This window comes from Scyliorhinus torazame, chromosome 2 (assembly GCF_047496885.1).
Source record: "Scyliorhinus torazame isolate Kashiwa2021f chromosome 2, sScyTor2.1, whole genome shotgun sequence".
In the NCBI taxonomy this organism is placed as follows: Eukaryota; Metazoa; Chordata; class Chondrichthyes; order Carcharhiniformes; family Scyliorhinidae; genus Scyliorhinus; species Scyliorhinus torazame.
The window spans coordinates 378,370,365-378,492,662 of record NC_092708.1 but is presented as its reverse complement, the minus strand read 5'-3'; the positions used below and the strand labels follow the sequence as shown (position 1 = coordinate 378,492,662).

At 52.2% G+C, this 122,298-nt stretch overlaps 7 non-coding genes and 4 pseudogenes across 7 annotated transcripts; all 11 read right to left on the bottom strand.

Annotated features, from left to right (window-relative positions):
• Positions 1-25,601: 25,601 nt before the first annotated feature.
• LOC140408039 (U2 spliceosomal RNA) lies at positions 25,602-25,787 on the bottom strand. Its single transcript, XR_011939985.1, has one exon. It is a non-coding gene; the product is annotated as a U2 spliceosomal RNA (small nuclear RNA).
• A 21,447-nt stretch (positions 25,788-47,234) lies between these two features.
• On the bottom strand, positions 47,235-47,413 carry LOC140408166 (U2 spliceosomal RNA; annotated as a pseudogene).
• Positions 47,414-52,997: 5,584 nt separating this feature from the next.
• LOC140408156 (U2 spliceosomal RNA) lies at positions 52,998-53,178 on the bottom strand (annotated as a pseudogene).
• Positions 53,179-56,140: 2,962 nt separating this feature from the next.
• On the bottom strand, positions 56,141-56,327 carry LOC140408035 (U2 spliceosomal RNA). Its single transcript, XR_011939981.1, has one exon. It is a non-coding gene; the product is annotated as a U2 spliceosomal RNA (small nuclear RNA).
• A 2,763-nt stretch (positions 56,328-59,090) lies between these two features.
• Positions 59,091-59,279, bottom strand: LOC140407984 (U2 spliceosomal RNA). Its single transcript, XR_011939938.1, has one exon. It is a non-coding gene; the product is annotated as a U2 spliceosomal RNA (small nuclear RNA).
• A 5,587-nt stretch (positions 59,280-64,866) lies between these two features.
• LOC140407979 (U2 spliceosomal RNA) lies at positions 64,867-65,055 on the bottom strand. Its single transcript, XR_011939933.1, has one exon. It is a non-coding gene; the product is annotated as a U2 spliceosomal RNA (small nuclear RNA).
• Positions 65,056-70,641: 5,586 nt separating this feature from the next.
• On the bottom strand, positions 70,642-70,826 carry LOC140408038 (U2 spliceosomal RNA). The gene has a single exon (XR_011939984.1). It is a non-coding gene; the product is annotated as a U2 spliceosomal RNA (small nuclear RNA).
• Positions 70,827-76,418: 5,592 nt separating this feature from the next.
• On the bottom strand, positions 76,419-76,615 carry LOC140408006 (U2 spliceosomal RNA). The gene has a single exon (XR_011939960.1). It is a non-coding gene; the product is annotated as a U2 spliceosomal RNA (small nuclear RNA).
• A 5,590-nt stretch (positions 76,616-82,205) lies between these two features.
• On the bottom strand, positions 82,206-82,382 carry LOC140407941 (U2 spliceosomal RNA; annotated as a pseudogene).
• Positions 82,383-87,972: 5,590 nt separating this feature from the next.
• LOC140408013 (U2 spliceosomal RNA) lies at positions 87,973-88,175 on the bottom strand (annotated as a pseudogene).
• Positions 88,176-93,765: 5,590 nt separating this feature from the next.
• On the bottom strand, positions 93,766-93,956 carry LOC140408151 (U2 spliceosomal RNA). The gene has a single exon (XR_011940067.1). It is a non-coding gene; the product is annotated as a U2 spliceosomal RNA (small nuclear RNA).
• Between the last annotated feature and the right edge of the window lie 28,342 nt (positions 93,957-122,298).

The following is a 122,298-nucleotide window of genomic DNA, read 5'->3' as shown; positions in this document are numbered from 1 at the left end:
AGACAAACTGTCTGTTGGCTCAATTGTGTTAGTGTAGCTGGACTGCTTTTGTCATACAAGGTGACTTACACGCCAGGATCTTTGAGATGTTAGCCATTGTTCACTTTTTTTTTTTTAAATGTCATTCGGATTTTAACATAAATCGTGCAGATAGGTAAACGGGTACGATATAATTGGGATTACGGTGACCAAGGATGGGAACTGAATGTCCCTGGGTATTCAGTATTTCGGAAGGACAGGCATAGAAGAAAAGGTGGTGGCGTGGCCCTGCTGGTTAAAGCGGAAATGAACACAATGGTGAGAAAGGATATTAGCTTTGACAATGTGGAGTCTGTATGGGTGGAGTTGAGAAATACCAAGGGGCAAAAAACATTAGAAGAGAAAATGCTGGAAAATCTCAGCAGGTCTGGCAGGGAGAGAAAAGAGCTAACGTCCCGAGTCCAGGTGATCCCCCGCCAAAGCCCAAAGAGCTTTGACAAAGGGTCACCCAGACCCAAAACATCATCTCTCCCCGCACCCCCCCCCCCGCCCCACAGATGCCGCCAGTTCCTTGATTGTCAAGGTATCACGGTTCAAGAGTTCAGATTCTCACTGGGGCTTCACATTTGAAATGAAAATGAAAATCGCTTATTGTCACAAGTAGGCTTCAAATGAAGTTACTGTGAAAAGCTCCTAGTCGCCACATTCCAGCGCCTGTTCGGGGAGACTGGTACGGGAATTGAACCGTGATGCGGGGACCTGGAAACCTTAGAAAAAGTTGCATTCCTGGGATGGAGTGACCCCCCTCCCCCGCTAAAGGTTCATCCCAGAGAACATCGATCAAGCTGAAAGTGAAAACAAATGTGCAAAAGAAAAATCAGTTGGAGCAACTTTTGTTTTATTTACAGTAGAAATGGTTCTTACTTCACAGCTATTCAGGGAGAGGTTTGAAATCAATGTCCAGAAGAAAGTTTTGTAATGGATGAATAATTTTGGCCACTATTGAAGGAGATGTGTGCCAAAAATGAGACTGAAGGGTCAGTGTGACAATCATTGCCTCACCCTTCACATTCCCATTGGTGGGAATTGTTATTCAAACTCTTTATAAATGGGCAGTACAGTGGGTTAGCCCTGCTACCTCACGGCGCCGAGGTCCCAGGTTCAATCCCGGCTCTGGTCATTATCCGTGTGGAGTTTGCACATTCTCCCTGTGTTTGCGTGAGTTTCGCCCACACAACCCAAAAGATGTGCAGGTTCGGTGGATTGGCCATGCAAAATTGCCCATAGGTTAGATGGGGTTACTGGTTTATGGGAATAGGGTGGGGGTGTGGGCTTAAGAGGGGTGTGCTTTCCAAGAGCCGGTGCAGACTCGATGGGCCGAATGGCCACCTTTGGCACTGTAAATTCTATGATGTCAGTTTCCTCTTGCGTGCAGCTTTTTTGTCCGTGTTTGGATCGCGGCTGTAATTGGGTGAGGAGCTGAGTGACCTGGTGGAACCAAACTGAGTGTCAGCGAGCAGGTTATTGCTGAGCAAGTGCTGCTTGATAGAGCCGTCATCAACACCTTCAGAATAATTACTCATCATCAATATCAGAACAGCAAATATATTTGACAGGCCCAGATGCGGGTTAATTTTATAACCCACCTATACTATGTCCACTGACACTTTCAATCACTTCAGTTTAATCTGTTTCAGTATTTAACACACATTCAGGAGAAATCAAGCGACACCGTCAGAGGGTTCCTTACATTTTGGATCATCGTGTTGCTCTATGTGTGGGTCTATGTATTCATGCTGTGCTCAAGTGGCAGCGCCTCGGAGAACAACTGCCTCTGCTCAGAAGTCTGTGGTTTACCTTGTGTAGAGTAAAGGGTTAACTCAAACACCAGCGGAAGGAACTATGTCAATGTCACTCGTTGAGGGGAAGCTGAATGAGTGGTATCTTAGAGAGTAACTCCAGCGATGTCCTGCCCTGACTTTTTTTTTATTAAGGTATTTTTGGCATTGTAAACAGTTACAGTAATGTGCAAATATCAACCCAAAAGAGAAACATAGTGCAAAAGACCAAACCTCTCTCGTAAACAGTACCCGCCTATTTATCCCTTCCATTCTACTCTAATCTACCCCCTCCCGCCCCTGCTGACGTTTAATTCCCCGCGAAGAAGTCGATGAATGGTTGCCACCTTCGGGCGAACCCTAATACAGATCCTCTCATGGCGAACTTAATTTTTTCCAGCCCCAAAAAGCTCGCCGTGTCCGAGAGCCATGCTTCGGCCTTCGGGGGCTTTGAGTCCCTCCATGCCAGCAATATACGTCGCCGGGCTACCAGGGAAGCAAAGGCCAAGATGTCGGCCTCCCTCTCCTCCCGGACCCCCGGGTCTTCCAAGACCCCCAAAATTGCCACCACTGGACTCATCACCACCCTAGCTTTCAGTACCTGGGACATGACGCCCACAAACCCCTCCCAGTATCTACTAAGTTTTGGGCATGCCCAGAACATGTGGACGTGATTCGCTGACCCTCCCGCACTTGTCCTCCACCCCAGTAAATGTACTCACCCGGGCCACCGTCATGTGGGCCCGGTGGACGACCTTGAACTGGATCAGGCTGAGCCTAGCACATATTGCAGTTGAATTTACCCTACTCAGGGTTTCCGCCCATACCCCCTCCTCCATCTCCTCGCCGAGCTCCTCCTCCCACTTGAGCTTCAGTTCCTCTGTCTGGGACTCATCCCCTTTCATAAGTTCTCGGTAAATATCCGAGAGTTTCCCCTCTCCTACCTCTCCCCTAGAGCCTACTCTGTCCTGGATCCCATTTGGTGGGAGGCGCGGACAGGATGGGACCTGTCTGCGTATGAAGTCACGCACTTGCAAGTACCAAAAGTCATTCCCTCTTTCTAGTCCGAATTTCTCCTCCAAAGCCTTCATGCTCGAGAAGTTCCCCCCGCAAGAACATATCGCCCATCCTTCCCACCGCTGCCACGCTCGGAATCCACCGTCCATACTCCCAGGGGCGAATCGGTGGTTGTCGCATCGCATATTGGAGACCAGGCCGATGCTCCCACCTCCCCTACATGCCTCCTCCACTGGCCCCAAATCCGCAGGGCTGCCACCGCTACGACCAGGGCTGCCAAACTGGTACCCCTGCACGAAGCCGCGTCCACTCGCCCCCAAATAGACCCCGTACCCACCATCCAATTCCTTACCATGGCTATGTTGGCCGCCCATAGTAGTTGCTGAGGTTCGGCAGCGCCAGCCCCCCCCTCGCTACGGTTCCTCTCAAGCATCGCTTTCTTCACCCGCGGGGGTTTCCCGCCCAGACAAAGCCCATAATAATCTTGTTGACCCTTTTGAAGAAGGACCGCGGGATGAAAATCGGGAGGCACTGAAAAATAAACAGGAATCTTGGGAGGATTGTCATCTTTACCGTCTGCACTCTCCCCGCAAGTGATAGCGGGAGTGCGTCCCGTCTCCTAAACCCGCTCTTCATTTGCTCCACCACTCTAGTCAAATTTAGCTTATGCAGCCTGCCCCAGTCTCGCGCCACCTGTATCCCTAAGTCTGGGAAACTTTCTCCGACCATCCTAAATGGCAGCCCCTTCAACCTGTTCTCCTGGCCCCTCGCCTGCACTACAAACATCTCACCCGTAGTCATGTTCAGTTTGTACCCTGAAAACCTGCCAAATTCTCTCAATACTCCTAGTATACTGTCCATCCCAGCCAGCGGGTCCAATACGTACAGGAGCAGGTCGTCAGCGATACCCTGTGCTCCACCCCTCCCCTAATCATTACCTCTCTGCCCCCGGGGGCATGATGATCACATTGAGTCGTCTTCTCAAGTTGGCTACCAGCTGTCTGCCTTTAACAAACCCTGTTTGGTCGTCCCCGATCACCTCCGGGACACAGTCCTCAGTTTTAAGCGCCAAGACTTTAGCCAGGAGCTTGGTGTCGACGTTAATCAGGGAGATTGGTCTGTATGACCCACACGCTGTCCTGCCCTTACTTTACCATTGGAAATAGTTAGTTTGCTGCTGGGGGAGGGGCGATGGGGAGATATTGCTGAACTTGTGAGAGCAGCAGGGGGCCGGCTGACAAATACCTTTGTCGCTGGAGAATGGGGGTGGGGGAGGGGTGGGGAGGCTCATGGATGAAGGAAGCCTCCATACTTTCCTCTTCTCTGGAAAGCTTCAATGAAGATTCAGATTATTTGGAGGGAACAGGATTCAGAGCAGAACGAGGAAAAAATAAACCAAGTTTCAGATGCGAGTAAGGACATTTTTCAGTGACGATGGGGATTGGGGAAGAAAGTGGAGGGACATCATGCAACCTGTTAAGATGTTTAAATGTAGGAATTGATTCTGTGTCAAATTGGAGAGTGTGGTCAGAGAGTGAAGAGTTCTTCCTCTGAGGAAGGGGCGTAAGGGAGAATGCGTTTATGTTTCAAGCATTACCTCTTTTTCCAGAACAAAGAAACAAAGGCCTGAATTTTATTTAATTTTTAACCCCAGGGAGGGTTTTTAGGCGGGGCGGAACGAGGTGGGAAATTGAAGGGACAGGATTCCCGTCCTGCCCAGCCTGACCTCACAATGAGTTTACACTGGGGCAGGCAAGGCCTCAGATGGGGAGCTGCCACCCTTGTCCCAATTGAGGATCATAAGTGGCCAATTATTGGCCACTGCAGGGCTGTTTCCCAGCCTCAATCTTTAGGGTGGTGGGCCACCCAGATTCGGACACGCCTGCCCTCCTCTGACCCTACTACGCTCCAGAAACCCCCTCTTTACCCTCGAGGTCTTGTTTGCCCACACAAAGCCCATGATGCTCCTACCTACCCGCTTAAAACAGGCCTTGGTAATCATAATAGGAAGGCACTGGAACACAAAAAGAAACCTCGGGAGGATCATCATTTTAATCGACTGTACCCTGCCCGCTAGCGAGAGTGGCAACACATCCCATCGTTTGAAGTCCTCCTCCATCTGCTCCACCAGCCGCGTCAAATTAAGTTTGTGCAGGGCTCCCAACTCCTAGCTACCTGGATCCCCAAGTACCAAAAGCTCCTTTCCGCCCTCCTCAACGTCGTCTATCCCTCTTCCCTGGTCCCCTGGATGCACCACAAAGAGTTCACTTTTCCCTACATTGAGCTTATAGCCCGAGAAGTCCCCAAACTCCCTTAGGATCTGCATGACCTCCACCATCCCCTCCACTGGATCTGCCACATACAGCAACAGGTCGTCTGCACACAGCGACACCCGATGCTCCTCTCCCACTCGGACCACCCCCTTCCATTTCCTGGACTCCCTTAATGCCATGGCCAAAGGCTCAATTGCTAATGCAAACAACAGGGGAGACAGGGGGCACCCCTGCCTCGTCCCTCGATACAGCCGAAAATACTCCGACCTCCGCCGATTCGTAACCACACTCGCCACCGGGGCTCTATATAGGAGCTTAACCCAACTGATAAACCCCTCCCCAAACCCAAACCTCCGCAGCACTTCCCAGAGATACTCCCACTCCACTCGGTCACAGGCCTTCTCCGCGTCCCTAGCTGCCACTATCTCCGCCTCTCCCTCCACCGATGGCATCATAATCACGTTTAGGAGCCTCCACACATTGGTGTTTAGCTGCCTGCCCTTTACAAATCCCGTCTGGTCCTTGTGAATCACCCCCGGGACACAGTCCTCAATCCTCGTAGCCAGCACTTTTGCCAGCAACTTAGCGTCCACATTAAGAAGCGAAATCAGCCTATACGACCCGCATTGCAGTGGGTCCTTGTCCCGCTTCAGGATCAGAGACATTGTCGCGGGCAGGGTCCCCCCCTCCCTTGCCTCATTGAAAGTCGTCACCAGCAACGGGGCTAGCAGGTCCGCATACTTCCTGTAAAACTCGACCGGGAACCCATCTGGTCCCGGGGCCTTCCCCGCCTGCATGCTCCCAAGTCCTGCAATCAGCTCCTCCAACCCAATTGGCGCCCCCAAACCAGCCACCTCCTGCTCCTCCACCCTCGGGAACCTCAGCTGATCCAGAAATCGTCGCATCCCCTCTTCCCCCGCTGGGGGCTGAGATCTGTACAGCTCCTCATAAAAGGCCTTAAATGCCTCATTTACTTTCACCGCAATCCGCACCGTAGTTCCCCTGCCATCCTTGACTCCACCTATCTCCCTCGCTGCCATCCTCTTACGGAGCTGATGTGCCAGCATCCGGCTCGCCTTCTCCCCATACTCGTACGTCGCCCCCTGTGCTTTCCTCCACTGTGCCTCTGCCTTCCCTGTGGTCAACAGGTCGAATTCCGTCTGGAGACTTCGCCGCTCCCTAAGTAGTCCCTCTTCAGGGGCCTCTGCATATCTCCTGTCCACCCTCAGGATCTCCCCCACTGACCTCTCCCTTTCCCTGCCCTCTCTCTTCTCTCTGTGAGCCTTGATGGAGATGAACTCTCCCCTGACCACGGCCTTCAGCGCCTCCCATACTACCCCCACCTGCACCTCCCCGTTGTCGTTGGTCTCCAAATACCTTTCAATGCACCCCCGTACCATCCTGCACACCTCCTCATCTGCCAGCAAACCCACATCTAGACGCCACAGCGGGCGTTGGTCCCTCCCCTCTCCCAACTCCAGCTCCACCCGGTGCGGGGCGTGGTCTGAGATGGCTATGACCGAGTACTCCGTTCCCTCCACTTTCGGGATCAGAGCCCTGCTCAAAACAAACAAATCTATCCGGGAGTAGGCTTTGTGTACGTGGGAAAATAAAGAAAATTCCCTGGCCAGGGGCCTAGCAAATCTCCACGGATCTACTCCCCCCATCTGGTCCATAAACCCCCGAAGCACCTTGGCCGCAGCCGGCCTCTTTCCCGTCCTAGATCTGGAACGATCTAATGCTGGGTGATAAACAATTTTAATGAGGTATTTTTTGGCATTGTAAACAGTAGAATTACAGAACGAGAAAACAAAAGGACTGTACAGTAAACAAAATACAGTAACCCTCCCTCTCTCTCTCTTCCCCCCCGCCCCCCCCCCCCCCCCCCCCCCCCCCCCCCCGCCCTGCTGACGATCATTGTCCACAAAGAAGTCAATGAATGGTTGCCACCTCCGGGCGAACCCTAACAACGACCCTCTCAAGGTGAACTTGATTTTCTCCAAGCCCAGGAAACTCGCCATGTCTGACAGCCAGGCTTCTGACTTCGGGGGGTTTGAGTCCCTCCAAGCTAGAAGTATCCGTCTCCGGGCAACAGGGAAGCAAAGGCCAAAACGTCGGCCTCTTTCTCTCCCTGGACTTCCGGGGCCTCTGAAACACCAAAAATCGCCATCTCCGGGCCCATTGCCACCCTTATGTTCAATACTCTGGACATGACGTCCTCAAACCCCTGCCAGAATTCCTAAATTTTGGACACGCCCAAAACATGTGGACATGGTCTGCCGGTCCTCTCAGACACTTTACACACCTGTCCTCTACGCCGAAGAATCTGTTAATCCGGGACACTGTCATGTGGGCCCGGTGGACGACTTTGAGCCTGGCACATGTTGCAGTCCCATTAACCCTGCACAGCGCGTCCAACCACAGGCCTTCCCCAATCTCCCCTCCGAACTCCTCCTCCCATTTATGCCTCAGCTCCTCGGTCTGCGTCTCCTCCGCCCCCATGAGCTCCTTGTAAATTTCCGAGACACTTCCCTCCCCCACCAATCCTCTAGACACTACCCTATCTTGGATCCCCCTTAGTGGCAAGAGTGGAAAAGGTGGCACCTGCCTGCGCAAAAAGTCCCGCACCTGAATATACCGGAATTCATTCCCCCTTCGTCAACCCAAACTTGGCCTCCAGCGCCCTCAAGCTAGGGAAGCTCCCTTCCAAGAACAAATCTCCCATCCGCTCAATCCACGCCCTCCACCATACCCGAAACCCCCCGTCCAACCTCCCCGGGGCAAATCAATGGTTGTCACATATCGGGGACCAGACCGATGCTCCCTTTGCTCCCACGTGCCTCCTCCACTGTCCCCAGATCCGAAGGGCCGCGACCACTACAGGACTGGTGGAGAAGCACGCCGGCGGGAACGGCAGAGGCGCCGTCACCAACACCACCAGACTGGTACCCTTACATGAGGCTGCCTCCACCCACTCCCAAGTCAACCCAGGTCGGAGAATCGGTGGGGGGGGGCGTGAATCCCGCCCCCGCCGGCTGCCGAATATTCCGGCGCCGGAGATCTGGCGGGGGCGGGAATTGCGCTGCGCCGGTCGGCGGCCTCCCTCCGCCGATTCTCCGGACCGCGATGGGCCAAGTTACGGCCTGTTTTTGCCGGGCCCCGCCGGCGTAAATCAAGGTAGGTCCCTACCGGTGGGACCCAGCTCCTTTGCCGGCCTCCGGGGTCCTCTGGGCGATCTGGCCCCCGGGGTGCCCCACGGTCGCCTGGCCCGCGGTCAGGGCGCACCGTTCCGCATGTGGGCCTGTGCCATGGGGGCACTCTATTCCTACGTGCCGGCCGTCTAAGCCTCCGCAATGGCCGGCGCGAAGGTGAACCCCGCTGCGGTGCCAGAGGCCTTCCACACCGGCCGGCCGGGCGCAAACCACTCCGCACCTTTGGGGCGGTCCGACTCCAGAGTGGTTCCCGCCACTCCACTGCGCCGTTTCTGCCCGTCCCGCCAATTCCCGGAGAATCCCGCCCCAGGTGCTTGTGAGGAGAGTGCAAGCAACCAAAACACATCCGTTTTTCAAAACCAGAACGTTTTGGGGAAAGTTCATAGATTGTCATAGAATCATAGAATTTACAGTGCAAAAGGAGGCCATTCCGCCCATCGAGTCTGCACCGGCCCTTGGAAAGAGCACCCCACTTAAATCCACGCTTCCACCCTCTCTCCATAACCTTTTGGACACTAAGGGACAATTTAGCCTGGCCAGCCCACCTAACCTGCACATCTTTGGACTGTGGGAGGAAACCAGAGCACCCGGAGGAAACCCACGCACACACGGGGAGAAAGTGCAAATTCCACACAGTCACCCGAGACCGGAATTGAACCTGGGTCCCGAGGACTGTGAGGCAGCAGTGGTAACCACTAAAGAACTGTTCTCATTGCGGGGAGGGAGGATCAATCCAAACCAAAAAAACTGATTGGGATAGTTTTAACATCCGGTCAACCGTCAACAGAACCTGTGATGATCCATAATGATCTGTAATTGCAATGTGGCCTCATTTTGTCTTTCTCTCTCTCCAGTATGTGTTCGATTACCATGATGGCGATGTGTTTGGCTGTGTTGCGGACATTGGTTGGATCACTGGTCACAGCTATGTTGTGTATGGGCCTCTGTGCCATGGAGGAACCACAGTGCTGTTTGAGAGTACACCTGTCTACCCGAACCCAGGTAATGATTCTAGAGCTCAGTCATGTCTAAACATCTCAAAGTGCTCAGCTCCTTCCATCTCTTCTTTCAAGGATATGTTATTGGACTATTTAGCCAAATATTTGTGGATTAGGTGGATTGGCCATGCTAAATTGCCCTTTAGGGTCCAACAATGTGTAGGTTAGGTGGGGTTACGGGGATAGGGAGGGTGAGTGGGGCGAGATAGGGTGCTCTTTCAGAGGGTAGTGCAGACTCAATGGGCCGAATAGCCTAACTGGTTCCGTAATGTCCTTTGAGGAAAGGAAATCTGCTGTTTCTTACCCAGTTTAGCCTGTACGTATCTCCCGTCCTGCGACAGCGTGGTTTACGCTTAATGACTTGCTGTAGTGGCTAATGTCCCTCAGCTAAATCAAAATGCAGCAGTTGTTGCCGAGGATGATATCCCACCATCACCTTCTCTGGGGCATGAGGGGTGGGCAACAAGTGTCAGCCTTACTGGCGATGCCCGCACAACGCCCAAGAATGATTTTTCATATAAAGCATCTGTGTGAAAGGTGACTGGACAACTTGTGAGCCAAACATGTGCACATGCCCTCCCTCAGCTTGCTGCACTGCTCCAGCTGGTTTAGCTCAGTGGGCTAGAACAAAGAACAAAGAAAAGTACTGCACAGGAACAGGCCCTTCGGCCCTCCAAGCCCGTGCCGAACATGCTGCCCAATTAAATATTCTACACTTCCTGGGTCCATATCCCTCTATTCCCATCCTATTCATGTATTTGTCAAATGTCACTATCGTCCCTGCTTCCACCACCACCTCTGGCAGAGGGTTACAGGCACCCACTACCCTCTGTGTAAAAAACGGGCCTCGTACATCGACTCTAGACCTTGCCCCTCGCACCTTAAACCTATGCCCCCTAGTAATTGACCCCTCTACCCCGGGGAAAAGCCTCTGACTATCCACTCTGTCTATGCCCCTCATAATTTTGTAGACCTCTATCAAGTCGCCCCTCAACCTCCGTCGTTCCAGTGAGAACAAACCAAGTTTATTCAACCGCTCCTCATAGCTAATGCCCTCCATACCAGGCAACATCCTGGTAAATCTCTTCTGCACCCTCTCTAAAGTTTCCACATCCTCCTGGTAGTGTGGTGACCAGAATTGAACATTATACTCCAAGAGTGGCCTAACTAACGTTTGATACAGCTGCAACACGACTTGCCAATTCTTATACTCAATGCCCCGGCCAATGAAGGCAAGCATGCCGTATGCCTTCTTGACTACCTTCTCCACCTGTGTTGCCCCTTTCAGTGACCTGTGGACCTGTACACCTAGATCTCTCTGACTTTCAATACTCTTGAGGGTTCTACCAATCACTGTATATTCCCTACCTGCATTCGACCTTCCAAAATGCATTAGCTCACATTTGTCCGGATTAACCTCCATCTGCCATCTCTCTGCCCAAGTCTCCAAACGATCTAAATCCTGCTGTATCCTCTGACAGTCCTCATCGCTATCCGCAATTCCGCCAACCTTTGTGTGATCTGCAAACTTACTAATCAGACAGCTGGTTTGTGAGGCAGAACAAGGCCCGGGTTCAATTCCCGAACCAGCTGAGAATTCTGAATTCTCCCTCTGTGTACCCGAACAGGAGCTGGAGTGTGGCGACTAGGGGCTTTTCACAGTAACTTCATTGCAGTGTTGATGTAAGCCTACTTGTGACAAAAAAGATTATTTATTATTATTATGATCATGCACACGCAAGCTCTCTCCCAGCTCCCGAGTCAGTCTGAGGTCACCTGACGGACTGGTTTCACACAGTGGGCTAAATAGCTGACTTGTAAAGCAGACCAAGGCCAGCAGCGCGGGTTCAATTCCCGTACCAGCCTCCCCGAACAGGCGCCGGAATGTGGCGACTCGGGGCTTTTCACGGTAACTTCATTTGAAGCCTACCTGTGACAATAAGCGATTTTCATTTCTTACATTCACTTATATACTCAAGAGACTCCTCGTGGTCAGTCATGACATCACTACACCCCTGCACATCCCATCAGTACAGAGACCATTCGGCCCATCAAGTCTGCACCAATTTTTTGAATGAGCACTCTACCCCTGCCCACTCCCCCTCTATCCCTGTAACCCCATAACCGAACCTGCACATCCCGGACACTAAGGACAATTTAGCATAGCTGATCCACCTAACCTGCACATCTTTGGACTGTGGGAGGAAACAGGAGCACCTGGAGGAAACCCACGCTGACACGGGGAGAACGTACAAACTCCACACAGTCACCAAAGGCCGGAATTGAACGCGGGTTTCTGGTGCTCTGAGGCAGCAATGCTAATTATTGTGCCAACATGACGCCTGTGCTGTCTTCGTCCGGAACCTTCTGTGGTTGGGACCAAGACGGTTGCTCCTTTGCACCACTCTCCCAATGCTATGCTGATTTATAGCGTTACGAGGAGCAAGCTGACAATGTTGCAAACATAGGTCTCTTTAAGAGTAGACCTGGGCTTCGGAGTGAGCACTGCAGTCAATAGATAGCTGCCTCAGATCGATGGCCGCTCTCTCACATCAGCCTGGGTGCTGTGTGTGCCCTCAGCAACTGATAAAGGCGGGCATCAGGTGGCAGTCCTGGCTATAAGTATTTTATGGTTTGGGTTTGATAAGGTCATGAATTATCTTTTGAAAAAGGAGCTTGTGTAAAACTGAGGGAGGTGCAGCTGCTACTGAAAGGAGAGAGGAATGTTCATGAAGTATTGTGAATGTGTCAGCTGTGGGACAATCAGAATCTTGCTTCACAGTTGGCTAGAAGAGAAGAGCGAGAGACTATAGATCGGAAGGGAGGGAAATGAAAATGAAAATGGATGGAGTGGAATCTGCAGTTACAGGATAAATAGTTTGTGCTCAGAAAGTGCGAGGTTTTCGTAATAATATGCCAGCAGCCAAGTGAGGAAATGGAGGCCGCAAGGGGAGATTTGATGGGCCGAATGGCCTTTCTCACCCAATGGGCGGGATTCTCCGACCCCCCGCCGGGTCGGAGAATCGGCAGGGGCTGGCGTGAATCCTGCCCCTGCCGGTTGCCGAATTCTCCGGCTCCGGATATTCAGCGGGGGTGGGAATCGCGCCGCGCCGCTTGGTGGGCCCCCCCCCCCACCCACCGGCGATTCTCCCGCCCGCGATGGGCCGAAGTCCCGCTGCTGGAATGCCTGTCCCGCCGGCGAGAATCAAACCACCTCTCTTACCGGCGGGACAAGCGGCGCGGGTGGGCTCCGGTGTCCTGGGGGGGGCGCGGGGCGATCTGGCCCCGGGGGTGCCCCCACGCCAGCCTGGTCCGCGATCGGGGCGCACCGATCGGCGGGCGGGCCTGTGCCGTGGGGGCACTCTTTTCCTTCCGCCTTCGCCATGGTCTCCACTATGGCGGAGGCGGAAGAGACCCCCTCCACTGCGCATGCGCGGGGATGCCGTGAGCGACCGCTGACGCTCCCACGCATGTGCCGCACGGCAAAGTCATTTCCGCGCCATCTGGCAGGGCATCAAAGGCCTTTCCCGCCAGCTGGCGGGGCGGAAATCAGTCCGGCGCGGGCCGTGCCCTTCAAGGTGAGGGCTCGGCCTCTCAAGATGTGGAGAATTCCGCACCTTTGGGGCGGCGCGATGCCGGACTGATTCGTGCCGTTTTTGGCGCTGGTCGGCGGACATCGCGCCGATTGCAGAGAATCCCGCCCCTATCTTTTCTCACCGACTGATATCAATATTCACACCAGCCGATGTTTCGGGGCGAGCCCAGTCTGGGCCTTGGCGTATATCTTCGGGGATTGAGAAATTGGTTAAGAATAGAACTGGTAGGGCAGCACGGTGGCTCAGTGGTTAGCACTGGGACTGCGGTGCTGAGGATCTGGGTTCGAATCCCGGCCCTGGATCACTGTCCGTGTGAAGTTTGCACATTCTCCCCGTGTCTGCGTGGGTTTCACCTCCACAACCCAAAGGTGTGCAGGTTAAATGGATTGGCTATGCTAAATTGCCCCTTAATTTATTTTTAAAAAAGAATATAACTGGTGGCTTCAGGCAACTGATTACAGCTGTAGAGATGATACGTGACTGTGTGAGGTCTCCATTGAAATACTTCCATAGCGAAAGATCAAAAAGGATTTGCTTTTGCCTTAAAGGAATACTGGAGTGCTGCTGGGGGAGGGGCGATGGGGAGATATTGCTGAACTTGTGAGGGCAGCAGGGGGCCGGCTGACAAATTCCTTTGTCGCTGGAGAATGGGGGTGGGGGAGGGGTGGGCAGGCCCATGGATGAAGGAAGCCTCCATACTTTCCTCTTCTCTGGAAAGCTTCAATGAAGATTCAGATTATTTGGAGGGAACAGGATTCAGAGCAGAACGAGGAAAAATAACCCAAGTTTCAGATGCGAGTAAGGACGGTGCATCTATTTTTCAGTGACGATGGGGAGTGGGGAAGAAAGTGGAGGGACATCATGCAACCTGTTAAGATGTTTAAATGTAGGAATTGATTCTGTGTCAAATTGGAGAGTGTGGTCAGAGAGTGAAGAGTCCTTCCTCTGAGGAAGGGGCGTAAGGAAGAATACGTTTATGTTTCAAGCATTACCTCTTTTTACAGAACAAAGAAACAAAGGCCTGAATTTTATTTAATTTTTAACCCCAGGGAGGGTTTTTAGGCGGGGCGGAACGAGGTGGGAAATTGAAGGGACAGGATTCCCGTCCTGCCCAGCCTGACCTCACAATGAGTTTACACTGGGGCAGGCAAGGCCTCAGATGGGGAGCTGCCACCCTTGTCCCAATTGAGGATCATAAGTGGCCAATTATTGGCCACTGCAGGGCTGTTTCCCAGCCTCAATCTTTAGGGTGGTGGGCAGATTGAAGCCCTGTGGGGAAGGCTGGAAATAATTCAGATTATTTTCCTGCTATGCCAGGATGTGGTGGGGGGTGAGCATGGGGATACCTCCATCAGAAGCCCTCTTATAACCAGGAATTCCCTCCTCCCCCACACACCATATAATACCCAGTGGCCTCTGGACCTCCCTCCCATCCCGCTCCCTCCTCTGGGATTCCGATCGCTCCCACCTCATCCAATCAGATTGATTGGCATCTCCCTGAGGCAGGACTTCCTCACAAATTGAAAAGTAGTCTCAGCAATGGTGGAAATACAGATCGCTGGTTGTAAAAGCCTGTCTAGTTCACTAATGTCCTTTAGGAAAGGAAATCTGCCGTCCTTACCCGGTCTGGCCTACATGTGACTCCAGACCCACAGCAATGTGGTTGACAGGGCATCATGGTGGCGCAGTGGTAGCACTGCAGTCTCACGGCGCCGAGGTCCCAGGTTCGATCCCAGCTCTGGGTCACTGTCCGTGTGGAGTTTGCACATTCTCCCCGTGTTTGCGTGGGTTTCGACCCCACAACCCAAAGATGTACAAAGTAGATGGATTGAACAGGCTGAATTGCCCCTTAATTGGAAAAAATGAATCGGGTACTCTAAAATTTTTTTTAAAGCAATGTGGTTGACTCTTTTTTTTTGATAAACAATTTTAATGAGGTATTTTTTGGCTTTGTAAACAGCAGAATTACAGAACGAGAAAACAAAAGGACTGTACAGTAAACAAAATACAAGAGCAATTGCCGTAACCCGCCCCACCCAGATCTGCCTAATTGACCCCCGATACTACATTCCCCTAACCACCACCCCCGCCTGCTGACGATCATTGTCCACAAAGAAGTCAATGAATGGTTGCCACCTCCGGGCGAACCCTAACAACGACCCTCTCAAGGCGAACTTGATTTTCTCCAAGCCCAGGAAACTCGCCATGTCTGACAGCCAGGCTTCCGACTTCGGGGGGTTTGAGTCCCTCCAAGCTAGAAGTATCCGTCTCCGGGCTACCAGGAAACCAAAGGCCAAACCTTCGGCCTTTTTATCCCCTGGACTTCCGTGGCCTCTGAAACACCAAAAATCGCCACCTCTGGACCCATTGCCACCCTTATGTTCAATACCCTAGACATGACGTCCTCAAACCCCTGCCAGTATCTCCTAAGTTTTGGACACGCCCAAAACATGTGGAAATGGTCTGCCGGTCCTCTCAGACACTTTACACACCTGTCCTCTACGCCAAAGAATCTGCTCAGCCAGGACACTGTCATGTGGGCCCGGTGAGCGACCTTAAATTGAATCAGGCTGAGCCTGGCACATGTTGCAGTCCCATTAACCCTGCACAGCGCGTCCACCCACAGGCCTTGCCCAATCTCCCCTCCCAACTCCTCCTCCCATTTATGCCTAAGCTCCTCGGTCTGCGTCTCCTCTGCCCCCATGAGCTCCTTGTAAATATCCGAGACACTTCCCTCCCCCACCCATCCTCTAGACACTACCCTAGCTTGGATCCCCCTTCATGGCAAGAATGGAAAAGATGGCACCTGCCTACGCAAAAGGTCCCGCACCTGAATATACCGGAATTCATTCCCCCTCGTCAACCCAAACTTGGCCTCCAGCGCCCTCAAGCTAGGGAAGCTCCCTTCCAAAAACAAATCTCCCATCCGCTCAATCCCCGCCATCCACCATATCCGAAACCCCCCGTCCAACTACCCATGGGCAAACCAATGGTTGTCACATATCGGGGGACCAGACCGATGCTCCTGTTGCTCCCACGTGCCTCCTCCACTGTCCCCAGATCCGAAGGGCCGCCACCACTACAGGACTGGTGGAGAAGCGCGCCGGCGGGAATGGCAGAGGCGCCGTCACCAACACCACCAGACTGGTACCCTTACATGAGGTTGCCTCCACCCACTCCCATGTCGACCACCCCCTACCCCGCACCACCCACTTCCTTGTCATGGCTATGTTAGCTGCCCAATAATAGTTGCTGAAATTCGGCAGTACAAGCACCCCTTCCCCCTGGTCCCGCTCGAGCATCACCCTCTTCACTCGCGGGGACTTGCCCGCCCATACAAAGCCCAAAATGATCTTGCTTACCCTCTTAAAAAAGGAACGTGGAATGAAAATGGGGAGACACTGGAACACGAATAAGTACCTCAGGAGGACCATCATTTTAACTGTCTGTAATTTCCCAGCTAACGACAGCAGGAGCGCATCCCACCTCCGAAACTCCCCTCGCATTTGATCAACCGGCCGGGAGAGGTTCAGCTTGTGCAGTCGACCCCAATCCCGCGCCACTTGTATTCCCAGGTACCTGAACTGTCCCCACTAACCGGAACAGCAGCTCCCTCAGCCGGTCCCCGTGGCCCCTCTCCTGAACTACAAACATTTCACTTTTTGTCATATTCAATTTGTACCCCGAAAACCGGCCGAATTCCCCCAGGGTCGCCATGATTCCATCCATCCCCGCCATCGGGTCCGAAACGTACAAAAGCAGGTCATCTGCATACAATGAAACCCTATGCTCCACCCAGCACCCCCCCCCCCCCCCCCCCGAACCAGCCCCTTCCAACCCTCTGAAGCCCTCAGAGCAATTGCCAACGGCTCTATAGCTAACGCAAACAGCAGTGGGGAGAGGGGGCACCCCTGTCTCGTCCCGCGGTGCAGTCTAAAATAGTCGGAAGTCGTCCTGTTTGTCCTCACACTCGTCTCCAGGACCTGATATAGCAGCCTGACCCAGTCGGTGAAACCACCCCAAATCCAAACCGTCCCAGCACCTCCCATAAGGATTCCCACTCAACCTGGTCAAATGCCTTCTCAGTGTCCATTGCCACCACTACCTCCACCTCCTTTCCCTCTGGGGCATCACGATCACATTGAGCAATCTTCTTGTATTCGCCACCAGTTGCCTACCTTTAACGAACCCTGTTTGATCCTCCCTAATAACACTCGGCACACAATCCTCAATCCTAGTAGCCAAAAGGTTTGCCAGCAGTTTGGCATCCACGTTAAGAAGGGAGATCGGCCTATAAGACCCTCACGACTCCGGGTTCTTGTCCCGTTTTAAAATCAAGGAGATGGTAGCCTGCAGCATCATATGGGGCAACACCCCTCAGTCCCTTGCCTCATTAAAAACCTTGACCAGCAGCGGCCCCAACATCCCGGAGAAGTTTTTATAAAATTCTACCGGGTACCCATCCGGCCCCGGGGCTTTAGCTGACTGCATGGCCTTTAAGCCCTCTAATATCTCCTCCGCTCTGATCGGGGCGCCCAGCCCTTCTACAAGCTCCCTGCCCACTTTTGGGAATGCCAGGCCGTCTAAGAAGCATCTCATCCCCTCCAGCCCCTCGGGGGGCTTCGAGCTATCGAGTTTGCTATAAAAGTCCTTGAAAGCTCTGTTCACACCTGCCGCATCCCCAACCAAGTTACCACCTCCATCCATCACTTTACCTATTGCCCTAGCCGCCTCCCTCTTTCTGAGCTGCTGAGCCAGCATCCTGCTGGCTTTCTCTCCATGTTCATATACCGCACCCCTCGCCTTTCTGAGCTGCTCCACTGCCTTACCCGTGGACACCACCCCAAACCCCACCTGCAGCCTCCTCCGTCCCCTCAAGAGCTCCGCACTCGGGGTCCCAGCATAGCTCCTGTCAATCTGCAGGATCTCTGCTAACAGTCGGTCCGTCTCTGCCCTGCCCGTCTTGTCCCTATGAGCCCGGATTGAAATCAGCTCCCCTCTCAGCACTGCCTTGAGCGCCTCCCACACCACCGCTGCTGAGACTTCCCCCGTACCTGCAGGTAGTTTTGTATACACTTCCTCACCTTCTTGCACACCCCCTCATCCGCCAGCAGCCCCACATCCAGCCTCCACTGCGGGCGCTGGAAGCTCTCTTCACTCACCTGTAGCTCGACCCAGTGCGGGGCATGGTCGCAAATGGTGATTGCACATCCACCACCCCTGTCAGTAGATCCCTCAGCTCTTTTCCCATTGCTGACACTCTGCCCGTTTTTGAGCACGACCGGTCCAGGCCTGGATCCATAACTGTATTGAAATCCCCTCCCATAACCAGCTTGTGGGAATCCAGGTCGGGTATCTTCCCCAGCACCCTCTTTATGAAATCCGCATCATCCCAGTTTGGCGCATATATGTTGACCAGGACCACCTTCCTCCTTTCCAGCTTACCACTAACCATAACGTAGCGACCTCCCCCATCCGAAACAATACTCCCCACCTCAAACTGCACCGCTTATTCACCAGAATCGCGACCCCCCTGGTCTTAGTATCTAGTCCAGAGCGGAATACCTGACTAACCCAGCTCTTCCTCAACCTAATCTGGTCCGCTACCTTCAGGTGACTCTTTACTGCCCTCTGCAATGGTCCAGCAAACCCCTCAGTTCAAGGGCACTTAGGGATGGGTAACAAATGCTGGCTCAGCCCAGCGATGCCCACATCTCATGAAAGAATTTTTATAAAGGTCTCCGGTTTCTTTTGAAGATAGGGAGACAGCATGTGAAGAAAAAGAGCTATTAACAATATCAGTTAGTGGGGAGGGGGACTGGGGGGCTGTGTATGTTAGCTATGTTGGCTGGGTGTGGTTGTTGGTTGGGTTACTTTGTTGTTTTTCCTCTTGAAATTGTTGTTAAAAATTTATAAATGCTTTAATTGAATGTTTTTTTTAATATCAGCTAACATGGGAGCCGGAAAGGGCAATTTGTTGGCCAGCAGGTTAATGGGGGTAGGATAGAGGAAGCATTAGGTGGGTTTCATGGACAATGTGAGAGTCATGAGATAGGAGAGAAAGTCGAGAGTGATATGGATTCAAAATGCAAAACTGGAAGTTGGGGGGCGCTGCTTTGCTGGAGTTGGTCTTCAGAGGAAGCTTGGACCTGTGGGCTAGGAGCGATGTGACAGAGGCAACTGATCGGATGGCCTTGATCTTAGTGATAGAGCGTTGCCACCGAGTGAGGGGCGATCCATGAGCTCCTTGCACTTTTTGGTGACAGGGGAGGAGTCAGGAGTGAAAAGAACTGGGGGATTATCTTTGTGCCTCAGCATGATCCTGGATTCGTGATCTGTTGTAGCAGACAGGAGTCGGACCTTGATAGCGATGTGATCCAGCCAATTCTGGACATAAATGGCTAAACCAGTCGTCCGCCAGTTCAAGCCTGCTTCTCTTGGACTTATGGGAGTGGAGATAATGGGGGTGGGGGGGGCGGATTGGTCCGTGTGAGAGAGAGCAATGCTTTAGTGGGGACAAAGAGAATGAGGGTAAGGATACGTCTAACAAATCAGTAGCTGCAGATGTAATGTGGATCGGAGGGCCAGAGGTGGATCAATTCACTTAATTTCCCAAAAAACAAATTGATACCAGGTGCACAAGAGCTGTGTCCCAGTATTCATGGGGGCTGACTGTTAGATGGGCTTTGCTCCCCCACGGACCATGGTGACAATATTCTTGGCTCACTGTCCTCCTGTTGGAGCAGACCTTTTCTGTTTCGGCGGACGATTCCCACTGTAGCTTCTACTTTGACTGAAGAAACATCCCAGCTCCGCAAGTTTCAGGAAGTTAAATCCATTTTTTGCTGGGTGTGGGGATGTGGAAAGAAGTTGGAAGAACATCATCCAATCGGGTGAAACAGTACAAATGAAGAGAGTGATTCTGAAATTCGAGAGCGTTATCGCAAAGTGAGTAATCAGACCTTAAAAAGGGGACAGAACTGGTGGCAGAGTAGTTTGTGTTTCAATCAATATCTGTTTTTAACGGGACAAAATACAGCTGCTCTGAGCCCGGCCGAGAACCATAAGATTGTGTACATTGTGGTAATCGATTAACCAAATGATAAACTTGTTTGTTGACTTTTATCTCTGTACCTTTCTGGTGTTGAGGAATGATCGCCGTGATATTAGTCTGGTATCATTCTGACCACTGATTTCAGCACAAATTAATACCTCAGTTAAAATAACACAGGAATGTCAGGTGTAGCATTGCTGCCTCACTTCGCCGAGGTCCCAGGTTCAATCCCAGCTTTAGGTCACTGTCCGTGTGGAGTTTGCACATTCTCCCCGTGTCTGCGTGGGTTTCGCCCCCACAACCCAAAGATGTGCAGGGTAGGTGGATTGGCCACGCTAAATTGCCCTTTAATGGGGAAAAATGAATTGGCTACAACAAATTTATTTAAAAAAAGGAATGTCAGGTGAATGTGCTCGGGGGGGGGGGGGGGGGGGGTGGGGGGCATTTGTCAGCTGACAGCTAAGCATTGGTCACGAGATTGATAACATAATAGTGTAGATTGTCCAAAAACAGCTCTTTATTAGAAACTGTGGTAGAAGTTTATAATCTGCATCACATTGTGACTGCTCACATCACGGAGTCATAGAGAGAGAGAGTCGTAGAATTTACAGTGCAAAAGGAGGTCATTCGGCCCATCCAGTCTGTACCGGCCTTTGGAAAGAGCACCCCACTTAAGCCCACACCTCCACCCAGTAACCCCATCACCCCAGCTAACCCTTTTGGACACTAAGGGGCAATTTATCATGGCCAATCCACCTAACCTGCGCATCTTTGGACTGTGGGAGAAAACCGGAGCACCCGGAGGAAACCCACGCAGACACGGGGACAGACAGTGAACCAAGCTGGGAATCGAACCTGGGACCCTGGAGCTGTGAAGCAATTGTGGTAACCACTGTGCTGCCATGCTGCCTTACTCCACTAGGTTCTCTATCTCCCTCCTGAATTCTGACTCGTCGTTGTTCAAGAACCGACCCACTACAGTCGTGTCGTCAGCAAACTTGCAGATGTAGTTGGAGGCACATTTTGCCACACTGTCGTGTGTGTATAGAGAGTATAGGTGGAAGGGCTCAGTATGCAGCTTTGGGAAGCCCCGATATTGAGGACATTCATGGAGGAGATGTTGTTGTTTATTCTTACTGATTGTGGTCTGTGGGTCAGAAAGTCAAGGATCCAGTTGCAGAGTGAGGAGCCAAGTACTAGGTTTTGAAGCTTTGATATGAGTTTGGCTGGGATTATGGTGTTGAAGGCGGAGTTGTAGTCAATAAACCGGAGTCTGATGTAGGAGTCCTTGTTGTCGAGATGCTCCAGGGATGAGAGCAGGGCCAGGGAGATGGCATCTGCTGCGGACCGGTTGCGGTGGTTTGCGAATTGCAGTGGATCTAGGCATCCTGGGAGTATGGAGTTGATATGCCTCATGACGCACTTCATTCCGATCGATGTCAGAGCCACCGGAGGGTAATCACTGAGGCGCGTTGCCTGGTTCTTCTTTGGCACCGCGGTGTATGATGGTGGTCTTCTTGAAGTAGGTGGGGACCTCGGAACGGAGTAGGGAAAGGTTGAAGATATCCGCGAACACATCTGCCAGCTGGTCCGCGCAGGCTCTGAGCGCACGACCAGGGACCCCGTCTGGGCTCGTTGCCTTCCGAGGGTTCACGTTCTGGAAGGCCAATCTGACTTTGCAAGTTGTGACGGTGGGTATGGGTGTGTCCGGGGCTGCTGGGGCAGTCGACAGCGGATTGATGGTTTCATCGAACATAAAACATACAGTGCAGAAGGAGGCCATTCAGCCCATCGCGTCTGCGCCGACCCACTTCAACCCTCACTTCCACCCAACCCTGTAACCCAGTAACCCCTCCTAATCTTTTTGGTCACTAAGGGTAATTTATCACGGACAATCCACCTAACCTGCACGTCTTTGGACTGTGGGAGGAAACCGGAGCACCCGGAGGAAACCGGGGAGAATGTGCAGACTCCGCACAGACAGTGACCCAGCGGGGAATCGAACCTGGGATCCTGGAGCTGTGAAGCCACAGTGCTATCCACTTGTGCTACCGTGCTACCTGCTCGAACCGGGATAGAATGGATGACAGGTGGAATTGTGAGACTTGCTAAGATGAAAAAGGAAGCATCGGCAACTTAAAACTGAGGAGGCTTTGGAGGAATATCGGCAAAGTAGGACAAATCTCAAACGCGCAATAAAGAGGGCTAAAAGGGGTCATGAAATATCTTTGGCTAACCGGGTTCAGGAAAATCCCAAAGCCTTTTATTCGTATATACGGAGCAAGAGGGTAACTAGAGAAAGGGTTGGCCCACTCAAAGACAAAAGAGGGATTTTATGCGTGGGGTCAGAAGAAATGGGTGAGATTCTTAATGAGTACTTTGCATCGGTATTCACCAAGGAGAGGGACATGACGGATGTTGAGGCTAGGGATGGATGTTTAAATACTCTCGGTCAAGTTGGCATAAGGAAGGGGGAGGTTTTGGGTATTCTAAAAGGCATTAAGGTGGACAAGTCCCCAGGTCCGGATGGGATCTATCCCAGGTTACTGAGGGAAGTGAGGGACAAAATAGCTGGGGCCTTAACAGACATCTTTGCAGCATCCTTGAGCACGGGTGAGTTCCCGGAGGACTGGAGAATTGCTAATGTTGTCCCTTTGTTTAAGAAGTGTAGCAGGGATAATCGAGGGAATTATAGACCTGTGAGCTTGATGTCAGTGGTAGGCAAACTGTTGGAGAAGATACTGAGGGCTAGGATCTATTCACATTTGGAAGAAAATCTATTCACATTTGGAAGAAAATAGACTTATCAGTGACGGGCAGCATGGTTTTGTGCAGGGAAGGTCATGTCTTACAAACCTAATAGAACTCTTTGAGAAAGTGACAGAGTTAATTGATGAGGGCAGGGCTGTAGATGTCATATACATGGATGTCAGTAGGGCGTTTGATTAAGTTTCCCATGGCAGGTTGATGGAAAAAGTGAAGTCGTATGGGGTTCAGGGTGTACTAGCTAAATAGATAAAGAACTGGCTGGGCAACAGGAGACAGAGAGTAGTAGTGGAAGGGGGTGTCTCAAAATGGAGAAAGGTGACTAGTGGTGTTCCACAGGGATCCGTGCTCGGACCACTGTTGTTTGTGATATACATAAATGATCTGGACGAAGGTATAGGTGGTCTGATTAGCAAGTTTGCAGATGATACTAAGATTGGTGGAGTTGCAGATAGTGAGGAGGACTGTCAGAGAATACAGCAAAATATAGATAGATTGGAGAGTTGGGCAGAGAAATCGCAGATGGAGTACAATCCAGGCAAATGTGAGGTGATGCATTTTGGAAGATCTAATTCAAGAGCAACGCAGGTCGATAGAGTGGTCAAGAAGGCATACAGCACGCTTGCCTTCATCGGACGGGGTATTGAGTACAAGAGTCGGCAGGTCATGTTACAGTTGTATAGGACTTTGGTTAGGCCACATTTGGAATAGTGCGTGCAGTTCTGGTCGCCACATTACCAGAAGGATGTGGGTGCTTTAGAGAGGGTGCAGAGGAGGTTCACTAGGATGTTGCCTGGTATGGAGGGTGCTAGCTCTGAAGAAAGGTTGAGTAGATTAGGATTGTTTTCGTTGGAAAGACGGAGGTTGAGGGGGAACCTGATTGAGGTCTACAAAATTATGAGAGGTATGGACAGGGTGGATAGCAACAAGCTTTTTCCAAGAGTGGGGATATCAATTACAAGGGGTCACGATTTCAAGGGGAGAGGGGGAAAGTTTAAGGGAGATGTGCGTGGAAAGTTTTCTATGCAGAGGGTGGTGGGTGCCTGGAACGCTTTGCCAGCGGAGGTGGTAGAGGCGGGCACGATAGCATCATTTAAGATGCATCTAGACAGATATATGAACGGGCGGGGAACAGAGGGAAGTAGATCCTTGGAAAATAGAAGACAGGTTTAGATAAAGGATCTGGATTGGCGCAGGCTGGGAGGGCCGAAGGGCCTGTTCCTGTGCTGTAATTTTCTTTGTTGTTTGTTCGTTCTTTGAGTTCATCGGGGAGGGATGTGCTGCTGCTGCTGCTGGAGATACTGCGCGGCTTCACTTTGTTTTGTTGTTTAGGCCTAGCTACAACCGCTGAGAGTCTGTAACGCTAGTCTGAGACTGTCGTTATGTGTGATATTGTGAATATGTTGATTAAGCAATGGTGAAGCAATGATTTCCGGTTAGGGACATTTGAGGGTGGTTTAGGAGTGTGATAAGAGTGGGGGGAGGGGGAAGAAGGTGTTTTTTAACGTGTTAGTGGGTGTTGTCAGACTTTTGTATGTGGTGGGCGATGGAAGAATTTGTAAGAGTGAATAGGTGGGCCAGGTGGGAGGGAGGTGTGTTTGGTTATGCTGCGCACTGTAATAATATAATCAGGGCTTAGTTTTAAGGTTGATTAAATTGGATATCTTAAATTAAAGAATTGGCCACTTTAAAAACCACGTCTGCAGAAGCCTGCAGAATCCGAATATACGAAACTCAGACTGGCTGCGGGGGGAGGGGGGCATGTCTGGAGCAGCAGCTGAAAACCCTTCAGGTGATCCATCGCACCTACTTGAGATGCATTGTCCTATTGTCCACAGTTGCTGATAATCCATCGCTCCTCCCAGGGCGGCCTCAGGTGCCCTGTCAACAGGTCATCAACCAGACCATTGGGCAATGGGGTCCTGCCTTCTGAGACTCCATTGGCCGAAGGCCAGGGGCAGGTGGAGAAAGGATAAAAATAGGCATTTCCAGCCAGACATCGCACGAGGAAAGACTCGAAGCAAAAGGCTGGAAGCTGGGTGTGTGAGGTGACCTTGACCAGACCAACATTCAGCGAGAATCACCTTTGCAAAGAGGAAGCAGAGGGACTCAGGGAGCAGATCTACAGGTTATCAAACCACCTTTGCGGGTAGGATAGACGATTCCTGGGTGTTTCTTGTATATAGAGTGGGTAATTTATGGATTAACTACATTTAATAAAGTGTGTTTCATTATATCTGTCTCTGTACTTTGTAATACTCATACTGGGTAAAGTTTAATGAAGGAGCTGGTCGAAGTATCTGAATTGATTTAGATACAAGAGCGCTTTGGCAAGGCAGCGTGAGGGGTAGTTAAGGTGTTGTGCAAAGCAAAGCGGTGAGGGAGTGTGGTGCGTTTAGTGTGTGGGATGTGGAAAATGAGCATTAATTTTGTTGTGATTGACTGGAGGATGATCAGAAAAGAGTATAAAGTGGAGAAGTGTAACTGTGCTCAAGCTATTTTTAGACTTTGAAATTCCCCATGTGGGGGGGGTGCAAGGTTCGCGGAGATACTGGAATAGTGTGTGGCATATGGAGAATGGGCATGAATTTTAGTGTGATTGAGTAGAGAATTGTAAGAAAAGGCATAAAGTAGAGAATTGCATGTGCATGCTTGAAGTGTTTTTGTACTTTGAAATTCCCCATAGAGGAGGGTTTTTTGGAGCAGGGAGATGGAATAGGGTTGGTGGAGATACTGGAATCGTGTGTGGGATGTGTATAATGGGCATGAATTTTTGTGTGTAGTCGGTAATTGTAAGAAAGGGGATAAAGTGTAGCTGTGCCTGTGCATGCTTGAAGTGTTTTTGTACTTTGAAATTCCCCATAACGGGGTTTGTGCACCGTTCTCGGAGATACTGCAATACGGAGTCGATGCGTGGAGTGGACGGAGCAAGCCCCTATTCCATCTCCCTGCTCCAAAAATCAATTTAATATATGCTCCCCAGATAAGGGACGTATCAGATATTAAACTGATAAGAACAGATTTAAAAAAACATTTTTTAATTAAAAAAAATATACTTTATTCATAAAATTTATCATAAGCATTACAGAACATTTCGAATTGTCTTGACTGTACATTTCCGTCAGAGTTACACATTGCTTTGACTTCCATTCAATTTTGATATTATCATACACATATCACTCTTTACATTACAATTCCTCTTAAATATTTACATTGTCATGTTTGTTTTATACATTGGAGTGTTGGTGGCCCAGACCGAGGGGCTTTACACTGTTACCCGCCCCTCGGTGTACATTTGCTGGAAAGACCTTACACAGTGGTCTTTCCCCATTGCGCCTTGGCGGCTGCTGCCCCAAGCTTGAGTGCGTCCCTCAGCACGTAGTCCTGGACCTTGGAATGTGCCAGTCTGCAACACTCGGTCGAGGACAATTCTTTGCACTGGAAGATCAGCAGGTTTCGGGCAGACCAAAGAGCGTCTTTCACCGAGTTGATGACCTTCCAGCAGCAGTTGATATTTGTCTCGGTGTGTGTCCCTGGAAACAGTCCGTAGAGCACAGAGTCCTGTGTCACAGAGCTGTTCGGGATAAACCTTGACAAATACCACTGCACCTCTCTCCAGACCTTCTTTGCAAAGGCACATTACATTCCACAAGGTGTGTGACCGTCTCATTTCCCCCACAGCCACTCCGAGAGCAGGGTGCATTGGCGCAGAGCCTTCGGGTGTGCATGAAGAATCTGACAGGGAGGGCCCTTCTCACCACCAGCCAAGCTAGGTCTTGGTGCTTGTTTGAAAGTTCTGGTGATGAGGCGTTCTGCCAGATGACTCTGGCAGTCTGCTCAGGGAACCATCCAACGTCCTCCACGGTCTCCTTTTCCCTGAGGGCCTCGAGGACATTACGTGCTGACCACTGCTTCATTGCCTTGTGGTCAAAGGTGTTTTACTTTGACTTCCGGTTGCGGCGATGACCAGCTAAGCCGCACGTTTCGGCGGCTCCAGCTCGAACGGACCTTTGGGCTCTTTTAAGAGCCCCAACGAGGAATTTTTTCGGGACAAAACCCGGTGTGGGGTGAGACAACAGGGAGTCCCCCCCCCCCCCCCAGCGAAAAAGAAAAATATCGGCGGTGGTGGCCAGATCTCGAAGAATCCTCGAGGGCAGTGGCAGAAGGAAGAAAGGAGCAAGATGGCGGCGGAGGTGACCTGGGGACCGGACCAGGATGAATTTTTAAGACGGTGTGTGGAGCTGCTAAAAAAGGAGGTGCTGGCCTCGATGCTACAAGCAATTGAGGGGCTTAAGGAGACACAAAAGACCCAGGAGATAGAGCTCCGTGTGGTGGAGCAGAAGGTGACTGACAACGAGGACGAGATCCTGGGCCGGGCAGTCAAAATGCAGACGCACGAGGCGCTCCATAAGAAGTGCATCGAAAGGATTGAAGTCCTAGAAAACAGATCACGGAGAAAGAACCTCCGGATCCTGGGTCTCCCCGAGGGAGTGGAAGGAGCTGACGGCGGGGCTTACGTGAGTACGATGCTACGCTCGCTAATGGGAGCTGAGGCCCCCTCGGGCCCCTTGGAAGTGGAAGGGGCCCATCGGGTCCCTGCGAGGAGACCAAAGGCAGCAGAACCATCTGGGGCGATGATCATGCGATTTCACTGCTTCAATGATAGAGAGGCGGTTCTGAGATGGGCCATGAAGGTACGGAGTAGTAGATGGGAGAATGCGGTGCTACGAGTGTATCAGGATTGGAGTGAGGAGGTGGCGAGAAGGAGGGCGAGCTTCAATCGAGCCAAGGAGGTGCTGCACAAGAAGAAAGTGAAGTTTGGGATGTTGCAGCTGGCGCGACTGTGGGTCATGCACCAGGAGAGGCATTACTACTTCGAACCGGCGGAAGAAGCATGGACCTTCATTAAAAACGAGAAACTGGATCAGAACTGAGGGACTGATCTTGGAGGGGAATCGTCAGTGCTGATGTATATAGAAATGTAAATTGGGGAGGGGGGGACATTGAGAAATGTGGGCGCCGGTGCGGGTAAAGAAGAGACTCAGGCGGGGGATGGGGAATGGGAGTGGGGCGGCAGAGGGAGCTGCGCCACGAGGGGCGGGACGGCTCTAGAGAACACAAGGTTTCTTTTCCTTGTTCCCGCGTCAGAAAGATGATGGTGGGAAGATAGGCGCAATTGGATGGGAGTTCCTCACACGGGGGGGGGTCAAGGAGAGAGCGGGAGAAGCCGGGGTCAGTTGAAGTCAGCTGACTTTCGGAAGCAATATGGGGGGAGTAACCTTGCTAGATGGGGGTCTAGCGGGGGGGGGAATAACTGGGTTGCTGCTGCGGAGATCGAGAAGGAACTGGTAAAAGAGAAGGTGGTCGGGGCAGGTATGCGCCGCCTGGGGGACGGGTGGGTGCGCGGAACCGGGACGTGGGACTGGCCCAGAGAGGGTGATGGCTAGTCGACAGGGGAGGGGGGCGGGCACGGGTCCGGCTGATCACGTGGAATGTGAGAGGCCTAAATGGGCCGATTAAGAGGGCCCGAGTGTTCGCGCACTTAAAAGAACTGAAGGCAGACGTGGCCATGCTTCAGGAGACGCACCTGAAGGTGGCGGACCAGGTTAGGTTAAGGAAAGGATGGGTGGGACAGGCGTTCCACTCGGGGCTGGACGCAAAGAACAAGGGGGGTGGCCATATTGGTGGGGAAACGGGTGTCATTCGAGGCTAGGAACATTGTAGCGGACAGCGGTAGCAGATATGTGATGGTGAGCGGCAGACTGCAGGCAATGGAGGTCGTGTTGGTTAATGTCTCTGTCCCGAATTGGGATGATGTGGGATTTATGAAGCGGATGCTGGGATGTATCCCGGACCTGGAGGTAGGAAACCTGATAATGGGGGGGGGACTTCAACACCGTGCTGGACCCAGGGTTAGATCAATCTAGATCCACGACCGGAAGAAGGCCGGCAGTGGCCAAGGTGCTTAAGGGGTTTATGGACCAAATGGGGGGAGTGGATCCGTGGAGATTTGCTAGGCCACTGGCCAAAGAGTTCTCCTTTTACTCCCATGTCCATAATGTATACTCCCGGATAGATTTCTTTGTTTTGGGTAGGTCACTGATATCGAGGGTGGAAGGAACTGAGTACTCAGCCATAGCTGTTTCAGATCATTCCCCACACTGGGTGGACCTGGAACTAGGAGAGGAGAGGGAGCAGCGTCCACTCTGGCGACTGGATATGGGATTATTGGCGGATGAGGGAGTCTGCGGAAGGGTGCGGGGATGTATCGAAAGATACCTGGAGGCCAATGACGACGGGGAGGTCCAAGTAGGAGTAGTATGGGAAGCACTAAAAGCGGTGGTCAGGGGAGAGTTGATCTCCATCAGGGCTCACAAGGGGAAAACGGAGGCCAAAGAAAGGGAAAGACTACTGGGAGAGATTTTGAGGGTAGATAAAAAATATGCGGAGGCCCCGGATGAATGACTATACAGGGAGAGGCGACGACTCCAGACGGAGTTCGATCTGCTCACCACAGGGAGGGCAGAGGCACAGTGGAGGAAGGCACAGGGGATGAGATATGAATATGGGGAAAAGGTGAGTCGCCTGTTGGCCCACCAGCTGCGAAAGAGGACAGCAGCGAAGGAGATAGGGGGAGTTAGGGATGAAACGGGAGCCACTGTGCGGAGAGCAGGGAAGATAAACGAGGTGTTTAAGACCTTTTACGAGAGGCTATATAGGTCCCAACCCTGGAGGGAAAAGAAGGGATGCAGCAGTTTCTGGACCAACTAAGGTTCCCGAAGGTGGAGGAGCAGGAGGTGGCAGGCCTGGGGGCGCCAATTGGGGTGGACGAGGTGATCAAAGGGCTGGGGAACATGCAGGCAGGGAAGGCCCCGGGACCAGATGTGTTCCCGGTGGAATTCTATAGAAAATATGCGGACCTGTTGGCCCCGCTGCTGGTAAGAACCTTTAACGAGGCCAGAGAAGGGGGGACCCTACCCCCAACAATGTCGGAGGCGACGATATCTCGAATCTTGAAGCGAGATAAAGATCCGCTGCAGTGCGGGTCCGATAGGCCTATCTCATTTCTAAATGTGGACGCCAAGTTGCTGGCAAATGTGCTGGCGACGAGGATGAAGGATTGTGTCCCGGGGGTGGTACACGAAGACCAGACAGGGTTCGTAAAGGGGAGACAATTGAATGTCAACGTGCGACGGCTAATAGGGGTGATAATGATGCCCCCAGCAGAGGGGGAGGCAGAGATAGTGGCGGCAATGGATGCAGAGAAGGCATTTGATAGGGTGGCGTGGGAGTATCTATGGGAGGTGCTGAGGAGGTTCGGGTTCGGGGAGGGGTTTGTCAGCTGGGTTAAACTCCTCTAAGGGGCCCCAACGGCAAGTGTGGTCACAAATCGGCAAAGGTCGGAGTATTTTCGACTGCACAGGGGAACAAGACAGGGATGCCCGCTGTCCCCATTACTGTTCGCGCTGGCAATTGAACCACTGGCCATAGCGCTGAGAGACTCCAGAAAATGGAGAGGGGTGGTTAGAGGGGGAGAGGAACACCGAGTGTCACTCTATGCGGATGACCTACTGCAGTATGTGACGGATCCAGTGGGGGGGATGACAGAGGCCATGCAGATATTGAGGGAGTTTGGAGATTTCTCGGGATATAGGCTTAACATAGGAAAGAGTGAGTTTTTTGTGATACACCCTGGGGATCAGAGTAGAGGGATAGATGGCCTACCACTAAGGAGAGTGGAAAGAAACTTCCGATACCTGGGGATTCAGATAGCCAGGAGCTGGGGAACCTTACACAGACTCAATCTGACACGGCTGGTGGAACAAATGGAAGAGGATTTCAAAAGGTGGGACATGCAGCCGCTGTCACTGGCGGGCAGAGTGCAGGCAATTAAGATGATGGTCCTCCCGAGGTTCCTATTTGTGTTCCAATGTCTCCCTATACTGATCACTAAGGCCTTCTTTAGAAAAATAGATAGGAGCATCACGAACTTCGTGTGGGCAGGGAAGGCCCCGAGGGTAAGGAGGGGGTTCCTACAACGTAGTAGAGACAGAGGGGGACTGGCGTTGCCGAATTTGGGCGACTACTATTGGGCCGCCAACGTGGCGATGATTTGTAAGTGGATGATAGAGGGAGAGGGAGCGGTGTGGAAAAGGTTGGAGATGAAGTCCTACAAAGGGACGAGCTTGAAGGCACTGGTGACGGCGCCATTATCGCTCTCCCCAAAAAAGTTTACCATGAACCCAGTGGTGGCGGCAACATTAAGTATCTGGGGGCAATGGAGGCGACAGAGGGGTGTGCTGGGAGCCTCGGTGTAGTCCCCGATCAGGAACAACCATAGGTTTGCCCCAGGGAGGCTGGACGGAGGATTCCAGAGCTGGTACCGGGCAGGAATCAGGAGAGTGGGAGACTTATTTATAGATGGGACGTTTGCGAGTTTGGGAATACTTGAGGAAAAGTATGAGCTGCCCCTTGGAAATACCTTTAGGTATATGCAGGTGAGAGCGTTCACGAGACAACTGGTGAGGGAATTTCCGCTGCTCCCGACACAGGGGATCCAGGACAGGGTGCTTTCGGGGGTGTGGGTCGGGGAGGGCAAAGTGTCCGAGATGTACCGGGAGATGAGAGAAGAGGGGGAGGAGCTGATGGACGAACTGAAGGGAAAATGGGAAGAAGAGCTCGGGGAGGAGATTGAGGAGGGTTTGTGGGCTGATGCCCTAAGCAGGGTAAATTCCTCTTCCTCGTGTGCCAGGCTTAGCCTGATCCAATTTAAGGTGCTGCATAGAGCACACATAACGGGAGCAAGGTTGAGCAGGTTCTTCGGAGTGGAGGACAGGTGCGGGAGGTGCGGCGGAAGCCCGGCAAACCACACACATATGTTTTGGTCGTGTCCGGCACTGGAGGGGTATTGGAGGGGAGTGACGGGAGTGATCTCGAAGGTGCTGAAGGTAGCCAGGCTGGGGGTTAGCTCTATTTGGAGTAGCGGATGAGCCGGGAGTGCAGGAGGCGAAAGAGGCCGATGTTGTGGCCTTTGCGTCCCTAGTAGCCCGGCGTAGGATTTTACTCATGTGGAAGGAAGTGAAACCCCCCGGCCTGGAGACCTGGATAAACGATATGGCGGGGTTTATAAAACTGGAGCAGATTAAGTTTGCGCTGAGAGGATCGGCTCAAGGGTTCACCAGACGGTGGCAACCGTTCCTCGACTACCAAGCAGAACGTTAGAGGGAAGATAGATGACCAGCAGCAGCAACCCGGGGGGGGGGGGGGCGGGGAAGGGAGGGAGGGAGGGAGGGGGGGGTAAGATGTTTGGGTTCTGGGAGGGGGGGGGGGGGAGTTTCATTTTATGTTATTTGGTTAGTTTACCATGTTAGTTAGTTACTCATTGTTAGATTGTAGTTATCATGTTACTTGTACTTTTTATTTTTATTTTGATTGATGTGTAAGGGGAAAAAATTGTGATTGAAAAACTTTAATAAAATATATTTTTTTTTAATTAAAAAATTAAAAAATCCACTCCGAAGAACCTGCTCAACCTTGCTCCCGTTATGTGTGCTCTATGCAGCACCTTAAATTGGATCAGGCTAAGCCTGGCACACGAGGAATAGGAATTTACCCTGCTTAGGGCATCAGCCCACAAACCCTCCTCAATCTCCTCCCCGAGCTCTTCTTCCCATCTTCCTTTCAGTTCGCCCACCAGCTCCTCCCCCTCTTCTCTCATCTCCCGGTATATCTCTGACACCTTGCCCTCCCCGACCCCTCCCCCCCCCCCCCCCCCGAATGCACTCTATCCTGGATCCCCTGTGTCGGGAGCAACGGAAATTCCCTCACCTGTTGTCTTGTGAACGCCCTCACCTGCCCTCATATACCTAAAGAAATTTCCCCGGGGCAGCTTATACTTTTCCTCCAGCGCTCCCAAGCTCGCAAACATCCCGTCTATAAATAAATCTCCCACTCTCCTAATTCCCAACTGGTGCCAGCTCTGGAATCCTCCATCCAGCCTCCCTGGGGCAAACCTATGGTTGTTCCTAATTGGGGACCCCATCAAGGCTCCCAGCACACCTCTCTGTCGCCTCTATTGCCCCCAGATACTTAATGTTGCCGCCACCACTGGGTTCGTGGTAAATATTTTTGGTGAGAGCGGTAGTGGCGCCGTCACCAGCGCTTCTAGACTCGTCCCTTTACAGGACTTCATCTCTAGTCTTTTCCACGCCGCTCCCTCTCCCTCTATCATCTACTTACGAATCATCGCCACATTGGCGGCCCAGTAGTAGTCGCCTAAATTCGGCAGCGCCAGTCCCCCTCTGTCTCTCCTACGTTGTAAGAACCCCCTCCTTACCCTCGGAACCTTCCCTGCCCACACGAAGCTCGTGATGCTCCTGTCTATTTTTTTAAAAAAGGCCTTAGTGATCAGTATAGGGAGACATTGGAACACAAATAGGAACCTCGGGAGGACCATCATCTTAATTGCCTGCACTCTGCCCGCCAGTGACAGCGGCTGCATGTCCCACCTCTTGAAATCCTCTTCCATTTGTTCCACCAGTCGTGTCAGATTAAGTCTGTGTAAGGTTCCCCAGCTCCTGGCTATCTGAATCCCCAGGTATCGAAAGTTTCTTTCCACTCTCCTTAGCGGTAGGCCATCTATCCCTCTACTCTGGTCCCCAGGGTGTATCACAAAAAGTTCACTCTTTCCCATGTTAAGCCTATATCCCGAGAAATCTCCGAACTCCCTCAATATCTGCATGACCTGTCATCCCCCCCACCGGGTCCGCTACATATAGCAGTAGGTCATCCGCATAGAGTGATACTCGGTGTTCCTCTCCCCCTCTCATCACCCCTCTCCATTTTCTGGAGTCTCTCAGCGCCATGGCCAGTGGTTCAATTGCCAACGCGAACAGTAATGGAGATAGCGGGCATCCCTGTCTTGTTCCCCTGAATAGTCGAAAATACTGCGATCTTTGCCGACCCGTGACCACACTTGCCGTTGGGGCCCCATAGAGGAGTTTGACCCAGCTAACAAACCCGTCCCCGAACCCGAACCTCCTCAGCACCTCCCATAGATACTCCCACTCCACCCTATCAAATGCACTTTTCGTCCTGCTCCACGGAGCGGACTCTGGAACGGAAGATAACCTTGGAGGCCTCCGAGGTGTAGAGCGAGGTTTGCTGGCCTTAAACTACACCTTAAACTGATAAGAACAGATTTTTTTTTTTTAATTCAAAAAAATATGATTTATTCATAAAATTTATCATAAGCATTACAGAACATTTCGAATTGTCTTGACTGTACATTTCCGTCAGTTACACATTGCCTTGACTTTCTTCCATTCAATTTTGATAATATTATACACATATCACTCTTTACATTACAATTCCTTCTTAAATATTTACATTGTCATGTTTATTTGATACACCTCCCCACCTCTGCCTCCCCGCCCCCTCCACTCCCGAACTTCGCCCCATCGATCCCTGCCCCTCCCCCTCACTAACCCCACCCCATTGATCCCTGCCCCTCCCCGCACCAAAACCCCATCGATCTGCCCCTCCCCCTCCGCTGCCTGACCCCGCCCCCTGTCCCGTAACTCCGCCCCTCCTGGAGCCGCGCCCCCTCCTGTAACCCCGCCCCACCCCTAACCCCGCCCCTTCTCTTCAAACCCCGCCCCTTCTCTTCAAACCCCGCCCTTCCATTCCAAGACCCTCCCTCTATCCCAACCCCCACGCCCTCTTTTCTCCCTCCCCTCCTCACCCCCATTGCTTGGTGAACCAGGCTTTGCGATCAGGACTGCGCCTGCGCTCGCCCCGATCCGGCGGTTGCCGGAGGGGGCGGGGCGATCAGTTTGAAAGCCGCGCTCGAGCCTCCGAGACTGGCTGCGCGCGCGGAGGGGGAGGCTCGAGCTGGGTCTCGGGCTGTCTGAGGCGCGCGTTGTCTGAGGCGCGGGGCCGGGGACCGGGCCAGGGCGCCGTGGCAGGGGACCGGGCCCGGGGCAGGGGACCGGGCCCGGGCGCCGGGGCAGGGGACCGGGCCCGGGGGCAGGGGACCGGGCCCGGGCGCCGGGGCAGGGGACCGGGCCCGGGGGCAGGGGACCGGGCCCGGGCGCCGGGGCAGGGGACCGGGCCCGTGGCAGGGGACCGGGCCCGTGGCAGGGGACCGGGCGCCGGGGACTGGGCCCGAGGCAGGGGACCGGTGCCAAGCGGAGGAGCTATTGCGCTGAGTCACTTTGCTGCTGAGGTGAAGAAACCCTGGAGTTATTGGCGTTGACTTCTATTTTGTGTATTGAATGTCAATATCGCCAAAAATACGCTGCAGGGTTAAAATCAGGTTGCAATATGTGGTTTGGGATTTGAACCCCTAATCCAGGGGAATGCAAAAACATTTTGGTGATCTCCCAGTGCCTTGGCCAACATTCACCCCCACCATCAGGATCTCTGAAACAGATCGGGGCGGCATGTTGGTGCAGTGGTTAGCACTGCTGCCCCAGCGCACCGAGGACCCGGGGTCGATCCTGGCCCTGGGTCACTGTCCGTGTGGAGTTTGCACAATCCCCCCCGTGTCTGCGTGGGTTTCACCCCCACAACCCAAAAAGATGTGCAGGCTAGGTGGATTGGCCACACTAAATTGCCCCTTAATTGGGGAACAAAGAATTGGCTACACTAAACGTACATATAAAAAAGAAACCGATCACCTGATTGTTGTCACATTGTGGAGCCTTGCTGTGCGCATGTTGGCTGCCCCCCTTCTCGCTTTACAGCAGATCTTTCTCCCAGTTGGTGTAAAGTGCCTTTGGATGTCCTGTGGTTCGTGATCGATGCTCTACAAATGCAAGTGACTCCTTTTGTGCAGTACTGGAGGGAGGGACAACACGATGGTTAGCATCTGTGCCTCACCGGGCCTGGGACCCGGGCTTTTCTTTAGGTGTTTAATGCTTTTTCCTTCGTGTAGATTGGCAACTCTGAGTCCTTGGCTTGAATAAAAACATTGCAATGTTAACAGTACCAGACCAGACCCGCAATGTTAACAGTACCAGACCAGACCCCCCCCCAATTTATATTAGGAAACCGGAGAAGAAACCCCAACAATTTTCCAATTTGTACACTATGAGGAAAGGATGCTGTATGCCTGGGAGTGATTCCACTAACAAAAACAAAAACGTATTAAAACAAACATTATTAACACAGGATTAACCCCATTGACATCCAAGGAGAAAACAGCTTTTCAATGAACAGTTCTTTTTTAAAAAGTCTTTGCGCTGACTTTCTCGTCTACTTCTAAAATTTCAATGGGGCAAGATCCACATTCGGGTCAAATGGCACTTATTAATAAAGTGTGGGGGAATCAGTTAGCTGGATGGCTGGTTTGTGACGCAGAGCAATGCCAACAGGGGGGAGTTCAATTCCCGTATTGGCTGAGGTTACCAGGAAGGCCTCGCCTTCTCAACCTTGACCCTTGCTTGAGGTGAGGTGGCCCACAGGTCAAATCACCACAAGTCTGCACTCTCCCTCTCTCAAAGGGAAGAGTAGCCTATGGCCCTCTGGGACGAGGGTGGCTTTCATTAATAAAGTTAACACTCAGGATTTGTTCACAAAGTCCTTGGAGAGAAACTTTCAGAAGGCAGTCTGAGAGACACAACTCTTTTCCTCAGAATCCAGAGCAGGGCTGGAAACGAAACTAAAAAGAGACGCAGCTCCTGCCAAGAGTGACATCACAGCCTGCCTAGCTGTTAACCCTTAATCACAGACATATAATCTGGATACCTTAACCTAAGTCCTTGTTAAAAAATATATATTTTATTGAAATTTTTCAAACAAAAATTTTTCCCGTTTTTACAACTCAACAAGGGATTATACATTAAACATTATTTAAATAATATAGTGAGCTTACAACAAAACTAGAAAAGAAAAAACAAATAGCAAAAACACAAAATAGTGCTCCCCCCTCCCCCCTGGGTTGCTGCTGCTGTCCTTTCTGTCTGGTGCTTGTTTGAAAGTTCTGGTGATGAGGCGTTCTGCCAGATGACTCTGGCAGTCTGCTCAGGGAACCATCCAACGTCCTCCACGGTCTCCTTTTCCCTGAGGGCCTCGAGGACATTACGTGCTGACCACTGCTTCATTGCCTTGTGGTCAAAGGTGTTTTCCTTCAAAACCCTTTCCACGAAGGACAGGTGGTACGGTACGGTCCAACTACTTGGAGCATTCCGCGGCAATGAGGCCAGGCCCATCCTTCGTAACACCGGGGACAGGTAGAACCTCAGTATGCAGTGACACTTGGTGTTTGCATACTGGGGGTCCACGCACAGCTTGATGCAGCTGGACACAAAGGTGGCCAACAGGATGAGGGAGGCGTTGGGTACCTTCCGCCCTCCCTTCTCCAGAGGTTTGTACATGGTGTCCCTTCGGACACGGTCCATCTTGGATCTCCAGATGAAATTGAAGATGGCCCGGGTGACTGCTGTGGCGTAGGGTCGGGTTATGGGCCAGACGTGCGCCACGTACAGTAGCACCGAGAGTACCTCACACCTGATGACCAGGGTTTTGCCCGCAATGGAGAGGGAGCGTTGCTCCCACCAGCCCAGTTTCTGCCTTACCTTTGCTATGCGCTCCTCCCAGTTTTTAGTGCACACCCGAGCAGCTCCGAACCATATCCCCAGCACCTTCAGGTAATCTGACCTGACAGTGAAGGGGACAAAGGACCGGTCGGCCCAGTTCCCAAAGATCATGGCCTCGCTCTTGCCACGGTTTACCTTGGCTCCCGAGGCCAGTTCAAACTGGTCGCAGGCGGTCAAGAGCCTGCGTACAGATGCAGGATCCGAGCAGAAGACGGCAACGTCCTCCATTTACAGGGAGGCCTTGACTTGCATGCCTCCACTGACTGGGATCGTCACTCCACTTATACCCAGATCCTTCCTGATGGACTCAGCAAAAGGTTCTATGCAGCACACAAAAAGGGCAGAGGAGAGAGGGCAGCCCTGCCTGACTCCGGATTTGATCTGGAACTTTTCTGATTCCCACCCATTGATTGAGACTGCGCTATAGATGTTGGTGTAGAGGAGTTTGATCCAATTGCGGATTCCCTCCCCAAACCCCATTTTGGAGAGCACAGCTATCATGTAGGTGTGCGATATTCTGTCAAAAGCCTTCTCCTGGTCAAGGCTGATGAGGCAGGTGTCCACCCTCCTGTCCTGCACGTAGGCGATCGTATCCCTGAGTAGCGCGAGGCTATCAGAGATCTTCCTGCCTTGTACAGCACAGGTCTGGTCAGGGTGGATCACCGACTCCAGAGCAGACTTGACCCGATTGGGGATGACATTGGCTAGAATTTTGTAATCCACATTCAACAGTGAAATGGGTCGCCAATTTCGAATTTCTTCCCTTTCCCCCTTCTGCTTGTAGATGAGGGTGATGATGCCTTTCCTCATGGACTCTGACATGCTGCCTTCCAGAAGCATACTCTCGTACACTTCCAGCAGGTCTGGGCCCATCCAGTCCCACAGAGCCAAATACAACTCAACCGGTAAGCCGTCGCTTCCGGGGGTTTTACTCGTCTCGAAGGACTTGACGGCCTTTGTCAGCTCATCCAGAGTTAGTGGTTTGTCCAGGTTTTCCAGCTCGCTGCCGCCTATGACCTCCGTGATAGTCGACAGGAAGGTCTGGGAAACAGTGCTATCTGTTGGCTTCAGGTCATACAGTCCGGCATAAAAGGATTGGCTGATCCTCAGGATGTCAGACTGCGATGACTTTTCAGAGCCATCTTCTTCCTTCAGGCTGCTGATCACAGAGGTCTCTCTGTGCACCTTTTGGAAGAAGAAGCGTGAGCACTTTTCATCCTGCTCCACGGAGCGGACTCTGGAACGGAAGATAACCTTGGAGGCCTCCGAGGTGTAGAGCGAGGCTTGCTGGCTCTTCACCTCTTGGAGATCCCCTTTGACATCCACCCCCATCGACTGCAGCTGGAGCAAATTCTGCATACTTTTCTGGAGCCTGGACATGACCCCTCGTCTTTCTCTCACCTTCTGAACGCCCTTGAGGATGAAAAACCTCTTGAAATTCCCCTTGATTGCTTCCCACCAGAGATGTGGGGCCTCAAAGAGGGGTTTCACGGTTCTCCAACCTTTGTAATCCCTCCTGAGTTCCTCGAGGTTCTCAGGGGTCAGCAGTTTTACATTTAGCCTCCATGTCCCCCTGCCTACCCCCTGGTTTTCCTTGCAGGTGGCAGTCGGCCAGTAGGAGGCAGTGGTCAGAGAAGAAACACCGGCCTTACGTCGGTGGACCTGACCGTGAAAGCTCGGGACACAAAAAGAAGTCTATCCTGGAGCGGATGGGACCCGTCTGGACGTGACCATGTGAATCTACGCTGCGCTCCGTCTGCAGGGTTGCTGCAGACGTCGAGCAGCTTGGCGTCTTTTACCGTTTCCATCAGGAGTCTGGACGTAGCGTCTAGTTTGCTGTCGGCTCTGCCAGATCGTCCAGCCGCATCGATGATGCAGTTGAAGTCACCGCCCAGGATGACCGGCTTGGAGGTGGCCAACAACAGTGGGAGTTGCTGAAGGACTGCCAGCCGCTCACCTTTTTACGGCCGGCGCGTACACATTAATAAGTCTGAGAGGGGTGTTTTTGTATTTCACGTCTGCTACGAGGAGGCGCCCTCCCACCACCTCCTTAACGTCGGAGATGGTGAAGTTGCCTCCCCGCAGCAGAATACCCAGGCCGGAGGAGCAGCAGTCGTTTCCTCCTGACCAGATGGATGGCCCGTGGGACCACCAGCTCGACCAGCGCCTGTAGTAGCTGAGGTGCGGAATTCCGCACTCCTGCAGGAACAGTAGGTCAGCTTTCACATTTGCTAAATAGTTGAGTGTGGCTACACACCGCGAAGTATCTTTGATGCTTCGCACATTTCTGGATGCAATTTTAAAACCCATTATAAAAACGTAGATTTACCAGTCTCAAGAGTCCAGAGTCTATACAGTTGGCTGTTCCAGCTGTTGGATGTTCCCCAGCATGCCGGTGGTGCTCGCAAACTTTAGCACAGTTGCAGGGTTGAGAAAACTGTTCTGGTCCGCACTGGCCACGTGAACTTGATGCAGATGCATTGGGGGGGGGGGTGGTGTAGCTCTGGCGTTCGTTGTGGCAGTCAGTAGGTGTTGGGGTTGCAGGCCGGTCTTGGCCTGGGGTTGTTGCTGCTCGTTACTTTCGGGGGTAGGTCTGTGACCTTGTTTTCTTCCCGGTCGGTGGTCTGGGGGGGTCTGTGCCTCCCGTTCCACGTTGGTGCTTTGCCTCTTTATTTATTTATTTTTTAAAATATATTTTATTCAAGATTTTTGGCCAAACATAACAGTACATAGTTTTTAATTTAAACAACAATAAAACAATATAAATAACAGTGGCCAGTTTTTAAACAAATAAATAAATAATGTATAAACAGAAACAAAAACAAAACTAAATGGCAACTGCCTTGTCAAAAAATAGTTACTCTCCAAAGATACAATCCAACAGTCCAATATACATTTCCTATAACAAATGTCTATACATATACAATGACATCCCTGAGAGCCCCCCCCCCCCCCCCCCCCCCCCCCCCCCCCCCCCCCCCCCCTCCCTCCCCCCTGGCTTGGTGCTGTTGTCTTTCTTTCTTTTTCATTCCTTCTATCGTTCTGTGAGGTAGTTGACGAATGGTTGCCACCGCCTGGTGAACCCTTGAGCCGAACCCCTTAATACGAACTTGATCCGTTCTAACTTTATAAACCCTGTCATGTCGTTTATCCAAGTCTCCACGCCCAGAGGTTTGGCTTCCTTCCACATAAGCAATATCCTTCGCCGGGCTACTAGGACGCAAAGGCCAAAACATAAGCCTCTTTCGCCTCCTGCACTCACGGCTCTTCTGCAACCCGAATATAGCTAACCCCCAGCTTGGCTCGACCCGGACCCCCACCACCTTCGAACGCACCTTCGCCACCCCCACCCAGAACCCCTGTAATGCCGGACATGACCAGAACATGTGGGTGTGATTCGCTGGGCTTCGCGAGCATCTCCCACACCTATCCTCTACCCCGAAAAATTTACTGAGCCGTGCTCCAGTCATATGCGCCCTGTGTAGAACCTTGAATTGTATCAGGCTTAGCCTGGCACACGAGGACGACGGGTTTACCCTACGTAGGGCCTCAGCCCACAGCCCCTCCTCAATCTCTTCCCCAGCTCTTCCCATTTCCCTTTCAGCTCATCTACCATGATCTACCCCTCGTCCTCATTTCCCTGTATATATCCGACACCCTACCATCCCCCACCCATGTCTCTGAGATCACTCTATCCTGCACCTCCTGCGTCGGGAAGCTGCGGGAATTCCCTCACCTGTTGCCTCACAAAAGCCCTCAGTTGCATATACCGAAATGCATTCCCTTGGGGCAACCCATATTTTTCCGTCAGCGCTCCCAGACTCGCAAACGTCCCATCTACGAACAGATCTCTCAATTGTACTACCCCAGCTCTTTGCCATGCTCCAAATCCCCCATCCATTCTCCCCGGAACAAACCTATGGTTATTTCTTATCGGGGACCGCACCGAGGCTCCCGTCCTTCCCCTATGCCGTCTCCACTGCCCCCAAATTTTTAATGTTGCCACCACCACCGGGCTTGTAGTGTATTTCTTCGGTGAGAACGGCAACGGTGCCGTCACCATTGCTTGTAAGCTGGTCCCCTTGCAGGACGCCCTTTCCAATCTCTTGCACACCGCTCCCTCCCCTTCTCCCATCCACTTACACACCATTGAAATATTGGCGGTCCAGTAATAATCATTTAGGCTCGGTAGTGCCAGCCCCCCCTATCCCTACTACACTGCAAGAACCCCCTCCTCACTCTCGGGGTCTTCCCGGCCCCCACACAACTCATAATGCTTTTCTCGATTCTCTTAAAAAAAGCCTTCGTGACCATCACCGGGAGGCACTGAAACACAAAGAGGAATCTCGTGAGAACCACCATTTTAACCGCCTGCACCCTACCTGCCAGTGACAGGGACACCATGTCCCATCTCTTGAAGTCTCTCCTCCATTTGTTCCACCAATCGTGTTAAATTAAGCCGGTGTAAGGGTTCCCCAATTCTTGGCTATCTGAATCCCCAAGTACCGGAAGTCTCTTGTTACCTTCCTCAGCGGTAAATCCTCTATTTCCCTGCTCTGCTCCCCGGATACACCACAAACAACTCACTTTTCCCATGTTCAATTTATACCCCGAAAAATCCCCAAACTCCCCAAGTATCCGCATTATCTCTGGCATCCCCTCCACCGGGTCCACCACATACAACAACAAATCATCCGCATACAAAGATACCCGGTGTTCTTCTCCTCCCCTAAACACTCCCCTCCACTTCCTGGAACCCCTCAGTGCTATGGCCAGGGGCTCAATCGGCAGTGCAAACAATAACGGAGACAGGGGACACCCCTGCCTCGTCCCTCTGTAAAGCCGGAAATAATCAGACCCCCGTCCATTCGTAACCACACTCGCCATCGGTGCCCTATACAGCAACTGTACCCATCCGATATACCCATCTCCAAAGCCAAATCTCCTCAGCACCTCCCACAGATAATCCCACTCCACTCTATCAAATGCTTTCTCGGCATCCATCGCCACCACTATCTCCGCTTCCCCCTCTGGCAGGGGCATCATCATTATCCCTAGCAACCTCCGTATGTTCGTGTTCAGCTGTCTCCCCTTCACAAACCCAGTTTGGTCCTCATGAACCACCCCCGGGACACAGTCCTCTATCCTCGTCGCCGTTACCTTGGCCAGAATCTTAGCATCCACATTTAAAAGAGAAATGGGCCTATAGGACCCGCATTGCAGCGGGTCTTTTTCCTTCTTTAGGAGGAGCGATATCGTTGCCTTTGACATAGTCGGGGGCAACTGCCCCCTTTCCCTAGCCTCATTAAAGGTTCTTGTCAGAAGCGGGGCCAGCAAGTCCATATACTTCCTATAAAATTCCACCGGGAATCCGTCTGGTCCCGGAGCCTTCCCCGCCTGCATGCTCCCAATCCCTTTCACTACCTCCTCCATCTCAATCTGTGCTCCCAGTCCCGCCCTCTCCTGCTCCTCCACCTTAGGGAATTCCAGCTGATCCAGAAAGCTCATCATTCTCTCCTTCCCTTCCGGGGGCTGAGCTTTGTATAATGTTTCGTAGAATGCCTTGAACACACCATTCACTCTCTCCGCTCCCCGCTCCATCTCTCCCTCCTCATATCTCACCCCCCCTATCACCCTCGCTGCTCCCCTCTTCCTCAGTTGGTGGGCCAGCAACCGGCTCGCCTTCTCCCCATATTCGTACTGTACACCCTGTGCCTTCCTCCATTGTGCCTCTGCATTACCCGTAGTCAACAAGTCAAATTCTACATGTAGCCTTTGCCTTTCCCTGTACAGTCCCTCCTCCGGTGCCTCCGCACATTGTCTGTCCACCCTCAAAAGTTCTTTCAGCAACCGCTCCCTTTCCCTACCCTCCTGCTTTCCTTTATGTGCCCTAATAGATATCAGCTCCCCTCTAACCACTGCCTTCAGTGCCTCCCAGACCACTCCCACCTGAACCTCCCCATTGTCATTAAGCTCCAAGTACCTTTCAATACACCCCCTCACCCTTAAACATACCCCCTCATCTGCCAGTAATCCCATGTCCATTCTCCAGGGCGGGTGCTGTTCTTTTTCCTCCCCTATCTCCAGGTCCACCCAATGTGGAGCGTGGTCCGAGATAGCTATAGCCGTGTACTCCGTCCCTGTCACCTTCGGGATCAGCGCCCTTCCCAAAACACAAAAGTCTATCCGTGAATATACTTTATGGACATAGGAGAAAAACGAGAACTCCTTACTCCTAGGCCTGCTAAATCTCCAGGGGTCTACTCCTCCCATCTGCTCCATAAAGTCCTTGAGCACCCTAGCTGCAGCCGGCCTCCTCCCGGTCCTGGACCTCGATCTGTCCAGCCCTGGGTCCAGCACCGTATTGAAGTCTCCCCCCATTACCAACTTTCCCGCCTCTATGTCCGGGATACGTCCCAACATACGCCTCATAAAATTGGCATCATCCCAGTTCGGGGCATATACGTTCACTAGAACCACCACCTCCCCTTGCAATCTGCCACTCACCATCACGTATCTACCCCCACTATCCGCCACTATGGTCTTTGCCTCAAACCGTACCCGTTTCCCCACTAATATAGCCACGCCCCTGTTCTTTGCGTCTAACCCCGAATGAAACACCTGCCCCACCCATCCTTTGCGTAGTCTGACCTGGTCTATCAGTTTCAAATGCGTCTCCTGCAACATAACCACATCTGCCTTTAATTTCATTAGGTGTGCGAGTATCCGTGCCCTTTTAATCGGCCCGTTCAGCCCTGTCACATTCCACGTGATCAGCCGGGTTGGGGGGCTCTTTACCCCCCCCCCTTGTCGACTAGCCATCCCCTTTTTTAATCCAGCTCCTCACCCAGTTCCCACGTAGCCGTATCTCCCCCTGACGGCGCCCTCCCGCTTCGACCACCCAAGCCCATACCAGCTCCCCCTTCTCCCCAGCAGCAGCAACCCAGTTAGGCCCCCCCCCCCGCTAGATCCTTTTCTAGCGTAATTGCACCCCCCATGTTGCTCCCAGAAGTCAGCAAACTCTGGCTGACCTCTGCTTCCCCCCGTGACCTCGGCCCCCACTGAGCGAGGCCCCCTTCTTCCTGCTTCCCTGTTCCCGCCATGATTACCATAGCGCGGGAACAAAGCCCGCCTTTCCCACTTGGCCCCACCCCTAATGGCCGGCGCCCACAATTCCTCATCCTCCCTCCCCCCTCTCCCCCACGACATGGGGAAGAGCGAAAAGTTACAGGGTCGCAAGATTAACAACTTGAGAGATCATCCCTTCCCCCTTTTTCCCCCCCTTCACCCCACGTAATCACCCCACCACTTTGTCCCAAACGTTCTTTTTCTGGCCCGCCTATTGCAGCTTCTCCTCCACAATAAATGTCCACGCCTCTTCTGCCGTCTCAAAGTAGTGGTGCTTCCCTTGGTGTGTGACCCACAGTCTTGCCGGCTGCAACATTCCAAATTTGACCTTCCTTTTGTGAAGCACCGCCTTGGCCCGATTAAAACTTGCCCTCCTTCTCGCCACCTCCGCACTCCAATCTTGATATACGCGGATCACCGCATTCTCCCACCTACTGCTCCGAGTTTTCTTCGCCCATCTGAGGACCATGTCTCTGTCATTATATCGGAGAAATCTCACCACTATGGCTCAAGGTATTTCTCCAGCCCTCGGTCTTCACGTCATAACTCGATAAGCTCCCTCCACCTCCAACGGGCCCGTCGGGGCCTCCGATCCCATTAACGAGTGAAGCATCGTGCTCACATATGTCCCGACGTCTGCACCTTCGGGAAGACCAAGAATCCTTAAATTCTTCCTCCTCGCATTATTCTCCAGCACCTCCAGCCTTTCCACACTCCTTTTGTGCTGTTCCTCGTGCGTCTCTGTCTTCACCACCAGGCCCTGTATTTCGTCTTCATTTTCAGCGACCTTTGCCTTCACGACCCGAAGCTCCTGCTCCTGGGTCTTTTGCTCCTCCTTTAGCCCTTCAATCGCCTGTAATATCGGGGCCAGCAGCTCCTTCTTCATCTCCTTTTTAAGTTCTTCCACACAGCGCCGCAGGAACTCTTGTTGGTCAGGGCCCCATACTAGACGGCCACCTTCTGACGCCATCTTGCTTTGTGCTTGCCTTCCTTGCCGCTGCTCTAGAGGATCCTCCGCAATCCGGCCACTTTCCTCTCCTTTTTCCATCCGTGTCCAGGGGGAATTCCCTTCTGGTTACCGCACAGTGTTTTTAGCCGTTAAACTTGCGGTTGGGGCTCCTATCAAGAGCCCAAAAGTCCGTTCCACCGGGAGCTGCCGAAACGTGCGACTTAGCTGGTCATCGCCGCACCCGGAAGTCTTTGCCTCTTTATTTGAGGCCGATTCTTGTCTTGTTTTCCCTCATCGGAGGAGGTGTCGGCATTAAGTCCGCTGGCTGAAAGGTGTCGCTTTTTGCCACTACCCCTCGGGGGGTTCTTCAGTTTGTTTTTTTGTTTCCTCTTTCGTTTGTCCCTGTTCACTGTTTGCCAGGGCTCTCTATTCTTTGTCCCATCCTCTTCCTCTTCCATTGAGTGTTCCTCATCAGATGAGGCTGGGGTTGGGTTGTCAGGGCGTGCTGGGGCCTCCTCTTTTTGTTGGGGGCCCTTCTGTTGCTTTTCCGCATTCTGTGCCGTGGTGTCTTTTTCGGTGGGGGGTGCATGAACCTCCTCTCTGGTCGCCTTTTTAACTCCGCTGCTGATGATCTGTGCATATGTCGCCCCCCGTTTCGGGCAGGCCCTGTAAAGATGGCCGGCCTCCCCACACAGGTTGCAGCACTTGTCTTCTTTGCAGTCCTTAGTCATGTGTCCCTCCTGCCTGCAGTTTTTGCAGAAGGTCACACTGCAGTTTGCGGCAACATGCCCCGTTTTGCCACAGGTGTGGCATACTCGTGGCTGTCCCACGTAGTAGAGGTAGCCACGATTTCCTCCAATAATGAAACTGGAGGGGGGATGCAGGATGGTTCCGCTGCCGTCTGTTCTTAGAGTCACCTTGATGTGGTGCTCACTTGTCCAGATGCCGAAGGTGTCTTTCACTTGCACGCTGTCACTTTTCAGCTCAGCGTACCTGGCGAGGAACGTGAGCACATCAGACACGGGGACGTGGGGGTTGTACGTGTGCAGTGTTACAACCCGGTTTTGCTGCGACGGTAGCGTAAACAGAGGCTCCGCAGTCAGGATCGACAGGGGACTCTGATTACCTTTTTCCTTGAAGACGTTCAAGAATCTGATGCACGCTGCGACGCTCTTGAAGGTGACATCAAAATATCCATTGTTGGGGAAGTTTTGCAAGCAGAAGATCTCTGTTGCTTTAAACCCACAACACTCGAGCAGCACCCGTTTCACGAAGAGTTTCCGGTCCACAGGTGACTCTCCTTCCGTTTTCTTCACTGTGACTCGGACAGTGTTTCGCACTCCCCAGCCTGGTGGTCGGGATGCAGCTGCATCCATAGCTCGTTCGTTGGGTGTGAAACTGTATCGGTGTTAGGCCTAAACCCGAGGTTTAGGCCAGCATGTAGATCCACCAATAGCAGCCAAGCTCCAAACGTTTCCTCTTTGACGACCTCAATCCCTCCGAGTTCTCCAATCCACGATCGACATGGAAATCCTCAGCTTCTCTCGATCAAATGAGACTACACTTGATCTTAGGCAAAAGGCCGAGAAGCCGAGTAATGCACATTCAAGAGTGAAATGGGTGGTCAATTTAGAATTAGTTCCCTTTCGCCGTTGTGCTTGTAAGATGCGTTTGGTCATTCTTCATGACACCGGGGCCAGGTAGAAGCTGAGTAGCAGCAGCCACTTGCCGAAGCATTTTGTTGTGTGCTGAAAGAACTGTGAATAAAGTGTATATTTGTATGTGTTTGATCTGTTTTTTAAGTTTGAAATTCCCCATGAAGGGGTGGTGTGCACCGTTCCTGGAGATACTGCAATACCAGGTCGATGCGTGGAGTGGACGGAGCAAGCCCCTATTCCATCTCCCTGCTCCAAAAATCAATTTAATATATGGTCCCCAGATAAGGGACGTATCAGATATTAAACTGATAAGAACAGATTTTTTTTTTTTTCCCAAAAAAATTTACTTTATTCATAAAAATTTATCATAAGCATTACAGAAACATTTCAAATTGTCTTGACTGTACATTTCCGGCAGGGTTACATGTTGCCTTGACTTTCTTTCATTCAATTTTGATATTATTATTCACATATCACTCTTTACGTTACAATTCCTTCTTAAATATTTACATTGTCATGTTTGTTTTATACATTGGAGTGTTGGTTGCCCAGACCGAGGGGCTTTACACTGTTACCCGCCCCTCGGTGTACATTTGCTGGAAAGACTTTACACAGTGGTCTTTCCCCATTGCGCCTTGGCGGCAGCTGCCCCAAGCTTGAGTGCGTCCCTCAGCACGTAGTCCTGGACCTTGGAATGTGCCAGTCTGCAACACTCGGTCGAGGACAATTCTTTGCACTGGAAGATCAGCAAGTTTCGGGCAGACCAAAGAGCGTCTTTCACCGAGTTGATGACCTTCCAGCAGCAGTTGATATTTGTCTCGGTGTGTGTCCCTGGAAACAGTCCGTAGAGCACAGAGTCCTGTGTCACAGATCTGTTTGGGATAAACCTTGACAAATACCACTGCATCTCTCTCCAGACCTTCTTTGCAAAGGCACATTCCACAAGGAGGTGTGTGACCGTCTCATTTCCCCCACAGCCACTCCGAGGGCAGCGTGCATTGGTGCAGAGCCTTCGGGTGTGCATGAAGAATCTGACAGGGAGGGCCCTTCTCACCACCAGCCAAGCTAGGTCTTGGTGCTTGTTTGAAAGTTCTGGTGATGAGGCGTTCTGCCAGATGACTCTGGCAGTCTGCTCAGGGAACCATCCAACGTCCTCCACAGTCTCCTTTTCCCTGAGGGCCTCGAGGACATTACGTGCTGACCACTGCTTCATTGCCTTGTGGTCAATGGTGTTTTTCTTCAAAAACTTTTCCACGAAGGACAGGTGGTACGGTACGGTCCAACTACTTGGAGCGTTCCGCGGCAATGAGGCCAGGCCCATCCTTCGTAACACCGGGGACAGGTAGAACCTCAGTATGTAGTGACACTTGGTGTTTGCATACTGGGGGTCCACGCACAGCTTGATGCAGCTGGACACAAAGGTGGCCAACAGGATGAGGGAGGCGTTGGGTACGTTCCGCCCTCCTTTCTCCAGAGGTTTGTACATGGTGTCCCTTCGGACACGGTCCATCTTGGATCGCCAGATAAATTTGAAGATGGCCCGGGTGACTGCTGTGGCGCAGGGTCGGGTTATGGGCCAGACCTGCGCCACGTACAGTAGCACCGAGAGTACCTCACACCTGATGACCAGGGTTTTGCCCGCAATGGAGAGGGAGCGTTGCTCCCACCAGCCCAGTTTCTGTCTTACCTTTCCTATGCGCTCCTCCCAGTTTTTGGTGCACGCCCCAGCAGCTCCGAACCATATCCCCAGCACCTTCAGGTAATCTGACCTGACAGTGAAGGGGACAAAGGACCGGTCGGCCCAGTTCCCAAAGAACATGGCCTCGCTCTTGCCCCGGTTTACCTTGGCTCCAGAGGCCAGTTCAAACTGGTCGCAGGTGGTTAAGAGCCTGCGTACAGACGCAGGATCCGAGCAGAAGACGGCAACGTCGTCCATGTACAGGGAGGCCTTGATTTGCATGCCTCCACTGCCTGGGATCGTCACTCCTCTTATACCCGGATCCCTCCTGATGGACTCGGCAAAAGGTTCTATGCAGCACACAAAAAGGGCAGAGGAGAGAGGGCAGCCCTGCCTGACTCCAGATCTGATCTGGAACTTTTCTGATTCCCACCCATTGATTGAGACTGCGCTATAGATGTTTGTGTAGAGCAGTTTGATCCAATTGCGAATTCCCTCCCCAAACCCCATTTTGGAGAGCACATCCATCATGTAGGTGTGCGATATTCTGTCAAAAGCCTTCTCCTGGTCAAGGCTGATGAGGCAAGTGTCCACCCCCCTGTCCTGCACGTAGGCGATCGTATCCCTGAGTAGCGCGAGGCTATCAGAGATCTTCCTGCCGGGTACAGCACAGGTCTGGTCAGGGTGGATCACCGACTCCAGAGCAGACCTGACCCGATTGGCGATGACCTTTGCTAGAATTTTGTAGTCCACATTCAACAGTGAAATGGGTCGCCAATTTCGAATTTCTTCCCTTTCCCCCTTCTGCTTGTAGATGAGGGTGATGATGCCTTTCCTCATGGACTCTGACATGCTGCCTTCCAGAAGCATGCTCTCGTACACTTCCAGCAGGTCTGGGCCCATCCAGTCCCACAGAGCCGAATACAACTCAACCGGTAAGCCGTCGCTTCCGGGAGTTTTACTCGTCTCGAAGGACTTGGCGGCCTTTGTCAGCTCGTCCAGAGTTAGTGGTTTGTCCAGGTTTTCCAGCTCGCTGTCGCCTATGACCTCCGTGATAGTCGACAGGAAGGTCTGGGAAACAGTGCTATCTGTTGGCTTCAGGTCATACAGTCCGGCATAAAAGGATTGGCTGATCCTCAGGATGTCAGACCGCGATGACTTTTCAGAGCCATCTTCTTCCTTCAGGCTGCTGATCACAGAGGTCTCTCTGTGCACCTTTTGGAAGAAGAAGCGTGAGCACTTTTCGTCCTGCTCCACGGAGCGGACTCTGGAACGGAAGATAACCTTGGAGGCCTCCGAGGTGTAGAGCGAGGCTTGCTGGCTCTTCACCTCTTGGAGATCCTCCTTGACATCCACCCCCATCGACTGCAGCTGGAGCAAATTTTGCATACTTTTCTGGAGCCTGGACATGACCCCTCGTCTCTCTCTCACCTTCTGAACGCCCTTGAGGATGAAAAACCTCTTGATATTCCCCTTGATTGCTTCCCACCAGAGATGTGGGGCCTCAAAGAGGGGTTTCACAGTTCTCCAACCTTTGTAATCCCTCCTGAGTTCCTCGATGTTCTCAGGGGTCAGCAGTTTTACATTTAGCTTCCACGTCCCCCTGCCTACCCCCTGGTCTTCCTGCAGGTGGCAGTCGGCCAGTAGGAGGCAGTGGTCAGAGAAGAACACCGGCGTTACGTCGGTGGACCTGACCGTGAAAGCTCGGGACACAAAAAAGAAGTCTATCCTGGAGCGGACGGACCCGTCTGGCCGTGACCATGTGTATCTACGCTGCGCGCCGTCTGCAGGGTTGCTGCAGACGTCGAGCAGCTTGGCGTCTTTTACCGTTTCCATCAGGAGTCTGGACGTAGCGTCTAGTTTGCTGTCGGCTTTGCTGGATCGTCCAGCCGCATCGATGATGCAGTTGAAGTCACCACCCAGGATGACCGGCTTGGAGGTGGCCAACAGCAGTGGGAGTTGCTGAAGAACTGCCAGCCGCTCACTTTTTACGGCCGGGGCGTACACATTAATAAGTCTGAGAGGGGTGTTTTTGTATTTCACGTCTGCTACGAGGAGGCGCCCGCCCACCACCTCCTTAACGTCGGAGATGGTGAAGTTGCCTCCCCGCAGCAGAATACCCAGGCCGGAGGAGCGGCAGTCGTTTCCTCCTGACCAGATGGATGGCCCGTGGGACCACCAACTCGACCAGCGCCTGTAGTTGCTGAGGTGCGGAATTCCGCACTCCTGCAGGAACAGTAGGTCAGCTTTTACATTTGCCAAATAGTTGAGTGTGGCTACACACCGCGAAGTATCTTTGATGCTTCGCACATTTATGGATGCAATTTTTAAACCCATTAAGAAAAGATAGATTTACCAATCTCAAGAGTCCAGAGTCTATACAGTTGGCTGTTCCAGCTGTTGAATGTTCCCCAGCATGCCGGTGGTGCTCGCAAACTTTAGCACAGTTGCAGGGCTGAGAAAACTGTTCTGGTCCGTACTGGCCCCGTGATTTTGATGCAGATGCATTGGGGGGGTGGTGTAGCCCTGGGGTTCGTCGTGGCAGTCAGTAGGTGTTGGGGTTGCAGGCCGGTCTTCACCTGGGTTATTGCTGCTCGTTGCTATCGGGGGTTGGTCTGTGACCTTGTTTTCTTCCCGGTCGGTGGTCTGGGGGGTCTGTGCCTTCCGTTCCACGTCGGTGCTTTGCCTCTTTATTTGAGGCCGATTCTTGTCCTGTTTTCCCTCATCGGATGAGGTGTCGGCGCTAAGTGCGCCGGCTGAGAGGTGTCGCTTTTTGCCACTACCCCTCGGGGTTCTTCAGTTTGTTTTTTTGTTTCCTCTTACGTTTGTCCCTGTTCACGGTTTCCCAGGGCTCTTTATTCTTTGTCCCATCCTCTTCCTCTTCCATTGAGTGTTCCTCATCAGATGGGGCTGGGGTTGGGTTGTCAGGAGGTGCTGGGGCCTCCTCTTTTTGTTGGGGGCCCTTCTGTTGCTTTTCCTCATTCTGAACCATGGTGTCTTTTTCGGTGGAGGGTGTATGCACCTCCTCTCTGGTCGCCTTTTTGACTCCGCTGCTGATGATCTGTGCGTATGTCGCCCCGCGTTTCGGGCAGGCCCTGTAAAGATGGCCGGCCTCCCCACACAGGTTGCAGCACTTGTCTTCCTTGCAGTCCTTAGTCATGTGTCCCTCCTGCCTGCAGTTCTTGCAGAAGGTCACACTGCAGTTTGCGGCAACATGCCCCGTTTTGCCACATGCGTGGCATACTCGTGGCTGTCCCACGTAGTAGAGGTAGCCACGATTTACTCCAATAGCGAAATTGGAGGGGGGATGCAGGATGGCTCCGTTGCTGTCCGTTCTTAGGGTCACCTTGACCTGGTGCTCACTTGTCCAGATGCCGAAGGTGTCTTTCACTTGCACGCTGTCACTTTTCAGCTCAGCGTACCTGGCGAGGAACGTGAGCACATCAGGCACAGGGACGTGGGGGTTGTACGTGTGCAGTGTAACAACCCGATTTCGCTGTGCCGGTAGCGTAAACAGAGGTTCCGCAGTCAGGATCGACAAGGGACTCTGGTTACCTTTTTCCTTGAAGACGTTCAAGAATTTGATGCACGCTGCGACGCTCTTGAAGGTGACATCAAAGAAACCATTCTTGGGGAAGTTTTGCAAGCAGAAGATCTCTGTTGCTTTAAACCCACAGCACTCGAGCAGCACCTTCTTCACGAAGTGTTTCCGGTCCAAAGGTGACTCTCCATCCGTTTTCTTCACTGTGACTCGGACAGTGTTTCGCACGCCCCAGCCTGGTGGTCGGGATGCAGCTGCATCCATAGCTCGTACGTTGGGTGTGAAACTGTATCGGCGTTAGGCCTAAACCCGAGGTTTAGGCCAGCATGTAGATCCACCAATAGCAGCCAAGCTCCAAACGTTTCCTCTTTGACGACTTCAATCCCTCCGAGTTGTCCAATCCACGATCGACATCGAAATCCTCAGCTTCACTCGATCAAATGAGACGACACTTGATCTTAGGAAAAAGGCCGAGAAGCCGAGTAATGCACATTCAAGAGTGAAATGGGTGGTCAATTTCGAATGAGTTCCCTTTCGCCGTTGTGCTTGTAAGATGCGTTTGGTCATTCTTCATGACACCGGGGCCAGGTAGAAGGTAAGTAGCAGCAGCCACTTGCTGAAGCATTTTGTTGTGTGCTGGAAGAAGTGATTAAAGTGTATATTTGTATGTGTTTGAGCTGTTTTTTGAGTTTGAAATTCCCCATGAAGGGGTGGTGTGCACCGTTGCTGGAGATACTGCAATACCAGGTCGATGCGTGGAGTGGACGGAGCAAGCCCCTATTCCATCTCCCTGCTCCAAAAATCAATTTAATATATGGTCCCCAGATAAGGGACATATCAGATATTAAACTGATAAGAACAGATTTTTTATTTTTTTTTTCAAAAAAATATACTTTATTCATAAAAATTTATCATGAGCATTACAGAAACATTTCAAATTGTCTTGACTGTACATTTCCGGCAGGGTTACATGTTGCCTTGACTTTCTTTCATTCAATCTTGATATTGTCATACACATATCACTCTTTACATTACAATTCCTTCTTTAAGTTCTTTAAACTGATAAGAACAGATTTTTTTTTTTTTTCAAAAAAATATACTTTATTCATAAAAATTTATCATGAGCGTTACAGAAACATTTCAAATTGTCTTGACTGTACATTTCCGGCAGGGTTACATGTTGCCTTGACTTTCTTCCATTCAATTTTGATATTGTCGTACACATATCACTCTTTACATTACCATTCCTTCTTAAATATTTACAGTGGCATGTTTGTTTTATACATTGGAGTGTTGGTTGCCCAGACCGAGGAGCTTTACACTGTTACGCGCCCCTCGGTGTACATTTGCTGGAAAGACTTTACACAGTAGTCTTTCCCCATTGCGCCTTGGCGGCAGCTGCCCCAAGCTTGAGTGCGTCCCTCAGCACGTAGTCCTGGACCTTGGAATGTGCCAGTCTGCAACACTCGGTCGAGGACAATTCTTTGCACTGGAAGATCAGCAAGTTTCGGGCAGACCAAAGAGCGTCTTTTACCGAGTTGATGACCTTCCAGCTGCAGTTGATATTTGTCTCGGTGTGTGTCCCTGGCAACAGTCCGTAGAGCACAGAGTCCTGTGTCACAGATCTGTTTGGGATAAACCTTGACAAATACCACTGCATCTCTCTCCAGACCTTCTTTGCAAAGGCACATTCCACAAGGAGGTGTGTGACCGTCTCATTTCCCCCACAGCCACTCCGAGGGCAGCGTGCAGAGCCTTCGGGTGTGCATGAAGAATCTGACAGGGAGGGCCCTTCTCACCACCAGCCAAGCTAGGTCTTGGTGCTTGTTTGAAAGTTCTGGTGATGAGGCGTTCTGCCAGATGACTCTGGCAGTCTGCTCAGGGAACCATCCAACGTCCTCCACGGTCTCTTTTTCCCTGAGGGCCTCGAGGACATTACGTGCTGACCACTGCTTCATTGCCTTGTGGTCAAAGGTGTTTTCCTTCAAAAACTTTTCCACAAAGGACAGGTGGTACGGTACGGTCCAACTACTTGGAGCGTTCCGCGGCAATGAGGCCAGGCCCATCCTTCGCAACACCGGGGACAGGTAGAACCTCAGTATGTAGTGACACTTGGTGTTTGCATACTGGGGGTCCACGCACAGCTTGATGCAGCTGGACACAAAGGTGGCCAACAGGATGAGGGAGGCGTTGGGTACGTTCCGCCCTCCCTTCTCCAGAGGTTTGTACATGGTGTCCCTTCGGACACGGTCCATCTTGGATCGCCAGATAAATTTGAAGATGGCCCGGGTGACTGCTGTGGCGTAGGGTCGGGTTATGGGCCAGACCTGCGCCACGTACAGTAGCACCGAGAGTACCTCACACCTGATGACCAGGGTTTTGCCCGCAATGGAGAGGGAGCGTTGCTCCCACCAGCCCAGTTTCTGTCTTACCTTTCCTATGCGCTCCTCCCAGTTTTTGGTGCACGCCCCAGCAGCTCCGAACCATATCCCCAGCACCTTCAGGTAATCTGACCTGACAGTGAAGGGGACAAAGGACCGGTCGGCCCAGTTCCCAAAGAACATGGCCTCGCTCTTGCCACGGTTTACCTTGGCTCCCGAGGCCAGTTCAAACTGGTCGCAGGTGGTCAAGAGCCTGCGCACAGACGCAGGATCCGAGCAGAAGACGGCAACGTCGTCCATGTACAGGGAGGCCTTGACTTGCATGCCTCCACTGCCTGGGATCGTCACTCCTCTTATGCCCGGATCCCTCCTGATGGACTCGGCAAAAGGTTCTATGCAGCACACAAAAAGGGCAGAGGAGAGAGGGCAGCCCTGCCTGACTCCAGATTTGATTTGGAACTTTTCTGATTCCCACCCATTGATTGAGACTGCGCTATAGATGTTTGTGTAGAGCAGTTTGACCCAATTGCGAATTCCCTCCCCAAACCCCATTTTGGAGAGCACATCCATCATGTAGGTGTGTGATATTACAGTTATAATGGAGGCTGCTCTGAAACCCGACAAGCTCTCGCTCGACCCCCACGCTCCACGCGCAGATCACCTTTTCAACTGCTGGCTCCGGTGTTTCGAGGCCTACCTGGAAGCATCCTCCGCCTTCGCCAAAACGGACGCCGACCGACTCAATCTCCTGTGCTCACGGCTCGACTACGGGCTTTTCGACCTCATCACGGGAACAACGACCTATGCCGATGCCATCGTGAAGCTCAAAAGCCGGTATGCACGAACTGTTAATTCTATTTACGCCCGCCACCGCCTCGCCTCCCGGCACCAGCAGCCGGGTGAACCCCTATCCGTGTTTGTTCGGGACCTCCGTGCCCTCGCGCTCACCTGCAACGCGCCAGCAGTCTCCGCTGAGCAGAACACTGAGGCCCTGGCGCTTGATGCCTTTGTAGCTGGCATTGCTTCCGTCCCGATTCGCCAACTCCTTCTGACACAAACTACCCTGACTCTGGACACGGCAGTCACTATGGCAGAGGCCCAACAGGCAGCCTACGACAATAATGCGTCCTACACGCCTGCACAAACTTCCTTTGCTCCTGTCCACGCTCCCTACGTGGCCGCTACCTCCCAGCAACAACCCCTGCAAGTCACGGCCCACCCAGCCACTCCAGCAGTAAAAATGCCTGGGCCCCAGTGTTATTTTTGTGGCCAGGCAAAACACCCCAGGAAACGCTGCCCTGCTAGAGATGCTACCTGTTCAGCCTGAGTTAAAGTCTCACATGTCTTTGTGGTTCTTGACGCTTAGCGCATCAATTTAATATACTTTTTGTATGTGTGCTGGAAGAAGTGAATAAAGTGTATATTTGTATGTGTTTGATCTGTATTTTGAGTTTGAAATTCCCCATCAAGGGGTGGTGTGCACCGTTGCTGGAGATACTGCAATACCAGGTCGATGCGTGGAGTGGACGGAGCAAGCCCCTATTCCATCTCCCTGCTCCAAAAATCAATTTAATATATGGTCCCCAGATAAGGGACGTATCAGATATTAAACTGATAGGAACAGATTTTTTTTTTTTTTTTTTTTATTCAAAAAAATATACTTTATTCATAAAAATTTATCATGAGCGTTACAGAAACATTTCAAATTGTCTTGACTGTACATTTCCGGCAGGGTTACATGTTGCCTTGACTTTCTTCCATTCAATTTTGATATTGTCGTACACATATCACTCTTTACATTACCATTCCTTCTGAAATATTTACAGTGGCATGTTTGTTTTCTACATTGGAGTGTTGATTGCCCAGACCGAGGGGCTTTACACTGTTACGCTCCCCTCGGTGTACATTTGCTGGAAAGACTTTACACAGTGGTCTTTCCCCATTGCGCCTTGGCGGCAGCTGCCCCAAGCTTGAGTGCGTCCCTCAGCACGTAGTCCTGGACCTTGGAATGTGCCAGTCTGCAACACTCGGTCGAGGACAATTCTTTGCACTGGAAGATCAGCAAGTTTCGGGCAGACCAAAGAGCGTCTTTTACCGAGTTGATGACCTTCCAGCAGCAGTTGATATTTGTCTCGGTGTGTGTCCCTGGAAACAGTCCGTAGAGCACAGAGTCCTGTGTCACAGATCTGTTTGGGATAAACCTTGACAAATACCATTGCATCTCTCTCCAGACCTTCTTTGCAAAGGCACATTCCACAAGGAGGTGTGTGACCGTCTCATTTCCCCCACAGCCACTCCGAGGGCAGCGTGCATTGGTGCAGAGCCTTCGGGTGTGCATGAAGAATCTGACAGGGAGGGCCTTTCTCACCACCAGCCAAGCTAGGTCTTGGTGCTTGTTTGAAAGTTCTGGTGATGAGGCGTTCTGCCAGATGACTCTGGCAGTCTGCTCAGGGAACCATCCAACGTCCTCCACGGTCTCTTTTTCCCTGAGGGCCTCGAGGACATTACGTGCTGACCACTGCTTCATTGCCTTGTGGTCAAAGGTGTTTTCCTTCAAAAACTTTTCCACAAAGGACAGGTGGTACGGTACGGTCCAACTACTTGGAGCGTTCCGCGGCAATGAGGCCAGGCCCATCCTTCGCAACACCGGGGACAGGTAGAACCTCAGTATGTAGTGACACTTGGTGTTTGCATACTGGGGGTCCACGCACAGCTTGATGCAGCTGGACACAAAGGTGGCCAACAGGATGAGGGAGGCGTTGGGTACGTTCCGCCCTCCCTTCTCCAGAGGTTTGTACATGGTGTCCCTTCGGACACGGTCCATCTTGGATCGCCAGATAAATTTGAAGATGGCCCGGGTGACTGCTGTGGCGTAGGGTCGGGTTATGGGCCAGACCTGCGCCACGTACAGTAGCACCGAGAGTACCTCACACCTGATGACCAGGGTTTTGCCCGCAATGGAGAGGGAGCGTTGCTCCCACCAGCCCAGTTTCTGTCTTACCTTTCCTATGCGCTCCTCCCAGTTTTTGGTGCACGCCCCAGCAGCTCCGAACCATATCCCCAGCACCTTCAGGTAATCGGACCTGACAGTGAAGGGGACAAAGGACCGGTCGGCCCAGTTCCCAAAGAACATGGCCTCGCTCTTGCCCCGGTTTACCTTGGCTCCAGAGGCCAGTTCAAACTGGTCGCAGGTGGTCAAGAGCCTGCGTACAGACGCAGGATCCGAGCAGAAGACGGCAACGTCGTCCATGTACAGGGAGGCCTTGACTTGCATGCCTCCACTGCCTGGGATCGTCACTCCTCTTATGCCCGGATCCCTCCTGATGGACTCGGCAAAAGGTTCTATGCAGCACACAAAAAGGGCAGAGGAGAGAGGGCAGCCCTGCCTGACTCCAGATTTGATTTGGAACTTTTCTGATTCCCACCCATTGATTGAGACTGCGCTATAGATGTTTGTGTAGAGCAGTTTGACCCAATTGCGAATTCCCTCCCCAAACCCCATTTTGGAGAGCACATCCATCATGTAGGTGTGTGATATTACAGTTATAATGGAGGCTGCTCTGAAACCCGACAAGCTCTCGCTCGACCCCCACGCTCCACGCGCAGATCACCTTTTCAACTGCTGGCTCCGGTGTTTCGAGGCCTACCTGGAAGCATCCTCCGCCTTCGCCAAAACGGACGCCGACCGACTCAATCTCCTGTGCTCACGGCTCGACTACGGGCTTTTCGACCTCATCACGGGAACAACGACCTATGCCGATGCCATCGTGAAGCTCAAAAGCCGGTATGCACGAACTGTTAATTCTATTTACGCCCGCCACCGCCTCGCCTCCCGGCACCAGCAGCCGGGTGAACCCCTATCCGTGTTTGTTCGGGACCTCCGTGCCCTCGCGCTCACCTGCAACGCGCCAGCAGTCTCCGCTGAGCAGAACACTGAGGCCCTGGCGCTTGATGCCTTTGTAGCTGGCATTGCTTCCGTCCCGATTCGCCAACTCCTTCTGACACAAACTACCCTGACTCTGGACACGGCAGTCACTATGGCAGAGGCCCAACAGGCAGCCTACGACAATAATGCGTCCTACACGCCTGCACAAACTTCCTTTGCTCCTGTCCACGCTCCCTACGTGGCCGCTACCTCCCAGCAACAACCCCTGCAAGTCACGGCCCACCCAGCCACTCCAGCAGTAAAAATGCCTGGGCCCCAGTGTTATTTTTGTGGCCAGGCAAAACACCCCAGGAAACGCTGCCCTGCTAGAGATGCTACCTGTTCAGCCTGAGTTAAAGTCTCACATGTCTTTGTGGTTCTTGACGCTTAGCGCATCAATTTAATATACTTTTTGTATGTGTGCTGGAAGAAGTGAATAAAGTGTATATTTGTATGTGTTTGATCTGTTTTTTGAGTTTGAAATTCCCCATCAAGGGGTGGTGTGCACCGTTGCTGGAGATACTGCAATACCAGGTCGATGCGTGGAGTGGACGGAGCAAGCCCCTATTCCATCTCCCTGCTCCAAAAATCAATTTAATATATGGTCCCCAGATAAGGGACGTATCAGATATTAAACTGATAAGAACAGATTTTTTTTTTTTTTTTTTTTTTTCTCAAAAAAATATACTTTATTCATAAAAATTTATCATGAGCATTACAGAAACATTTCAAATTGTCTTGACTGTACATTTCCGGCAGGGTTACATGTTGCCTTGACTTTCTTCCATTCAATTTTGTTATTGTCATACACATATCACTCTTTACATTACAATTCCTTCTGAAATATTTACAGTGGCATGTTTGTTTTATACATTGGAGTGTTGGTTGCCCCGACCGAGGGGCTTTACACTGTTACCGGCCCCTCGGTGTACATTTGCTGGAAAGACTTTACACTGTGGTCTTTCCCCATTGCGCCTTGGCGGCAGCTGCCCCAAGCTTGAGTGCGTCCCTCAGCACGTAGTCCTGGACCTTGGAATGTGCCAGTCTGCAACACTCGGTCGAGGACAATTCTTTGCACTGGAAGATCAGCAAGTTTCGGGCAGACCAAAGAGCGTCTTTTACCGAGTTGATGACCTTCCAGCAGCAGTTGATATTTGTCTCGGTGTGTGTCCCTGGAAACAGTCCGTAGAGCACAGAGTCCTGTGTCACAGATCTGTTTGGGATAAACCTTGACAAATACCACTGCATCTCTCTCCAGACCTTCTTTGCAAAGGCACATTCCACAAGGAGGTGTGTGACCGTCTCATTTCCCCCACAGCCACTCCGAGGGCAGCGTGCATTGGTGCAGAGCCTTCGGGTGTGCATGAAGAATCTGACAGGGAGGGCCCTTCTCACCACCAGCCAAGCTAGGTCTTGGTGCTTGTTTGAAAGTTCTGATGATGAGGCGTTCTGCCAGATGACTCTGGCAGTCTGCTCAGGGAACCATCCAACGTCCTCCACGGTCTCCTTTTCCCTGAGGGCCTCGAGGACATTACGTGCTGACCACTGCTTCATTGCCTTGTGGTCAAAGGTGTTTTTCTTCAAAAACTTTTCCACGAAGGACAGGTGGTACGGTACGGTCCAACTACTTGGAGCGTTCCGCGGCAATGAGGCCAGGCCCATCCTTCGTAACACCGGGGACAGGTAGAACCTCAGTATGTAGTGACACTTGGTGTTTGCATACTGGGGGTCCACGCACAGCTTGATGCAGCTGGACACAAAGGTGGCCAACAGGATGAGGGAGGCGTTGGGTACGTTCCGCCCTCCTTTCTCCAGAGGTTTGTACATGGTGTCCCTTCGGACACGGTCCATCTTGGATCGCCAGATGAATTTGAAGATGGCCCGGGTGACTGCTGTGGCGTAGGGTCGGGTTATGGGCCAGACCTGCGCCACGTACAGCAACACCGAGAGTACCTCACACCTGATGACCAGGGTTTTGCCCGCAATGGAGAGGGAGCGTTGCTCCCACCAGCCCAGTTTCTGTCTTACCTTTGCGATGCGCTCCTCCCAGTTTTTGGTGCATGCCCCAGCAGCTCCGAACCATATCCCCAGCACCTTCAGGTAATCTGACCTGACAGTGAAGGGGACAAAGGACCGGTCGGCCCAGTTCCCAAAGAACATGGCCTCGCTCTTGCCCCGGTTTACCTTGGCTCCCGAGGCCAGTTCAAACTGGTCGCAGGTGGTCAAGAGCCTGCGCACAGACGCAGGATCCGAGCAGAAGACGGCAACGTCGTCCATGTACAGGGAGGCCTTGACTTGCATGCCTCCACTGCCTGGGATCGTCACTCCTCTTATACCCGGATCCCTCCTGATGGACTCGGCAAAAGGTTCTATGCAGCACACAAAAAGGGCAGAGGAGAGAGGGCAGCCCTGCCTGACTCCAGATTTGATCTGGAACTTTTCTGATTCCCACCCATTGATTGAGACTGCGCTATAGATGTTTGTGTAGAGCAGTTTGATCCAATTGCGAATTCCCTCCCCAAACCCCATTTTGGAGAGCACATCCATCATGTAGGTGTGCGATATTCTGTCAAAAGCCTTCTCCTGGTCAAGGCTGATGAGGCAGGTGTCCACCCTCCTGTCCTGCACGTAGGCGATCGTATCCCTGAGTAGCGCAAGGCTATCAGAGATCTTCCTGCCGGGTACAGCACAGGTCTGGTCAGGGTGGATCACCGACTCCAGAGCAGACCTGACCCGATTGGCGATGACCTTTGCTAGAATTTTGTAGTCCACATTCAACAGTGAAATGGGTCGCCAATTTCGAATTTCTTCCCTTTCCCCCTTCTGCTTGTAGATGAGGGTGATGATGCCTTTCCTCATGGACTCTGACATGCTGCCTTCCAGAAGCATACTCTCGTACACTTCCAGCAGGTCTGGGCCCATCCAGTCCCACAGAGCCGAATACAACTCAACCGGTAAGCCGTCGCTTCCGGGAGTTTTACTCGTCTCGAAGGACTTGGCGGCCTTTGTCAGCTCGTCCAGAGTTAGTGGTTTGTCCAGGTTTTCCAGCTCGCTGTCGCCTATGACCTCCGTGATAGTCGACAGGAAGGTCTGGGAAACAGTGCTATCTGTTGGCTTCAGGTCATACAGTCCGGCATAAAAGGATTGGCTGATCCTCAGGATGTCAGACTGCGATGACTTTTCAGAGCCATCTTCTTCCTTCAGGCTGCTGATCACAGAGGTCTCTCTGTGCACCTTTTGGAAGAAGAAGCGTGAGCACTTTTCGTCCTGCTCCACGGAGCGGACTCTGGAACGGAAGATAACCTTGGAGGCCTCCGAGGTGTAGAGCGAGGCTTGCTGGCTCTTCACCTCTTGGAGATCCTCCTTGACATCCACCCCCATCGACTGCAGCTGGAGCAAATTTTGCATACTTTTCTGGAGCCTGGACATGACCCCTCGTCTCTCTCTCACCTTTTGAACGCCCTTGAGGATGAAAAACCTCTTGATATTCCCCTTGATTGCTTCCCACCAGAGATGTGGGGCCTCAAAGAGGGGTTTCACGGTTCTCCAACCTTTGTAATCCCTCCTGAGTTCCTCGATGTTCTCAGGGGTCAGCAGTTTTACATTTAGCTTCCACGTCCCCCTGCCTACCCCCTGGTCTTCCTGCAGGTGGCAGTCGGCCAGTAGGAGGCAGTGGTCAGAGAAGAACACCGGCGTTACGTCGGTGGACCTGACCGTGAAAGCTCGGGACACAAAAAAGAAGTCTATCCTGGAGCGGACGGACCCGTCTGGCCGTGACCATGTGTATCTACGCTGCGCGCCGTCTGCAGGGTTGCTGCAGACGTCGAGCAGCTTGGCGTCTTTTACCGTTTCCATCAGGAGTCTGGACGTAGCGTCTAGTTTGCTGTCGGCTTTGCTGGATCGTCCAGCCGCATCGATGATGCAGTTGAAGTCACCACCCAGGATGACCGGCTTGGAGGTGGCCAACAGCAGTGGGAGTTGCTGAAGAACTGCCAGCCGCTCACTTTTTACGGCCGGGGCGTACACATTAATAAGTCTGAGAGGGGTGTTTTTGTATTTCACGTCTGCTACGAGGAGGCGCCCGCCCACCACCTCCTTAACGTCGGAGATGGTGAAGTTGCCTCCCCGCAGCAGAATACCCAGGCCGGAGGAGCGGCAGTCGTTTCCTCCTGACCAGATGGATGGCCCGTGGGACCACCAGCTCGACCAGCGCCTGTAGTTGCTGAGGTGCGGAATTCCGCACTCCTGCAGGAACAGTAGGTCAGCTTTTACATTTGCCAAATAGTTGAGTGTGGCTACACACCGCGAAGTATCTTTGATGCTTCGCACATTTATGGATGCAATTTTTAAACCCATTATAAAAAAGATAGATTTACCAGTCTCAAGAGTCCAGAGTCTATACAGTTGGCTGTTCCAGCTGTTCGATGTTCCCCAGCATGCCGGTGGTGCTCGCAAACTTTAGCACAGTTGCAGGGCTGAGAAAGCTGTTCTGGTCCGTACTGGCCCCGTGATTTTGATGCAGATGCATTGGGGGGGTGATGTAGCCCTGGCGTTCGTCATGGCAGTCAGTAGGTGTTGGGGTTGCAGGCCGGTCTTCACCTGGGTTGTTGCTGCTCGTTACTATCGGGGGTTGGTCTGTGACCTTGTTTCCTTCCCGGTCGGTGGTCTGGGGGGTCTGTGCCTTCCGTTCCACGTTGGTGCTTTGCCTCTTTATTTGAGGCCGATTCTTGTCCTGTTTTCCCTCATCGGATGAGGTGTCGGCGCTAAGTGCGCCGGCTGAGAGGTGTCGCTTTTTGCCACTACCCCTCGGGGGGTTCTTCAGTTTGTTTTTTTGTTTCCGCTTTCGTTTGTCCCTGTTCACTGTTTCCCAGGGCTCTTTATTCTTTGTCCCATCCTCTTCCTCTTCCATTGAGTGTTCCTCATCAGATGGGGCTGGGGTTGGGTTGTCAGGAGGTGCTGGGGCCTCTTCTTTTTGTTGGGGGCCCTTTTGTTGCTTTTCCTCATTCTGAACCGTGGTGTCTTTTTCGGTGGAGGGTGTATGCACCTCCTCTCTGGTCGCCTTTTTAACTCCGCTGCTGATGATTTGAGCGTATGTCGCCCCGCGTTTCGGGCAGGCCCTGTAAAGATGGCCGGCCTCCCCACACAGGTTGCAGCACTTGTCTTCTTTGCAGTCCTTAGTCATGTGTCCCTCCTGCCTGCAGTTCTTGCAGAAGGTCACACTGCAGTTTGCGGCAACATGCCCCGTTTTGCCACAGGTGTGGCATACTCGTGGCTGTCCCACGTAGTAGAGGTAGCCACGATTTACTCCAATAGCGAAATTGGAGGGGGGATGCAGGATGGCTCCGTTGCTGTCCGTTCTTAGGGTCACCTTGACCTGGTGCTCACTTGTCCAGATGCCGAAGGTGTCTTTCACTTGCACGCTGTCACTTTTCAGCTCAGCGTACCTGGCGAGGAACGTGAGCACATCAGATACAGGGACGTGGGGGTTGTACGTGTGCAGTGTAACAACCCGATTTCGCTGTGCCGGTAGCGTAAACAGAGGCTCCGCAGTCAGGATCGACAAGGGACTCTGGTTACCTTTTTCCTTGAAGACGTTCAAGAATTTGATGCACGCTGCGACGCTCTTGAAGGTGACATCAAAGAAACCATTCTTGGGGAAGTTTTGCAAGCAGAAGATCTCTGTTGCTTTAAACCCACAACACTCAAGCAGCACCCACTTCACGAAGTGTTTCCGGTCCGAAGGTGACTCTCCCTCCGTTTTCTTCACTGTGACTCGGACAGTGTTTCGCACTCCCCAGCCTGGTGGTCGGGATGCAGCTGCATCCATAGCTCGGACGTTGGGTGTGAAACTGTATCGGCGTTAGGCCTAAACCCGAGGTTTAGGCCAGCATGTAGATCCACCAATAGCAGCCAAGCTCCAAACGTTTCCTCTTTGACGACTTCAATCCCTCCGAGTTCTCCAATCCACGATCGACATGGAAATCCTCAGCTTCTCTCGATCAAATGAGACTACACTTGATCTTAGGCAAAAGGCCGAGAAGCCGAGTAATGCACATTGAAGAGTGAAATGGGTGGTCAATTTCGAATGAGTTCCCTTTCGCCGTTGTGCTTGTAAGATGCGTTTGGTCATTCTTCATGACACCGGGGCCAGGTAGAAGGTGAGTAGCAGCAGCCAGTTGCCGAAGCATTTTGTTGTGTGCTGAAAGAAGTGAATAAAGTGTATATTTGTATGTGTTTGAGCTGTTTTTTGAGTTTGAAATTCCCCATGAAGGGGTGGTGTGCACCGTTGCTGGAGATACTGCAATACCAGGTCGATGCGTGGAGTGGACGGAGCAAGCCCCTATTCCATCTCCCTGCTCCAAAAATCAATTTAATATATGGTCCCCAGATAAGGGACGTATCAGATATTAAACTGATAAGAACAGATTTTTTTTTTTTTTTTTTTTTTTTTCAAAAAAATATACTTTATTCATAAAAATTTATCATGAGCATTACAGAAACATTTCAAATTGTCTTGACTGTACATTTCCGGCAGGGTTACATGTTGCCTTGACTTTCTTTCATTCAATTTTGATATTGTCATACACATATCACTCTTTACATTACAATTCCTTCTTAAATATTTACATTGTCATGTTTGTTTTATACATTGGAGTGTTGGTTGCCCAGACCGAGGGGCTTTACACTGTTACGCGCCCCTCGGTGTACATTTGCTGGAAAGACTTTACACTGTGGTCTTTCCCCATTGCGCCTTGGCGGCAGCTGCCCCAAGCTTGAGTGCGTCCCTCAGCACGTAGTCCTGGACCTTGGAATGTGCCAGTCTGCAACACTCAGTCGAGGACAATTCTTTGCACTGGAAGATCAGCAAGTTTCGGGCAGACCAAAGAGCGTCTTTTACCGAGTTGATGACCTTCCAGCAGCAGTTGATATTTGTCTCGGTGTGTGTCCCTGGAAACAGTCCGTAGAGCACAGAGTCCTGTGTCACAGATCTGTTTGGGATAAACCTTGACAAATACCACTGCATCTCTCTCCAGACCTTCTTTGCAAAGGCACATTCCACAAGGAGGTGTGTGACCGTCTCATTTCCCCCACAGCCACTCCGAGGGCAGCGTGCATTGGTGCAGAGCCTTCGGGTGTGCATGAAGAATCTGACAGGGAGGGCCTTTCTCACCACCAGCCAAGCTAGGTCTTGGTGCTTGTTTGAAAGTTCTGGTGATGAGGCGTTCTGCCAGATGACTCTGGCAGTCTGCTCAGGGAACCATCCAACGTCCTCCACGGTCTCCTTTTCCCTGAGGGCCTCGAGGACATTACGTGCTGACCACTGCTTCATTGCCTTGTGGTCAAAGGTGTTTTCCTTCAAAAACTTTTCCACAAAGGACAGGTGGTACGGTACGGTCCAACTACTTGGAGCGTTCCGCGGCAATGAGGCCAGGCCCATCCTTCGCAACACCGGGAACAGGTAGAACCTCAGTATGTAGTGACACTTGGTGTTTGCATACTGGGGGTCCACGCACAGCTTGATGCAGCTGGACACAAAGGTGGCCAACAGGATGAGGGAGGCGTTGGGTACGTTCCGCCCTCCCTTCTCCAGAGGTTTGTACATGGTGTCCCTTCGGACACGGTCCATCTTGGATCGCCAGATAAATTTGAAGATGGCCCGGGTGACTGCTGTAGCGTAGGGTCGGGTTATGGGCCAGACCTGCGCCACGTACAGTAGCACCGAGAGTACCTCACACCTGATGACCAGGGTTTTGCCCGCAATGGAGAGGGAGCGTTGCTCCCACCAGCCCAGTTTCTGTCTTACCTTTCCTATGCGCTCCTCCCAGTTTTTGGTGCACGCCCCAGCAGCTCCGAACCATATCCCCAGCACCTTCAGGTAATCTGACCTGACAGTGAAGGGGACAAAGGACCGGTCGGCCCAGTTCCCAAAGAACATGGCCTCGCTCTTGCCCCGGTTTACCTTGGCTCCAGAGGCCAGTTCAAACTGGTCGCAGGTGGTTAAGAGCCTGCGTACAGACGCAGGATCCGAGCAGAAGACGGCAACGTCGTCCATGTACAGGGAGGCCTTGACTTGCATGCCTCCACTGCCTGGGATCGTCACTCCTCTTATACCCGGATCCCTCCTGATGGACTCGGCAAAAGGTTCTATGCAGCACACAAAAAGGGCAGAGGAGAGAGGGCAGCCCTGCCTGACTCCAGATCTGATCTGGAACTTTTCTGATTCCCACCCATTGATTGAGACTGCGCTATAGATGTTTGTGTAGAGCAGTTTGATCCAATTGCGAATTCCCTCCCCAAACCCCATTTTGGAGAGCACATCCATCATGTAGGTGTGCGATATTCTGTCAAAAGCCTTCTCCTGGTCAAGGCTGATGAGGCAAGTGTCCACCCCCCTGTCCTGCACGTAGGCGATCGTATCCCTGAGTAGCGCGAGGCTATCAGAGATCTTCCTGCCGGGTACAGCACAGGTCTGGTCAGGGTGGATCACCGACTCCAGAGCAGACCTGACCCGATTGGCGATGACCTTTGCTAGAATTTTGTAGTCCACATTCAACAGTGAAATGGGTCGCCAATTTCGAATTTCTTCCCTTTCCCCCTTCTGTTTGTAGATGAGGGTGATGATGCCTTTCCTCATGGACTCTGACATGCTGCCCTCCAGAAGCATACTCTCGTACACTTCCAGCAGGTCTGGGCCCATCCAGTCCCACAGAGCCGAATACAACTCAACCGGTAAGCCGTCGCTTCCGGGAGTTTTACTCGTCTCGAAGGACTTGGCGGCCTTTGTCAGCTCGTCCAGAGTTAGTGGTTTGTCCAGGTTTTCCAGCTCGCTGTCGCCTATGACCTCCGCGATAGTCGACAGGAAGGTCTGGGAAACAGTGCTATCTGTTGGCTTCAGGTCATACAGTCCGGCATAAAAGGATTGGCTGATCCTCAGGATGTCAGACTGCGATGACTTTTCAGAGCCATCTTCTTCCTTCAGGCTGCTGATCACAGAGGTGTCTCTGTGCACCTTTTGGAAGAAGAAGCGTGAGCACTTTTCGTCCTGCTCCACGGAGCGGACTCTGGAACGGAAGATAACCTTGGAGGCCTCCGAGGTGTAGAGCGAGGCTTGCTGGCTCTTCACCTCTTGGAGATCCTCCTTGACATCCACCCCCATCGACTGCAGCTGGAGCAAATTTTGCATACTTTTCTGGAGCCTGGACATGACCCCTCGTCTCTCTCTCACCTTTTGAACGCCCTTGAGGATGAAAAACCTCTTGATATTCCCCTTGATTGCTTCCCACCAGAGATGTGGGGCCTCAAAGAGGGGTTTCACGGTTCTCCAAACTTTGTAATCCCTCCTGAGTTCCTCGATGTTCTCAGGGGTCAGCAGTTTTACATTTAGCTTCCACGTCCCCCTGCCTACCCCCTGGTCTTCCTGCAGGTGGCAGTCGGCCAGTAGGAGGCAGTGGTCAGAGAAGAACACCGGCGTTACGTCGGTGGACCTGACCGTGAAAGCTCGGGACACAAAAAAGAAGTCTATCCTGGAGCGGACGGACCCGTCTGGCCGTGACCATGTGTATCTACGCTGCGCGCCGTCTGCAGGGTTGCTGCAGACGTCGAGCAGCTTGGCGTCTTTTACCGTTTCCATCAGGAGTCTGGACGTAGCGTCTAGTTTGCTGTCGGCATTGCTGGATCGTCCAGCCGCATCGATGATGCAGTTGAAGTCACCACCCAGGATGACCGGCTTGGAGGTGGCCAACAGCAGTGGGAGTTGCTGAAGAACTGCCAGCCGCTCACTTTTTACGGCCGGGGCGTACACATTAATAAGTCTGAGAGGGGTGTTTTTGTATTTCACGTCTGCTACGAGGAGGCGCCCGCCCACCACCTCCTTAACGTCGGAGATGGTGAAGTTGCCTCCCCGCAGCAGAATACCCAGGCCGGAGGAGCGGCAGTCATTTCCTCCTGACCAGATGGATGGCCCGTGGGACCACCAGCTCGACCAGCGCCTGTAGTTGCTGAGGTGCGGAATTCCGCACTCCTGCAGGAACAGTAGGTCAGCTTTTACATTTGCCAAATAGTTGAGTGTGGCTACACACCGCGAAGTATCTTTGATGCTTCGCACATTTATGGATGCAATTTTTAAACCCATTATAAAAAAGATAGATTTACCAGTCTCAAGAGTCCAGAGTCTATACAGTTGGCTGTTCCAGCTGTTCGATGTTCCCCAGCATGCCGGTGGTGCTCGCAAACTTTAGCACAGTTGCAGGGCTGAGAAAGCTGTTCTGGTCCGTACTGGCCCCGTGATTTTGATTCAGATGCATTGGGGGGGTGATGTAGCCCTGGCGTTCGTCATGGCAGTCAGTAGGTGTTGGGGTTGCAGGCCGGTCTTCACCTGGGTTGTTGCTGCTCGTTGCTATCGGGGGTTGGTCTGTGACCTTGTTTTCTTCCCGGTCGGTGGTCTGGGGTGTCTGTGCCTTCCGTTCCACGTTGGTGCTTTGCCTCTTTATCTGAGGCCGATTCTTGTCCTGTTTTCCCTCATCGGATGAGGTGTCGGCACTAAGTGCGCCGGCTGAGAGGTGTCGCTTTTTGCCACTACCCCTCAGGGGGTTCTTTAGTTTGTTTTTTTGTTTCCTCTTACGTTTGTCCCTGTTCACGGTTTCCCAGGGCTCTTTATTCTTTGTCCCATCCTCTTCCATTGAGTGTTCCTCATCAGATGGGGCTGGGGTTGGGTTGTCAGGAGGTGCTGGGGCCTCTTCTTTTTGTTGGGGGCCCTTTTGTTGCTTTTCCTCATTCTGAGCCGTGGTGTCTTTTTCGGTGGAGGGTGTATGCACCTCCTCTCTGGTCGCCTTTTTAACTCCGCTGCTGATGATTTCAGCGTATGTCGCCCCGCGTTTCGGGCAGGCCCTGTAAAGATGGCCGGCCTCCCCACACAGGTTGCAGCACTTGTCTTCTTTGCAGTCCTTAGTCATGTGTCCCTCCTGCCTGCAGTTCTTGCACAAGGTCACACTGCAGTTTGCGGCAACATGCCCCGTTTTGCCACAGGTGTGGCATACACGTGGCTGTCCCACGTAGTAGAGGTAGCCACGATTTACTCCAATAGCGAAATTGGAGGGGGGATGCAGGATGGCTCCGTTGCTGTCCGTTCTTAGGGTCACCTTGACCTGGTGCTCACTTGTCCAGATGCCGAAGGTGTCTTTCACTTGCACGCTGTCACTTTTCAGCTCAGCGTACCTGGCGAGGAACGTGAGCACATCAGATACAGGGACGTGGGGGTTGTACGTGTGCAGTGTAACAACCCGATTTCGCTGTGCCGGTAGCGTAAACAGAGGCTCCGCAGTCAGGATCGACAAGGGACTCTGGTTACCTTTTTCCTTGAAGACGTTCAAGAATTTGATGCACGCTGCGACGCTCTTGAAGGTGACATCAAAGAAACCATTCTTGGGGAAGTTTTGCAAGCAGAAGATCTCTGTTGCTTTAAACCCACAGCACTCGAGCAGCACCTTCTTCACGAAGTGTTTCCGGTCCAAAGGTGACTCTCCATCCGTTTTCTTCACTGTGACTCGGACAGTGTTTCGCACGCCCCAGCCTGGTGGTCGGGATGCAGCTGCATCCATAGCTCGTACGTTGGGTGTGAAACTGTATCGGCGTTAGGCCTAAACCCGAGGTTTAGGCCAGCATGTAGATCCACCAATAGCAGCCAAGCTCCAAACGTTTCTTCTTTGACGACTTCAATCCCTCCGAGTTCTCCAATCCACGATCGTCATCGAAATCCTCAGCTTCCCTCGATCAAATGAGACTACACTTGATCTTAGCCAAAAGGCCGAGAAGCCGAGTAATGCACATTGAAGAGTGAAATGGGTGGTGAATTTCGAATGAGTTCCCTTTCGCCGTTGTGCTTGTAAGATGCGTTTGGTCATTCTTGATGACACCCCCGGGGCCAGGTAGAAGGTGAGTAGCAGCAGCCAGTTGCCGAAGCATTTTGTTGTGTGCTGGAAGAAGTGTGAATAAAGTGTATATTTGTATGTGTTTGAGCTGTTTTTTGAGTTTGAAATTCCCCATGAAGGGGTGGTGTGCACCGTTGCTGGAGATACTGCAATACCAGGTCAATGCGTGGAGTGGACGGAGCAAGCCCCTATTCCATCTCCCTGCTCCAAAAATCAATTTAATATATGGTCCCCAGATAAGGGACGTATCAGATATTAAACTGATAGGAACAGATTTATTTATTTATTTTTTTTTCAAAAAAATATACTTTATTCATAAAAATTTATCATGAGCATTTCAGAAACATTTCAAATTGTCTTGACTGTACATTTTCGGCAGGGTTACATGTTGCCTTGACTTTCTTTCATTCAATTTTGATATTGTCGTACACATATCACTCTTTACATTACAATTCCTTCTTAAATATTTACAGTGGCATGTTTGTTTTATACATTGGAGTGTTGATTGCCCAGACCGAGGGGCTTTACACTGTTACGCGCCCCTCGGTGTACATTTGCTGGAAAGACTTTACACTGTGGTCTTTCCCCATTGCGCCTTGGCGGCAGCTGCCCTAAGCTTGAGTGCGTCCCTCAGCACGTAGTCCTGGACCTTGGAATGTGCCAGTCTGCAACACTCGGTCGAGGACAATTCTTTGCACTGGAAGATCAGCAAGTTTCGGGCAGACCAAAGAGCGTCTTTTACCGAGTTGATGACCTTCCAGCAGCAGTTGATATTTGTCTCGGTGTGTGTCCCTGGAAACAGTCCGTAGAGCACAGAGTCCTGTGTCACAGATCTGTTTGGGATAAACCTTGACAAATACCACTGCATCTCTCTCCAGACCTTCTTTGCAAAGGCACATTCCACAAGGAGGTGTGTGACCGTCTCATTTCCCCCACAGCCACTCCGAGGGCAGCGTGCATTGGTGCAGAGCCTTCGGGTGTGCATGAAGAATCTGACAGGGAGGGCCCTTCTCACCACCAGCCAAGCTAGGTCTTGGTGCTTGTTTGAAAGTTCTGGTGATGAGGCGTTCTGCCAGATGACTCTGGCAGTCTGCTCAGGGAACCATCCAACGTCCTCCACGGTCTCCTTTTCCCTGAGGGCCTCGAGGACATTACGTGCTGACCACTGCTTCATTGCCTTGTGGTCAAAGGTGTTTTTCTTCAAAAACTTTTCCACGAAGGACAGGTGGTACGGTACGGTCCAACTACTTGGAGCGTTCCGCGGCAATGAGGCCAGGCCCATCCTTCGCAACACCGGGGACAGGTAGAACCTCAGTATGTAGTGACACTTGGTGTTTGCATACTGGGGGTCCACGCACAGCTTGATGCAGCTGGACACAAAGGTGGCCAGCAGGATGAGGGAGGCGTTGGGTACGTTCCGCCCTCCCTTCTCCAGAGGTTTGTACATGGTGTCCCTTCGGACACGGTCCATCTTGGATCGCCAGATAAATTTGAAGATGGCCCGGGTGACTGCTGTGGCGTCGGGTCGGGTTATGGGCCAGACCTGCGCCACGTACAGTAGCACCGAGAGTACCTCACACCTGATGACCAGGGTTTTGCCCGCAATGGAGAGGGAGCGTTGCTCCCACCAGCCCAGTTTCTGTCTTACCTTTCCTATGCGCTCCTCCCAGTTTTTGGTGCACGCCCCAGCAGCTCCGAACCATATCCCCAGCACCTTCAGGTAATCTGACCTGACAGTGAAGGGGACAAAGGACCGGTCGGCCCAGTTCCCAAAGAACATGGCCTCGCTCTTGCCCCGGTTTACCTTGGCTCCAGAGGCCAGTTCAAACTGGTCGCAGGTGGTTAAGAGCCTGCGTACAGACGCAGGATCCGAGCAGAAGACGGCAACGTCGTCCATGTACAGGGAGGCCTTGACTTGCATGCCTCCACTGCCTGGGATCGTCACTCCTCTTATACCCGGATCCCTCCTGATGGACTCGGCAAAAGGTTCTATGCAGCACACAAAAAGGGCAGAGGAGAGAGGGCAGCCCTGCCTGACTCCAGATCTGATCTGGAACTTTTCTGATTCCCACCCATTGATTGAGACTGCGCTATAGATGTTTGTGTAGAGCAGTTTGATCCAATTGCGAATTCCCTCCCCAAACCCCATTTTGGAGAGCACATCCATCATGTAGGTGTGCGATATTCTGTCAAAAGCCTTCTCCTGGTCAAGGCTGATGAGGCAAGTGTCCACCCCCCTGTCCTGCACGTAGGCGATCGTATCCCTGAGTAGCGCGAGGCTATCAGAGATCTTCCTGCCGGCTACAGCACAGGTCTGGTCAGGGTGGATCACCGACTCCAGAGCAGACCTGACCCGATTGGCGATGACCTTTGCTAGAATTTTGTAGTCCACATTCAACAGTGAAATGGGTCGCCAATTTCGAATTTCTTCCCTTTCCCCCTTCTGTTTGTAGATGAGGGTGATGATGCCTTTCCTCATGGACTCTGACATGCTGCCTTCCAGAAGCATACTCTCGTACACTTCCAGCAGGTCTGGGCCCATCCAGTCCCACAGAGCCGAATACAACTCAACCGGTAAGCCGTCGCTTCCGGGAGTTTTACTCGTCTCGAAGGACTTGGCGGCCTTTGTCAGCTCGTCCAGAGTTAGTGGTTTGTCCAGGTTTTCCAGCTCGCTGTCGCCTATGACCTCCGTGATAGTCGACAGGAAAGTCTGGGAAACAGTGCTATCTGTTGGCTTCAGGTCATACAGTCCGGCATAAAAGGATTGGCTGATCCTCAGGATGTCAGACTGCGATGACTTTTCAGAGCCATCTTCTTCCTTCAGGCTGCTGATCACAGAGGTGTCTCTGTGCACCTTTTGGAAGAAGAAGCGTGAGCACTTTTCGTCCTGCTCCACGGAGCGGACTCTGGAACGGAAGATAACCTTGGAGGCCTCCGAGGTGTAGAGCGAGGCTTGCTGGCTCTTCACCTCTTGGAGATCCTCCTTGACATCCACCCCCATCGACTGCAGCTGGAGCAAATTTTGCATACTTTTCTGGAGCCTGGACATGACCCCTCGTCTCTCTCTCACCTTTTGAACGCCCTTGAGGATGAAAAACCTCTTGATATTCCCCTTGATTGCTTCCCACCAGAGATGTGGGGCCTCAAAGAGGGGTTTCACGGTTCTCCAACCTTTGTAATCCCTCCTGAGTTCCTCGATGTTCTCAGGGGTCAGCAGTTTTACATTTAGCTTCCACGTCCCCCTGCCTACCCCCTGGTCTTCCTGCAGGTGGCAGTCGGCCAGTAGGAGGCAGTGGTCAGAGAAGAACACCGGCGTTACGTCGGTGGACCTGACCATGAAAGCTCGGGACACAAAAAAGAAGTCTATCCTGGAGCGGACGGACCCGTCTGGCCGTGACCATGTGTATCTACGCTGCGCGCCGTCTGCAGGGTTGCTGCAGACGTCGAGCAGCTTGGCGTCTTTTACCGTTTCCATCAGGAGTCTGGACGTGGCGTCTAGTTTGCTGTCGGCTTTGCTGGATCGTCCAGCCGCATCGATGATGCAGTTGAAGTCACCACCCAGGATGACCGGCTTGGAGGTGGCCAACAGCAGTGGGAGTTGCTGAAGAACTGCCAGCCGCTCACTTTTTACGGCAGGGGCGTACACATTAATAAGTCTGAGAGGGGTGTTCTTGTATTTCACGTCTGCTACGAGGAGGCGCCCGCCCACCACCTCCTTAACGTCGGAGATGGTGAAGTTGCCTCCCCGCAGCAGAATACCCAGGCCGGAGGAGCGGCAGTCGTTTCCTCCTGACCAGATGGATGGCCCGTGGGACCACCAGCTCGACCAGCGCCTGTAGTTGCTGAGGTGCGGAATTCCGCACTCCTGCAGGAACAGTAGGTCAGCTTTTACATTTGCCAAATAGTTGAGTGTGGCTACACACCGCGAAGTATCTTTGATGCTTCGCACATTTATGGATGCAATTTTTAAACCCATTTTAAAAAAGATAGATTTACCAGTCTCAAGAGTCCAGAGTCTATACAGTTGGCTGTTCCAGCTGTTCGATGTTCCCCACCATGCCGGTGGTGCTCGCAAACTTTAGCACAGTTGCAGGGCTGAGAAAACTGTTCTGGTCCGTACTGGCCCCGTGATTTGGATGCAGATGCATTGGGGGGGTGGTGTAGCCCTGGGGTTCGTCGTGGTGGTCAGTAGGTGTTGGGGTTGCAGGCCGGTCTTCACCTGGGTTGTTGCTGCTCGTTGCTATCGGGGGTTGGTCTGTGACCTTGTTTTCTTCCCGGTCGGTGGTCTGGGGGGTCTGTGCCTTCCGTTCCACGTTGGTGCTTTGCCTCTTTATCTGAGGCCGATTCTTGTCCTGTTTTCCCTCATCGGATGAGGTGTCGGCACTAAGTGCGCCGGCTGAGAGGTGTCGCTTTTTGCCACTACCCCTCAGAGGGTTCTTCAGTTTGTTTTTTTGTTTCCTCTTACGTTTGTCCCTGTTCACGGTTTCCCAGGGCTCTTTATTCTTTGTCCCATCCTCTTCCTCTTCCATTGAGTGTTCCTCATCAGATGGGGCTGGGGTTGGGTTGTCAGGAGGTGCTGGGGCCTCCTCTTTTTGTTGGGGGCCCTTCTGTTGCTTTTCCTCATTCTGAACCGTGGTGTCTTTTTCGGTGGAGGGTGTATGCACCTCCTCTCTGGTCGCCTTTTTAACTCCGCTGCTGATGATTTCAGCGTATGTCGCCCCGCGTTTCGGGCAGGCCCTGTAAAGATGGCCGGCCTCCCCACACAGGTTGCAGCACTTGTCTTCTTTGCAGTCCTTAGTCATGTGTCCCTCCTGCCTGCAGTTCTTGCAGAAGGTCACACTGCAGTTTGCGGCAACATGCCCGGTTTTGCCACAGGTGTGGCATACACGTGGCTGTCCCACGTAGTAGAGGTAGCCACGATTTACTCCAATAGCGAAATTGGAGGGGGGATGCAGGATGGCTCCGTTGCTGTCCGTTCTTAGGGTCACCTTGACCTGGTGCTCACTTGTCCAGATGCCGAAGGTGTCTTTCACTTGCACGCTGTCACTTTTCAGCTCAGCGTACCTGGCGAGGAACGTGAGCACATCAGATACAGGGACGTGGGGGTTGTACGTGTGCAGTGTAACAACCCGATTTCGCTGTGCCGGTAGCGTAAACAGAGGTTCCGCAGTCAGGATCGACAAGGGACTCTGGTTACCTTTTTCCTTGAAGACGTTCAAGAATTTGATGCACGCTGCGACGCTCTTGAAGGTGACATCAAAGAAACCATTCTTGGGGAAGTTTTGCAAGCAGAAGATCTCTGTTGCTTTAAACCCACAGCACTCGAGCAGCACCTTCTTCACGAAGTGTTTCCGGTCCAAAGGTGACTCTCCATCCGTTTTCTTCACTGTGACTCGGACAGTGTTTCGCACGCCCCAGCCTGGTGGTCGGGATGCAGCTGCATCCATAGCTCGTACGTTGGGTGTGAAACTGTATCGGCGTTAGGCCTAAACCCGAGGTTTAGGCCAGCATGTAGATCCACCAATAGCAGCCAAGCTCCAAACGTTTCTTCTTTGACGACTTCAATCCCTCCGAGTTCTCCAATCCACGATCGTCATCGAAATCCTCAGCTTCCCTCGATCAAATGAGACTACACTTGATCTTAGCCAAAAGGCCGAGAAGCCGAGTAATGCACATTGAAGAGTGAAATGGGTGGTGAATTTCGAATGAGTTCCCTTTCGCCGTTGTGCTTGTAAGATGCGTTTGGTCATTCTTGATGACACCCCCGGGGCCAGGTAGAAGGTGAGTAGCAGCAGCCAGTTGCCGAAGCATTTTGTTGTGTGCTGGAAGAAGTGTGAATAAAGTGTATATTTGTATGTGTTTGAGCTGTTTTTTGAGTTTGAAATTCCCCATGAAGGGGTGGTGTGCACCGTTGCTGGAGATACTGCAATACCAGGTCGATGCGTGGAGTGGACGGAGCAAGCCCCTATTCCATCTCCCTGCTCCAAAAATCAATTTAATATATGGTCCCCAGATAAGGGACGTATCAGATATTAAACTGATAAGAACAGATTTTTTTTTTTTTTTTTTTTTTTTTTTTTTTCCCAAAAAAATATACTTTATTCATAAAAATTTATCATGAGCATTACAGAAACATTTCAAATTGTCTTGACTGTACATTTCCGGCAGGGTTACATGTTGCCTTGACTTTCTTTCATTCAATTTTGATATTGTCATACACATATCACTCTTTACATTACAATTCCTTCTTAAATATTTACATTGTCATGTTTGTTTTATACATTGGAGTGTTGGTTGCCCAGACCGACGGGCTTTACACTGTTACGCGCCCCTCGGTGTACATTTGCTGGAAAGACTTTACACAGTGGTCTTTCCCCATTGCGCCTTGGCGGCAGCTGCCCCAAGCTTGAGTGCGTCCCTCAGCACGTAGTCCTGGACCTTGGAATGTGCCAGTCTGCAACACTCGGTCGAGGACAATTCTTTGCACTGGAAGATCAGCAAGTTTCGGGCAGACCAAAGAGCGTCTTTTACCGAGTTGATGACCTTCCAGCAGCAGTTGATATTTGTCTCGGTGTGTGTCCCTGGAAACAGTCCGTAGAGCACAGAGTCCTGTGTCACAGATCTGTTTGGGATAAACCTTGACAAATACCACTGCATCTCTCTCCAGACCTTCTTTGCAAAGGCACATTCCACAAGGAGGTGTGTGACCGTCTCATTTCCGCCACAGCCACTCCGAGGGCAGCGTGCATTGGTGCAGAGCCTTCGGGTGTGCATGAAGAATCTGACAGGGAGGGCCTTTCTCACCACCAGCCAAGCTAGGTCTTGGTGCTTGTTTGAAAGTTCTGGTGATGAGGCGTTCTGCCAGATGACTCTGGCAGTCTGCTCAGGGAACCATCCAACGTCCTCCACGGTCTCCTTTTCCCTGAGGGCCTCGAGGACATTACGTGCTGACCACTGCTTCATTGCCTTGTGGTCAAAGGTGTTTTCCTTCAAAAACTTTTCCACAAAGGACAGGTGGTACGGTACGGTCCAACTACTTGGAGCGTTCCGCGGCAATGAGGCCAGGCCCATCCTTCGCAACACCGGGGACAGGTAGAACCTCAGTATGTAGTGACACTTGGTGTTTGCATACTGGGGGTCCACGCACAGCTTGATGCAGCTGGACACAAAGGTGGCCAACAGGATGAGGGAGGCGTTGGGTACGTTCCGCCCTCCCTTCTCCAGAGGTTTGTACATGGTGTCCCTTCGGACACGGTCCATCTTGGATCGCCAGATAAATTTGAAGATGGCCCGGGTGACTGCTGTGGCGTAGGGTCGGGTTATGGGCCAGACCTGCGCCACGTACAGTAGCACCGAGAGTACCTCACACCTGATGACCAGGGTTTTGCCCGCAATGGAGAGGGAGCGTTGCTCCCACCAGCCCAGTTTCTGTCTTACCTTTCCTAGGCGCTCCTCCCAGTTTTTGGTGCACGCCCCAGCAGCTCCGAACCATATCCCCAGCACCTTCAGGTAATCGGACCTGACAGTGAAGGGGACAAAGGACCGGTCGGCCTAGTTCCCAAAGAACATGGCCTCGCTCTTGCCCCGGTTTACCTTGGCTCCAGAGGCCAGTTCAAACTGGTCGCAGGTGGTTAAGAGCCTGCGTACAGACGCAGGATCCGAGCAGAAGACGGCAACGTCGTCCATGTACAGGGAGGCCTTGACTTGCATGCCTCCACTGCCTGGGATCGTCACTCCTCTTATACCCGGATCCCTCCTGATGGACTCGGCAAAGGGTTCTATGCAGCACACAAAAAGGGCAGAGGAGAGAGGGCAGCCCTGCCTGACTCCAGATCTGATCTGGAACTTTTCTGATTCCCACCCATTGATTGAGACTGCGCTATATTTGTTTGTGTAGAGCAGTTTGATCCAATTGCGAATTCCCTCCCCAAACCCCATTTTGGAGAGCACATCCATCATGTAGGTGTGCGATATTCTGTCAAATGCCTTCTCCTGGTCAAGGCTGATGAGGCAAGTGTCCACCCCCCTGTCCTGCACGTAGGCGATCGTATCCCTGAGTAGCGCGAGGCTATCAGAGATCTTCCTGCCGGGTACAGCACAGGTCTGGTCAGGGTGGATCACCGACTCCAGAGCAGACCTGACCCGATTGGCGATGACCTTTGCTAGAATTTTGTAGTCCACATTCAACAGTGAAATGGGTCGCCAATTTCGAATTTCTTCCCTTTCCCCCTTCTGTTTGTAGATGAGGGTGATGATGCCTTTCCTCATGGACTCTGACATGCTGCCTTCCAGAAGCATACTCTCGTACACTTCCAGCAGGTCTGGGCCCATCCAGTCCCACAGAGCCGAATACAACTCAACCGGTAAGCCGTCGCTTCCGGGAGTTTTACTCGTCTCGAAGGACTTGGCGGCCTTTGTCAGCTCGTCCAGAGTTAGTGGTTTGTCCAGGTTTTCCAGCTCGCTGTCGCCTATGACCTCCGTGATAGTCGACAGGAAGGTCTGGGAAACAGTGCTATCTGTTGGCTTCAGGTCATACAGTCCGGCATAAAAGGATTGGCTGATCCTCAGGATGTCAGACTGCGATGACTTTTCAGAGCCATCTTCTTCCTTCAGGCTGCTGATCACAGAGGTCTCTCTGTGCACCTTTTGGAAGAAGAAGCGTGAGCACTTTTCGTCCTGCTCCACGGAGCGGACTCTGGAACGGAAGATAACCTTGGAGGCCTCCGAGGTGTAGAGCGAGGCTTGCTGGCTCTTCACCTCTTGGAGATCCTCCTTGACATCCACCCCCATCGACTGCAGCTGGAGCAAATTTTGCATACTTTTCTGGAGCCTGGACATGACCCCTCGTCTCTCTCTCACCTTTTGAACGCCCTTGAGGATGAAAAACCTCTTGATATTCCCCTTGATTGCTTCCCACCAGAGATGTGGGGCCTCAAAGAGGGGTTTCTCGGTTCTCCAACCTTTGTAATCCCTCCTGAGTTCCTCGATGTTCTCAGGGGTCAGCAGTTTTACATTTAGCTTCCACGTCCCCCTGCCTACCCCCTGGTCTTCCTGCAGGTGGCAGTCGGCCAGTAGGAGGCAGTGGTCAGAGAAGAACACCGGCGTTACGTCGGTGGACCTGACCGTGAAAGCTCGGGACACAAAAAAGAAGTCTATCCTGGAGCGGACGGACCCGTCTGGCCGTGACCATGTGTATCTACGCTGCGCGCCGTCTGCAGGGTTGCTGCAGACGTCGAGCAGCTTGGCGTCTTTTACCGTTTCCATCAGGAGTCTGGACGTAGCGTCTAGTTTGCTGTCGGCTTTGCTGGATCGTCCAGCCGCATCGATGATGCAGTTGAAGTCACCACCCAGGATGACCGGCTTGGAGGTGGCCAACAGCAGTGGGAGTTGCTGAAGAACTGCCAGCCGCTCACTTTTTACGGCCGGGGCGTACACATTAATAAGTCTGAGAGGGGTGTTTTTGTATTTCACGTCTGCTACGAGGAGGCGCCCGCCCACCACCTCCTTAACGTCGGAGATGGTGAAGTTGCCTCCCCGCAGCAGAATACCCAGGCCGGAGGAGCGGCAGTCGTTTCCTCCTGACCAGATGGATGGCCCGTGGGACCACCAGCTCGACCAGCGCCTGTAGTTGCTGAGGTGCGGAATTCCGCACTCCTGCAGGAACAGTAGGTCAGCTTTTACATTTGCCAAATAGTTGAGTGTGGCTACACACCGCGAAGTATCTTTGATGCTTCGCACATTTATGGATGCAATTTTTAAACCCATTATAAAAAGATAGATTTACCAGTCTCAAGAGTCCAGAGTCTATACAGTTGGCTGTTCCAGCTGTTGAATGTTCCCCAGCATGCCGGTGGTGCTCGCAAACTTTAGCACAGTTGCAGGGCTGAGAAAACTGTTCTGGTCCGTACTGGCCCCGTGATTTTGATGCAGATGCATTGGGGGGGTGATGTAGCCCTGGGGTTCGTCGTGGCAGTCAGTAGGTGTTGGGGTTGCAGGCCGGTCTTCACCTGGGTTGTTGCTGCTCGTTGCTATCGGGGGTTGGTCTGTGACCTTGTTTTCTTCCCGGTCGGTGGTCTGGGGGGTCTGTGCCTTCCGTTCCACGTTGGTGCTTTGCCTCTTTATTTGAGGCCGATTCTTGTCCTGTTTTCCCTCATCGGATGAGGTGTCGGCACTAAGTGCGCCGGCTGAGAGGTGTCGCTTTTTGCCACTACCCCTCAGGGGGTTCTTCAGTTTGTTTTTTTGTTTCCTCTTTCGTTTGTCCCTGTTCACTGTTTCCCAGGGCTCTTTATTCTTTGTCCCATCCTCTTCCTCTTCCATTGAGTGTTCCTCATCAGATGGGGCTGGGGTTGGGTTGTCAGGAGGTGCTGGGGCCTCCTCTTTTTGTTGGGGGCCCTTCTGTTGCTTTTCCTCATTCTGAACCGTGGTGTCTTTTTCGGTGGAGGGTGTATGCACCTCCTCTCTGGTCGCCTTTTTAACTCCGCTGCTGATGATTTCAGCGTATGTCGCCCCGCGTTTCGGGCAGGCCCTGTAAAGATGGCCGGCCTCCCCACACAGGTTGCAGCACTTGTCTTCTTTGCAGTCCTTAGTCATGTGTCCCTCCTGCCTGCAGTTCTTGCAGAAGGTCACACTGCAGTTTGCGGCAACATGCCCCGTTTTGCCACAGGTGTGGCATACACGTGGCTGTCCCACGTAGTAGAGGTAGCCACGATTTACTCCAATAGCGAAATTGGAGGGGGGATGCAGGATGGCTCCGTTGCTGTCCGTTCTTAGGGTCACCTTGACCTGGTGCTCACTTGTCCAGATGCCGAAGGTGTCTTTCACTTGCACGCTGTCACTTTTCAGCTCAGCGTACCTGGCGAGGAACGTGAGCACATCAGATACAGGGACGTGGGGGTTGTACGTGTGCAGTGTAACAACCCGATTTCGCTGTGCCGGTAGCGTAAACAGAGGTTCCGCAGTCAGGATCGACAAGGGGCTCTGGTTACCTTTTTCCTTGAAGACGTTCAAGAATTTGATGCACGCTGCGACGCTCTTGAAGGTGACATCAAAGAAACCATTCTTGGGGAAGTTTTGCAAGCAGAAGATCTCTGTTGCTTTAAACCCACAGCACTCGAGCAGCACCTTCTTCACGAAGTGTTTCCGGTCCAAAGGTGACTCTCCATCCGTTTTCTTCACTGTGACTCGGACAGTGTTTCGCACGCCCCAGCCTGGTGGTCGGGATGCAGCTGCATCCATAGCTCGTACGTTGGGTGTGAAACTGTATCGGCGTTAGGCCTAAACCCGAGGTTTAGGCCAGCATGTAGATCCACCAATAGCAGCCAAGCTCCAAACGTTTCTTCTTTGACGACTTCAATCCCTCCGAGTTCTCCAATCCACGATCGTCATCAAAATCCTCAGCTTCCCTCGATCAAATGAGACTACACTTGATCTTAGCCAAAAGGCCGAGAAGCGGAGTAATGCACATTGAAGAGTGAAATGGGTGGTGAATTTCGAATGAGTTCCCTTTCGCCGTTGTGCTTGTAAGATGCGTTTGGTCATTCTTCATGACACCCCGGGGCCAGGTAGATGGTGAGTAGCAGCAGCCAGTTGCCAAAGCATTTTGTTGTGTGCTGAAAGAACTGTGAATAAAGTGTATATTTGTATGTGTTTGAGCTGTTTTTTGAGTTTGAAATTCCCCATGAAGGGGTGGTGTGCACCGTTGCTGGAGATACTGCAATACCAGGTCGATGCGTGGAGTGGACGGAGCAAGCCCCTATTCCATCTCCCTGCTCCAAAAATCAATTTAATATATGGTCCCCAGATAAGGGACGTATCAGATATTAAACTGATAAGAACAGATTTTTTTTTTATTCAAAAAAATATACTTTATTCATAAAAATTTATCATGAGCATTACAGAAACATTTCAAATTGTCTTGACTGTACATTTCCGGCAGGGTTACATGTTGCCTTGACTTTCTTTCATTCAATTTTGATATTGTCGTACACATATCACTCTTTACATTACAATTCCTTCTTAAATATTTACAGTGCCATGTTTGTTTTATACATTGGAGTGTTGGTTGCCCAGACCGAGGGGCTTTACACTGTTACCCGCCCCTCGGTGTACATTTGCTGGAAAGCCCTTACACAGAGGTCTTTCCCCATTGCGCCTTGGCGGCCGCTGCCCCAAGCTTGAGTGCGTCCCTCAGCACGTAGTCCTGGACCTTGGAATGTGCCAGTCTGCAACACTCGGTCGAGGACAATTCTTTGCACTGGAAGATCAGCAAGTTTCGGGCAGACCAAAGAGCGTCTTTTACCGAGTTGATGACCTTCCAGCAGCAGTTGATATTTGTCTCGGTGTGTGTCCCTGGAAACAGTCCGTAGAGCACAGAGTCCTGTGTCACAGATCTGTTTGGGATAAACCTTGACAAATACCACTGCATCTCTCTCCAGACCTTCTTTGCAAAGGCACATTCCACAAGGAGGTGTGTGACCGTCTCATTTCCCCCACAGCCACTCCGAGGGCAGCGTGCATTGGTGCAGAGCCTTCGGGTGTGCATGAAGAATCTGACAGGGAGGGCCTTTCTCACCACCAGCCAAGCTAGGTCTTGGTGCTTGTTTGAAAGTTCTGGTGATGAGGCGTTCTGCCAGATGACTCTGGCAGTCTGCTCAGGGAACCATCCAACGTCCTCCACGGTCTCCTTTTCCCTGAGGGCCTCGAGGACATTACGTGCTGACCACTGCTTCATTGCCTTGTGGTCAAAGGTGTTTTCCTTCAAAAACTTTTCCACAAAGGACAGGTGGTACGGTACGGTCCAACTACTTGGAGCGTTCCGCGGCAATGAGGCCAGGCCCATCCTTCGCAACACCGGGGACAGGTAGAACCTCAGTATGTAGTGACACTTGGTGTTTGCATACTGGGGGTCCACGCACAGCTTGATGCAGCTGGACACAAAGGTGGCCAGCAGGATGAGGGAGGCGTTGGGTACGTTCCGCCCTCCCTTCTCCAGAGGTTTGTACATGGTGTCCCTTCGGACACGGTCCATCTTGGATCGCCAGATAAATTTGAAGATGGCCCGGGTGACTGCTGTGGCGCAGGGTCGGGTTATGGGCCAGACCTGCGCCACGTACAGCAACACCGAGAGTACCTCACACCTGATGACCAGGGTTTTGCCCGCAATGGAGAGGGAGCGTTGCTCCCACCAGCCCAGTTTCTGTCTTACCTTTCCTAGGCGCTCCTCCCAGTTTTTGGTGCACGCCCCAGCAGCTCCGAACCATATCCCCAGCACCTTCAGGTAATCTGACCTGACAGTGAAGGGGACAAAGGACCGGTCGGCCCAGTTCCCAAAGAACATGGCCTCGCTCTTGCCACGGTTTACCTTGGCTCCCGAGGCCAGTTCAAACTGGTCGCAGGTGGTCAAGAGCCTGCGCACAGACGCGGGATCCGAGCAGAAGACGGCAACGTCGTCCATGTACAGGGAGGCCTTGACTTGCATGCCTCCACTGCCTGGGATCGTCACTCCTCTTATGCCCGGATCCCTCCTGATGGACTCGGCAAAAGGTTCTATGCAGCACACAAAAAGGGCAGAGGAGAGAGGGCAGCCCTGCCTGACTCCAGATTTGATCTGGAACTTTTCTGATTCCCACCCATTGATTGAGACTGCGCTATAGATGTTTGTGTAGAGCAGTTTGATCCAATTGCGAATTCCCTCCCCAAACCCCATTTTGGAGAGCACATCCATCATGTAGGTGTGTGATATTCTGTCAAAAGCCTTCTCCTGGTCAAGGCTGATGAGGCAAGTGTCCACCCCCCTGTCCTGCACGTAGGCGATCGTATCCCTGAGTAGCGCGAGGCTATCAGAGATCTTCCTGCCGGGTACAGCACAGGTCTGGTCAGGGTGGATCACCGACTCCAGAGCAGACCTGACCCGATTGGCGATGACCTTTGCTAGAATTTTGTAGTCCACATTCAACAGTGAAATGGGTCGCCAATTTCGAATTTCTTCCCTTTCCCCCTTCTGCTTGTAGATGAGGGTGATGATGCCTTTCCTCATGGACTCTGACATGCTGCCTTCCAGAAGCATACTCTCGTACACTTCCAGCAGGTCTGGGCCCATCCAGTCCCACAGAGCCGAATACAACTCAACCGGTAAGCCGTCGCTTCCGGGAGTTTTACTCGTCTCGAAGGACTTGGCGGCCTTTGTCAGCTCGTCCAGAGTTAGTGGTTTGTCCAGGTTTTCCAGCTCGCTGTCGCCTATGACCTCCGTGATAGTCGACAGGAAGGTCTGGGAAACAGTGCTATCTGTTGGCTTCAGGTCATACAGTCCGGCATAAAAGGATTGGCTGATCCTCAGGATGTCAGACTGCGATGACTTTTCAGAGCCATCTTCTTCCTTCAGGCTGCTGATCACAGAGGTGTCTCTGTGCACCTTTTGGAAGAAGAAGCGTGAGCACTTTTCGTCCTGCTCCACGGAGCGGACTCTGGAACGGAAGATAACCTTGGAGGCCTCCGAGGTGTAGAGCGAGGCTTGCTGGCTCTTCACCTCTTGGAGATCCTCCTTGACATCCACCCCCATCGACTGCAGCTGGAGCAAATTTTGCATACTTTTCTGGAGCCTGGACATGACCCCTCGTCTCTCTCTCACCTTTTGAACGCCCTTGAGGATGAAAAACCTCTTGATATTCCCCTTGATTGCTTCCCACCAGAGATGTGGGGCCTCAAAGAGGGGTTTCACGGTTCTCCAACCTTTGTAATCCCTCCTGAGTTCCTCGATGTTCTCAGGGGTCAGCAGTTTTACATTTAGCTTCCACGTCCCCCTGCCTACCCCCTGGTCTTCCTGCAGGTGGCAGTCGGCCAGTAGGAGGCAGTGGTCAGAGAAGAACACCGGCGTTACGTCGGTGGACCTGACCGTGAAAGCTCGGGACACAAAAAAGAAGTCTATCCTGGAGCGGACGGACCCGTCTGGCCGTGACCATGTGTATCTACGCTGCGCGCCGTCTGCAGGGTTGCTGCAGACGTCGAGCAGCTTGGCGTCTTTTACCGTTTCCATCAGGAGTCTGGACGTAGCGTCTAGTTTGCTGTCGGCTTTGCTGGATCGTCCAGCCGCATCGATGATGCAGTTGAAGTCACCACCCAGGATGACCGGCTTGGAGGTGGCCAACAGCAGTGGGAGTTGCTGAAGAACTGCCAGCCGCTCACTTTTTACGGCCGGGGCGTACACATTAATAAGTCTGAGAGGGGTGTTTTTGTATTTCACGTCTGCTACGAGGAGGCGCCCGCCCACCACCTCCTTAACGTCGGAGATGGTGAAGTTGCCTCCCCGCAGCAGAATACCCAGGCCGGAGGAGCGGCAGTCGTTTCCTCCTGACCAGATGGATGGCCCGTGGGACCACCAGCTCGACCAGCGCCTGTAGTTGCTGAGGTGCGGAATTCCGCACTCCTGCAGGAACAGTAGGTCAGCTTTTACATTTGCCAAATAGTTGAGTGTGGCTACACACCGCGAAGTATCTTTGATGCTTCGCACATTTATGGATGCAATTTTTAAACCCATTATAAAAAGATAGATTTACCAGTCTCAAGAGTCCAGAGTCTATACAGTTGGCTGTTCCAGCTGTTGAATGTTCCCCAGCATTCCGGTGGTGCTCGCAAACTTTAGCACAGTTGCAGGGCTGAGAAAACTGTTCTGGTCCGTACTGGCCCCGTGATTTTGATGCAGATGCATTGGGGGGGTGGTGTAGCCCTGGGGTTCGTTGTAGCAGTCAGTAGGTGTTGGGGTTGCAGGCCGGTCTTCACCTGGGTTGTTGCTGCTCGTTACTATCGGGGGTTGATCTGTGACCTTGTTTCCTTCCCGGTCGGTGGTCTGGGGGGTCTGTGCCTTCCGTTCCACGTTGGTGCTTTGCCTCTTTATTTGAGGCCGATTCTTGTCCTGTTTTCCCTCATCGGATGAGGTGTCGGCGCTAAGTGCGCCGGCTGAGAGGTGTCGCTTTTTGCCACTACCCCTCGGGGGGTTCTTCAGTTTGTTTTTTTGTTTCCGCTTTCGTTTGTCCCTGTTCACTGTTTCCCAGGGCTCTTTATTCTTTGTCCCATCCTCTTCCTCTTCCATTGAGTGTTCCTCATCAGATGGGGCTGGGGTTGGGTTGTCAGGAGGTGCTGGGGCCTCTTCTTTTTGTTGGGGGCCCTTTTGTTGCTTTTCCTCATTCTGAGCCGTGGTGTCTTTTTCGGTGGAGGGTGTATGCACCTCCTCTCTGGTCGCCTTTTTAACTCCGCTGCTGATGATTTCAGCGTATGTCGCCCCGCGTTTCGGGCAGGCCCTGTAAAGATGGCCGGCCTCCCCACACAGGTTGCAGCACTTGTCTTCTTTGCAGTCCTTAGTCATGTGTCCCTCCTGCCTGCAGTTCTTGCAGAAGGTCACACTGCAGTTTGCGGCAACATGCCCCGTTTTGCCACAGGTGTGGCATACTCGTGGCTGTCCCACGTAGTAGAGGTAACCACGATTTACTCCAATAGCGAAATTGGAGGGGGGATGCAGGATGGCTCCGTTGCTGTCCGTTCTTAGGGTCACCTTGACCTGGTGCTCACTTGTCCAGATGCCGAAGGTGTCTTTCACTTGCACGCTGTCACTTTTCAGCTCAGCGTACCTGGCGAGGAACGTGAGCACATCAGATACAGGGACGTGGGGGTTGTACGTGTGCAGTGTAACAACCCGATTTCGCTGTGCCGGTAGCGTAAACAGAGGTTCCGCAGTCAGGATCGACAAGGGGCTCTGGTTACCTTTTTCCTTGAAGACGTTCAAGAATTTGATGCACGCTGCGACGCTCTTGAAGGTGACATCAAAGAAACCATTCTTGGGGAAGTTTTGCAAGCAGAAGATCTCTGTTGCTTTAAACCCACAGCACTCGAGCAGCACCTTCTTCACGAAGTGTTTCCGGTCCAAAGGTGACTCTCCATCCGTTTTCTTCACTGTGACTCGGACAGTGTTTCGCACGCCCCAGCCTGGTGGTCGGGATGCAGCTGCATCCATAGCTCGTACGTTGGGTGTGAAACTGTATCGGCGTTAGGCCTAAACCCGAGGTTTAGGCCAGCATGTAGATCCACCAATAGCAGCCAAGCTCCAAACGTTTCTTCTTTGACGACTTCAATCCCTCCGAGTTCTCCAATCCACGATCGTCATCAAAATCCTCAGCTTCCCTCGATCAAATGAGACTACACTTGATCTTAGCCAAAAGGCCGAGAAGCGGAGTAATGCACATTGAAGAGTGAAATGGGTGGTGAATTTCGAATGAGTTCCCTTTCGCCGTTGTGCTTGTAAGATGCGTTTGGTCATTCTTCATGACACCCCGGGGCCAGGTAGATGGTGAGTAGCAGCAGCCACTTGCCAAAGCATTTTGTTGTGTGCTGAAAGAACTGTGAATAAAGTGTATATTTGTATGTGTTTGAGCTGTTTTTTGAGTTTGAAATTCCCCATGAAGGGGTGGTGTGCACCGTTGCTGGAGATACTGCAATACCAGGTCGATGCGTGGAGTGGACGGAGCAAGCCCCTATTCCATCTCCCTGCTCCAAAAATCAATTTAATATATGGTCCCCAGATAAGGGACGTATCAGATATTAAACTGATAAGAACAGATTTTTTTTTTTTTTTTTTTTTTTTTTTTTTTTTTTTATTCAAAAAAATATACTTTATTCATAAAAATTTATCATGAGCATTACAGAAACATTTCAAATTGTCTTGACTGTACATTTCCGGCAGGGTTACATGTTGCCTTGACTTTCTTTCATTCAATTTTGATATTGTCATACACATATCACTCTTTACATTACAATTCCTTCTTAAATATTTACATTGTCATGTTTGTTTTATACATTGGAGTGTTGGTTGCCCAGACCGAGGGGCTTTACACTGTTACGCGCCCCTCGGTGTACATTTGCTGGAAAGACTTTACACAGTGGTCTTTCCCCATTGCGCCTTGGCGGCAGCTGCCCCAAGCTTGAGTGCGTCCCTCAGCACGTAGTCCTGGACCCTGGAATGTGCCAGTCTGCAACACTCGGTCGAGGACAATTCTTTGCACTGGAAGATCAGCAAGTTTCGGGCAGACCAAAGAGCGTCTTTTACCGAGTTGATGACCTTCCAGCAGCAGTTGATATTTGTCTCGGTGTGTGTCCCTGGAAACAGTCCGTAGAGCACAGAGTCCTGTGTCACAGATCTGTTTGGGATAAACCTTGACAAATACCACTGCATCTCTCTCCAGACCTTCTTTGCAAAGGCACATTCCACAAGGAGGTGTGTGACCGTCTCATTTCCCCCACAGCCACTCCGAGGGCAGCGTGCATTGGTGCAGAGCCTTCGGGTGTGCATGAAGAATCTGACAGGGAGGGCCCTTCTCACCACCAGCCAAGCTAGGTCTTGGTGCTTGTTTGAAAGTTCTGGTGATGAGGCGTTCTGCCAGATGACTCTGGCAGTCTGCTCAGGGAACCATCCAACGTCCTCCACGGTCTCCTTTTCCCTGAGGGCCTCGAGGACATTACGTGCTGACCACTGCTTCATTGCCTTGTGGTCAAAGGTGTTTTCCTTCAAAAACTTTTCCACAAAGGACAGGTGGTACGGTACGGTCCAACTACTTGGAGCGTTCCGCGGCAATGAGGCCAGGCCCATCCTTCGCAACACCGGGGACAGGTAGAACCTCAGTATGTAGTGACACTTGGTGTTTGCATACTGGGGGTCCACGCACAGCTTGATGCAGCTGGACACAAAGGTGGCCAACAGGATGAGGGAGGCGTTGGGTACGTTCCGCCCTCCCTTCTCCACAGGTTTGTACATGGTGTCCCTTCGGACACGGTCCATCTTGGATCGCCAGATAAATTTGAAGATGGCCCGGGTGACTGCTGTGGCGTAGGGTCGGGTTATGGGCCAGACCTGCGCCACGTACAGTAGCACCGAGAGTACCTCACACCTGATGACCAGGGTTTTGCCCGCAATGGAGAGGGAGCGTTGCTCCCACCAGCCCAGTTTCTGTCTTACCTTTCCTATGCGCTCCTCCCAGTTTTTGGTGCACGCCCCAGCAGCTCCGAACCATATCCCCAGCACCTTCAGATAATCTGACCTGACAGTGAAGGGGACAAAGGACCGGTCGGCCCAGTTCCCAAAGAACATGGCCTCGCTCTTGCCACGGTTTACCTTGGCTCCCGAGGCCAGTTCAAACTGGTCGCAGGTGGTCAAGAGCCTGCGCACAGACGCAGGATCCGAGCAGAAGACGGCAACGTCGTCCATGTACAGGGAGGCCTTGACTTGCATGCCTCCACTGCCTGGGATCGTCACTCCTCTTATCCCCGGATCCCTCCTGATGGACTCGGCAAAAGGTTCTATGCAGCACACAAAAAGGGCAGAGGAGAGAGGGCAGCCCTGCCTGACTCCAGATCTGATCTGGAACTTTTCTGATTCCCACCCATTGATTGAGACTGCGCTATAGATGTTTGTGTAGAGCAGTTTGATCCAATTGCGAATTCCCTCCCCAAACCCCATTTTGGAGAGCACATCCATCATGTAGGTGTGCGATATTCTGTCAAAAGCCTTCTCCTGGTCAAGGCTGATGAGGCAAGTGTCCACCCCCCTGTCCTGCACGTAGGCGATCGTATCCCTGAGTAGCGCGAGGCTATCAGAGATCTTCCTGCCGGGTACAGCACAGGTCTGGTCAGGGTGGATCACCGACTCCAGAGCAGACCTGACCCGATTGGCGATGACCTTTGCTAGAATTTTGTAGTCCACATTCAACAGTGAAATGGGTCGCCAATTTCGAATTTCTTCCCTTTCCCCCTTCTGTTTGTAGATGAGGGTGATGATGCCTTTCCTCATGGACTCTGACATGCTGCCTTCCAGAAGCATACTCTCGTACACTTCCAGCAGGTCTGGGCCCATCCAGTCCCACAGAGCCGAATACAACTCAACCGGTAAGCCGTCGCTTCCGGGAGTTTTACTCGTCTCGAAGGACTTGGCGGCCTTTGTCAGCTCGTCCAGAGTTAGTGGTTTGTCCAGGTTTTCCAGCTCGCTGTCGCCTATGACCTCCGTGATAGTCGACAGGAAGGTCTGGGAAACAGTGCTATCTGTTGGCTTCAGGTCATACAGTCCGGCATAAAAGGATTGGCTGATCCTCAGGATGTCAGACTGCGATGACTTTTCAGAGCCATCTTCTTCCTTCAGGCTGCTGATCACAGAGGTGTCTCTGTGCACCTTTTGGAAGAAGAAGCGTGAGCACTTTTCGTCCTGCTCCACGGAGCGGACTCTGGAACGGAAGATAACCTTGGAGGCCTCCGAGGTGTAGAGCGAGGCTTGCTGGCTCTTCACCTCTTGGAGATCCTCCTTGACATCCACCCCCATCGACTGCAGCTGGAGCAAATTTTGCATACTTTTCTGGAGCCTGGACATGACCCCTCGTCTCTCTCTCACCTTTTGAACGCCCTTGAGGATGAAAAACCTCTTGATATTCCCCTTGATTGCTTCCCACCAGAGATGTGGGGCCTCAAAGAGGGGTTTCACGGTTCTCCAACCTTTGTAATCCCTCCTGAGTTCCTCGATGTTCTCAGGGGTCAGCAGTTTTACATTTAGCTTCCACGTCCCCCTGCCTACCCCCTGGTCTTCCTGCAGGTGGCAGTCGGCCAGTAGGAGGCAGTGGTCAGAGAAGAACACCGGCGTTACGTCGGTGGACCTGACCGTGAAAGCTCGGGACACAAAAAAGAAGTCTATCCTGGAGCGGACGGACCCGTCTGGCCGTGACCATGTGTATCTACGCTGCGCGCCGTCTGCAGGGTTGCTGCAGACGTCGAGCAGCTTGGCGTCTTTTACCGTTTCCATCAGGAGTCTGGACGTAGCGTCTAGTTTGCTGTCGGCTTTGCTGGATCGTCCAGCCGCATCGATGATGCAGTTGAAGTCACCACCCAGGATGACCGGCTTGGAGGTGGCCAACAGCAGTGGGAGTTGCTGAAGAACTGCCAGCCGCTCACTTTTTACGGCCGGGGCGTACACATTAATAAGTCTGAGAGGGGTGTTTTTGTATTTCACGTCTGCTACGAGGAGGCGCCCGCCCACCACCTCCTTAACGTCGGAGATGGTGAAGTTGCCTCCCCGCAGCAGAATACCCAGGCCGGAGGAGCGGCAGTCGTTTCCTCCTGACCAGATGGATGGCCCGTGGGACCACCAGCTCGACCAGCGCCTGTAGTTGCTGAGGTGCGGAATTCCGCACTCCTGCAGGAACAGTAGGTCAGCTTTTACATTTGCCAAATAGTTGAGTGTGGCTACACACCGCGAAGTATCTTTGATGCTTCGCACATTTATGGATGCAATTTTTAAACCCATTATAAAAAGATAGATTTACCAGTCTCAAGAGTCCAGAGTCTATACAGTTGGCTGTTCCAGCTGTTGAATGTTCCCCAGCATTCCGGTGGTGCTCGCAAACTTTAGCACAGTTGCAGGGCTGAGAAAACTGTTCTGGTCCGTACTGGCCCCGTGATTTTGATGCAGATGCATTGGGGGGGTGGTGTAGCCCTGGGGTTCGTTGTAGCAGTCAGTAGGTGTTGGGGTTGCAGGCCGGTCTTCACCTGGGTTGTTGCTGCTCGTTACTATCGGGGGTTGATCTGTGACCTTGTTTCCTTCCCGGTCGGTGGTCTGGGGGGTCTGTGCCTTCCGTTCCACGTTGGTGCTTTGCCTCTTTATTTGAGGCCGATTCTTGTCCTGTTTTCCCTCATCGGATGAGGTGTCGGCGCTAAGTGCGCCGGCTGAGAGGTGTCGCTTTTTGCCACTACCCCTCGGGGGGTTCTTCAGTTTGTTTTTTTGTTTCCGCTTTCGTTTGTCCCTGTTCACTGTTTCCCAGGGCTCTTTATTCTTTGTCCCATCCTCTTCCTCTTCCATTGAGTGTTCCTCATCAGATGGGGCTGGGGTTGGGTTGTCAGGAGGTGCTGGGGCCTCTTCTTTTTGTTGGGGGCCCTTTTGTTGCTTTTCCTCATTCTGAGCCGTGGTGTCTTTTTCGGTGGAGGGTGTATGCACCTCCTCTCTGGTCGCCTTTTTAACTCCGCTGCTGATGATTTCAGCGTATGTCGCCCCGCGTTTCGGGCAGGCCCTGTAAAGATGGCCGGCCTCCCCACACAGGTTGCAGCACTTGTCTTCTTTGCAGTCCTTAGTCATGTGTCCCTCCTGCCTGCAGTTCTTGCAGAAGGTCACACTGCAGTTTGCGGCAACATGCCCCGTTTTGCCACAGGTGTGGCATACTCGTGGCTGTCCCACGTAGTAGAGGTAACCACGATTTACTCCAATAGCGAAATTGGAGGGGGGATGCAGGATGGCTCCGTTGCTGTCCGTTCTTAGGGTCACCTTGACCTGGTGCTCACTTGTCCAGATGCCGAAGGTGTCTTTCACTTGCACGCTGTCACTTTTCAGCTCAGCGTACCTGGCGAGGAACGTGAGCACATCAGATACAGGGACGTGGGGGTTGTACGTGTGCAGTGTAACAACCCGATTTCGCTGTGCCGGTAGCGTAAACAGAGGTTCCGCAGTCAGGATCGACAAGGGGCTCTGGTTACCTTTTTCCTTGAAGACGTTCAAGAATTTGATGCACGCTGCGACGCTCTTGAAGGTGACATCAAAGAAACCATTCTTGGGGAAGTTTTGCAAGCAGAAGATCTCTGTTGCTTTAAACCCACAGCACTCGAGCAGCACCTTCTTCACGAAGTGTTTCCGGTCCAAAGGTGACTCTCCATCCGTTTTCTTCACTGTGACTCGGACAGTGTTTCGCACGCCCCAGCCTGGTGGTCGGGATGCAGCTGCATCCATAGCTCGTACGTTGGGTGTGAAACTGTATCGGCGTTAGGCCTAAACCCGAGGTTTAGGCCAGCATGTAGATCCACCAATAGCAGCCAAGCTCCAAACGTTTCTTCTTTGACGACTTCAATCCCTCCGAGTTCTCCAATCCACGATCGTCATCAAAATCCTCAGCTTCCCTCGATCAAATGAGACTACACTTGATCTTAGCCAAAAGGCCGAGAAGCGGAGTAATGCACATTGAAGAGTGAAATGGGTGGTGAATTTCGAATGAGTTCCCTTTCGCCGTTGTGCTTGTAAGATGCGTTTGGTCATTCTTGATGACACCCCGGGGCCAGGTAGATGGTGAGTAGCAGCAGCCAGTTGCCAAAGCATTTTGTTGTGTGCTGAAAGAACTGTGAATAAAGTGTATATTTGTATGTGTTTGAGCTGTTTTTTGAGTTTGAAATTCCCCATGAAGGGGTGGTGTGCACCGTTGCTGGAGATACTGCAATACCAGGTCGATGCGTGGAGTGGACGGAGCAAGCCCCTATTCCATCTCCCTGCTCCAAAAATCAATTTAATATATGGTCCCCAGATAAGGGACGTATCAGATAGTAAACTGATAAGAACAGATACTACACTTGATCTTAGCCAAAAGGCCGAGAAGCGATGGCCAATGTTCTTGAGTTGCCCGAGTGCCATATGCCCTCCCTCTTTTACAGCACGCTGACAGCATTCCAAAGACTCTTCGATGAAAGCACTGACACTTTCACTCTTGCCACATTGCTCCTGGCCTTTGCCATTGAAACAGGAGATTCATATTGACAGAACCTGCCTCTTTTCCCCTTTGTCAATCAGACTGCATGACAGTTATGTAAATGAGCAGTACTCCACCTATCCACACGTACGTCACTGTCACCGCTGCGGAGCAAGCTTTTGAAAACACTTGCATGTCTTGCCAGTGAGAATGCAGCAGCAGCAACCTGCCTTTTCCCCGTGGCCCTGCAAATATTTTCCCTTCAGATAATTATCCCATTGTCTTTTGAAAGGCAGGCTTGAAACTGCCCACAGCACCCTCTCTCAGGCAGTGCATTGCAGATTCTTGTTTTAAAAATATATTTATTAAAGTTTTTTAACAACACAATTTTTTCCCCTTACAAACAATAACCCCCCCCTCCGTAACAAAATCGCACTGAGCAAGATATATACATGGCAAAATGGTATATTTACATAGCTTTATACACTGGCTCTCGCCCGCACGTGCCAGTTTCCCCCACCCTCCATGTTATCTCCTGCTCATCCATCCCCTCAAACAATCTCTCGTTCCCCCCTCCCCTCCGCCCCCCCCCCAGTGTTGCTGCTGACCGACCTTCCTCTAACGCTCCGCGAGGTAGTCTAGGAACGGTTGCCACCGCCTGCAGAACCCTCTCAGGGCAAACTTAATCCTCTCCAGCTTTCTGAACCCAGTGCATTGCAGATTCTAACCACTCGAGCCAGGCAGGAAGATTTCCCCTCACGCCCAAAGACTGTATCATGAAAGGAATTCTGCTAGCCCAAGTCTCGCTCGCTCCTGTGATACTGGTTTTGGCTTGTTAAACGAGGCCCTCTTGTTGAAACCATTGTGTGAGAACAGTCAATGTTTAGGCCATTAGCACCATTATTGGACATCAGCTGCCCCCCCCCCCCCCCCCCCCCGCTAAAGGTTCATCCCAGAGAACATCGAACAAGCTGAAAGTGAAAGCAAATGTGCAAAAGAAAAATCAGTTGGAGCAACTTTTGTTTTATTTACAGTAGAAATGGTTCTTACTTCACAGATATTCAGGGAGAGGTTTGAAATCTATGTCCAGAAGAAAGTTTTGTAATGGATGAATAATTTTGGCCACTATTTAAGGAGATGTGTGCCAAAAATGAGACTGAAGGGTCAGTGTGACAATCATTGCCTCACCCTTCACATTCCCATTGGTGGGAATTGTTATTCAAACTCTTTATAAATGGGCAGTACAGTGGGTTAGCCCTGCTGCCTCACGGCGCCGAGGTCCCAGGTTCAATCCCGGCTCTGGTCATTATCCGTGTGGAGTTTGCACATTCTCCCCGTGTTTGCGTGAGTTTCGCCCACACAACCCAAAAGATGTGCAGGTTCGGTGGATTGGCCATGCAAAATTGCCCATAGGTTAGATGGGGTTACTGGTTTATGGGAATAGGGTGGGGGTGTGGGCTTAAGAGGGGTGTGCTTTCCAAGAGCCGGTGCAGACTTGATGGGCCGAATGGCCACCTTTGGCACTGTAATTTCCATGATGTCAGTTTCCTCTTGTGTGCAGCTTTTTTGTCCGTGTTTGGATCGCGGCTGTAATTGGGTGAGGAGCTGAGTGACCTGGTGGAACCAAACTGAGTGTCAGCGAGCAGGTTATTGCTCAGCAAGTGCTGCTTGATAGAGCCGTCATCAACACCTTCAGAATAATTACTCATCATCAATATCAGAACAGCAAATATATTTGACAGGCCCAGATGCGGGTTAATTTTATAACCCACCTATACTCTGTCCACTGACACTTTCAATCACTTCAGTTTAATCTGTTTCAGTATTTAACACACATTCAGGAGAAATCAAGCGACACCGTCAGAGGGTTCCTTACATTTTGGATCATCGTGTTGCTCTATGTGTGGGTCTATGTATTCATGCTCTGCTCAAGTGGCAGCGCCTCGGAGAACAACTGCCTCTGCTCAGACAGTCTGTGGTTTACCTTGTGTAGAGTAAAGGGTTAACTCAAACACCAGCGGAAGGAACTATGTCAATGTCACTCGTTGAGGGGAAGCTGAATGAGTGGTATCTTAGAGAGTAACTCCAGCGATGTCCTGCCCTGACTTTTTTTTAATTAAGGTATTTTTGGCATTGTAAACAGTTACAGTAATGTGCAAATATCAACCCAAAAGAGAAACATAGTGCAAAAGACCAAACCTCTCTCGTAAACAGTACCCGCCTATTTATCCCTTCCATTCTACTCTAATCTACCCCCCTCCTGCCCCTGCTGACGTTTAATTCCCCGCGAAGAAGTCGATGAATGGTTGCCACCTTCGGGCGAACCCTAATACAGATCCTCTCATGGCGAACTTAATTTTTTCCAGCCCCAAAAAGCTCGACATGTCCGAGAGCCATGCTTCGGTCTTCGGGGGCTTTGAGTCCCTCCATGCCAGCAATATACGTCGCCGGGCTACCAGGGAAGCAAAGGCCAAGATGTCGGCCTCCCTCTCCTCCCGGACCCCCGGGTCTTCCAAGACCCCCAAAATTGCCACCACTGGACTCATCACCACCCTAGCTTTCAGTCCCTGGGACATGACGCCCACAAACCCCTCCCAGTATCTACTAAGTTTTGGGCATGCCCAGAACATGTGGACGTGATTCGCTGACCCTCCCGCACTTGTCCTCCACCCCAGTAAATGTACTCATCCGGGCCACCGTCATGTGGGCCCGGTGGACGACCTTGAACTGGATCAGGCTGAGCCTAGCACATATTGCAGTTGAAGTTACCCTACTCAGGGCTTCCGCCCATACCCCCTCCTCCATCTCCTCGCCGAGCTCCTCCTCCCACTTGAGCTTCAGTTCCTCTGTCTGGGACTCATCCCCTTTCACAAGTTCTCGGTAAATATCCGAGAGTTTCCCCTCTCCTACCTCTCCCCTAGAGCCTACTCTGTCCTGGATCCCATTTGGTGGGAGGCGCGGACAGGATGGGACCTGTCTGCGTATGAAGTCACGCACTTGCAAGTACCAAAAGTCATTCCCTCTTACTAGTCCGAATTTCTCCTCCAAAGCCTTCATGCTCGAGAAGTTCCCCCCGCAAGAACATATCGCCCATCCTTCCCACCGCTGCCACGCTCGGAATCCACCGTCCATACTCCCAGGGGCGAATCGGTGGTTGTCGCATATTGGAGACCAGGCCGATGCTCCCACCTCCCCTACATGCCTCCTCCACTGGCCCCAAATCCGCAGGGCTGCCACCGCTACGACCAGGGCTGCCAAACTGGTACCCCTGCACGAAGCCGCGTCCACTTGCCCCCAAATAGACCCCGTACCCACCATCCAATTCCTTACCATGGCTATGTTGGCCGCCCATAGTAGTTGCTGAGGTTCGGCAGCGCCAGCCCCCCCCTCGCTACGGTTCCTCTCAAGCATCGCTTTCTTCACCCGCGGGGGCTTTCCCGCCCAGACAAAGCCCATAATAATCTTGTTGACCCTTTTGAAGAAGGACTGCGGGATGAAAATCGGGACTCACTGAAAAATAAACAGAAATCTTGGGAGGATTGTCATCTTTACCGTCTGCACTCTCCCCGCAAGTGATAGCGGGAGTGCGTCCCGTCTCCTAAACTCGCTTTTCATTTGCTCCACCACTCTAGTCAAATTTAGCTTATGCAGCCTGCCCCAGTCTCGCGCCACCTGTATCCCTAAGTTTGGGAAACTTTCTCCGACCATCCTAAATGGCAGCCCCTTCAACCTGTTCTCCTGGCCCCTCGCCTGCACTACAAACATCTCACCCGTAGTCATGTTCAGTTTGTACCCTGAAAACCTGCCAAATTCTCTCAATATTCCTAGTATACTGTCCATCCCAGCCAGCAGGTCCAATACGTACAGGAGCAGGTCGTCAGCGATACCCTGTGCTCCACCCCTCCCCTAATCATTACCTCTCTGCCCCCGGGGGCATGATGATCACATTGAGTCGTCTTCTCAAGTTGGCTACCAGCTGTCTGCCTTTAACAAACCCTGTTTGGTCGTCCCCGATCACCTCCGGGACACAGTCCTCAGTTTTAAGCGCCAAGACTTTAGCCAGGAGCTTGGGGTCGATCAGGGAGATTGGTCTGTATGACCCACACGCTGTCCTGCCCTTACTTTACCATTGGAAATAGTTAGTTTGCTGCTGGGGGAGGGGCGATGGGGAGATATTGCTGAACTTGTGAGAGCAGCAGGGGGCCGGCTGACAAATTCCTTTGTCGCTGGAGAATGGGGGTGGGGGGAGGGGTGGGGAGGCCCATGGATGAAGGAAGCCTCCATACTTTCCTCTTCTCTGGAAAGCTTCAATGAAGCTTCAGATTATTTGGAGGGAACAGGATTCAGAGCAGAACGAGGAAAAAATAAACCAAGTTTCAGATGCGAGTAAGGACATTTTTCAGTGACGATGGGGATTGGGGAAGAAAGTGGAGGGACATCATGCAACCTGTTAAGATGTTTAAATGTAGGAATTGATTCTGTGTCAAATTGGAGAGTGTGGTCAGAGAGTGAAGAGTTCTTCCTCTGAGGAAGGGGCGTACGGGAGAATGCGTTTATGTTTCAAGCATTACCTCTTTTTCCAGAACAAAGAAACAAAGGCCTGAATTTTATTTAATTTTTAACCCCAGGGAGGGTTTTTAGGCGGGGCGGAACGAGGTGGGAAATTGAAGGGACAGGATTCCCGTCCTGCCCAGCCTGACCTCACAATGAGTTTACACTGGGGCAGGCAAGGCCTCAGATGGGGAGCTGCCACCCTTGTCCCAATTGAGGATCATAAGTGGCCAATTATTGGCCACTGCAGGGCTGTTTCCCAGCCTCAATCTTTAGGGTGGTGGGCCACCCAGATTCGGACACGCCAGCCCTCCTCTGACCCTACTACGCTCCAGAAACCCCCTCTTTACCCTCGGGGTCTTGTTTGCCCACACAAAGCCCATGATGCTCCTACCTACCCGCTTAAAACAGGCCTTGGTAATCATAATAGGAAGGCACTGGAACACAAAAGAAACCTCGGGAGGATCATCATTTTAATCGACTGTACCCTGCCCGCTAGCGAGATGGGGAGTGCTATGTGAGGGTTAATGAAGGGGAGTGCAATGTGAGAGGGTTAATGATGGGGAGTGCTGTGAGAGGGTTTATGATGGGGAGTGCTATGTGAGAGGGTTAATGATGGGGAGTGCTGTGTGAGAGGGTTAATGGGGAGTGCTGTGTGAGAGTGTTAATGATGGGGAGTGCTGTGAGAGGGTTAATGATGGGGAGTGCTATGTGAGAGGGTTAATGATGGGGAGTGCTATGTGAGAGGGTTAATGATGGGGAGTGCTGTGTGAGAGGGTTAATGATGGGGAGTGCTGTGTGAGAGGGTTAATGATGGGGAGTGCTGTGAGAGGGTTAATGATGGGGAGTGCTGTGAGAGGGTTAATGATGGTGTAGTGCACAATGACTTACGAGAAGTGATGAAGTCGATTCAGGCTTTATTCAGCGAGACTTGTCCCCAGCAGCTCAGCAACAGAATGAAGCTGCGGGGAGAAGCTCGGGTTCTTATACTCCGCCTTCTGGGCGGAGCCAGGAGTCAGCAGCCAACCAGGACCCGGGATCTGTCAGCCAATAGCATCTCGGCTTCACAGTCCCACATGACCCCTAATACATACCACCACATTCACCCCTTGTTAAAAAGGAACCCACGGGGTGGTGGTTCGCATGGTGGTAGGGGTTTACAAGGCTGGCCCTGGAAGGAAAATTTCGGACAGTGTTACTACAGTTTTAACCCTACACTGGGCTATGTACAAGTTTGTGCGAACTATTTACAATATTAGCAAAAACATTTTTTTTTGTTACAACAACATTCTTGGTGTCACGCGGATTCCACGAGTCGAGTGGGCGGTCTGGTCTTCCTCGTCGATTGCCTCAGCCCCGGTGGTCGTGCAGGTGCTTGCTCAGGCGTTGTCGTCTCCGGGAGCGTTTCGGTGTTTGTTCCTGTTTTACCCCTGGGCGGGCACGGGAGTAGGACCGATCCCCCCGGGAAGGGGGCGGTCGCGGGGTGCGCCGGTGGCAGGGAGGGGATGATCGGTGTCGGGGGTGTGTGTGTGCGTTGCCGGCGGGCGCCAGGTCCCGCAGGGAGACCGTGTCCTGTCGGCCGTTGGGGTACGCCACGTAGGCGTACTGCGGGTTCGCGTGGAGAAGGTGAACCCTCTCGACCAACGGGTCCGATTTGTGCGCCCGCACATGTTTCCGGAGCAAGATGGGTCCTGGGGCCGCCAGCCAGGTCGGCAGCGACGTTCCGGAGGAGGACTTCCTGGGGAAGACAAGGAGGCGCTCATGAGGTGTTTGGTTAGTGGTGGTACACAGCAGCGACCGGATGGAGTGGAGAGCGTCCGGGAGGACCTCCTGCCACCGGGAAACTGGGAGATCCCTGGACTGTAGGGCCAGTAGGACGGTCTTCCAGACCGTGCCGTTCTCCCTCTCTACTTGCCCGTTCCCCCGGGGGTTGTAACTGGTCGTCCTGCTCGAGGCGATGCCCTTGCTGAGCAGGAACTGGCGCAGCTCGTCACTCATGAATGAGGACCCCCTGTCGCTATGGATATACGCGGGGCAACCAAACAGTGTGAATATGGTGCCAAGGGCTTTAATGACTGTGGCCGCTGTCATGTCAGGGCAGGGGATGGCGAAGGGGAAACGAGAGTACTCGTCCACCACGTTCAGGAAGTATGCGTTGCGCTCGGTGGAGGGGAGGGGCCCTTTGAAATCCAAACTGAGGCGTTCAAAGAGGCGGGAAGCCTTGATCAGGTGCGCACTATCCGGCCTGAAAAAGTGCGGTTTGCACTCTGCGCAGATGTGGCAGTTCCTGGTGACTGTACGGACCTCCTCCACAGAGTAGGGGAGGTTGCGGGACTTGACGAAATGGTACAATCGAGTGACCCCCCGGGTGGCAGAGGTCCTCGTGGAGGGCTTGGAGGCGGTCTATTTGTGCGTTGGCACATGTGCCGCGGGATAGGGCATCGGACGGCTCGTTCAGCTTTCCGGGACGATACAAGCTCTCATTGTTGATGGTGGCGAGCTCGATCCTCCACCTTAAGATCTTGTCATTTTTAATTTTGCCCCGCTGTGCATTATCGAACATGAAGACTACCGACCGTTGGTCCGTGAGGAGAGTGAATCTCCTGCCGGCCAGGTAATGCCTCCAATGTCGCACAGCTTCCACTATGGCTTGGGCTTCCTTTTCCACTGAGGAGTGGCAGATTTCTGAGGCGTGGAGGGTCCGGGAGAAAAAGGCCACGGGTCTGCCCGTTTGGTTAAGGGTGGCCGCTAGAGCTACGTCGGATGCGTCGCTCCCAACCTGGAAGGGGAGGGACTCGTCGATGGCGCGCATCGTGGCCTTTGCGATATCCGTTTTGATGCGGCTGAAGGCCTGGCGAGCCTCTGTCGACAAGGGGAAGGTAGTGGACTGTATTAGCGGGCGGGCCTTGTCTGCATACTGGGGGACCCACTGGACGTAATATGAAAAGAAACCCAGGCAACGTTTCAGGGCTTTGGAGCAGTGGGGGAGGGGGAATTCCATAAGGGGGCGCATGCGTTCGGGGTCGGGGCCTATTATCCCATTGCGCACTATGTATCCCAGGATGGCCAACCGGTTTGTGCTAAAAACGCACTTTTCCTCGTTATATGTGAGGTTCAGGGCGTTAGCGGTCTGGAGGAACTTTTGGAGGTTGGCGTCGTGGTCCTGCTGATCGTGGCCGCAGATGGTTACGTTGTCGAGATACGGGAACGTAGCCTGCAACCCGTGCTGGTCAACCATTCGGTCCATCTCCCGTTGGAAGACCGAGACCCCGTTTGTGACACCAAATGGGACCCTTAGGAAGTGGTATGGACGCCCGTCTGCCTCGAAGACGGTGTACTTGCGGTCACCTGGGCGGATGGGGAGCTGGTGGTAGGCGGACTTGAGGTCCACGGTGGAGAAGACCTTATACTGGGCAATCCGATTGACCATGTCGGATATGCGGGGGAGAGGGTACGCATCTAGCTGCGTGTACCTGTTGATGGTCTGACTATAGTCTACGACCATCCTTTGCTTCTCCCCGGTCTTTACTACTACCACCTGGGCTCTCCAGGGACTATTGCTGGCCTGGATTATGCCTTCCTTCAGCAGCCGCTGGACTTCAGACCGAATAAATATCCGGTCCTGGGCGCTGTACCGTCTGCTCCTAGTGGCGACGGGTTTGCAATCCGGGGTGAGGTTTGCAAACAAGGACGGCGGTTCAACCTTGAGAGTTGCGAGGCCGCAGATAGTGAGTGGGGGTATTGGGCCGCCGAATTGGAATGTTAGGCTCTGCAGGTTACACTGGAAATCTAATCCCAGTAATGTGGGCGCGCAGAGTTGGGGAAGGACGTAGAGCCTGTAGTTCTTAAACTCCCTCCCTTGCACCGTTAGGTTCGCGATGCAGAACCCTTTGATCTCTACGGAGTGGGATCCTGCAGCTAGGGAAATCTTTTGCGTGCTTGGATGGATGATCAGAAAACAGCGTCTTACTGTGTCTGGGTGAATAAAACTTTCAGTGCTCTCGGAGTCGATCAGGCATGGCGTCTCGTATCCGTTGACCAGCACCATTGTTGTCGTCGTCTGGAGCGTCCGGGGCCGTGATTGATCCAGTGTCACCGAAGCCAGTCGTGGTAGTAGTGTCGCGGCGTCTTCTTCGGTCCCCGTGGTGCCGTCGATGCTGGGGTCCTTTGTTGTCAACCAAGATGGTGGCGTCCATGAATCGCACGCGGCCGGGGGTGGACAAAATGGCCGCCCCCATGGATCGCACGTGGTCGGGGGGTGGACAAAATGGCCGCCCCCATGAATCGCACGTGGCTGGGGGGTCACAAGATGGCGGCGCCCATCCTCCCCTTGTGGTGCCCGGGACCCAAAATGGCGGCGCCCGCGGGTCGCACATGGGGCGCTGGGCGGGTTGGGGAGCGTTTGGGATGTGCTGGGCTCGTTCTTCTCCGGGGATTGCGGCGACCCCCCCGGGACCGGCACACTGCCGCGTAATGGCCCTTCTTGCCGCAGCTTTTACAAATAGCTGCGCGGGCCGGGCAGCACTGCCGGGGGTGTTTCGCTTGTCCGCAGAAATAGCAGCGGGCCCCCCCGGGATGGTCTGGTGCTTTAACCACGCAAGCTTGCGAGGGGTGGGGGGGGGGGGAGTTTGTCACGACGGGGGTCCACGGAGCCCAAGGGGCTGCCGCGCGGTCGGGGCCGTAGGCGCGGGCGTTTTGCGAGGCCACATCTAGGGAAGCTGCAAGGGCCCGTGCCTCTGAGAGTCCTAGCGACTCTCTTTCTAAAAGTCTTTGGCGGATTTGGGGAGAGTTCATACCTGCCACAAACGCATCGCGAATTAACATGTCCGTGTGTCCGATCGCGTTCACCGGCGGGCAGCTGCAGCCCCGTCCCAAAATTAGCAGCGCGGCGTAGAATTCGTCTAGCGATTCTCCGGGACTTTGCCGTCTCGTCGCGAGTTGGTGGCGCGCGTAGACCTGGTTAACGGGCCGAACGGAGATACTCTTCAGCAATGCGAGCGCCGTTGGGAAATCCTCTGCGTCTTCTATGAGAGGGTAAATTTCCGGGCTTACCCTCGAATGCAGGACCTGCATTTTCAGGTCTTCTGTGATCCGGCCGGGGGCCGTTCGGAGGTAGCCTTCAAAGCATGCTTGCCAGTGTTTAAATACTGCTGCCGAGTTCGCTGCGTGGGGGCTGATCCGCAGGCATTCCGGGGCGATCCGGAGCTCCATAGTCTTTTAAGCTCGTTTAATAAATTGTAGCGCACAATGACTTACGAGAGACGAGAAGTGATGAAGTCGATCCAGGCTTTATTAAGCGATGCTTGTCCCCAGCAGCTCAGCAACAGAATGAAGCTGCGGGGAGAAGCTCGGGTTCTTATACTCCGCCTTCAGGGCGGAGCCAGGAGTCAGCAGCCAACCAGGACCCGGGATCTGTCAGCCAATAGCATCTCGGCTTCACAGTCCCACATAACCCCTAATACATACCACCACACTCAGGAAGGCAGACAGCATTATCAGACACCCCTCCCACCCAGGCATTGCCTTCTTCCAGACCCTTCCATCAGGCAGAAGGTACAGAAGTGGGGGGTGAGCATGGGGATACCTCCATCAGAAGCCCTCTTATGATCAGGAATTCCCCCCTCCCCCACACACCATATAATACCCAGTGGCCTCTGGACCTCCCTCCCATCCCGCTCCCTCCTCTGGGAAATCCGATCGCTCCCACCTCATCCAATCAGATTGATTGGCATCTCCCTGAGGCAGGACTTCCTCACAAATTGAAAACTAGTCTCAGCAATGGTGGAAATACAGATCGCTGGTTGTAAAAGCCTGTCTGGTTCACTAATGTCCTTTAGGAAAGGAAATCTGCCGTCCTTACCCGGTCTGGCCTACATGTGACTCCAGACCCACAGCAATGTGGTTCACTCTTATTTTTGATAAACAATTTTAATGAGGTATTTTTTGGCATTGTAAACAGTAGAATTACAGAACGAGAAAACAAAACGACTGTACAGTAAACAAAGTACAGTAACCCTGCCCCCCGACCCCCCTGCTGACGATCAATTGTCCGCAAAGAAGTCAATGAATGGTTCCCACCTCCGAGCGAGGTGGCAAACATTCACTTCCTTCTCCCACCCATCCTCTAGACACTACCCTATCTTGGATCCCCCTTAGTGGCAAGGGTTGAAAAGATGGCACCTGCCTGCGCAAAAAGTCCCGCACCAAAATATACCGGAATTCATTCCCCCTCGTCAACCCAAACTTGGCCTCCAGCGCCCTCAAGCTAGGGAAGCCCCCGCCTCCCCCGCACCACCCACTTCCTTATCATGACTATGTTAGCTGCCCAATAATAGTTGCTGAAATTCAGCAGTACAAGCCCCCCTTCCCCCCCCCGGTTCCGCTCGAGCATCACCCTCTTCACTCGCGGGGACTTGCCCGCCCATACAAAGCCCAAAATGATCTTGCTTACCCTCTTAAAAAAGGAACGTGGAATGAAAATGGGGAGACACTGGAACAGGAATAAGTACCTCAGGAGGACCATCATTTTAACTGTCTGTACTCTCCCAGCTAACGACAGCAGGAGCGCACCCACCTCCGAAACTCCTCTCGCATTTGATCAACCGGCCGGGAGAGGTTCAGCTTGTGCAGTCGACCCCAATCCCGCGCCACTTGTATTCCCAGGTACCTGAACTGTCCCCACTAACCGGAACAGCAGCTCCCTCAGCCGGTCCCCGTGGCCCCTCTCCTGAATTACAAACATTTCACTTTTTGTCATATTCAATTTGTACCCCGAAAACCGGCCGAATTCCCCCAGGGTCGCCATGATTCCGTCCATCCCCGCCATCGGGTCCGAAACGTACAAAAGCAGGTCATCTGCATACAATGAAACCCTATGCTCCACCCAGCACCCCCCCCCCCCCCCGAACCAGCCCCTTCCAACCCTCTGAAGCCCTCAGAGCAATTGCCAGCGGCTCTATAGCTAACGCAGTGGGGAGAGGGGGCACCCCTGTCTCGTCCCGTGGTGCAGTCTAAAATAGTCGGAAGTCGTCCTGTTTGTCCTCACACTCGCCTCCAGGACCTGATATAGCAGCCTGACCCAGTCGATGAAACCACCCCAAATCCAAACCGTCCCAGCACCTCCCATAAGGATTCCCACTCAACCTGGTCAAATGCCTTCTCAGTGTCCATTGCCACCACTACCTCCACCTCCTTTCCCTCTGGGGCATCACGATCACATTGAGCAATCTTCTTGTATTCGCCACCAGTTGCCTACCTTTAACGAACCCTGTTTGATCCTCCCTAATAACACTCGGCACACAATCCTCAATCCTAGTGGCCAAAAGGTTTGCCAGCAGTTTGGCATCCACGTTAAGAAGGGAGATCGACCTATAAGACCCTCACGACTCCGGGTTCTTGTCCCGTTTTAAAATCAAGGAGATGGTAGCCTGCGACATGGTCTGGGGCAACACCCCTCTGTCCCTTGCCTCATTAAAAACCTTGACCAGCAGCGGCCCCAACATCCCGGAGAAGTTTTTATATAATTCTACCGGGTACCCATCCAGCCCCGGGGCTTTAGCTGACTGCATGGCCTTTAAGCCCTCTAATATCTCCTCCGCTCTGATCGGGGCGCCCAGCCCTTCTACTAGCTCCCTGCCCACTTTTGGGAATGTCAGGCCGTCTAAGAAGCATCTCATCCCCTCTAGCCCCGCGGGGGGCTCCGAGCTATCGAGTTTGCTATAAAAGTCCTTGAAAGCCCTGTTCACACCCGCTGCATCCCCAACCAAGTTACCACCTCCATCCACCACTTTACCTATTGCCCGAGCCGCCTCCCTCTTTCTGAGCTGCTGAGCCAGCATCCTGCTGGCTTTCTCTCCATGTTCATATACCGCATCCCTCGCCTTTCTGAGCTGCTCCACTACCTTACCCGTGGACACCACCCCAAACCCCACCTGCAGCCTCCTCCGTTCCCTCAAGAGCTCCGCACTCGGGGTCCCAGCATAGCTCCTGTCAACCTCCAGGATCTCTGCTAACAGTCGGTCCGTCTCTGCCCTGTCCGTCTTTTCCCTGTGAGCCCGGATTGAAATCAGCTCCCCTCTCAGCACTGCCTTGAGCGCCTCCCACACCACCGCTGCTGAGACTTCCCCCGTACCTGCAGGTAGTTTTGTATACACTTCCTCACCCTCTTGCACACCCCCTCATCCGCCAGCAGCCCCACATCCAGCCTCCACTGCGGGCGCTGGAAGCTCTCTTCACTCACCTGTAGCTCGACCCAATGCGGGGCATGGTCGGAAATGGTGATTGCCGAATACTGCGCGTCCACCACCCCTGTCAGTAGATCCCTACTCAGTATAAAAAAATCGATCTGGGAGTAGACCCTATGGACGTGCAAGAAAAAGGAGAACTCCTTCCCTGTCGGCCTTCTAAACCTCTAAGGGCCGACCCTCCTCATCTTTCCAGCTTACAGCTAACCATAACGTAGCGACCTCCCCCATCCGAAACAATACTCCCCACCTCAAACTGCACCCCCTTGTTCACCAGAATCGCGACCCCCCTGGTCTTAGTATCTAGCCCTGAGCGGAATACCTGACTAACCCCGCCTTGAAAGCCCTAAGATGCGCGAACACTTTTGTCCTCTTCACTGGCTCATTTAGCCCTCTAAAGTTCCACATGACCTGCCTAGTTGGGGGGCATGGGACCCCCCTCCACCTTGCCGGTCAGCCATCCCCTTTCCTGGGCCTGCCCCCAGCCCGTGCTCCGCGCCTCTGTAGCCTCGTCTCCTGGCAGCGTCCATCCCCCACCTCTTCAAAAATCCCCAGCGCCATCCCCCTCACAACACAGAAACCCACCGCAATTGAATAATTCTTTAACTACTTTCCCCTTCTTAAACAAAACACAATTATCAAAGACAAAAGCCAAGAATGAAAACGAACAAATGAATAAATCAGTGCAAACAGCATTTAAAACGAATAGGAAAAACAGTCTCAAACTTAGGGCGGAATGTTCTCAAGTTGGCACCAGTCCTTCCCTCCTGGCGAACTCCATAGCGTCCTCGGGCGACTCAAAGTAATGATGTTGGTCCTCATGCGTAACCCAAAGTCACGCCGGATACAACAGTCCGAACATAACCTGCTTCTTGAACAGGATCGACTTGACTTGATTCAAGCCTGCCCTCCTCTTGGCCACCTCCACCCTTAGATCTTGGTACACCCGCAGAATGCTGTTGTCCCACTTACAGCTCCGCGTGCGCTTGGCCCACTGGAGAATGCGCTCCTTATCCAGGTACCTGTAGAACCTGACCACCATCGCCCGAGGGCGGGTCTCCCTGCCACGGCTTCCTCGCCAGTGCTCTGCACGCCCGATCCACCTCCAACGGTCGGGGGAAAGCCCCATCTCCCAGCAGCTTATGGAACATGTTCGCCACAAACTCCCCGGAATCGATCCCCTCCGCCCGCTCCGAGAGGCCAACAATCCTTAGGTTCTGCCTACGGGACCTGTTCTCCAAATCCTCTACCTGTTCCAGCAGCCTTTTTTGCCGGTCCCCCAGCATCCCCACCTCCATCTCCACCGCCGTCTGGTGTTCCTCCTGTTCAGCTAGCACCTTCTCCAGTTTCTGGATCGTCCGGTCCTGGGCATCTAGCCTCCGCTCCATCCTCTCCATCGTTTCCTTAATCGGGTCCAGACATTCCTGTTTCTGTCTGGCGAAGCCTTCCCGGTGGACCTGCATCAGCTCCTCCGTTGATGGTTGGGCCGAAGCCCCAGGGGTCTGGACACCGGCCATCTTGCCCGCTGCTGCAGCCAACGCGGGCTCTCTGTTCCAGAAACCAATTTATACACCAGACACTTATTCACGGTTTCTTCAAGTCCAGCGCTTAAAAACTCAAACAAAGTCGGGGTGAAAGGTCTGAATGTGTAGCCAGAGCGGGAGCCACCAAATGTGCGAGCGACTCCCTCATAGTCGCCACCGGAAGTGATGTGGTTGACTCTTTACTGCCCTCTGCAATGGTCCAGCAAACCCCTCAGTTCAAGGGCACTTAGGGATGGGTAACAAATGCTGGCTCAGCCCAGCGATGCCCACATCTCATGAAATAATTTTTATAAAGGTCTCCGGTTTCTTTTGAAGAGTGGGAGACAGCATGTGAAGAAAAAGAGCTATTAACAATATCAGTTAGTGGCCTAGTGGTTAGCACAGCTGCCTCACGGCGCTGAGGTCACAAAATATGACAGTGTATGGAAAGGCTCAGTAAACCAAGGTCCACCACACTAAGAAAACAAAAAGGGGCGGTCAATAGAGAATTAAAGGTGCTATATTTAAATGCGCGCAGTGTACGGAACAAGGTAGATGAGCTTGTGGCCCAGATTGTGACTGGCAGGTATGATGTGGTAGGCATCACAGAGACGTGGTTGCAGGGGGTTCAGGACTGGCATTTAAACATCCAGGGATTCACAACCTATCGAAAAGACAGAGAGGTGGGCAGAGGGGGCGGGGTTGCCTTGTTAATTAGGAATGAAATTAAAGCAATAGCACTAAACGTCATAGGGTCAGATGATGTGGAGTCTGTGTGGGTAGGGTTGAGGAACCACAAAGGCAAAAAAACCATAATGGGAGTTATGTACAGGCCTCCTAACAGTGGTCAGGACTCGGGGCACAAAATGCACCACGAAATAGAAAGTGCATGTCAGAAAGGCAAGGTTACAGTGATCATGGGGACTTCAATATGCAGGTGGACTGGGTAAGTAATGCTGCCAGTGGACCCAAGGAAAGGGAATTAATTAAATGTTTACAGGAGGGCTTTTTGGAACAGCTTGTGATGGAGCCCACGAGGGAACAGGCCATTCTGGACTTAGTGTTATGTAATGAGCCAGACTTGATTAAAGATCTTAATGTAAGGGAACACTTAGGAGGCAGTGATCATAATATGGTAGAATTCAATCTCCAATTTGAAAGAAATAAGGTAGAATCAGATGTAAAAGTGTTACAGTTAAATAAAGGTAACTACAGGGGCATGAGGGAGGAACTGACGAAAATCGACTGGGAGCAGGTCAAGGAGACACAGCCTGAGTGAGAGAGACACAGACCGAGTGAGAATTTGGTAATTTGGTGCAGTGAGGTAATTCGGTGAAGAGTGGGAGAAGGTGCTTTTTCCCGACTGTTTTGTTCTCTCTCTTTCTTCGGGCCTAATTTCGGGAGCCGTTCGGAGGAGGAACGAGGAAAAAGATGGAAAATTATAGGCCAATCAGCCTAACCTCGGTTGTTGTCAAGATTCTAGAATCCATCGTTAAGGATGAGATTTCTAAATTCTTGGAAGTGCAGGGTCAGATTAGGACAAGTCAGCATGGATTTAGTAAGGGGAGGTCGTGCCTGACAAACCTGTTAGAGTTCTTTGAAGAGATAACAAATAGGTTAGACCAAGGAGAGCCAATGGATGTTATCTATCTTGACTTCCAAAAGGCCTTTGATAAGGTGCCTCACGGGAGACTGCTGAGTAAAATAAGGGCCCCTGGTATTCGAGGCAAGGTACTAACATGGATTGACGATTGGCTGTTAGGCAGAAGGCAGAGAGTTGGGATAAAAGGTTCTTTTTCGGAATGGCAACCGGTGACGAGTGGTGTCCCGCAGGGTTCAGTGTTGGGCTACAGCTGTTCTCTTTATATATTAACGATCTAGATGACGGGACTGGGGGCATTCTGGCTAAGTTTGCCGATGATACAAAGATAGGTGGAGGGGCAGGTAGTATTGAGGAGGTGGGGAGGCTGCAGAAAGATTTAGACAGTTTAGGAGAGTGGTCCAAGAAATGGCTGATGAAATTCAACGTGGGCAAGTGCGAGGTCTTGCACTTTGGAAAAAAGAATAGAGGCATGGACTATTTTCTAAACGGTGACAAAATTCATAATGCTGAAGTGCAAAGGGACTTGGGAGTCCTAGTCCAGGATTCTCCAAAGGTAAACTTGCAGGTTGAGTCCGTAATTAAGAAAGCAAATGCAATGTTGTCATTTATCTCAAGAGGCTTGGAATATAAAAGCAGGGATGTACTTCTGAAGCTTTATAAAGCATTAATTGGGCCCCATTTAGAATACTGTGAGCAATTTTGGGCCCCACACCTCAGGAAGGACATACTGGCACTGGAGCGGGTCCAGCGGAGATTCACACAGATGATCCCAGGAATGGTAGGCCTAACATACGATGAACGTCTGAGGATCCTGGGATTATATTCATTGGAGTTTAGGAGGTTGAGGGGAGATCTAATAGAAACTTACAAGATAATGAATGGCTTAGATAGGGTGGACATAGGGAAGTTGTTTCCATAAGCAGGGGAGACTAGGACCCAGGGGCACAGCCTTAGAATAAAAGGGAGTCACTTTAGAACAGAGATGAGGAGAAATTTCTTCATCCAGAGAGTGGTGGGTCTGTGGAATACATTGCCACAGAGGGCGGTGGAGGCCGGGACATTGAGTGTCTTTAAGACAGAAGTTGATAAATTCTTGATTTCTCGAGGAATTAAGGGCTATGGAGAGAGAGCGGGAAAATGGACTTGAAATCAGCCATGATTGAATGGTGGAGTGGACTCGATGGGCCGAATGGCCTTACTTCCGCTCCTCTGAATTATGGTCTTATGGAGGTCCCAGGTTTGATCCCGGCTCTGGGTCATTGTTCGTGTGGAGTTTGCACATTCTCCCCGTGTCTGCATGGATTTCGGCCCCACAACCCAAAAATGTGCAGGGTAGGTGGATTGGCCACACTAAAATTGCACCTTAGTTGGAAAAAATAATTGGGTAATCTAAATTTAAGAAAAAAGAAAAAAAAACACTATCAGTTAGTGGGGGAGGGGGACTGGGGGGCTGTGTATGTAAGCTATGTTGGCTGGGTGTGGTTGTTGGTTGGGTGGGTGTTACTTACTTTGTTGTTTTTCCTCTTGAAATTGTTGTTAAAAATTTATAAATGCCTTAATAGAATGTTTATTTAATATCAGCTAACATGGGAGCCGGAAAGGGCAATTTGTTGGCCAGCAGTTTAATGGGGGTAGGTAGAGGAAGCATTAGGTGGGTTTCATGGACAATGTGAGAGTCATGAGATAGGAGAGAAAGTAGAGAGTGATATGGATTCAAAATGCAAAACTGGAAGTTGGGGGGCGCTGCTTTGCTGGAGTTGGTCTTCAGAGGAAGCTTGGACCTGTGGGCTAGGAGCGATGTGACAGAGGCAACTGATCGGATGGCCTTGATCTTAGTGATAGAGCGTTGCCACCGAGTGAGGGGCGATCCATGAGCTCCTTGCACTTTTTGGTGACAGGGGAGGAGTCAGGAGTGAAAAGAACTGGGGGATTATCTTTGTGCCTCAGCATGATCCTGGATTCGTGACCTGTTGTAGCAGACAGGAGTCGGACCTTGATAGCGATGTGATCCAGCCAATTCTGGACATAAATGGCTAAACCAGTCATCCGCCAGTTCAAGCCTGCTTCTCTTGGACTTATGGGAGTGGAGGTAATGGGGGTGGGGGGCGCGGATTGGTCAGTGTGAGAGAGAGCAATGCTTTAGTGGGGACGAAGAGAATGAGGGTAAGGATACATCTAACAAATCAGTAGCTGCAGATGTAATGTGGATCGGAGGGCCAGAGGTGGATCAATTCCCTTGATGTCCCAAAAAACAAATTGATACCAGGTGCACAAGAGCTGTGTCCCAGTATTCATGGGGGCTGACCGTTAGATGGGCTTTGCTCCCCCACGGACCATGGTGACAATATTCTTGGCTCACTGTCCTCCTGTTGGAGCAGACCTTTTCTGTTTTGGCGGACGATTCCCACTGTAGCTTCTACTTTGACTGAAGAAACATCCCAGCTCCGCAAGTTTCAGGAAGTTAAATCCATTTTTTGCTGCTTTCCCCTTCTTAAACAAAACACAATTATCAAAGAGAAAAGCCAACAACGAAAACGAACAAATGAATAAATCAGTGCAAACAGCATTTAAAACGAATAGGAAAAACAGTCTCAAACTTAGGGCGGAATGTTCTCAAGTTGGCACCAGTCCTTCTCTCCTGGCGAACTCCATAGCGTCCTCGGGCGACTCAAAGTAATGATGTTGGTCCTCATGCGTAACCCAAAGTCGCGCCAGATACAACAATCCAAACTTAACCTGCTTCTTGAACATGATCGACTTGACTTGATTCAAGCCTGCCCTCCTCTTGGCCACCTCCACCCTTAGATCTTGGTACACCCGCAGAATGCTGTTGTCCCACTTACAGCTCCGCGTGCGCTTGGCCCACTGGAGAATGCGCTCCTTATCCAGGTACCTGTAGAACCTGACCACCATCGCCCGAGGGGTCTTCCTGCCGCGGCTTCCTCGCCAGCGCTCTGTCCGCCCGATCCACCTCCAACGGTCGGGGGAAAGCCCCATCTCCCAGAAGCTTCTGGAACAAACTCCCCGGAATCGGTCCCCTCCGCCCGCTCCGAGAGGCCAACAATCCTTCGGTTCTGCCTACGGGACCTGTTCTCCAAATCCTCTACCTGCTCCAGCAGCCTTTTTTGCCGGTCCCCCAGCATCCCCACCTCCATCTCCACCGCCGTCTGGTGTTCCTCCTGTTCAGCTAGCACCTTCTCCAGTTTCTGGATCGTCCGGTCCTGGGCATCTAGCCTCCGCTCCATCCTCTCCACCGTTTCCTTAATCGGGTCCAGACATTCCTGTTTCTGTCTGGCGAAGCCTTCCCGGATGACCTGCATCAGCTCCTCCGTTGATGGTTGGGCCGAAGCCCCAGGGGTCTGGACACCGGCCATCTTGTCCGCTGCTGCAGCCAACGCCCAGCTCGAGCCTGTCTTTTTGTTTCTTCCCTTTCGATCCCTTCGGGCTCTCTGTTCCAGAAACCAATTTGTACACCAGACACTTATTCACTGTTTCTTCAAGTCCAGCGCTTAAAAACTCAAACAAAGTCGGGGTGAAAGGTCTGAATGTGTAGCCAGAGCGGGAGCCACCAAATGTGCGAGTTACTCCCTCATAGTCGCCACCGGAGGTGATGTGTGTCATGATATCCACATTAACATATCATGGTGCAATCACACTCACACACTGATGGACAGGTAGATGGACCAACCAACACACACACAACACCGCAGCCAATCACCAGTGAGAGCACACGCACTATAAAACAGGGAACACCACAGTTCCCGCGCATTCCAGCAGGAGATAGCTCAGGGCACAGAGCTCACAGCGTGCCACTCAGACATACACCATGTGCTGAGTGCCTCACTAAGATAGTGCTCGGGCTGGGTCCACAGGTTAGCTGGTGAAGTACGAACCACAGCCAGAAGTTAATCGTTATTATTGTACAGAATAATAAAACAGAGTTGTACCATCTACAACCGTGTTGGTTTGTTTGTGTATCGGAACACCCAACACAACAAGATACCAGGACTGGAAACTCGCCAGCGACTGAGACTTACCTGCACCTCTTCAGAAACCCGCCATCCTGCGCCATGGAAACCATCAGCCCACCGCAGCCGCTCCGGATCGCTGGAAATCTCGGCGTAAACTGGAAGCTGTTTAAACAGCGCTTCCAGCTCTTCCTAGAAGCCACAGACAGGGAGAATGCATCGAACACCAGGAAGATCGCCCTCCTCCTCTCCACGGCGGGGCAACACGCCATCCACATCTACAACTCCCTGGCATTCGCGGAAGGCGAGGACAAGACGAAGTACAAAATGGTCCTGCTGAAATTTGAGGAACACTTCAATGTGTAAGTTAATGAGAGCTTCGAGAGGTACCTCTTCCAGCAGCGCCTGCAGGGTAAGGATGAACCTTTTCAATCTTATTTGACACACCTCCATATCCTCGCGAAGTCCTGCGGCTATGAGGCCACCTCCGACTCCATGATTCAGGATCAGATAGTTTTTGGGGTCATCTCGGACATGTTGCAGTAATAAACAAGAACCGCATGTCCCCAAGTCGGACCCACCAGCCGATGCCAGTGCACAGCGTTAATCCGGGCGATGAATGGTGTGCCACCCTAACGGTCAACCGATCACCAATCACATTCCACTTAGACACTGGGGCCTCCGCCAATCTCATTGCATGGTCAGCCTTCCACACCTTGAAGGTTAAACCACCGATTCTGCCATCCCACTGTCAGCTGGTTGATTATAACGGAAACGTTATCCCGGCCATGGGGTCCTGCCAGCTCGAGGTTGCACACAATTCACATACAGCCACACTGTCGTTTGAGATAGTTGGATCAAAGAACAAAGAACAAAGAAATGTACAGCACAGGAACAGGCCCTTCGGCCCTCCAAGCCCGTGCCGACCATGCTGCCCGACGAAACTACAATATTCTACACTTCCTGGGTCCGTAGCCCTCTATGCCCATCCTATTCATGTATTTGTCAAGATGCCCCTTAAATGTCACTATCGTCCCTGCTTCCACCACCTCCTCCGATAGCGGGTTCCAGGCACCCACTACCCTCTGCGTAAAAAACTTGCCTCGTACATCTACTCTAAACCTTGCCCCTCTCACCTTAAACCTATGCCCCCTAGTAATTGACCCCTCTACCCCGGGGAAAAGCCTTTGACTATCCACTCTGTCTATGCCCCTCATAATTTTGTAGACCTCTATCAGGTCGCCCCTCAACCTCCTTCGTTCCAGTGAGAACAAACCGAGTTTATTCAACCGCTCCTCATAGCTAATGCCCTCCATACCAGGCAACATTCTGGTAAATCTCTTCTGCACCCTCTCTAAAGCCTCCACATCCTTCTGGTAGTGTGCCGACCAGAATTGAACACTATACTCCAAGTGTGGCCTAACTAAGGTTCTATACAGCTGCAACATGACTTGCCAATTCTTATACTCAATGCCCCGGCCAATGAAGGCAAGCATGCCGTATGCCTTCTTGACTACCTTCTCCACCTGTGTTGCCCCTTTCAGTGACCTGTGGACCTGTACTCCTAGATCTCTTTGACTTTCAATACTCTTGAGGGTTCTACCATTCACTGTATATTCCCTACCTGCATTAGACCTTCCAAAATGCATTACCTCACATTTGTCCGGATTAAACTCCATCTGCCATCTCTCCGCCCAAGTCTCCAAACAATCTAAATCCTGCTGTATCCTCTGACAGTCCTCATCGCTATCTGCAATTCCACCAACCTTTGTGTCGTCTGCAAACTTACTAATCAGACCAGTCACATTTTCCTCCAAATCATTTATATATACTACAAACAGCAAAGGTCCCAGCACTGATCCCTGTGGAACACCACTGGTCACAGCCCTCCAATTAGAAAAGCATCCTTCCATTGCTACTCTCTGCCTTCTATGACCTAGCCAGTTCTGTATCCACCTTGCCAGCTCACCCCTGATCCCGTGTGACTTCACCTTTTGTACTAGTCTACCATGAGGGACCTTGTCAAAGGCCTTACTGAAGTCCATATAGACAACATCCACTGCCCTACCTGCATCAATCATCTTAGTGACCTCCTCGAAAAACTCTATCAAGTTAGTGAGACACGACCTCCCCTTCACAAAACCATGCTGCCTCTCACTAATACGTCCATTTGCTTCCAACTGGGAGTAGATCCTGTCTCGAAGAATTCTCTCCAGTAATTTCCCTACCACTGAAGTAAGGCTCACCGGCCTGTAGTTCCCTGGATTATCCTTGCTACCCTTCTTAAACAGAGGAACAACATTGGCTATTCTCCAGTCCTCCGGGACATCCCCTGAAGACAGTGAGGATCCAAAGATTTCTGTCAAGGCCTCAGCAATTTCCTCTCCAGCCTCCTTCAGTATTCTGGGGTAGATCCCATCAGGCCCTGGGGACATATCTACCTTAATATTTTTTAAGACACCCAACACCTCATCTTTTTGGATCTCAATGTGACCCAGGCTATCTACACACCCTTCTCCAGACTCAACATCTACCAATTTCTTCTCTTTGGTGAATACTGATGCAAAGTATTCATTTAGTACCTCACCCATTTCCTCTGGCTCCACACATAGATTCCCTTCCCTATCCTTCAGTGGGCCAACCCTTTCCCTGGCTACCCGCTTGCTTTTTATGTACGTGTAAAAAGCCTTGGGATTTTCCTTAACCCTATTTGCCAATGACTTTTTGTGACCCCTTCTAGCCCTCCTGACACCTTGCTTAAGTTCCTTCCTACTTTCCTTATATTCCACACAGGCTTCGTCTGTTCCCAGCCTTTTAGCCCTGACAAATGCCTCCTTTTTCTTTTTGACGAGGCCTACAATATCTCTCGTTATCCAAGGTTCCCGAAAATTGCCGTATTTATCCTTCTTCCTCACGGGAACATGCCGGTCCTGAATTCCTTTCAACTGACACTTGAAAGCCTCCCACATGTCAGATGTTGATTTGCCCTCAAACATCCGCCCCCAATCTATGTTCTTCAGTTCCCGCCTAATATTGTTATAATTAGCCTTCCCCCAATTTAGCACATTCATCCTAGGACCACTCTTATCCTTGTCCACCAGTACTTTAAAACTTACTGAATTGTGGTCACTGTTACCGACATGCTCCCCTACTGAAACATCTACCACCTGGCCGAGCTCATTCCCCAATACCAGGTCCAGTACCGCCCCTTCCCTAGTTGGACTGTCTACATATTGTTTTAAGAAGCCCTCCTGGATGCTCCTTACAAACTCCGCCCCGTCTAAGCCCCTGGCAGTAAGTGAATCCCAGTCAATATTGGGGAAGTTGAAGTCTCCCATCACCACAACCCTGTTGTTTTTACTCTTTTCCAAAATCTGTCTATCTATCTGCTCCTCTATCTCCCACTGGCTGGTGGGAGGCCTGTAGTAAACCCCCAACATTGTGACTGCACCCTTCTTATTCCTGATCTCTACCCATATTGCCTTATTGCCCTCTGAGGTGTCCTCCTGCAGTACAGCTGTGATATTCTCCCTAACCAGTAGCGCAACTCCGCCTCCCCTTTTACATCCCCCTCTATCCCGCCTGAAATCTTCTGAAATCCCTTCTGATCCTCGAAGGACTCTCTGTTAGGCGCACAGGCGTGCAAGATCCTCCACCTCGTTCAGCGGGTACACACTTTGTCTCCAGAAGGCACGTCCGATTTCCCTGATACAGACTTTAGGGCGCAGCTCCACTCGTTCCTCACCCACAACCAGGAAGTTTTCGAGGGCATGGGCACACTCCCTACACTTACAGAATACGGCTCAAACCGGACGCCACCCCGGTCATTCACGCACCTCGTAGAGTCCCAGCACCACTCGAGGACCGCCTCAAGCAGCAGCTGCAGTACCTGCAGGACCAAGGAGTGCTTTCCCGGGTCACGGAGCCAACGCCATGGGTCAGCTCCATGGTGTGCGTAAAAAAGCCCGCCGGCGAGCTCCGGATCTGCACCGACCCGAAAGATCTGAACAATAACATCATGAGGGAACACTACCCCATACCCAAACGGGAAGAGATCACGAGTGAAATGGCCCGGGCTAAAATTTTCACCAAGCTTGATGCTTCAAAGGGCTTTTGGCAGATTCAGCTGGAATCAGTCCAGCAGGAAGCTGTGCACCTTCAACACTCCTTTCGGCAGGTACTGCTACAACAGGTTGCCATTCGGCATCATCTCGGCATCGCATCATGGAACAGATGATGGAGGGCATCGAAGGGGTACGCGTCTATGTTGACGACGACATCATCTGGTCCACCATACCACAGGAGCACATCAGTCGTCTCCAGCGTGTCTTTGCACGGATACGAGAATACGGCCTGCGCCTCAACCGAGCCAAGTGTTCTTTTGGCCAAACTGAGCTAAAGATTCTGGGGGACCACATATCCCGGTCAGGGGTGCGTCCGGATGCCGACAAAGTGGCAGCTATTGCAGCCATGCCGCAGCCGGCAGACAAGAAGGCAGTGTTACGCTTTCTTGGGATGGTCAACTTCCTGGGGAAATTTATTCCCAACCTTGCCTCTCACACAACGGCTCTTTGCCACCTGGTCAAGAAGACAACGGAATTCTAGTGGCTGCCCGCATACCAGAAGGAATGGGAGGAGCTCAAGATCAAGCTCACCACCGCCCCAAAATTGGCATTCTTCGACACCACTCAGGACACAAAGATATCGACTGATGCCAGCCAGTCCGGCATTGGGGCGGTACTCCTCCAATGGGACGACATTGCACCATGGGCCCCGGTTGCCTATGCCTCGCGGGCCATGACCCTCACAGAACAGCGCTATGCGCAGATTGAGAAGGAGTGCCTGGGTTTGTTTACCGGCATCGACAAATTCCACGATTATGTGTATGGTCTTCCGCAGTTCACTGTAGAGACCCACCATCGCCCCCTGGTCGCCATCATTCAGAAGGACCTCAACAATATGACCCCTCGCCTCCAGCGCATTCTGCTCAAGCTCCGGAGGTACGACTTCCAACTTGTCTACATCCCGGGAAAGGACCTCATCATCGCGGATGCCCTGTCCAGAGCAGTGAGCACACCGCCCGAATCGGAGGGGTTCGTTTGTCAGGTCAACGCACAAGTAGCCTTCACATCGGCCAATCTGCCGGCTACTGATGCACGTCTGGTCCACATTCGCCGTGAGACTGCGGCTGACCCATTTCTACAATGTGTGATGAGCCACATGACAGAAGGGTGGCTCAAAGGACAGTGCCCACAATTCTACAATGTCCGGGGCGACTTGGCCGTCGTTGATGGTGTCCTCCTAAAGTTGGACCGGATTGTGATCCCACACAGCATGCAGCGGCTTGTCCTCGAACAACTGCACGAAGGCTATCTCGGGGTTGAGAAGTGCAGGCGGAGGGCCCGAGAAGCTGTGTACTGGCCGGGCATCAGCGACGACATCGCTAACATGGTGCTCAACTGCCCCACCTGCCAAAGGTTTCAGCCGGCGCAACCCCCTGAGACGCTTCAGCCCCATGAGTTGGTAACGTCCCACTTGGCGAAGGTGGGTGTGGATCTCTTTCATGCGCTCGGCAGGGACTATGTCATTATAATTGACTATTTTTCAAATTATCCGGAGGTCATACGCCTGCACGACTGATGACTGTGTTTGGCGAGCGAAGGTTTCTTTGCATGCTCTGATGACAGCTGATGATGCCAAATGTGCGAGCTACTCCCTCATAGTCGCCACCGGAAGTGATGTGGTTGACTCTTTACTGCCCTCTGCAATGGTCCAGCAAACCCCTCAGTTCAAGGGCACTTAGGGATGGGTAACAAATGCTGGCTCAGCCCAGCGATGCCCACATCTCATGAAAGAATTTTTAAAAAGGTCTCCGGTTTCTTTTGAAGAGTGGGAGACAGCATGTGAAGAAAAAGAGCTATTAACAATATCAGTTAGTGGGGGAGGCGTGGGCGAGCAGGGCGGCCGCAAAAAAAAGAGCTCCCGCCGGTGGCCGCGATTCGCGACGATTTAGGGGAAATCCCCGAGTCCTCACGCGCCCCCCCCCCCGACTATCGTCGGCCTTTGGGGCTGCCACGAGCAGCCAGCGGGGCCGGTTTAAAAACGGGTGAAGAACCCCGCGCGGGTGTCGGGCGGCGGGGGCTGAGGCGCCGGGCCCGGCAGGTCAGAGCAGCGGGGGCAGAGCTATGAGGAGGCCGTGGCGGCAGGCCCGAGGCCAGGGCACCATGTAGGGAGGGTGCTCCACGTCGGATGGCTCCCACCTAGGAAGAAGAAAGAAGCTTGAAGCCTGGTCCCAGGTGAATGCAGAGCAGAGAGAAAAAAGATTTAAGGAAGTTTGGTAAAAGTTTTTTTTTCAAAAAAGAAGAATGTCAGATTGATGAAGGGCAGGAGGGTGAAGGGGGAGAGAGGAGAAAGGAAAGAAGATATAAAACAATAAGCCGCTAAAGGATGCGAAGAGCAGCGTCGAAGAAAGGAGGAAACGCGGGTTCCAGCCGAAGGAGCAGATGAGCAAAAGTGTTGCCAGGATGGCGGAAGCCGAACTGCAAGGTGGGGCCGCACTACTTACGGTGGAGAAGATGACCGAGGTGATGGTGGTGGAGCTGGAACAATGTTTGGTGAGGCACATGGAGATCCTGAGGAAAGAGATGGCGGTCGTGTTGAGGTCATTGTTGGAGGAGGCAATCGGCCCGATCAGGGTGGAGGTGGCAAAGGCATTGGCCGAGGTGAGAGAGCAGGGCGAGAAGATGAAGGAGGTGGAGGAGGCCGTGACACGACACAGCGACCAGGTCACCTCGATGGGGGACGAGCTGCGGAGGGTGGTCGAGGTTAACAGAGGACTCCGAGCAAAGCTGGAAGACTTGGAAAACCGCTCAAGGCGGCACAATTTGAGAATTGTGGGCTTGCCTGAAGGGACAGAGGGCCCAAGGCCAACGCAATACTTTGCTAAGAAGTTGGCGGAGTTGATGGGGGAGGGTGAGAGCCCCACCCTGTACGAGCTAGACCGAGCTCATCGGTCATTAAGGCCGAAGCCCAAAGTGAACGAGCCGCCAAGGGCAGTAATTATCTGCTTCCATAAGTTTTGCATGAAGGAGAAAGTATTAAGCTGGGCGAAGCAGGAGCGTGAGGTGCTGTGGGATGGTACTATGGTTCGGATCTACCAGGACTGGACGGTGGAGTTGGCAAAAAGACGAGCGGCTTTTGGGCGAGTGAAGGCGGCTTTGTACAAGAAGGGGGTGCGATTTGGTGTGGTGTACCCGGCGAAGTTGAGAGTAGCATATAACGCCAAAGACTTTTATTTTGAGACAGCGGAGGCGGCTGAGGCGGTCGTGAGGGCAGAAGGCTTGGGACAGACGTGAATAGCGGAACTGGAAGAGAGACTGTGGACTGTGTTTTAGCGGCTGGAAAATGTACAAATGCTACAGCTTTGATTTGTATTGAAATTTACTTCTCTTTGCATTGTTACAGAGTTCAAATTAATGGCGTTCTGTGTTGCGACGGTTAAATGTTATGTTAGTGAATTGTAGGGGTTGGATTGTTGGGTTTGTTTTGGTGTTTCTTTCTCTGGGACTGGGTGGAAGGGGGCGAGGCGTCTTGGCGGGGGGAGCCACCCGCGCTAGCTAACTAAAGTCAGTTAGTGAACGGGGGTGAGGTGAGAGGAGGACTGCGGACGTTGGAGCCTGGATAGCAGGCTTCAATGGGCCTACGAGGCGAGCGAGAGGGGGTGGAGGGATGGATGTTGGGGGATATTTTTGTAGGGGGAGTTCTTGGGAAGGGGAGAAGGGGTTCGATGTTAACAATGGACAGGAGCAGGTCAGGCTTATGGGGCAGGGCCCGGGGGTATGGTGATGGTGAATAAGAAAGGTGGGGGGGGGGGTGAGAGACCCCCAGTAAGGATAATCATGTGGAACGTGAGAGGGCTAGGAGGTCTGGTCAAGAGGTCAAGGGTGCTGGCACATCTTCAAAGTTTGAAAGCCGATGTAGAAATGCTGCAGGAGACTCACTTGAGGGTGAAGGACCAGGTGAGACTTAAAAAGGGCTGGGTTAGCCAAGTGTTTCACTCCGGATTTGATGGAAGGGCTCGAGGCATAGCGGTGCTGGTCAGCAAAAGGGTACGCTTCCAGATGGAGAATTGTGCGGGTGAGGTGTTGAAGGCAGTCGTCTGGGAGGCTCTAAAGGCGGTGGTGAGAGGTGAGGTAATTTTGTTTAAGGCCAGGGTGGATAAAGAGGAGAGGTTGGAGCGGCAGAGGCTAATAGATGAGATGTTGGAGGTAGATAGGAGGTATGCAGAGGATGGGGACCCGGCGAAGCTGGAAAAGAGGAAGGAACTACAGGCGAGCTTCGACCGACTGTCCACCAGGAAGGCGGTGCG